This window comes from Drosophila simulans, chromosome 2R (assembly GCF_016746395.2).
Source record: "Drosophila simulans strain w501 chromosome 2R, Prin_Dsim_3.1, whole genome shotgun sequence".
Lineage (NCBI taxonomy): Eukaryota > Metazoa > Arthropoda > Insecta > Diptera > Drosophilidae > Drosophila > Drosophila simulans.
Genome location: NC_052521.2, coordinates 20293962 through 20433611, shown reverse-complemented (window position 1 = coordinate 20433611; position 139650 = coordinate 20293962). Strand labels below are relative to the sequence as shown.

Genomic DNA, 139650 nt, shown 5'->3' with positions numbered 1-139650 from the left:
GATCCTCCTCCGGCCCCCTGGAAAACACAATGGAGCTAGTGCCACGACGAAGAGCCCAAGTTGGCCAAAAACTTTGCACACTGCCAGCTGAACGGGTTGAGGCCTACACTGATAAAAACAGTGGGCAAATGAGCATGTCAAAGATGAATAGGCGAAGTGTTTGAAACTATAAGATTCACGAATGAGCGGAGCCAGCATTTAAGAAATTTCTACCCTCAATTTCGATTTCAGAGTCTTTCTTTTTGGAAATTAACCTTTTAAATTGTCGTTTTTACTTTATTAAATATCTAAGAATAATAAAAGATTCGGATTGATCTTGATTTTCCTGTCTGTATAGTGACTGAAAGAAACCATCGCGGCAGAAGTGAAATAAAGTTGAATGTAAGCAAACAAGTTGAACCAACAAACCAAGTCTCTAATTGTATTTGTGTGCGTACGTGTGTGTGTGGGTGGGCGGGAGCAGAGAGAGAGGGGGCGTGGCAGTGTGTTTTATGCGGCAAACCGGAACGCACCACTTTGGTGGTACAAAATATGAAGAAGCCAAATCAGCGGGAGAGCTGACGAGGAGACCCGGAGCAAGTCCGAGTCCAACAAGACGTGAAATGCAACTTTTTCGGCACAACGCTCGAGCACAAAAGCCTGGACAAAAACACACTCGCAGGCAGCCAACAAGGAAGCCAACAGAAAGCCGTGCAAATGCACAAAAGCCAAACAAGAATGCCAAACGAAAGGAAGGGAGTCCTGCGCAAGGAGCCTTCGCATTCCGCACATCCTCGCCCTCAAGGACCCTCCATTCGAGGCGGAGTTTTGCGGCACGTTGAGGTGAAGCATCCCGGGATCGCAGCCTAAGCCTCGCCAGCTGTACCCGAATCCGGATGTCCTCCGCCGAGGCACAAAACAGAAGGAACCAAATAAGCCACTGGCAAGGGGACAGGAAACCCAGGATCGCAAGAGGCGCCTTTAAGATACCTTTTAAGGGGTTTCGATTAGCAAAGTGATTGTTTAAGCCAGGAACACAATAAATCTTTGTTAATTTTCAGATGGTTTATCCATATGATGCTAACTATTAATATATCTAACTATAACTACTCACTAATAATATTTTTTTATAATATACTTACAAATGGATCTGATATGTAATACTCCCTAAGAAGGGAATCAATTGTAGATAGTCACATGGCTTATCTACGCATGTTACCCAAAAGCGACAGTATACCTTTGCCGGGACAAAGGACGAAGTACAGCAATCCGGAAATATGGCAAAGAAAATGAAACAATCGAAGTGAAAGGGTCGTGTGGAGTGGGAAGCAAGGAACCAGGATCCAGTGAATGGAGCTGCGACATGAGTACATTTGTTTATGTGGAGACCGAAAAGATGGAGCAACCACATCCCCAGCCTGCTCCTCCTCCGCCTCCTCCTTCTCCCAGAGGACTCCTCCGGCTGGCAAGCGTTGAAATGGAACAAATGAACTAAGTCGAGAATTGCCAACTGCACACTTGAGTCGCACAACGAAGTAAACCCACAAAAGGAGCAGCCCGAACAAATGATTTCACAAGAAAAGTTAAACTTGTAAATTCAAATTTCACATTTGTCTGGAATTCGCAATTACACTTTGGCAACAACAATGAAATATGTCCGCCTGGCACATCGCTACACCTGCCCAAAAATCGCTGGATTTGGCCTGGGGTTCGGGTTGGCACCAACATTCCCCCGCCCTAATCCACCTCCCAGCCCCATCTTCACGGCTCATTGTTCGGCCTGGCAAATGGAGCATGGTTGTGGTGGAGCACGCGGGGAGCGGGAAGAGCCCAGTTGCCTCCTAAAGCATATTGTAATAATCCAAATGAAATTAAATGTACCGTAAACATTTCGAATTGCGATTGCTTCAAGGATCTGGCATTCCGCAGCAACAACATGGTACAAGTCCGAGCTGGGATTGAGCGACTGTAAGATACCCTCCACTTGTTACGCCGAAATAAAATCAATACTTTTATGAGATTGTATTTTAATATATTGATAGGATGACTATTGTTATGTTTTGCTATATTTTGAAGCTAAAATAATATCCCTTGCAGGGCCAAAAATGCTGAGCTACTTAATACCCTGTACAAACACGAACAATGTCAGGTGCAAGCGGTGCTCTCACGGTTGAGCCAATAAAAATGTCGGTAATTGCAGATGCGAAGCATGGCCAGAATCCGGATTGGGAATGGAGCAATAGAATGTGGGGATAGGCTACGAGAGGGGCTCCACATTAGCTGGCTGGATGTTGAATGCAAGTGGTGCAATTATGTGCGGGTTCTTTAAAAATATTCTAAGATCTACTCTATCTCACGGAGTAAGCCAGAAATGTCTCGAAACCAACATCAAAATGTATAACAAAAATGTATACTCTTTTGGGAACTCGTAAAGGTTAACTTAGGGCTTTCGATCTAATGATTTATTGGAAATTCCTCAGTAAACTGCCATCAAATTAGCCCGCTGAACAACCCGCCATCATCATCATCATCACTCGCAAACATGGCAAATTACCACCCACCGCCACGTAAATCATCATAACCATATTTCAGTCGCTCCACAGCGATCTGAATCCCCCAGCGATTTGTGCAACTATTCAATTGGCCCGACTGGATGGCAAGGAGGCATTAAATTAGCGAAATCAGGCAGGTAAAAATAAGGAAAACGATCGACTTAAGTAAAAGCCGGCCGCCAAATTGCACATTTTACAAGTTTACGAACCACTAAGCGGAGCCAGCAGAATCGCCTTTTTGGCGAATTTATTTCTAAAACAACTCTATCGCGATCACCTGGCGACGCAGAGCGGCCCATAAAGCCAACGATTTATTGGCCAAGTCGGCAACAATTTGACAAGCAAATTGCTATAATTTCTGGACATTGCAAGTGGGGGGAATTCCCCAGTCCCCAAGCCCCCAATCCCCGATTCTTCGCAAGAATGCTGTGTGGACATGAGCAGCGCTCTTTTCGCGCTTTTATCTGCGCAAATTTATGCTGGCGATAAAGCCCCAACGACTACTGGACTGGATCCTCTGCTCTGGAGAGGAAGAGCCCAGGTCGGAGGAGGAATCACGTGGCCCAAGGCTGGCATCTAATTGCATGGCCATTCGGATGGATCGGCGCTGTCCGCTGGAATTGCCATAATTTCGCTGGCTTTACGAGCTGCCAGAGAATCCCTGAGTCTCCTCCACATTTCCCCAGCGACCACACATACATCAGAACATCAGAATCAGAATTGTCGAGTGCACAAAAGTTTTTGGCGATCACTTGGACTATTAAATCGCAATTAAATGCGTGACGTGTGGTCTCCAGGGTACGTAAATCCCAGGGAAGAAAATGCCGAAATGGCAATCATCATTAAAAATGCAAAAGGCATAAAATTGGCCAGAAAGAAGCCCAGAAATATAAATGATTTCCTTGGGCCTCATCAAAGGCGGCGATAAGGAAGTATTCTCCTTTTCGTTCGAGTCGTAAAAAAAACCGACGAAAACTCCGACGACAGCGTCATAAAAATTAAAAGAAAATCACAATCTTGGTTTGTTTCTGTCGCCTTTGTTTGTCGTTTCCTCAAATTTAATATCATCCCGTACTGTCCAGCGAAATAAGCCTCTTTGAAAAGTGACCAGGACGGAGTTTCGGACTAATTGTTGCTCAGTGCGTGCATTTGGGAATTACGACAGTTGGGCTTTTGATGGCACTTAGAAAGCCGTTAATCCTAATTTTATGCATCCAGTCTGTTGGCCTGGCCAAGCCAATTTAATGGCTCACTTCCCATGGCTCATAATAATGTTGATTCCTTGCTGATTCATAAATATGCGTTAGGCGGGGAAAAAGGGCATACAAATGGGTGGGGAGCAGGGTTCATTTACAGGTCCCCAAAGCAACAAATTAGGACTGGAACCAGCTGAATTTGTCAAAGTCAACTATCATTTTAAATCCACTTACAAGAATTACTTAAATTTCAAAAGCCCGTTTTGGCTACTGTGGGACATTTTCTAACACTAACTTTCAGAGACGATGTGATCAAGCATCGATAGCAGGCTTATCGGTATATAAGTTAATCGTCATCAAGTAATTTTGGAGCACTTTCCTTCACTGAAGTAGGCGAAAAAGTTGTTGAGTTATCGAACGAATAAAAACATTTATAAAAAATGTACGGGGAAACTACGCTAAATAAGGACCACGTAATTAAATTTATCAGAGTAAGTTGTCTTCATATTGAGAACAGGAAGAACGTATTAAGTGGATATATTTGTTTAGTTGAAAATTAACCACTGCTTGGGCTGCGATGAAGTGGAGATAAACTTCTCTAGAGCGGACAATGTCCACATAATCATCTACAGTTTGGCCAAGGATCTGGCAAAGGACCTACCGGCTGTAACGCCCGTGGCCCAAGCCATCCTACTCCTCTGCTCCCTTACCTATCCGGATTCAGATAGTCTTCAGACGATTCCGCAGCTGGAAATCGGCAAGGGAAGCGTCTCGATGAGCTTCAAAGTCTATCCCGTGGATAAGGAACAGGAGACGGAGCCAGAGTCGGAGAGCGACCTGGATGAGGGGCCCTCCACCTCGAAACAGGCCCTGGAGCGACTGGAGCAGCGTGCGGAGCGCAAAGCCAAGGAGGCGTCCTTAAGGAACCTGCATTCCAAAAGCATCTTTGTGACCGTAGAGCGCAGATTCGATATGTTCTTCGCCCTGGACACCGTTTCCTATTATATAAACGGCGGCAAACGCCAAACGTGCCGCCTCCCGGAGTTCCACGCCAAGTTCTTTGTGAGGCCCCAGTACTCGATCAATCTCCTGAGGCAGCTGCACGAGAAGTGCTCCGGAAACTGGCTAAAGGTCATCCAAAGCGACGGCGATGGTGACGCCTTCAAAAAGTTCAAGTAGTTCGACCTACTCCGATAGTATTCCCATATTTTGAGGACTAACCAACTTGTTTGTTGCAGAGACCCCGACAGTCCGTTCGAGACCTTTGTGAAGCTCTTTGAAAGTAACCCAATCAAATCAAACGATACGATGGGCAAGTTGGCCAAAACATGCCTGCACGTCAATGAGGCAGTGCGTCTGACGGAGCGCGAGTTCATACTGGAGGTCTTCAACCAGGTGCGCCACATATTCGAGTACATCACGGCCCAGGAGTACACCGTGTGGTTCCTGGTCCCTTGCCTGGGAGACAACGACCAGCTGCGTTCCAAGGTGAGCACATCTGATTGCAGTGGGTTCTTAAGTTACTGAGCTATCCATCTATCTATCCACTAGACCCTCGAAGACTTCGATTTGACCAAAGTGCGAACGTCTATTCGTCCAGCCGGTGACACCACCAACATTTGGTGGGATCATACTGATCACAACATCAAGGACATTCTATTGGTGGCCTTCCAATTGGACCTGGCCACCCATGTCAATCAGTCGGTTCTCGTTATCAGCCATTTGGAAACGGTTTGTACAATAAAAAGTACATTTAGAGCTCAATTCAAAGGATTGTAAACGTATCCACTTAAACAGCTGGCGGAGTTTTCCACTATGCAATATGTGACGGCCTTCTTTATGAACGACTTTTACGCAAAGAAAAACACGGAGCCCGTAAGTAACTAAATAGCTTATAACAACTAAATATTTATATTTAGCATTTGGCATTAGAAATGGATCTGCCACCGCTACTTGGAGCGCATCATTGATGTGGCCTTGTTCCTGGGCGTCATCGTCATCATCGAATACCCAAGTGCATTCACTCTGTTGCAGGAGGGTCGCCACTTGATCAAGTGCTTCCAGAAGGATGATCCCGAATCCTCCAGCACCTCCCAATGGGAAATATTCGAAGATGTGGTCAAGGAGAGCGAGTCTGACCTCGAGTTTCTCAAGGAGGCGGTGGGCAAAGTCTAGCAGAACGTATAGTCTTCAAGAGAATACACTAGGTTGGTCATATTATTGCAAAAACTTGGCACATACCCAAACCAACTGACTTGCGTGCAATTCCAGCTTCGCCTCGAACAAATTTCATTTATCTGCCGTCTGCGGCTTTCACACGCAAATATTTCCATGCTCATTTTCTAATTACGCCACAGCTCACGGTCCAACTTCACTCCGGCTGCAAACCCATTCTTCAGCTCCATTTCAATTAGGGTTTTGCCGGCTGTCAGTTCGAGTGCCACTGGCGGAGCAGCCGAGGGTCCTTGCACCACCATCTCCGCCGACCCACAAACAGCAACTACAATGGCTGTCAGACGAGAAGCACGCGTCATTTGCCGGCGAAATGCATTTGCGCTAACCGAGAGCATTTTTAGCCAAAATCACCCGGTGACCCAGTTGCAAAGCCAAGAGCCCGGAGATACATCCTGATGGAATGCTGACTGACTGGCGGACGGACTTGAGTGATTGGCGGTTACTGGGGCAATTATTTTGGACGCTGATGGGTTCCATCATTCTTTTGCAAACACAATCTTTAGTTATACATTCTATATACATATATTCTATACAAGAGCAAGCGAGGCGAAGATTTTCCATACTATATTATTACACCATTCACATAATCATATGGAGATGTACGTGTATATATTAACCCTCATTTATCATTTTATATCCTAATTGTCAGGTTTATAAATAAATAGATTCCTTCCAATTGTGGGAATAGATTAACTAATTATTTAAGCTCTAGCTGTGGGCTGCATTTCCCGCATGTAATATATATTTGTTATTAATTATTTGTTATTATTTCCGGCCGCGTTGCGTGCCGCATTTCGCACCTCGTCCACGAGCTCGAGAAGATCGCCCGCCGGCATATCTGCCTAGGGGTCGAATATATATCTCCGATCCTCCAGATGTGCATGAGCATAGCGATAAAACAGCAAATTAGTTACTACTGAAATTTATTGGATGAGATTTCAAGGTCATTTATTGGAATACAATCAATGAAAACATGTTATTGGAATCGCATTATGGCCACTTCAGTATCGGACCTTAGGCGAGGTCACCAGGTTTATCCTCCAAATCATGTGATTTGGGTTTCTCGTCACCCGAGGACGGAGTTCTCTTTCGGGAGGTCTTATCGTCACCCGAGGACGCAGTTCTCTTTCGCGAGGTCTTAACACCACGCGATGACGCAGCACTCGAATTGAAATGACGAGGGATGTCAGCAATTGCTCCTCCTCGTGGTGAGGTTTTTCCTCGTTTGGTGACCTTCCCATCCGGAAGTTTGGGGCGCTTCTTCTTATACTTTGTATTTTCGTCGTTTAAGTAATCTATGTTGTAGCACCAACCGCAGACCTGGCCCTCGATTATGATTTCATTCTTCCTGCGCTTGGCGAAGTGCACCATGAACTCTTTGGGATCGACAACATCATGGTGCAACAGGGTGCAGAAGCGTGACCTGGGCTTTTTCGGCTCTCCGGGATCGTTGGTCGTCATCTGACACGGATCAATATTTTATTCCACTTTTTCTCTGACTTAATTTAAATGGGTTACTTACTGGGCTCTTAGGGTTTTCCATTGATGTTCGAAAAGGTAAGACCGTCGGTCGATTACCAGAAATACAAGCCCTAAATTGGCATTGGTAACACTAAAGCACAATGTTCCCCTACTTCAAATATTTCGATATATAAAGAGTGAACTAAATTGGATCCTTAGCATTTGGAGCGCAATAAAGGTATACAAGAAAACTATAGTTAATAATAATACGTTTAAAGTTCAACTGTGGCATCTTCTTCTCCCTGTACAGAAAGGAATATGTTTGTTGATATGTCGGTTTCTTGGCTCAAACCCATCGGTGTGGCCAAAGGTTCTGCTTCCAGTGTCATCAACGACTTTTTGACCCAATCCCTAACCCACGACGACCCACTCACTGACCGCTGGCAGCTGCTAAAAGCGCTAGCAAGTATTAAAAACTCGTTTCGACTAAATATTTAAACAGTTTATTATGCCGGAGCCCCGATGCCATAGCACGCCACACATGTGGGCGTGGCACTGCCACCCACCGTGTAAAATGGCGCGTGCATTGCGCCAAAAGGAAATTCAAATTTGAATTAATTATGATGCCACGCCTGGATGCAGGTCCCCATGTCCTCGTTCCCGTGTCCTGGCAGATATTGCAATTTGTTGCTGTTTTTGCCACTGCCGTCGCGGTGGTTCTGCGGGTCCCCTGCTCCCTGCTCCATGCTCCCAGTTCCATGTTCCCCTGCACATGGGTGGTGCATTTGTTGCGTTTACCAAATAACAAATAATAGCACTTACCGCCCCTCTGGGCGCGAGTGTGTGTGTGTGTGTTTGTGTGTGTGGGAGCTGTTATTTAATTTTTTGCCTAACAAAATGCAAACAACATAAGCAGCTTGACGGTGGTTTAAGGTCTCTGGCCGCGTGAAGTGAAATGTTTTGGAAAATTTGGCCAGCAAACAAGAGCTTAACCCGCAGTGGCCTTTAAAATATAAATATCGAAATTGAAAGAAAACCAACATTTGGCGGAAACTAGACCGACTTTCACTACTTGTAGGCCTGCTAAGATTTTTTAGAGTTCAGAATGATGTTATAAATGTTTTAAAGCCATTACCCGCTTAAATATATTTCCCGATAGTGATTCATTTTGCCAGCAATTTGCCACGCATTTGGGCCTTAAACAAAAAACTCCACTTTCGGCAGAGATACGCTCCACAAAGTCATTAACATTTAACCGATCAAAGCACCGAGGTGGGCGAAACAGGTGAAATCATCAGCCATTGAATGCCCCAACCAGCAATCGGAGCCACAAAAACAGCCAGGAAGAGCAACAATCGATGGAGCCAAAAAACAGAGAAGCGGAATATCAAATTGCAACGCACAAATGGAGGCTTTAATGCCACAGTCGATGGAGCAGGCGCTTTATCAGATACCCTGTAATTACCGAACAGTAGCAAAAAGTGTAAGCATATACCATAGTTTTTTAAAACTTTGATTCAAATTCATTTGGTTTCTGTTTTTCCGCTCTACATATACATATCGTTTGAATCTTCAAAAGTAGGGTATGAGATAGGGTTGCTAGATTCGGCGAAAGCGCGAGTTTGGTGCCTGCATTTGCGTTTAATTACGGAATAATCCAAAGCGATTGCGGAGCAGGAAAATCGATATGGAGTGGTAATGGTGGAGGGGCGGCAGTTTCGGGCGGCTGTGGCCATCCATGTCAGTCCCAATGATCCAGCAGCGGACAGGCCGTTGACGTTGCTAACCCAATTAAACTGTCGCCCGACTGAGCAGATAGCATCCTTGCACGCCACCCCTCCTGGAGTCCACGCCCTGCTCCTCGGCCACCCCCGCTGCACTGGCGCCGACTGGGGACCGCATCGACCAAGTAGCAACTCCTGTTGGGTCTGCCATGAACTGGCACTCTGCCCAAATAAACCGCAGGAGCAAAAGCCACCGCTCCATGGACACACCCCCCACCCCCCTGCTGTTTCCTCCCGTTCATTTGCTTGGTGGCGCTTCAATAGCAATTTGGTTGAACTCCTTTTTAATTTCAGCCACACTTCCGTCTCACCGCAGTTGGCTCCTCGAAGCGAAGCCAGACACAGGGATATAGAATATAGAATAGATATGGTTCGGCCTAAAATATCAGATAGGTATATTAAATCCAAAAGTTTAACGTTCTTATTCAAGTGCAAACTTTAAGTGCAGTATGCATCCACTAGAAACCATTTGAAGATGCTAATCCGCTGATATCCTCTTTCGTTTCCCGTTTCTTTTCACAGCTGCGACCTGAAATTGAATCGAATGTTTTGTTTCGCTTCGGTGCCCGAAAAGTTTCCCCAGCCAATATCCTGAGGACTCCTGCGGCAGGACAATTTTCAGCGTCGTAAACGGGCAAATTTCATTAGCATCAGGCTAGACATCATCTGCCGAACAAAAGACGGCGAAAAGAAATCTCCGGAATGAAACCATTTTGCTCAGTCAGTCTGTCTGGGCGTAATAAAATTTGGCTAAATGTGCGCAGCGTGTCCTGAAAAAAGTCGTCCTGGAAAATCCCTCTCAATTTGAAGCGCTTTTAATTGTACTGTTTGGGGGGCGTTTGTGCCATATTTGTAATGTGCAAATATGCGAATATTGTTCTTCATATATATGTATATAGATGTACATAAATGTGTGTATTGCCAACTTTCCCTGTTGACTCTCAACATTTTGTGTTGACTTTTATCAGCGGCCTTGAGCGGGTTCAAGACACTTCCTCTTCAGTTTTCCAGCCGGCTTTTGTTGAACTTCCTTAAAGTTGGGCAAACAAATGCATTTTCCTTCTGCTCATGCAATTATACCAGGCAAATCGAGGAGAATTCCTCCATTGGCAGGCTTGTTTTCCTTGCCAATCGAACGAATTCCCTTTGGCGCTGGGCTAGTACGGCATTTTTAATTAGTCCGATTTGGGGTTTCACTTTGCAGCTTAATTGATATCGACGGCTTAAATCGGCTGCATAAGCGAAAACAAACACGGGCTCAATAAATATTGTGATTTAATTAATAATGGTTTCAAAACTTGTCGATTAACTCGATCAAATGGGAAGCCATTTCTTTGTGGCAATGCATTTTCCGACCTCCGCCGAGATAGTCCTGAAAAATAAAACGCAGGTAAATAAATATTTTTGTTGAGCTCTAGCTTTTTCAGTTACCTTTAATAAGGCCCGTGCTTTTATGGTTTTCCTCCAGCGACGTGCATAATATAATATTTATTAAGTGTAAATAGGATTGCTCTGAATTATATTGCACATTTGGGAATTTAATTATCAGCTTTTTGCTGGCGTTGAAATTTCATTTGTACTTAATTTGATGAAAAAGTAGAAAAACACAATTGCCAATTATCAAAACAACAATTATGGCCAAATGAGTTAAATAAGTTAAGCGTGAAATGGCAAAAAATTCAATTTAAATAGTTCGCCTTCCGCTTGCCCCTGAAAAAATGTCTTTTATTCGCCGCCGCCATTTGTTTGATGCGAGACAAACATCAGGAATTAGAGCCTCCGGCGGAGCACTCGTTTCATCACGGCTCCTGGATGGAAAGCTGTGAGATGTGGGTGGAAAGAGAGGGGAAGTGGGCGGCAGCGGTGGGTGGGACATGGCGCAGCATGCTGTTTCCTCCAGGCCCAAAGGAGCATCCTTTGTTTGTAATTAATTTCAATATAGCAAGGCATTACAAGAGAAACTCAGTAAATTTCAAAGTATGCTGCGAAGCCAATAAACTCGGGCGAACAGCTTCCACGGCATAGTGGGTGGTGGTGGGTGGTTCTTGGTGGATTGTGGGTGGTGCTGGGTGGCTCAAGCACTCGCAAACACATGGTGTGTAAAATAGATTGTGAATATTGCACACGAGACGCGTGAGATGAAAGAAAATGCTGAAATTTAAACGTGATACTATACACGTGGAGAATGGGCAGAGTTCACAGCGTCGGTGGGTGGCATTTTCCGCCCACCACCCATCGCCCTCCCAGCGGCGCATTACTTTGCCCATAAAAGTAGTTAAATTATGTTGACTGCAAAACAGCGCCCTCGCATGACTGTGTTAGTGTGCGTACGTGGGCGTGGCACTCCGGGGGCGGTGGCTGGGTGGGTTGTCCTGGTTGGGAGTTCGGTGTGCCAAGGTTGCTGCCACACAGACACAAATACCGATTCGTATTTTTGCGCCAAAGCAGATAAAAGTAACTCGCACTCGCCATTTTAGTTAAAATATTTGCACGTTCGCTGGGATTCCCCACGCCGTCGATGGGCGTCAAAGGGGAGGGGCAACTGTTTGGTTTGCTGTTCATTTTATTGGAATTCTCGCTGGCATATTGGCAGGCGAATTGTTTCGGTGGCCACCGCCGTTTCTCGATCTGCACACAAGTCCACCCAACCAACAGGACCCAATCCACCCACTGCGTATGATTCAACTTGAACAGAAATCGGGTGGTAGAAATCATTAGGAGCTCCAGTAATCGTAATTTTTTTCGATTTCGATTTGATCAAAATCTCTCGATTTCGCTTTTAGGTTCTCTGGTTTTTTTTTTTAACTTTTTGCAATCGGAATGTTTAGTGAACAGCTGTTAAAGCTGTTTCTAAACAATAGAGCTGCCACCTTTTTCGCAGTTGTAATTCTGATGCTCGCAATTACTTTTTCACTGCACTTTGACCGCTTATGTAATTAAATTAAATAACATTACTTACGAACAACACCTTTAGCTCTCCTTAAACTTAATTAATTAATTATTTTATATTTTATGTGTATTTTTAACTGCCTGTTTCGTTTTACCAATAGTACGTCAAACCTCGCGATAACTTTTGGCGACGTACCTATCGACCCCTGCTAAATTAAACATTTTTGTTGCCGATTGGAAAATGTTGTATGATAAATCTGAGGTGGGGTCAGAAATTAATTAAATCTTGTGGTGGTGTGGAATAAACAGCAATAGATCACTAGATAAACTATTTTTCGATATAAAAGAAGGCATTTACTTTTCACTTCGGCAAAGGTGGCCGTTTTACAAATCGAAAAATTCTTACAAATTCGAAACCGGAGCACCGATTTTGCGATTTACTGGGGCACGCAAAACGGTAAATATACGTTGTAATGTTATCGATAATATAATGTTTATAAGTTACCGGAGTTGTTGTGGTGATGTGGAATAAACAGCAATAGATCACTAGATAAACTTTTTTTTTGATATAAAAGAAGTCATATTTTCACTTCGGCAAAGGTGGCCGTTTTACAAACCGAAAAATTCTTACAAATTCTCCAGTCATGTATCGAATCGGCCAGGTAAACCAAGTACAGCAACAGGATTACGAACTACCCGAGCCCCCAAACGACTCCATATCAGCGCTGGAGTTTGCGCCTCGATCGAGTTCCTGGAACGCAATCTGCGCCGGAAGTTGGGATAACACTGTGCGCATTTGGGAGGTGCAAGCGGACAGACTTGTTCCCAAGGTCATGAAGTCGCTGGAGGGCATACCATTCGATCTCACTTGGAACGACTCAGGCAACAAGGTGTACCTGAGCGAGTCCAGCGGCCAGGTGTCCGAGTGGGACTTGGAATCCAACCAGCTGAGGAAGGTGGGACTTCACGCGCGAGCAGCACGCACCTGCCATTGGGTGGGCCCCTATTTTGCCACAACCTCCTGGGACAAGTCCATCAGGGTGGGTATTATAGCTTAAGCTATACTACTATGTTCATCCGGATGAAAGTTTCATTCTTCCCCTGCAGTTCTGGGACCCGCGTGCTGCCATGGAACTCACCAAGATGGAGCTACCAGATCGAAGCTACGCCGCCGATGTGCTGAACGACGTGGCGGTGGTGGCCTGCGGCGATCGCTCCATCCTGGTCTACACCCTGCGGGGCGGACCCGTGGAGCAGGGGCGCATGAAGAGCCCGGGCGAGGCCAACACCCAAGTGCGATCGGTGGCGCTCCACCAGGACATAAATCTGACCAGCTGGCTCATTGCCAAGACGAATGGCATGGTGTTCGATCAGAGCATGGTTCACCGCACGTCCTGTTTTCCAATCAGATGCCATCGGCGGGAGAATTCGGGCATCCTGGACGTCTATGCAGTGAACGAAGTGAAGGTCAACAAGGTGACGCAGCACATTGCCACTGTGGGATCGGATGGAGTGTTCTGCTTCTGGGACAGCCAGATGCGTTCCAAGCTGCTGGAAAGCAAGGTCCATCCTCAGCCAATCACCAAGTGCGCCATCAGCGGCGATGGCAAGCTCTTTGCGTATGCCCTGGGCTACGATTGGTCCAAGGGACACGAGTACTCGGATTCCAGCATAAAGCCCCACATATTCCTGCGCCAGTTTGGAAGGAATGTTGCTGCCTAAAAGCGGAACTAAAAGCTGTATTTTTTATACCCAGATTACAGTTCTACCATTTTCTAATTGCAATTAGGTGAGCGCCTGTCGGCTCAAGTTTGATTGAAATATTGTAGCCAATTTCGCATGCAGCCCAAGTTGGCTTCCTGTCCTCCTGAAGCCGAAGGAGGAGCCGCCTGCTGCTGTTATCCTGCGCTTCCCGCTTGGCGACAATTAACAAACCGTCAACTAATGCTCATAATGAGCTTGCATGCGATTAATTTTCCACTTGAGCTGTTGAATTTCACGCAGCCTCTCGGCCTGCTTGCTCGATGCCCCATCTCGAGTGCACTCCATAAATCATATTCCATTGTCGCTGGCAGTCTCGAATGGATGGATGGATGGAAAGGGAGGGGCACAGGATGGGTCTTATCTGGTCGGAGAATTAGGAGGTGGCAATCGCCGCCATCTCCAAGAGCCGCACTTAATGCCGCTTCCCTGCTCGCCAGCTCTGCATATCAGAGACTCACGTCAGATGTCACTAATCTAAATTTATGCAAATTGCCAACTGTCTGAGTTGGCTCACATGCGATTTCCTCCACCGCCACCGGCGGATTCCAGATGCAGATCCGGAGCGGAGACCTAGAGAGCTTCAACCGAAGACTGGGAACTGAAAGCGACTTTGCAACAGTTGTAAAAATGCAGCTAAATTCAAATTTGACATGCAGCAGAGTCCAGAGACTTGCAGCCAAAGTTGGCGGTGGAGGTGGTGGTGGATATCCGCGGACTCTTTTCCTCCGCGCTCATTTGGGATGCAGAGCAGCTACCAGTTACCATTTCAGTTACCAGTTACCAGTTGAATCAGCATCAGTTCGCCTGGCAAGCTCTTATTAAATTAAAACGAAGGCGTTTAAGTGCCGCCCCGAGCCAGCATACCACCATGCCGCATGCCACCATGCCATCATGCCACCATGCCCCATGCTCCATGCCAAGATGCAGAGACTCAATCTGATATGCAAAACATTTTTGAAATAACTCAGCCGTAAACAGTTTCAGCTGGAGTTTCAGTCGACGGTGGCTCCATGTCCCAGCCAAGCTCAACTCAGAACTTCTCTCAAGCTTGGCCAAATTAATTGAAAAAGTTACACGCATCGCTAGCTCCTCTTATCCACCACGGCTCCTTGTCCCTGCTCCTCCAGCTGGGCAGCTCGCCAAAGGAGTCGGAGGCATTCCAGCTGGCCAAAGGATTCGCACTTGATTAGTCGCCCGGTTGGGATTGCAATAGCAATTTATGCATAGAGCAGGGCTCGATTTCCTTTTCACTCGAAATATATCTCGTAACTTAGCATATATAAGATAAACTAGCTTTAAATTTTAGATATAAACAGATCTAAGCTATATTTATTATTACTATTTTCATATGCATAAACACATTTTATAGCTATATCAAGTCATACTTATTTCAGATGCGTTGCTTAGAGATTTGGTTTATGGGAACCACCCAGCTCAGTCTCCGCCAGTTGGAGCAGCCTTCTCAGAGCTCCAATCTCCCGGCTTGTAGATGGCTTTGTGCGCTTTGCCTTTCGGTTTCATTATCGCGAGAGCAGCACGCGATGCCAGATTCGTTGGCCCAACTATAAAGAAACAGAAACAGAAACAGGGCCAAAACCAAAGTCGCTTTACAAGTCGGCGCGTTTGTAATCGCTTGCAGCTCCATGAGCCATCTCTGGCCCCATCCTGGCCAGCTGCCACTTACGTGCCCATATGCAAAGCGACAAAGTGTGAAATTTCAGCGAGGAGGAGCGTTGCCCCCGCATCGGCAATTGGAGGAGATGGCTGCAGGATGGGGATCTGGAAACACACGCGTGTGTCTGCAGGGCAGGATTCCAGTTGACCAGCTGGCCATGTTTGCATAAGCCTCCAAATGCTCACGCACCAAGTTCGCTTTTCGGGCTAATTAATGATCCTCGGGGGATTACCAGCTTAAAGGTTAGACTGGCTTTGCATGGCAATGTATCCGAGGTAAGTTATTTCCCATATCTTTAATGTTTCCAATTTGATGTCTTTGTGGCACTCGAAGAGCAGCGATAAATTCATTTCGAGCGTATCGCTGGCTGCACAAAGGGCCTTCCTCTGTTGGCCAACATTTGTCAGCGGCATGCGCCCTTATTTTATTTGCACTTGTCTTCAACTATTCCCCCTTTACAGAACCACCCCCCCTCCCCCCTCAAGATGTAACAATTTCAACCTATAATTTATTCAGCTAAATCCTTTGCCGCCACGAGCCAAGCAAAGCAGAGCGAAGCAGTGAAAATAAATTAAATGGAAATCATTTGTCTTGCTCAACAAAATATCACGCAAATGGGCAAAAAAGGAGACCGGACGAGTCCTGGGAATAGGTGGGGGCACTCCTTGCCCCACCAACAAGTGGCAGCTCCCAAGGAAATTTGCATAAAGAAATAATATTCATTGTGCGACGGAGGGGACAGCGCAAAAAGGATTTGAACATGTCAAAATTGTCCTTGACGGACGCGAAAGTGGATAGGATGATTTCGTCCAGCTCCCACTGCGTTTTGGCCACGTTAAAGACTCGTGTTCTTGGCCAAATCCATTGCTCTGCTTTAAGACGCCCGCAAGTGAGCAACAATCTTGTTGGTTTTCTTTCGCGCTGCCGTTTGGTCAGCTGCTAAACCTCAGGGCTTATCACAACTTAACTATGTATCTGCTACGTTTCGGGGCAATTTCCGTGCGCCACGCCCACTTAGCCAACCACGCCCTCGAACTTCGAAACTATCTGAAAATCTCAGCCGGGCCAGAAAGGGGCGATTAACAAGATTAAAAGCGCCATTAAATGCTTTGATTCGGTACAGGCTAAGACCACGCAACCGCAGATACGCAAATGCGGAGAGGATGTGTGGATATGCGGATGTGTGGATATGCTGATGTGCAGATACAAAGATACTTGGGCCTGGGCGGTGGAGTTTCAAAAGGCGCACCCAATAATTTATACCCATACCAGCGCCCGAACCCGCCCCCAGAAGTCTGTTCTTGCTTAAGGGAACACATGTTTGCGGCTGGAGCCCCAGCTGCTGGCCAAATGTAGCTCGGCATCCCTCGGATACAGCTACAGATACAGAACCTCGCCTGGAATGCCATCTGCTCCTTGGTCAGGACGTAAATTACGCAAAATTTGCTGTTAAGTAGTTTAGCGCCAGCGGCAGATACATCCCCATATCCCGCAAACCCTCGGCCGGATTGATTTAGGTGCTGGTTAAGCTCAACACTTGATCCCGATTCGAATTGGAATTAAATTATATATTTGGCCGGAACCTTTCGGGTTCTGGAGAGGATTAACGAAGAGTTGGCCAGCACATACAAGTTGGGGTAACAGAGATGTAGCATTTTTAATCGGAGTGTAATGGTAACAATGCAAATAGCGATGCGTAGCCATTTTAATTGTTAACACATTATTGTTGGCCAACAAATAGGATTTGCCGTTTGTAATTTTAATATGCTTATGTGTTCAGTAATTCGCAAATGCGATGTGTGATAAGTTCGGAGGTGAACAATATTTAGAAACGAAATGAAACCCAATTTTAAATGCAAACATAACGAGATTTAGTTTTAGTTGGCGCGGACAGTGCGTTTCGAAAGTGTAAAAACATGAGATAGTAATATATACAAAAATATGAGTTATCACAACAATAAGGCAGTGTATTTGGGAAGACATCCTTGCAACTGTACCATTTTTCACGTCTTTTAGTTGATAATTTATCTATAGTAACCGACTTAAAGCTTCGTCTTTCGCTGCATCTAAAACATACAATGTTTAAGTGAAATTTATTGGCTTTTTGCAGCCGTTAGCCGGAATTTAGTAATAAATGAAATTCAACAATAGAGCGCGCCAAATTGCATTACATTCGCCGGCAAAGGGCAGTGGCAACGTGGCAAGTGGCATAAGTGAGCAAAAATAATTTAATGGCGAATTGCAGTGGACGCGGGCTGCGCGGGGGTGGCAACTAATTTAAATTGAAATTAAAATTGATTGTTTTTTAAACGCGTCACGTAGGCCATTCCGTGTTCGCGGGGGGTGCAGTGGGGAAATGGGTAAAGTGGGTGGCTGGGCGGCGGTTAAGTGCGTGTCAGTGCGAAACGGAAGGTGCCCCATTCGGCTGCCACGTCATTTGCAACAATGCCGGGCAAACAAACAATGGCGCTGCGAAAGTGCGGAACGCTCAGAATGTTCAACAAGCAAACAAATTCGTTAACAAATGTTCGAAATTGCAGCGGCAACGGCAGCAACAAAGCCGGCAACAATGTTTAAAACAAAGCCAAAACAAAAATTGAAATTGGCCAGCTATGGAAAAGCGTTCAACGGGCCAAATAATGAAACAATGCCCGAACAGAAGCGACTATCGGCATGCCCTTCTGTTTTCTGTACCGCGTGTCACATGTATTATTCAGTTCATATTAATTCCTGAACGAAAATACACTCGAAAAAATTGGGAGCGATGTGTTCATATATGAGTAAGTTAAAACCTGCGAGGAAATTTTTGTATGGACTTACTGTGAGAAGGAAAAGCACTAAACTAAAATTTAACATATCCAATGGTTTTAAAGACCCTTACAACATTTATCAATATTTGTAAATAATTAAAATACATAAAAATATGCAGTAGTAGCCTTGCATTGTACGTTTAAATATCGTTGGTCAGCGCGAGTGCATTTTCCAGCGGCGGAAAATTCAGGCGGCTGAACTAAGCCCACTTTCGCATTTTCCCAGCACGTGCCGTCGTGCCGTCTCTTTCCCTGCCGCCTATAGCGCTCTCTTTCGCACCGCCCACATTTGGCATCCACTCAATTATATTGCGTGCCTGTTGACGCTGTTGTTTGTTGTTGCGGGTGGGTGGTTGGGTGGGTGGGGCGTTGGGCCTCTCGAAATGTATTTTTGGGAAATTGTTGCTAATTTTTTGCGCATAGCCAAATTGAATTTTGCAGCTGCCCCACGTTGCATGGCTTCTGCGATAGCCGCACGTGAGTTGACCAGGCGGTGCCCACAACACACCAGGCAGCACCCAAAAGGAAAACCCCCGCCACTGGAAAACCCCACCCGCCACATGGCCACCACGTATAATTGCCGCCATCATCGCGGGCTCTTATATGGCTTGGCCCTCTTGGCCCGCTTTTCTTGTATATTATTTCTCTTTATTTTGGCCCGGCCACTCGTCCACTCGGATGTTCGGATGCTGTCCAATTAGCCGCCTTGATGTTGGCTTTTTATTTCTGTGTTTAGCGGCTAATTTGGGTAAACGTTGTCAGTGCAGCAAGCACTCGTTTTATTATATTCCTGGCTAATTGCCGCACCGGAGCAGCGAAACGTGCCGCTGTGGAACACAACAAAGCCATCAAAGACTCATCGATTCGACGCGGCAGTGAGACCTCGATAAACGGAAAACGAGTGTGAGATGTTAAGTGAATAAATTTGAATAGTTTGGCCTTTGTACCAATATCATCTAAAATAAATAGATTCGTTTTGGGAGTGAAAATATCATTCGAATTTTTGATTGATCTTAGAAGCTTCACTGTACCCGCCCCTCGCCCTTCCCACCAACCGATCAATCAGTTGATGCTTAACTTCGAAAAAAGCTTTTTAAAGTCGAAACTTTTCTCGAGAGCGGTGCCAATGAGAAAAGTTCGTCTGCTGTTTAGTTTTTCAGCTTTGCCCTTTTTGCAGCTGTAAGTTCCGTGCCATCAATAGTTTTTTAATAATTAAAACTGCGCCAAAGCAATTAATTTTAAATTTTAAAAAGGTTACCCACACGCACAAGCACACCAAGTGCCTCCGCTACTGGCCGGCAGGGGGCGCTGCTGCGGCGAGGCCGACTGCGGTTAGAAAATATGAGACATGGAGGAGAATGTCTGGCAAATGTCATCTGAAAAATTTAAAAGCTCCGCAGACCCCGCAGCGAAAAGGGTGGGGGAGGGGTGTGCATTTGGGGCTAGCGCTAGGTGGGCATGGTTGTGGGTTGTGGGCGGTCGCGCAATGGGGCGTATGCTCGATGTTGGCAAAGGCGAAACTTAATTAATTTGAGTAACTTGGCAGTCGTCCGATCTGGATGCCCCCACCTCCGGCTCCACCACCACCTCCAGCCCATCCAACCCCATCCATCCATCCATCCATTCCCGCCCAGCCGTGGGCGTCTTTGTGGAACTTTGGGTGTGGCATGAATTCTTAATAACTGCTGCCAAGGGGGCGACCACCCGGTGCCGGTGGGCGTGGCTGTCGCAGAAATACAAAAAAGTACAGGAGAGCTGACGGAAAACACTGCACCGCCCCTCATTTTAATAAAAGGGTTTCAAAGTAAGAAATTACGGAAACTGACTATGTCAACATAATTAACTCTGAAGTGAGAAAAGGGGAATAGGACGGCGGCAAAAACTGGCCAAAAAGAGTCCGCCCGGCACATATGGATTCAGCTCGCTTAGCTGGTTGCCAAAAAGCGCGGCTGCAAAAAAGATGATGGCCACCACACCATCCCCGCGCCCCGCCAAATCTGGCAAATGGCGTCGAGTGTTTCCCATAATTAATTTTAATGTGTTTTTTAGCGCCTTTCCAGTCGGGCCGTGCTCAGCCGAGCTTCGGAGCCCATTTGGCGCATTCTTCTAATTGCCCCACTGTGGCAGAAACAGAATCTGCAATCAGCGCTGCATCACTTACAGCACTTTTTGCAAATTCCACTTGCCACTTTTTGGCATTTCGTGTGGCAGAGGTGACTGCATTCATTGGGTATTCATACGCCTAAGTGGACGCTTCAGTAGTCCAAGGATAACCTTTTCATGTGCTCGCAAATGGCTCCAGAACTGAGCTGACCTTGGATATTATTGTTTTTAAAATACATTACCCATGATTGCCCAAGGCAAGCGCCTTTCTAAAGAATTCTTGAAATTCGAACATTCTACATGAATCGCAGCTGAGAAGAGCTCTTAATTTGAAACTTGTGGCCGCCGGTGGGCCACATGTGTCTGGCTTCCTGACCAAGTCTTCCAGTGGTCTGGACCTCTCAATCTGCAGCTAATGTGCAGCACAACAAATGGAGCTGCTGACAGCTCACTTGGTCAGGAGAAACCCAGTTGAGTTGGGGCCAAGAAGCATTATTGGGGGGTGCCTGCAATCAACGATGACTTTTGAATTGTTTCTTTGAGGTGAAAAGGTAAGAAAGTGCGAAATAAATGAACTCAGAGGTAAATTAAACATTTTGGGTTACTTTAAGATACTTTAGATACTGAGAACTATAACAATTGGTTACTCGAATTGTTATAAATTCAATTCCGAAAGTTAAATATGAGCGAATCATCGCAGTAAATATTATGCCGCTGAAAGGAATACCAATTTAATGGCAAATCTAGCCATCTCCTTCTGCGGATATCCCTAAGCTCCATTTTCGTGGCCCAATCTCGTCGTCGTGGACACATTGTGTCCTGTCACCAAAATGGCGTTAAACTCTGCCCAATGCCGAGAGTAGCTCACTGGCCATCCTCAATATGGCTCGCTGACATGTCCAGCACGTTGGCCACTTCGTCCCCGTTTCGGTGCAGAAAATGCTCATAAAATGTCGCCGGAAAACGGACCCTAAGCCCCTTGTCAGCTCGCAAGGGAAAGTGCGGGGCGGCGGAAGCGGAAAAGTCCTTCTGACCTCGGGCCATGTGGATGGAGCTCGATGTGAAGCAATTTACGGGCTGCGCCGGGTGCGTTGGAAAGTTAATGCCCTGTCGCAGATTAAAACCAAAACATGTGAGCGGAACCACGAGCTCAGGTGAAAGAGTAGATTTTCCGGGTTCGGAAAAGCGCTGCGTTGCTGTGTCATATTAGCACAACAGATTTTCCAGAATTTGCCCCATCCTCGGGCGCATCTAGCAGGAAAAAGCCGGCATTTCGTGATAGTTTTGCTCAATTGAAAACTTTATCCTTTGCCATCCGCCTGCAAAACGGAAAAGTATATATGTACATACATACGTATATAGAGAAAAACACAATTAATTATTTAGACCTGCGGCATTTTCAATTACCCCGGCTGTTTACAAATAGAACTCTAGCGTAGGGCCAATATTCAAACAGAAACAAACGAAATCGATTCCATCGCCAGGCAGCCTGCCGTTTTTTCAATTAAATTCAGCATTTCATTCGCCGCTCATCAGACAGCTCCACTAGCATCTTCTATTAGCTCTCCTCCAGCTCCAGTTTTCCCCCAACCCGGAAACGGTTATTGAAATTGTTTCGAACACTTTGCGCCTTCAGTTTGGGAAAAGCAAAGCGGCGGGTGGCTGGGTCATTCGATTCTATTGCTGAGGGCGAGAGCCTGCTTGCTGTTTTCCTGTTTTTTATGTTTCATTGGCGTCTCAACTTTGTCACGTGTCAATATTCGGAGATGGGTATGCCGAAGGACTTGGAAAAACAGCAGGGGGGGAGTGGGGATGGTGGCAAGGGGAAAGGGGAAAGTGGAAAGCGGCACCGCCAGCAGCTCATTTAAATTTTAATTTGTACGGCTGTGGAGTCTAGCTCTGTGGAGCCAACCCCCCTCCGCCTGTGTCCCCATATCTGTTTTTCGGCAGGACTAAGTTTTCGCCATTGACAGTTGCTTTGCGGAAAACTTTCTGCGGAATTCCCATTATGTTTGAAAAGCTTTTCCGGTTGACTTTTCGGCCGAGGTCATGAATTCGTTTCGGTTCAGCTTTGATTGAATAACTGAATGATCTTCGTCACTGCAGCGGGTTTCAAATGAAGAAAGTTTATCATAATGAATTTTTCGAACTTAACAAAGGATTCTATTAAGTTATGAGCTTATTTCAACTACTTTTTATTCCTAGTTACTGCCAGCGAAATAGCTCAAATATATTGAATATTTTTCCGGTTATTTTTCCGCACTTTGAATGGTAAACCACCACAACCGAGGGCAGAGATTTCATTTGGGATAACCGACCAAGTCCTTTCACATTTATTGCGCGGCGAACATTCCTCGCTTTCATTGTGCAGAGCGCAGCAAGCTGAAAAATAAAACATCTTTAATCGATTTATGAATTGTTGAACATGTCCAGCGCGCCATTTATTGGCGAATTGATGCATTGACTGCACTGAGTGATGCCCGGCACAGCAAACAATGAACCAATTTGATTTAAATCGCATAAATTCAAATAAATGAATAACAACCGAACAGAAGTGGTGGCCAGGATGGAGGGGGCGATGCACGGAGGAGTTCCGAGATTGCGGAGACAAAGATTTAATAAAATGACACAAAAACACGCCGGGCAAACATAAAAATCAATAAACAATAAAGTTGATTTATGCGTCAAAGTGTCAATTGGCAGTAGCACAGTGGCCCACTGCCTTCCCCTCTAGATGCCCGATTTTCCCCCATTTTCCCCCAATTTCCAGCCCCTTCACTCGCCAGCCCGCTCCCGAATGATGGCGGCGGGCATCCGTGGCGTATGCGTAATTTCATTTGACAGTGCAACCGGTCGACAGTGAAGCCTGCGAGTCGTCGGCTCCGGCTGAAACGCATTTAAGTGCTTCATTCGATATTCCAGCGATGCAGCCACGCCCTCTGGCCCCACTCGCCCCTCCGCCCACCTAGTATTTGCCATTTTATTTCGAAATATTTTCCACCATTCAATGAATGATTGAGAAATATGCTTTTGATTTTATTCGCGCTGACCGGCAACAGTTGCAGATCATGTTGCACTTATTGTTGCAGTTGCAGATTTGACATCCGCGAGGGAGAGTCGCGCAGAGAGATGGGGGAGTTGGGGGCACGCGGAGGAGGAGCGGACTCCACGATTCATCTGTCAACCAAATCAATTTTGTGGCTTCAGCCATTTATCTTTGTTAGCGCTCAATTGACGCAGCCGCTGCCACAGATACAGATACAAATGCGGATGCAGATACAGATACAGATACTGGTTCTCATTCCGATTCTGGATCGGTTAGCTACTGCCATTTGGGTCGGCGCGACTAATTGAAGCTGCCAAGCGGCTGGCTGATTGGAAATTAATTGGGTTGTGCAGCTTTTGTTATATTTTGGCCCAGAATACGATATAACTTATTGATGCGAAGTTATGGAAATGAGTTGGACAAGTTTCGGGTTCAATTTAGTGTGAATGGCTGCAGGGCCACATCGATATAATCCGCTGGTGAAAGCCAATCACTACTGTCGGCATATGTACTCGCGATATTCGGCGGTATGACACTTTCCAATAGGGGAAATCCATGTGCACATTTGCATACTGGCTACAAATATTTTACACATACAAGTTGACCCACTTTAGCAAATCCAAATGGAACTAAGGTTCGGTGTCACCACAACCGACAATCGCACATGCAAGTGAGCACATCCTCATCCTCCGGGGGAATCTTCTTCTGGGCTCAGACCCACTCAGCTGTGCTGAAGAGCTCCTTTCTCTCTCCCAGTTGGTCCATTGTCCACGTAATCAGCTCAAGAGCGATTATCTTGTGCGGCACCATCAGCATCTCCAGCTGGGCGGATAACCCACTCCTCGGAGATCGGAACTCAGTCTGTTTGCCAATAGAGAGGCCGCTGTAGCCGGCTGAAAACTGCAATTCATCAACTCAAATCAGAGGAGGCAGCAGGGGCCGCTGATCCACACGTCCAAGTCTCCTGGCGGCAGTTTGCCCACCCACAGTGGCCACAAGTCAACGAGGTGATTTGCATGCAGCCATGGGTTTCGGTTTGGTTTTGGTTTTGCTCTTGCTCTTGCTTTTGGCCAGGCTCTCAATGGGGAGCCGGATTAGACGCGACACTGATTGGGCCCGTGACCAGAGTTGTCGGCGTGACGAGTGCAACAGTTTCGGTTGTCCAATGTCACTGGCTTAAATCTTATGGAGGATCAGGTGTCTACGAAGAAGCCAGCCTTTACAACTTATCTATACAGTTTATCTATTGGTTTACAATAATTTGCATCCAATTCCTCTGCAAAAACTATGTCCAATTGAAGTATCTTTTGGATGCGAGTGCTGCAGCTGATTTCTGAAACTTCTTAAACTAGAAAGTCTCGTAAGTAAACTCGGTCAGGAGGCGCGGGGAGCACTTTACTCCAGTTCTCCCCCATCCCGATGGCAATCCCCATCCATTCCCAGCCCGTTTCCATTTCGGGACCCATCCGCATGCGTTACGCAAATTGAATTCGTTGGCTGAAAATTTATGCAACGTCGCGTCGGCCAAGAGAAAAGCAACAAGAACAATCGGGGGATATATGTTTGGGGGGCATTGGGGGCATATCGGGGACCTTCGGTGCCTGCTGGTGTGTGTATTTGGACAATGTACTTGGACGCAGTCCGATATCGACAGAGTTGCAGCAGCAACAGCAGCAACAACGCAGCAGCAGCAACTGCGGCTGCAACTGCATGTAAAACTGGCAACTGGAAAATGGCAACTGGAAGCTTCGGCCGGCGAGCGACTGAGAAATTTATGCTTTGTTTTGCCTTGGCGATACATGGAACATCAATTCTCGTTAACTTTTCATGCACGACTGGGCGATGGAACATGAAATGGATATGGATATGGACTCTCGACTCCCGATTTTCGATTCTCGATTCTTTGCGGAACCACTCGACCCAGCCGAGAAGAAATGCGCAGAGCAATCAAACAGAATCCAACGCCATGAGTGGATATTTAAATTAATAGAATCGAAGTCTGAATGGAATATTGAATTGAATACAAATATATGCAGGTACATATATATCAAATATATCCAACAGAATATAATTCGATTCTTACCTCCAGTATCTAATCTGCTTAGCACAATTGATTTATGGTTTCCTGAAATCTTTAATTAAGCTATGAACAGAGAACAATAGAAATGATTTACATATCTGCAGCTGGGCGAAAAAAGTGCAAAACATGCATCAATTTGCGTTGCATGTTTTGCCGAGCACTTAATTAAACTCATTTCTAGATTTCACAGCAGCTGTGTTCGTTTAACCACAACACATTTATTCGATTGTGCGAATTTATCAATTGTTCCTCCTGGATTTGGCCCAGACCTTCCGCCCAATTGAGCATCAAACACGACCGACTTGCCGGGAACATAAACCGCAAATTCGTTTTATTAACTCACCCACGTATTTTTTTGTTTCGCCATGCATGAGGCGGCCAACTTGGCTGGGTGGGTGTAACCGAGTGGGTGGCTCTGGGCCACCCACCTAACATGGGCGGGTATGCAAAGCAGGCTGACCTTCGTGACAAAGAGCACGGCGACAAGTCACAACAATTGCCTGGGCCATTCAATAAAAATGCAAATTAACTTATCAATTACAACGCCCAAACAACAATAAACTGCACGGCCATTCCAGGAGTGGCCCACTACTAGCCACGTGCTCCAAGGACCTCTGGCTATATCCAAAAAAAATAAATAAAAGAAAAGAGGGAATTTCGCCGAGTCTGGTCCAATCTTGTGGCCACTTCTCCGGCCGGAGTTCCTTTGCTCTCGAAACGGTTTTCTTATGCAAATTGCCAGCGCTAAAATATTCCGGGCTCATAATTTTTATTTCCGTTATTCGAGTTTCAAGATTGTACTACATACTTGTTGGCGCATCCCCCACAGCTTTTCCTCTTCGAGAGCTTTTCCTGCGCCTTTTGGGAAATTTGCCTTGCTAATATGGCCGAAAAGCGGCGCAGTGTCTGCCAGGTTGTCTGCTGACTGCTCTCTTCCTTTTTCCCGGCCAATTCCTGGCGCAATCTTGCCCCTCCTCCGAGCGGCGAAATTGGGTGCACAGTGTGGGTGGGTCCGAAGATATCGTGGACATAAATGACATAAGTTACGACCGACAGATCAGATAACATCTTAATTTAGGGAGTGGGCGAGAGCAGAGTTCACTGTAGCTGGGGGCCGCTTTCAAGTTAAGTGATTGTAATGGCCCACACAAGGCAGGGAAAGCTGTAAACAGGATCGAAGGGCTTCCTCCTCCGCAAGAGAGGCTTTTCCCAAGCAGATGGAAAACTTTAAAAGACTAGGGTAAGAAAGTACAAATGTTACAGAAACTTCAAACTTGATATATATATATATAACAATATGGCTGTATAACAATATGAAACAAGCTGGAATTATAAGATAAATTATGTTATTTTCTTTATTTTTTCGATAACCAAAACCTTTTTCAAGTGCAATCCCAACACCTCAGCGCAATCGGCCCAAAAGGAATGTTGCTGCTGGCCTGGTCGAGATTTGCTCGTCACTTCTCCAGCCTCCCACAGAATTTTCACACAGTAGACCGCTCCTGGCATCACCTCGTCCTCCGCTAGTTTCCCAGCGCCCTGTAATTTTCCGGCCAGGTCCAAAATTGAAGCATCACAAAATCAGAGGTGGCCGCTGAAAAATGCAGGCCGGCACGGAAGTGGTCAGCAGGCGGAGCCCCAATGATTCTGATGAGTGGTTTGGGCCTTGGCTTGGGCTTTGGGTATTGGGATGGGGCTTGGCCTGGTCATGCAAGGCGCATTTTCGCACTCACACCGCTCTCCGTTGCTTTTCCAGCAAGTCAGACAAATTATGGCCACGATTTGACTTGGGCTCTTCGAGGAAAAGCAGCTCCTACTGCTGGTCAGGCGATAAGCATTTGCGTGATTAATGAAATGTGAGTCCCAGCCCGGCTCGGCCCGTTCCCTCTGTCCAAACGCAAAAGAGTTGCGAAAGGCCTTTCCATAAATAAACAATTAGGCCTCGCCACCCGCAACCGACTTTCCATTCTGCAACTTCAACTCCGACAATCCTGACTTACTGGCCCACAATGGGCGGGCTTTCCCGCTTTCCCGCTTTTCCGGCCTTCCTGCCACCCTGCTGCCTGTTTCCCCATCTAATTGACTCGCACTCGCCCAATTAGAACTCGTAAGCGGGCACGCTTTGCCCATTTGAATTTATATTGGAAATTAATTTAATTAATAGAGCGACTGGAACGGGAAATAAAGGGGGTATGGGTGGGTGTGGAGTCACCTACCAGGTGTTGTATCCATTTCCCAGTTTCCCTGGGCTATCGCAGCGGGAAGTGTCAAACAGTCAACTCAATAACTGTTTATTTTGGCTGGCACATTGCCAATTTTGGCCTGGCTGAGTCAGTTGGTAATCGTTTCTCCTTTTTTTTTGGCCAACTAGAGCACTCGTATATTGCGGCTGGTAGATTGGCAACTCTTTTCTGCTGGGCCATGCATTTGCATTTTCTATCTCAATTGGCGGTTTGCATTTCATTAGCCTGAGCAGTTTCGTTAAGCTTGCCAATTTATGGCAATAAAGGTGTTAAGAGCTCGGTTAGATCTATTCGAATAGTATTTCAATGGTTTTGTTTTGGCACCACCCATGGGACCCATTAATTCAGCCACTAATAATCATTTTCCTGGGCAGGAAACGGATTCTACATGCAAGCAACTGGGCAAAAATATCTACAAATATTAACAAATATATTAATCTGTTAGTTTACATATGTATCATAGATCACTTTAATTGCCACGCAAATTCGCGGTATAAATCAGACCATTTTAAAAGCATTTTCCGCCCCTTCACTCTACATGACTGCCTGCCTTCTCGACTCCTCGCAAGATCACTGCCTGCCCACCTGATGTCGAAGTGATCGATGTCCCTGGACAGCCGTTGCCATCCATAACGAGGCAAACTCCCAGGCCAAAGACGCCTCCGCACTGCCAATCCCATTTTCCGCTTTCCATCCGCCCATTTGCTACCGTTTAGCCAGATTGATTTCGGGCCAGAAGCCGCACGACTCCGCCGATCATTCCTCCCACTTTTCGCAGGGGGCGGAGGGCCGTCACGCCCACCGGTGCAGTTTTCCCATCGCCCAATCGCCAATGCCGGGCCCATCAATCAACTTCGAGTGCTCGCAGTGAGCGGGAGGCACTCCACTTGCTCCTACCTGCCTCCGAATCGCTGCATCTCCGAATCCGCGAGGAGGACGCGGCAAGAGGCTGCGCCTGGGAGCGCTTTTGGTTGTAAAAATCGTTTCGGCATCATTTTTCATATCCGCAACCGAAACAAAACCGCCAAAAAAAGAACCAAAACCACCAGAAAACAATATCCAGTCGGCGGCTGGGAAATCGAGTAGCATCCTAACTGCAGGAGCTTCATGCGGAGATGGAAAAACAGTGGTACGCACCCAAAATACCCTAAATAATACCTAAAATGTACGAAAGTAGCTCTAAATCTCACTTTAATTTAATTATAAACAATTTAGGGTGATCCAAAGTCAAATTAAACAACAGACCGAAAGCATTTGAATAGGAATACCCTATGTTAGGGTATGAGAAGGTGGATAGATGGGTTAAGTTTCGGTGGCTAGGGGTGCGTATACGTGATCGCTGCATTTCTTTGGACGTTCCGCGGCGCTTTGTTTGCGCTGCCATCGACACCCTGTCCCGCCCCTCCTGCCCTTCTTTTTAAGCCTTGTTTGCTCTTGGCAGTGGCAAGCGAAAGAGACGGCTGCAGCGAGACAGAAAGAGACAGCACGAGGGAGACGGTTTCGATGTAGCGCGAATTTGTTGCAATTTCTCATTGTCAGCGAACGCGTTCGCCGGTAAATTTTGATTAAACGCTCCGCGGGAATTCACTTTGGCTTGCACTTTTTGCTTTTGTTTTTATTTTTTATTTTTCCTGCCGATAGGAGGTGGCATCTCCCATCCACAATCCCAAATCCCAGTTGGTGGCCAACTCTTTCATTTGAATTTGATAAATGGCGCTCGTTGCAAAGCGATATGTTATGCAATTTAGGGATTTCCTTTTGGCTTAAAAAATATTGAAGCGATAGCTAAATGTTTGTACAACTCGGAAATAAATGAACTGGCCGACAAAGAGAGAGGGAGGTGACGAGACTTTAATCAGGCTTTCGGAATTCAATTTGCCGAGCATTGGGAAAAGGTAGGTAGCTCACCTTTTCCAGTGGATTCATGAGAATAAAATACATTATGCCAATAACTTCCCACTTTGGTAACTTATCTCGAACCTGTGTGCTCAAGATTAAATCGATTTCGATCCCCATAATAAACGTGCTTAAAAGGGAGCAGGTATAATATGGAAACTACAAATTACTGAGCCCGAACTGGAGGCGAGACAACAAACAAGGCCATATTGATCCCCGGCTGACAAGCGGTAATAATAATTTCGTGCCAATTAATCAGCGTTAAATCAGAGCGTCAACATCCCCACCTGCTGCACAATCTCCTCGTGATTTCACTTAAAGATTTCCTGTTTTTTACAAACATGCCGCCAAAGATAATCGAATAATTGGCATTCGCATTCTACGTAGGCACAGTCGATTGCGAGTAAGGTCACACTGATAGAAAATGCGGTAAGTTTCTGATTGTTGCAACACTTGGTCACACAAATTCTTTTCCTGCCAAACTTCAACGGAGGAAGTCACGTTGTATTTCTAACCCATCTTTGGTACTCATTTTTTTGGAGTAAGTTGATCGAAAGAAAATGTTTGGCGTGTGCTCATGTTTTGCCATATAGGAATGAAGTCGCAGACCCAGAAAAAGAATGCTCCCAAGGCCAATTCTAAGGCGGCACCACAGCCGTCGAAGAAAGCCCCAGCTAAGGTGGCCCCTGTAGAAACCGCCACCCCATCTGCTGCTCCGCCTTTGTCCTCTAAAAAGGTGGCCAAAGCACCGGCCGTGGCTCTGAAGAATCTCGATTTGGCCATGAAGGAATCGGCCAAGAAGGCCGCCGAAGCTGCTGACCAGAAGTTGGGATCGCAGGCGAAGAAAGCCCAGAATGCTTCTCGCAAGAACTTGAAGCAGGCGCCGGAACCCGTTGCCCCCGAGGTGGTCTGTAAAAAGAGATCGGCGCCTCCTACACGTGTCAATGCGGGAAAAACCGCTGTTGTTCCCGCCAAAAAGGCGGCCCTGGTGCAGGAAAAGCCCAAGGAACAAGCTCCCGCAGCACCAAAAGCCGAAAAAACCGAGGTTCCAGCAGCCAAAGCTAAAAGTGTCGCAAAGAAGGTCGCTACCCCGGCAACCACGAAGCCCAAGCCGAAACGCGCGAAGAATGTTCTGCGTGGAAAAAGGCTGGGCAAAAAGAAGGCTTGGCAACGCTTTGTGATCGACTGCTCAATCGTGGCCGAGGATATGATTCTCGACCTCGCCGACTTCGAGCAGTATTTGAAGACCCACATCAAGATAAAGAACAAGCTCAACCAGCTGAAGGACCAGGTCACTTTCGAGCGCTCCAAGAACTTCTCGCTGATCATCCACTCCGGTGTGCACTTCTCCAAGCGCTACTTCAAGTATCTGACCAAGCGGTATTTGAAGAAGGTCAGCCTGCGCGATTGGTTGCGAGTCGTGTCCACGGCCAAGGACACCTTCTCCATGGCCTACTTCAAGATCCAGGGCAAGGATGATGATGACGACGACGACGTTGCCGACGACGATGTGCGAAAAACCTTCGCCTAAAACAAAGAACGCATTTGGAGAACTTGTATATCCCTTGAAAGCTGTTCTTCGAAATTAAATTTGTCAGTATACTTCTGTTAAATTCCCACTTGAAGTTTCAATAGTTCTCATACAATGTTTGCAAATTTGCTTCAACATATTCAACCATGAAATATCAATAAAAAAACCCTAATAAAAGTACATCATATATGTATTCCCATCCGAAGCTGCAGAGTTCCCTTGAAGAACTTGAAGATTTCATTTAGGGGCCAGGTAGGAGGAAGGAGCGGAGCGTTCCTCCGGCGAGTCGTCTTAAACTTGAACGATTGACATCTCGGAGAGGGCCTCGAGTGGCATTCGTCATGTTTTGATTGGGAGGAGCCAGTCTTGTTTTCCTTGCCTTTTTACGCTTTTGTAAATACCTTAAATTGCCCCATTGGACGGGATTGCGTTCGATGCCAGGCGGCTTAATTGCTTCGCTGTGGGTCTGCCAAATGGCCGAAGCCATGGGTGGGGATCAGAGGGTGCTCCTCTGTCAGCAGTTGGCCTGGCCTGGCCGTAGGTGGTCCATAACGAGCTAATGAAATGCGAATCCAGCCAAAATGCGAACAGCGAGGCAGCCAACCGAGTGGAGTGAGTCAGGCAGCTGTCAAAATCGAAATCAACCTGAGCACTCGCAGGTTGGCTTCTTTTCGACTGGGCCAAAAGAACACAAAGGCTGGGCGAAATATTCACGACTGCCTGGCAGGGAATACAAAGCGAAAATAAACATAAACGTCATGCAAATCGTATGGTAATTGCTGTCATCGCCGACTCTTGTCAAAACGGGTTGAAGTGTTTTGTAAATGCCAGAAAAAATTAAATTCCAGACATGCAGACGAGTACCAATAATAATAATAATAATGTAATAAGGGGCTTGCGCTGGGGAAGTCAAGAGCGATCCACACGCGATTATTATTTTGTCAAATGGGAAAACGATATCGGGCCAAAACAGAGAGAACAGCCTCTGTCAAAAGCCAAGTGGCCATTGGTAATTGGAAAAGCCTGACAGCCAATGGTGATTAAAGTTAATTGAACTAACACCCATAGTTGATAGATGATGGCGTTCTTTGTCAAGTCCAATATACCCACGTAAAAAATACTTTAGCACATGTTAATTAGCATTAACGCTATTTTATTTAATTAATAGTGCACATTTGTATGATGTATTTCACTCCCTTGAAGCGCCACTTTTTGCAGCGTGTGTAGTTTGAAGCGTACATTATATCGCAAATAGAGCTGGCATTAAAACAAGTATTAATTTTGAACACCTGTCAGGGCCTTATTAATTTGAAAGCAAATCCCTTTTGACGTGGAATGTGAACCCTGTTCTCAGTGGCAATCAAGTTGGCTTTTAATTGTGCGTCCAACATTCAGATCCAGAATCTTGTAAATAGGCTCAAATCCACTCGGACTCTAGGTAGGTTGATCCCTGTTCCTGCTTAGGCTAATTAACACATCGATTACATCGTTGCGCGGACAGTGTGTCTTTAAATTGATAGGCTCGTTAAACTATCCCCCTTGCCGAGGCCTTCTGGTCTTGACTTCGCCAACTGGTTGGATCTATTTTTAGGGCCAGCTCCCTTGCGGAGGAGCAGGTGCAGCTGCCTCGACACTCCGCGCATAGACGCGTTTCTTGGCCAGTGCCAACCAGTTGGCGAGACCCCATCATCATCATCATCGCCATCGCCATCTGAAGATCGCCATCCGGCGTAGGTGACGGACAGCCTCGGGCTGCCAATATCGCTTACTTCCAGACAATGGATAGCCACGCTTCTGGGCCACACAGGCGCTGACAATTAGTTGGCCTTAATCTACTTGAGCAAATATTAGTTTTGAAAGCCACACGAGATCTTTGCACCCAGCTCAAATTTATTATATAGTTCCCAAGCCCTTTTAAGGTTTTAAATAATCTTTGCAGCTCATTTAACTGGCACTTTTCTGCTCGAACGCTTTTGGGAGTCTATTTCAAAATGATGGAATATGAAAGGTGAGTTTGTGACTGGAATCATGTATTCTCTTACTTACTAGCTGTTGATTCCCACAGTTCTATGTCGATCGAAGGCAACATCGTGGGTCTTAAAAGTACCAACGCCGTGATACTGGCCACTGACTCGAATGAATACGAAATGTATCTGATAGATGACCGCATTTAGTAAGACTATTCAATTTGCGTTGGGTTAAAATAACTTCTAACTAATTTTTCAGCTGCTGCGCACCTCGTTCCGGCATCGATCGGAAAATAGTTCTGGAAGTGAGTTCAAAGGTGGAACAACTGGTCCGGGATCGCGGGCAGACGGTGACCGTGTCCCAGGTGCGGGACATGTTTTGCGACAAGTACCAGAACGCCGAATCCCCGAATGTCCTGATAGCTGGGCAGGACAGCAAGGGTCTCCACTTATTCAGCATGGAGTCTGGGAAGTCCCGCATGGTGATATATGCCGCAAAGGGCACAGATGCGGAGAACATTGTGGGCATTCTGTCGCACGACTGGAGTGACTTCATAAACCTCAGCGAGGCTGAACATCTGGCCAGGAAAGCGCTTATGTGTGAGGACGCGGAAATGTGCACCATCTATAGGGCTAAAGAAATCGAGGAACAAGGCGCCAACATGGACTTCAATATGGACGTCGACCCCTCTGTATCGCCGGCCAGCAGTTTCTAGATCCTCCTACTAACTACATGTAATAGTTAATCGTATCATTTCGATTCACGTTGATATAAATAAATGGTGGCTGCTCCACTGCCCACCCTGTAATTAGCCGCATTTCTTAGCGTTTTGCAAGTTGGCCTGGAATAGATTATCCGCTCCTCCCGCTCCTTTATACTCCTCCGACCTGGCCCTTGGATAATTAATAATGATTAAAAGCTGGCGCCCATCAGCGGGCTGGCAGCTCAGAGTCCTTGTACCCGCTATGGGTATGGATATATAGCTCTATATAGATCCCCACTAACCAGATCCGCTCGTCTGCCTCCGGGGATCTGGGGACTGAGGCGGCGTCCAGCTGTGCGGATTAACTTGAATTTATATGTTGTGGCTGCATTTGAATAATTTCATATTCGAGCTGGCAATCGGGATCTCTATCTTCCACGCCACGCCCCCTTCCTTTGAGTCCATCTCCCCTGTGCGTGACCAGGCTTAATTTTCCCCCACTCCTGCGTCCACTTGTGTGGTCTCCCTGCATTGACAGCTCTTGGGTGGCATTATGCTGTCTGCTCCGGATTTTCACTTTTATGGCCTGCAAACCGGCAGTTGCTAATTGATTTCCACGTAGATTGGACTCGTAGTTAATCGGCTCCTCGTCGTCGGGTTAAACGGAGCTCAAAGGTATATGATGTGAGATACTTATTCTTACAGATTAGCTAGCTCGCCTATCTTAATCAAAGCGCCTTATCAATCCGCTGAAATAACATGCTCTGCACACTTCCATTAAGTGCATTATTTTGGCAGGTTCAAATTGGAACCTCTCTTTCTCCTGATAAGCAAATATTGTGCTTTTCCCCGAATTCGAAAGTGTCTGGCGAAAATAAAATGTCATTGACCAGGCGATAAGAAACGAGAGGAACAAGGCGAAAAATCAAACATCAAATATTCCCAATAAATTAAATTCTCAGTTCCGAGAAGGTCCTCACTTGTTTTTTTTTTCTTTCAACTGGCATTCAATAATAATTCACTTTCGATGCGGCCAAAAGTTGCGAGGAAGCTGGCCCTGGGTATTCGGGGTGCCTCTGAATGCGGAATCGAGTGGTGCTACCTTGTGATATCTTTATTTACCTCAGTCCAGTCCAAAAAAAAAGGGCTAAAAAAACACAGAGGTGCAGAAAACGCAGGCAGTGTCACCTTTCGGCGGCTCGAAGTGGAAATATATTTATGTGGCATGCGAGTTGCAAGGTGTGACAACATGAAAATTTATCTGCACCATCTCTGCAGCAACTTTATCTCCTGACCCCCACCTTCTCATCCACCTTCTCCCGCAATCCGCGTTCCGAGCTCCGGGTGGATTTATATGGGATACGAGTCGGGATTGCCATCTTAATGCGACATTAAGTCGGCGGAATCTGGGTGTTTGGCCCGGGCAAATATGAGGTGCATTATGTACACACAAGGGATTATCTATGGGTACACATGATGCACGTGCAACATAAGGTGCAGAGGTTGCAGAGGTGCTGATCCAGAAGAGCAATGGAATTACCCATTTGGGTGCTCCAAATGGGGCTGAAGCACAACTAAAACATATTAAGTTGCCGCACTGATTAATAAAAAAGTTTCAATCATGGCATTTAATTATATTGCTGATGGCCATAAAAACAACTTTGCAAGTTCAACGTTTTTTTTCCCAACACTTTCTTGTCAACTGTCTCTGCATAATTGTGCCTTTTTTCAGCGCCGCTGTTGCATTGGCAACTTTAACGAAATTGGACATGCAACATAAAGTAATTTATTTTTAATTAATTTATAAATGCAGCCACATCAAAAATGGCCAGCGATACAAACAGGCGGGGCGAGGCTAGAGGATCGCGAATTAAGCTCCGAGTCGTAAATAATTTTTATATCTCCCATTCCTTTATAGATTTTAATTTTTTGCGCGTTTAATTTCAGCTTTATTTTTTTGTATTTTATTTCATTTTTATCCGCGCCTCTGCCGCATGCAACAAGCGGCACGAAGTGAGTGTCGCTGACAGCACGTCATCAGCACATTGGGCGCGGGGGCAGCGGGGGCCGATTGGCCACGCCCACTTATATCGGTGGGCGTGCGCGATGGCAGCAATTTCATTAAAATTTACTGCACACTGCAGCGGCGAAAAAATTGTTGCGGTCAATTAACGTCAGCAACGCGTTGCCATCGCTGCGGCATAAGCCCTGCAAACAACCCTCACTCCCCCCACGCTTTTCCACCCCCATTTTCCGCCCTTTTCCCGGAGTTTCCCCACACCGCCCCCCTTGCTCATTAACGGCCGCCGATTTTATTCGCATTTCGCATCTGCATGCGCATACGCGACTTTTTATTTATTATTGCTGGCGTGAATAAATAAATAAGTTCCATTGACATATGCTCAAATAAATAATAGAGCGCGTTTAAATTATAGCCTGCTGGCTGGCCAGGATGCTCCTCCCGTTGGCAGGAGGCAGCAGGCAGAAGGCAGAAGGCAAGGAGCACTCGAGGAATCTCCGATGCGGCTGTGAGTTATGATCCTGGCGGCGAGACCGCAGGTCCCGCAGAGCCCCGCAGAGCAACAATGAGCGGTGGAGCCTGGCGTGGAGTCATCGAGACGATGGCGATCATTTTTAATTTCGCAGGCAACAAAGGCGCAGAAAATGACAATGGCTCAGACTCGGCGAGAACCGAGTGAGTAATTGGCTAAGATTACATTTAAAGAGAAGGTTATGCTCGCAGCTTTAAACACCACATTAATCTAAAGTATAAAAATATAAATTAAGGTCATTTCGTACTATAAGCCATGATTTTAATTTCCCTACACTTCTGGCCATCATTCGCAACTTAGCGCGAACCCAATCAAATGCACTTGGCCTAGAGAAAGAAGCCCGGCCACTTAATTGATAAACTTTCCCACTAAACTAATTTGATTTTTACGCAGACTCAATCAGCGCCGCAGAGCAGAACAAGTGAAAAGAATTTAATTAAGCTGCAGAAGCCGGCCAAAATGTTTCACAAAATCGAATCTTTTGGGCGGCGGGAAATGGGAGCTCCGTACAGAGATACCATGCGATGCGTGTGTCGGAGCCCCCGGGAAGTTGACCCCAAAAGGGTCTCCCTGCGAAGGAGGCAACTTATTAGGCCTGCTTGCCGGTGGGCGTGGCACAATAACACAGACCCTCTGCTCTCGAGAGGAAATTGCAGATGACTCGACGGACAGCCGAACCGCAAATTAGTTTCGCTGCGGAGCAACTGGGATGCTCCTCGGGATCTGGCTACCAATGTCAGTCGAGTCCGAGCCTGAATAAATATGAAAATATTGTCCAAGTAACCAGTTACCAGCGACCAGGGCCCGCGGCGTCTTTCCTGGAAACAGAAAGAGCAACCGGAATAACAATAACAACAATCACCCCCATGACAGGCGGTTCTGAAAAAGGGACCGACGCACTGAGAGAAAATGGTGGTTAAAAGGGGGCAGCAATGCGTTTAGTAGGGTCATCTCTTTAAAGCCTAGCATATAACTACTTATGCAGATCGCTCAGAATAAAGTGCCTTACGTTTGGTATTCTAAATCAGTTAATATTTTTTCTCAGTGCAAGGGTCCAGAGCTAGCTTCTTCCCTTTCGAACTCACTCCAGAAAATTGACGCGAGCCGCGCTCCAAAATCGCTCCAAACGTTGTCATCGTGGTCGGGTTGTTGGGTCGGTTGTTGCATCTGCATCTCCATCTCGGCATCGCGCGTCCTCCATATGGGCGCACTTGGAGATGCCGGAGATGAGATAAGCTTCCATACTCCATACTCCACACTCCACACTCCAAACTGCATGCTCCTGCCCGCTGCTTTTTGTTCATAAATTATAATTTTATGATCACGAACATATTCGTGGAACACTCGTTGTTTGCCTCATTGTCGCCAGCTCCCAGGGGCGTTAAATATTAAAGTGTCTGGAGATCTGGAGAACTGGTGGTTTGGAGCACTGGCAGTCTGGATTGGCACTGGAAATTGGCTCGGTTCTGTGGCCTTTGGTCCGTGGAGAGTGTCATCGTTTGTGTTTACACTAATTGAAGAACTCTTCGGCTGGGGCCCTTCAATGTCACGGATGCTCCCAGTTTTCAGCTCTCTCCCTTTTTCGCTGGATCGTTAACTTGCTTTATGGCCCTCGTTCGGTTTCTGGCCTGAAATTAGTTTGTTTTAGCTTAGCCGCCTTTGAAACGGGGTGGTGGTAATGATAAGTTGTCTTCTACGGTTTTATTGAAGGTCGTAAATCAATTAACTGGCCCTTTCTGGCACTCTTTCTATTCGGGGGACAGCTGAAAAGTCGCAGATATTGACTTGTTTATGCGCTTTAATTACCATGCGGAGTGCCAAAAGTTCAAATTTAAGTTATGAGACCAACTGGCTGGCAACTTTCCACAGAAAAACATTGGAAATATGATCGAAATAATTTCGAAATCTCCTTAAATTGCGCCTAAGAGTATGCAACACTTCATCCGAAATCCCTGCTATTTTCAAACACTGGCAGCTTACAATCGATTTTTTTAAAATTATTTTGTAATTGGGTATCCCAAACCCTTTTATTACCGCCCCCATTGTTGGCCGTGAATTAAACTTTTAAATCACTTTTCGCACATCGCCTGGATGCAAAAATATTTGCATACACGACATCGGGCAACATAACAAACTGGCTGTTTGCTTTTAATTGGTTTCCATTTCGGTGCCGTCCGTTTATTTACTATTTGCATGCCCCGCCCAATTTTTTAATTTATACAAACATGTTACTTTGTTAGCTTCGGCTAAAACAAATTCAAATAGTTGGAGTTCCAGCGCGCTGTCCCTGCAAACGGCTCAGTATTTTTATGAGGCATTTATCGATTTATTAAAGCAGCCCTGGGAGATTTCCGCAGAATTCTCATTAAGTGAGAAACGGGTTCAATTTGCGCTCGCAGGCGCGTAATGAACGTTATGCATGCAACAAAGTGAAATTTAATAGTGCAACACTATTCGCAGCATAATTAGTTCTTCCGCGCGATTTTCATATTCAGCTGCAGCCGGCTAATGAATTTATTGTGGCCCAAGGAGCAGCCAGCACCGCATCCAAGTTCACCCATCCCATCGTTCCCTTCGAAGTTCCCGGTAAGTGATATGGCGCAACTTGGCATTCTTTTGTCCCGCAGAGTCCCTCCATATTTGGTCAAAGCTTCTCAAGTGCGAAGGCATCAGCAAAGTGACACTCTCGTCGAGATTATCTGGGCGAGTCTTGGAAAGTTGGGCACTTCTTCTTCGGCTGCACGCCAAACTCCACAGAAATTCAAGTTGAAAGTAAATTAGCGCTAAGCCCGCGTCAAAATTAGAATTAAAAGCCAAGGCGAAAGTTTGCCCGAGCAGAAAAGGAAACACCAAATTAGCCCCAGAAAATCTAATTATTTCGCAGTTCTGTGTTTGCTGTGCGTTTGCCATTGGAGTGCACTGCTTGCGAGGATCTTCGCAGTTTTAAGATGCAACTTAAAGATACATCTTAAATTCATTCTAAATTTTACTTATGTATGTGAACATCTCTGTTTGTATTTTATATATTATTATTTGTTGGAAGCCCTTAAGGTTTTGAAATATTTCCCTTGGGCTTTCTTCTGTTTGCCGTGCTATTCAAACTCGCAAAGCTGTGCGGCTGTGTGAATAATTTGTATTCACACTTGAGCCAAGTAACCACAATGCTGTCCGCCACTTGGCGATACTCCAGGCACTTTTGAAGGAGTTGCAGCTCTTCAGGGTCTTAACTAAATACCACATGGCTGTTGATTTTTTCCCCTGCTGGAAATTCGCTCTTTATGAGCTGGAAATCTGCGCTGAGCGGCGGTGCAGTGAAATTAATTAAAAACGCCCACATCTTGGCGATAAATCAGACGACGGCAGTGGCAACAAGAACCGCAGAGACCGCTCACACACACATGCCACACACACACTCGCACACACTTCCTTGTGGCATTCGACCCCTACCACGCCCCCCTGGTCAGCCAGCCCTTTTGGCCGCGTGTTTGCTTAAGTGCCACTAATAACCCATTGTTGGCTTTTGTCCTTGTCGCCGCTGTTTTCGTTCGTTGTTGTTATTGCAGCTGCTGCCCTGCCACGCCCCCTGCTACCGCCGCCCCCTTTCTCACCGCAACAATCGAACGTTGCGAAACCGAAAGAAATTGCATGTTTTTCGTGCGGTGAGGGAGGGAGGGAGGTAAAAAAACAACGTCCCCAAACCGAAGAACTTTCAAAAACAAAGGTTTTCGAGTCGCAAACAGCTTATGAATGCAAGTGTGTGTGTGTGCAGCTGGGTGTGCGTGTGTGTTTGTGCTTTGCCGGATTTTGAGTGCTTAAAATTTCAGATTTATTTATGTTTCAGTTTGGCTTTTCGTTATTTTTAATGTTTTCCCTTTTGGCAGAATGTCCAAATGCACAGGGAGAAATAAAGGTACAAATCTGCTGATGATTAAATGAAAATCAAAACATACAGTACTGCTCTTTGGGTATATATACATACATATATTGTATGTATGTATAGCTATGGCTTGAATAGCAAGTTCCCTGCAAAAGCCTTCCCATTTTCTCTCAGTGCACCGCGACCGCACCCCAAGGGGAACGCGAAATGTGTTTTAAATTAAAGACACAACTTTTGCTGAAATATTTTCGATTTATGCAGATTCCCCTAAAAGCTGACAGCGAACCAGACAAACCGAGCGTAATAAATATTTGGCGCCAAGTGGCAATTTAAAGGGCAATCGAACTTGTGGCCCAGTTCTTTAAACTTTAAAACATGTTCGTTTAAATCAGTGCCGTGGGCACCCAAATCGATTGTCATGCTAAATGGGTTCAGTTTGTTATTGTTTTTTACTTGTTCCGGGAATTGCATACAACTGTAGATACACAAACATTTTCCGCGGAATTCATAAAAGGCGCGAAAAAGTATTGCTTGTCTGCTCATAAAACGAGACAGAATGTGGCTGGCATGAGTGAAAAGGTGATAGAGTAGCAGAGGGGAAATATGAACTTATAGCTGTCCCTGTCTTCCAATTGGCGTGGTGTTTGGCTTTAATTCTTATTGGAATAAATATGTAAATAATAAACGCTGAAATTTAAAGGTTAGATAGGACGTAGAATTTACGTTGGAAAAATGTTAGAATAGTTTACGAAGCTGGAAATAATTACAATATGATTGAGTGCAAAGGAGTTCAAAATGGCAAGAAAGTTGGCCCAAACCGACCACTCCTAAAGGTTCCACTCGATCTGGCGCGGCATTGTACAAATGTTGTGCTAATAGCGCATTTGGCCTGTTAGCGTCGGGAATTATGTGACAACTCTATATTGGACCTGGTGTGGCTGTTGCTGGTGCCTCCTTCCAGCGCCCAGGGAGGTCTCGCAGCTCTCCTTTTAACTTGGCCAAGAGCGGCGATAAATACTCGAGTGTAAATGGATATGGTTGATGGTGTGAGCGGGTTGGTGTGGGGATTTCCTCCGCCAAGCAATGAACTAATAAAGGAGAGAAAGAGATGGAGAGGGGGTGGTGGTGTTATAACGCCGACGCTTTATTAGCCAGACTTTCTTGCCTCTACCAAGTTCTTCTTCTTCTTACTCCTCATATTATGGCCGTAGGAGCGCGCGGCGCAAATGCGTTGCCATAAATTTAAAGCTTTGCCAAGAAGGCGACTGCGGGAATAATGTCTATAAAGACATTTACCGGCAGCGGCGACGGCGGCGGCGGCGGTTCCGCTAATGAAGATCAACGATTCGCGGCTGAGATTCAGACTGCAGGTGGGTGGGTGTCCGCCTCCCCCGAGGAACGCATTTCTATGCACATCGCGCGAATATTTCATAAATTTCATTCAATTTTTATTAAGCGTAAGAAATATGGGCTGCTGTGGGAGGAGGAGCACAACGCGGCCATCGGGATCTGGCCGAGGAGAAAAAAAGGGACGCAGCAAATCCTGCACCGGAAATCCCCTCATTACGCCAGACTTGTAATTAATCTTTGGAAAATTAAAAGAAAAAGGGGCCCAGAAAGGCGGTGGAAACTTTTGGGCCCATCGAGCGGGGCCGCTGTTTCGTGTACACCTGTTACACTCATCTTTTTCTGGCCGGGATCCGGAATCCGGGATCCGGGATCCCGATCCGGTTTCGGGTCCGGTTAAAAGGGACTTGGCTTAGGATGTCTGCGATTTGCTGGGCTCGGTAAATATTTGCAAATGAGTTTGGAATTAAGCCGGTTTACTGATTTTCGGCCTATCTTCTCCGCTTTCGGATTGTCTAATTAATTCTTGTCCCTCTTTTGCTGGTAGCTAGCAAATTGCTCAGAAGAATCAACATTCCCAAAGTTAAGCTAAGTCGGTTTAAAGTATCAATTTTCCAACTTTCCCCATTGAGAATCCTCTCGATTATCGGTGGTAAAATGTTTCGTTGCATGCTTCTAATTTTTGTGGTAACTAAGTAAGGTTCGCTAAGGGTATCTGAAGTTCGTCTTGGTGGATGCAGCGTTCCTTGCCATTTGTTATTTATGAGCGGCCGGAGGCATTTGCCGGCTGACATCCTTGGAAATGGACAACAAATCCAGTGGACAGGCTAACAGAAGCTGGCTGCCGCAGAGATTGAATGGCCAGAAAGGAAGGGAGCACATAAATTTTTATAATTTTCCTCCTCCTTTTTTTTTGCTGCGATGGCCGCTTTGCGTGTCAGCTCAAGCCAGGCCAATTCGAGCTGTGTAAGCCGAGTCGTGGAGCCGGGTCTCAGACAAGCAGCTGTGTCTCCGGTTTCCTTTCCCATCGGTTTGTTTTCCTTTTTCCGATTTGATTTTTTGCCTATTTTTAAAGTCTTTTTTTTGACGCCTAAGCCAAGAGCGCGGGCGACACTTGAGTGACGCCTTGACTGGCGCCATCTAGCGGCTGCCGGCTGCGCGTGCATAACTTGCGTTTCATTATAATGAGATTATCCCTTTTGCTTGTACAGTGTTACTGCCTCAGTAGCTATCTGCCTCCTGGTCGGATGAGGGCGAAGTGGGTGGCGGCGGGAGTGGGAGTGGCACATTTCCATCTTTGGCTCAGAACTGCAACAGCTGCTTGTGTTTTCTTATTTAAATTATTTCTTTCCCTTTTGACGGCTCTTGTTATTCGCATTCCCATTCGCATTCGCTCCCTTCGTGTCCTGTTTCACGCTCCTTGGCCACTGCAGGATGTCGGGATTATTTGGCCTGGGACTTGGGTCTTGTTTAACTCGAGCAAATAGCTTTTCCCGTGGGCAACTAATTGGAATTGGGCGGGATGAAAGCGAAGTGGTGCCGTCTCACTTCGAAAAATGTCCTTTAAAACTGCAGTCAAAACAACTTGTTTCGATTGACGGGCGCAAGGATCAGGGGTTTAACTGAATCTGTCACATTAAGGTGGAAATGGATAACGAATGGTTGAGTTTGAACTACTCATACTCATCTATATGGAATTTCCTTGTTTTTGGGAAACATAACTAACCAGCATAACTTTAGCATCCCATTCCACTTGAATTAAATTTGGATTTGGGCTCCCAATGGGACCACCTCCAAGGTAAATTTCCAAAAACCATTTACCATGTTCGAATTATGCAAAAATGTGTTAGGCACGATGTAAAAACGCCAAATGACACGAGCTCGTTGTATGTACATACATTAGTCAATTTATTTATGTTATTTCCTTCAATCATTCGGCATATTTAAATTGATTGGGTCACGCCAAGGCCAAGCCCCACAGCCGAAAGACTCGAAGCCCAAAAGCTAATGTTGGAAAACCAATTAGAGCCGAAACAACAATAACGACAAAAATAACATCACAACATCAGCTAACAAGATCAAATCGTGTAATGTGGCTCATTACAACATCGTTTTGTACACATATTTTCGTGTGTGGCCCAAAAAAAGGTGTGAACTTGTGGGTTTTCAGTGAGCTTAAAGAGTTCACGCAAAAATGGGCTTAAATGGTGGCATTAGTTATGGGAACAAGTCATCGGATGAATTTGATTATAAACGGTATGGAAGTTTACTCTGCAGTGATTGAATAATATCTACTTATCTTATTCATCTAAAAACTTGTTTAGTATATATGTGTATATATTCAAAATGCTGAAGAAGTTGCATTGTTCAATTTATTGCCAGCTGGAATTTATCATACATTTTCCCACCAAAGAGTTCAAACTGATCACTAACACTAAGGCTTATCGTCGGACGGGTGCTGGTGTCTCTTGTTCTGCGGATCGTAGTTGAGGACGTCGAAGGTTAGGATCTTGTAGAAGGACACGGACCAGCCCACGTCGTCCATGCGGTGCAGGATCCTTCCCGTTTGCGGAAGAGCCGAAGTGGACGGATTCTGGGCGGATTTCATGGGATCTAGGGCCGACTGAATGAAGGGTGTCTGCAGAGGCTTTGCACTGCCAACTGCATCTGCACTTGTGGGAGCACTGAATGAGGGATAGCTATTCAGATTGACACCCTTTCTGGCATCCGCCGTGTAGTCCCTTCTGAAGCGGATGAAGATCTCGGCGAAAACAATTCGATGCGGAACAGCCACGACCTCGGGCGGTGTCTTAAGCTCGTTGTCCATCCGGCGGATGATCTCACTGACCTCCACCACCTCGGTGGCCGTATCAAAGTCCTTGGTGTTCCGCAGGCCCACAAAGAGCATGTCTATGAAGGCGTACTTCCGGCCAAAGTTCTGGCGCGTAGCCACCTTCATGGGAATCGCGCGGCGCAGGTGCTCCCGCTCGAACCTGACCAGCTGGAGGCGCGTGTCGTTGCGGGAGAGCAGCATGTCCCGGGTGATCTGCTGGAACCCCACCGGTGTCGTATACTCGCTGATCTTGTCGGCACTCTGCTGGCGGATGATGTCCGTCATCACGATCGCCGCCTGCTTGGCGCCCTCCAAGAAGTCCGGCTCGCTGAACTCGCGATCCCAGAGCCACTTGAGCTTCCACAGATTGAACTTGGTCACTAGGTACTTCCACGGATTGTGCAGATACACCAGTTTCGGAATGATCTTACGGCGCTCGTGGTGCGCCGCACTGCGCCGATCCCAGTCGTGTATTCCGCGGCGGATCAGCTGCGAATCGCCGGGGACGTCGCAACAAACGCATCCTTGCCCACATCCGCATCCCGACTTCCAAGGGCAGCTCGGATTGCTCGCATGGGTGTTATGAGGATGGTGATTGCCGAACATGTTCTGTGTGCCATATTTACGTAGAATTTTTGATAGCATCGCGACTCCTAGAGTGGGCCACTTTGCATTTTTGTCTCGAACCTGGTCGTCTGTGCCCTGGAGAAAGGTAGTTGTGTTTTTGTGAAACTCCTAATTTTGAGCAATTCAGCACGAGTAACTGACAGCAACGGAATTCGAAAGCACACTACATTTAAAAGGCAAAAAACAGTACAAGAAATATTTCGCTCTTTTTAAGTAGCATTTGAAGATGCAGCTACAATCACACAATATAGATTATTTATCAGTGCCCGTTTCCAATTCACATCTCTTTTCGATACTGTCTATTCATTTCCCATATTTCACTCGAATTTGGATGCGGTTCATGTGGAAATCTCCTGCCAGCCGAAGCGTCCCACGCCAATCTTTGGATCCCAGGTAGCACAGGGCCAAAATGACAGGCCAAGATCGTAAAGCATTATTCCGCCGATACATAAATTATGTGCTGAGGTGCGTGAGTGTGTGAGGGCCGTGTGGGCTTCTTCATTTGGTTTTCCTCCGGCGACAAGTGGCCCTTGGTCAGGGATTTCCACGGGCGACGCTTGCGGAGATGGGGGAACCACTGTGCCCCTCGGGTCGCACGCAAATGACATAAAAATTAACAATGAATATGGGAAAGAAGTGAAAAGCTTTCAATGCAATTGTTGCGCTCGGCTGGAAGATGCGTATTTAAATGGCGCGTCGAATGTAATTATGTGTAAACGTATTTAATGGAGAATTAAACAGTAGTTAAATCGCTTGGCGGCGAAGTCACTGAACAGCCGATTAAAAATATTGGTACTTACGTAAGATTGAAACTTATATTGTAACTTGTTCTTTTGCAGCAAATATAACATGTCAATAGCTATTGTTTAATTTTAAGTACCCACTAAATTCGCCATTTCAAACGAACATTTTATGGCTGGCCAATGGCTTCTCGTATGCCTTCCGCATAGAAAAAGGTAACCGGGCAGACTTGAGGCATACAAAGTACCCCACTCCCTGGGCTCCCCACCTTCCCTTGCTCGCCAGCTATTCTAACGTTTTGAGTTTATCAATTCGATATCCCAGGTGGCGATGGAGGGGGTACTGCTCCAAGTTGACACAAAATGCGTGGTCGTCATCGTCAAAGGGCATCGTCATCGGCAATCGCATGACACCGCAAGAAATTTTCCCAGGTGGGGAGTGGGAAATGAGGGGGACAAGGCGAGAGGGAGCGAGGGAGATAAGTATCTTTTATGGACCGCCGCAGTGCAACAAAAGATAAAAAGATACTGCAGCGGGGAAATTCAAATTCGAATACAAACGAAAATAAGTAATTCATTTCGCTGCGGTTTTGAGGAAAGAGCGAGACGGCGTCGTTTATCTTGCTGCTCATTAAATCATTCAGCTGTCAATCAATTTCGATGCGGTTGTCTTGGGTCTGAAAACGAATTCCAGCCTGGTTTTTCTGCATTGCTGAGGTGGTCAGCCGACCGCAGACTCGTGGATAATTATGCTGCCATCTGTAATGAGTTCGAACGGTTCTTCTCAGCTGGCCCATTAGAAGTTGTACGATTCAATCCATGATTGATTGGTTGGATTACTGGCGAGCACTGTCACAGATTGCCGCACTCACTTGTGGAGCTGCAGCAGACTTCTGAATATGCATTCGTATCTTGCAGATACATTCCACACTCGGCGATCGACAGCGTTTTAAATTTCGCTCCAAGTGGAAGTTGTTGAGCCCGCACAAAGACCCCCATTTTCACATATCGTTAGCATAAGCGCAAGTATCTCATGTGGATTTCCATATCTTTCGGTTTGGTTCGCTTCGGCTCGCCTGTCGTCGTACCTGTCAGTCCATTCAGGTTAAATCAATCATACACAAAGACTTCGGAACGGAGACCTGTCAACACGGTTCATTGTTCGCCTCAGAGCGGCATTTAATGAAAAAGACCGAACCCGATCTCCAACTCAAACTCAAATTCGAACTGAAATTGGAACCCCCCGCCGCATTACAGCGCAAAATATGCCATCCATCCATAGATAGATTGTAAATTTATGCGCGTATCTCACAGATAGTTCGTGCAGTTATTTGCATTTTGCTCCGCGGCCAAGCGACTCTAACTATTGTCTGCGCTTGCATGTTTTCCCCATACGGGTGGTCATTTAGCATATTTTGATATTGAGATTTATTGACAAGATTGGAACGTGGCTGCAGCTTTGTCGGCACCAAAGCGGAAATGTTTCCGCCCCCGCCGCCTCAATTATGTCAAAACGGCGTCCCTACTCCAAATTAATTGAGTTCGTTCCCCGAAATTCGTATTGGGTTTCACACTGGGCGCCCTTTTAGGCGGCTTGACCACAGAGTAAAACACAAAACCAGCAGAAATCAAAACTAAGAGCGTGCCACTGGAACAATGCCAAGTCCAGATGGACTGGATTGTTGGAGAATTGAGTGGAAAACACTAAGGAAAACTACCTACAGATGCGAAGTACTCACATAAATGGAGATAATATTTACAAACTAGTTTTCTCTCCGTGCAGGAATAGAAATGTATATGCTTTGAAACCTTGCAAAGTGCGCGGAATGTGGTCGCGTCATTGAAATGCGATACGAGACCTCCGACTGCAGAGATCGTGAGGAATTGCCCATGGATTCCATGTTCACTTCTAGGGTTTCCAAGCTGTCACTCTGCGGTGGGTACTTCTCCACTGGATTCGCACATTTCGAGGTAGTTGCTGCAATTTGTCTGGCAAATCGATCGCCACTGCGGTGAATGCGGAAATAGCGAATCCAATCCAATCTGGCCGATCACCGATCAGGTTGAGGTCAGGTCTTTTCCTTCTCCCACTCCCAATCCCAATCCCCATCCCACTTGCACTCCGCGATCGCGTGGTAATCGAATACTTTCACGTATGCGAGATCCTTTGTGCAGTGAGTCATTTAAAATCCTCCAACTCTTCTAATGTGTCTTCGGGGCGACACCTGAGAGACCAATCACGTGATCGGCCTGCCTTATGGCCACTTAAACTGGAGTTTATGGGGGATTCTCTGGGCTAGGGGACAACCTGTCAATGGCTGACACTTCACTTGTCGCCTGGCCTGATATGTGGGTCCGATGTGATGGAACTGTCGCCGGCTTCCAAGAACTGTCTCCGCACTTTGCAACCCACCAAATTTCCCCACACATCGCCTCCCAAGCGATCCGATTGAAAACTGGGCGATTCGATTTATTTATGGCCCCGGATTGCTGCGCTTTTCCGATTCAGTTTGCGTGCCAGTCATTGAGTGCCCCGAATCAAATGCGGGAAATCCCAAACTCAAAAAATATAAAGCGAAAGTTTAATGCTCTTTTTAAGAAATGCTCTTTTTTACTTGGATCAACCGTACGACATCGCAAAATACCGTTATTCTTGGAGCTTTATCATAATAACTTGCCCAAAAAGCGTTCCACAACCACAAGAATACGATTTTTGCACAGCTAGTGATCCATATTAACAACATGTATCAAATTCTGGCCAAATTAAAAAAAAAAATTTTTGGTAATTTTTCGCATTTTTTGTAAGGGGTTACATCATCAAAATTTGCAAAAAATCGAAAAAAAATAAATTGTTAAAATTGCTTTGCCAATCAATTGGTGATGTAATTGCGAGTTTAAAAATGTACTGCACTCAAGATTTCGACCAATATATCGACTATTTTGGCTTAAAAACTGATTTTTTGGTCGGAAAAACACGGGTTTTTCTTCATTTCTCGGCCAAAAAGTGTCACAAACCTCAAGGAATAACTTTTTTGCACAGCTAATGATCCAAACTAACAAACCATATTACAAATCTGCAGATTTTTGAAAATTCGATTTTTGCCAATTTTCTAATTTTTATAAGGGGTTACATCATCAAAATTTGCGAAAAATCGACAAAAATTAAAATGATTAAATTTGAATGCAAATCGTTTGGGAATGTGAATACGAGTTCAACAAGGTACAACATTCCAAATTTGGATCATTAAATCGAATGTTTTGGCCAAAAAACTGACATTTGGTCAGCAAATTACTATTCAATTTGGCCATAGTAAAATGGAATTCTTTACGTAAAGCTTTCTAAATCGCTTGTCAGATATTCTTAAGATAAATATTAAATAAATCATTTCTCCGCCTTTAGTTGATATACCCCTTGTCATAGTGCATGTCTACCGAATTTGTGGGCGGTCTATTGCAGCTACGAGTCCGTACTGCCAATGCGATCGACTTGGAGCCCCTGCTGTCCAGTGTTTCTATGGGATTCTCCCACGTCGTTAACATCTCTTTTGCTCATAACTCACCTTGCCATCCAAGACCAACTGCATTACCCACTAACCCAAATACTAGTTGTACGGAAGAGAGGCATCATGGCAGAGCCAAAAACAAAGTTCAGGCTACGGAGGACTTAAGGTTACTGCTTTTGTGTGCTGGCCCAGAAAATAAGTCGTACAAGTGCGCTAATATATATATCAACTGAACTCAACTCAAAGGGCCGGGAATAACACAACGAAACGCAGACCACGAGAGGATGTAAACAAAGCCCAGAAATGCCAGAGCGCTCCGCTGATGACAGTAGCCGAAAAAAATATGTCATAAAGAGATACGGTCTGCGTCAATATTGGCACAGTCAACAGGGGCGCAGAGGGTGGCAGTCGGGGGAGGCTGCTCTGTTGACTTGCAAACAGCTCGAAAGCGAAAGATAGAGGGGCTGCCCATTTGCCCACCTGCAAACAAATGGGAGGCGAGAGACACGCTCACCCAGACCACGGAATCCCATCCCATGCCATACCATTCCCCACATCCAGATCCTCAGCCACATGACCATTATCTCGGTCGTTTTCATTGGTATGCGGAATTTAGAATTTTATAGGTACTATAGGAATAGTCGATATGTCAAAGAAATCCCATCAGTATATTGGGTGTTATGATACTAACTAGAATATAGATCCTCAGATTAATGTCCTGGCATAAAAATTGCTTTAATTTGATATGAAATCCTTGGGGGCAGTTGAGTGATAGTTTCGTGGAACCATATCTGATCCACTGCCCATATCGAAGCACTACCCACCCACCTGAAAGTCCCCTGACATTTGCGGATTCACCCGCCACGCACCTGGAACATTTAGGGTTTTGGGTTAGCCAAGTCAAATTGTGCTACTTATTTGCCCCATCGCCAGCAACAAGGAAACGGGGAGAAATTCCCAAAATTCTTTTATCGCTGGATAAATATTTATGTTCTCAGTGGTCCCTGGCGACTAAACCCCAAATTCGACACGCGCATAAACAATGAGAGTGGGTGAAAAGTGGGATGGGAATTGGGATTGGCGGTTCGTTTCTGGTGGGCAGGAGGAACCCTCAAGCCACCGATGTGTGTGACCCATTTTCGGAGAGGGTATTCCTCCGCAGACTTTTCAGACTCCTGACGATTCTCCAAACCCCAAACCCCCTCTAAATCCTTGTTAAATTATTCAATTTGTCATGTTTTGTGCGCGCGTTGCTAGGCGAAAATAAAATTACATTATTTTCCGCATGTACACGTGTCATGTGGGTGGGAATTAGCGAAAGGGCAGAGAAAATGATTGTTCACAAATTATTTGTTATTTGTGTGGAAAAAATCATTCTCCACGTATATACATATTTGCATATGTTGAAAAGGATGGATGCAGACTTAGCATAAAGATTATATATTCAAGGGTTACCACACTTAAATCCCGAAGAAAAATCTTCTTTTCTTCAGTGTAATTTTTATTTTTGGCTGCTACAACTGGATCCTCTGACCAGTTTTATATAGATGTGACAATCTGTTGTAATTGCGCTAATTGCAATTCATTATTCAAAGCTAACGCTTGTCGTCCCACTCCCACACCCTGCCCCCGCCCCTTTCTAATGCGCGAAAGAGACGGAGAGAAGTGGAACGAGCTGACAAAATGCCAAACAAAATATCCGCAGGATATTCGCTTGTTGATTTCGCTGGAGACTTTGACAATTTATTTGCGCATTTATTTTTGGTAGATCCCAAGGGGAATCCGGCGAGGGGGTCCTTGTAAATACGGATACATGCGGATTCATATGCTGATGCATGATATATGTATATCGCCGACACAGCCAGATACTTGTTTATTAATAATGGAAACCACACATTCGCTTATTTGCTTATTTACACTGGCGCAAGCTCTCATATATTGAATATGTGATGCCAGCGGCAATTTGCGAAAGGAGCCGGCATTAAGTTTCGCTTTTGTCATCGCTCCATTCGAAATTCATTTGGCATTATGCACTTTTCCTTCAAACAGAAGTGCTCTTCCATTTAACCGGCGAAAACGCGAGGAGAGGAAAGCGTTATGAGCAATTTTAATTTCATTAAGTGCTAAAGTGCCCGCCACACTTTTTCCAGCTGGAATAATAAGCTCAGCCACTCAGCGCAGCCGAAAACGATTTCCCAACGCCTCGCTTAATTTTCCCCCAGCCCCAATATTTTCTTAAACACCCATTTTGCATATACAATCGTGCATGTGAATGTACTCTGGTTTTCAATGTCCTAAATATGTGCTTTAATTATGAATCCTTGTGCTGGTTAAATATGTAATAGGGTTATCTATTCAGCAAACTTGAAGGATAGGAAGTAAGCTTCATTGTTCTCCGCTTACCGCCCACACTCTTCCGCCCACTCGATTGTCTTCCAGCAGGTGTAACAGGTCGCTTTAGCCAAGACTTGGGGCACACTTGACCCAATTAGCGCCAAAATTCCGAAATTCAGCCCCAGCAACGAAAGCGAACAAGCGCAGAGATACACTACACCTCCACTTTCATATATTTCCACCTTAAGCTGCACAAATATTTCGGAAATTCTTCCCCGCTGCACGGAGAAAAAAATCGTTGAAATCTGGGGGTTGTGCATTGTATTCCAACGAAAAAAGATAAATATTACTTTTGTGGAAAGTGAAACTATAAAAAACTTGTTTATTTTATTAAATGCATATAATAGTTTCCATTCGTTTATGTAACATAGAAACCTGCATTTGTTTATAATAGTGGACCATGTAGCTCTGAAATTGGACAGGTGGGCTTGTTGGGGCTTAGCAGTAGAATAGTTACGCTAACTTAACCTCATTTAAACATTATTTTGTGAGCCTGCATTGTTGTTCGCAACTGGTCCTCTCCTTGGCTTCATCTTGCCACTTTTATTTTGGGACTTGGCCATCTCCATTGCACGGATTCCCCATTGCCCGATCCCCAGCCCTTTTCAGGTGCATCATCATATATTTTTCTTAATGCCTCGCGTACTTCACCATAAAGTAGCACAGGGCAAGTGGTCGAGTAGGGGGCACTACACTGGGAAAAACTAGGAAGCTTCAATTTGAAGTCCAAAGATATTAAATGTATAATGTTCAATGGGTTTAAGATAATTCTCGTTTTCTAGAATGGAGTGTTGTATCGAATAAAATATGCCGTCTTTTTATCAGTGCAAAGGGTTAAAGCGAGGTGGGGGCAGTGGAGTGTTAACCACGCAGTTGGGCTGGGGAGCGAAAAAGCAACGGTTGCATTTTGTATTCAAGTACAACGAAAATTGTTGTAAATTAGTAAAAATGTACACATCTCCGTGATGGTGAGGGAGAGGGAAGTGGGGGCAGAAGACGATGTTGGGGCATAAAAGGTGTGCAGCAGGTGCGGGGAACGTTGGAGCCAAAGATAAGCAGAGAGTGCCCAGCTCGTGAAGAGGCTGAAGGGGCTGCCCTGCCGGCTACCAACCTACGCAATTAAGAGCAGTCTCAAAAAAGGGGGATCCCCATCTCTCTCCGTCATTTGCCGAGCGGGAGCGAGCGGGACAGAGCGCACGGCGAAAGGGCACTCTGGTAGCGCCGTCTCTTTCACTCGCTCCCTTTTTGAGGGCTGGAAGTAAAACCCTCATTGTTTGCATTAAAGAGGTTGCTGGCTGCTTTGAATACACTGTCAGAAAATGTTAGTCCCTGAAACTAATGACATTTCTAAAAGAAACACAAAGTTAAGATCTTTATTAGCTTGCTAGATTAATCTATTTGAAAAGCGAAGTATTTTAAAATATTCCGCTGCTCATTAATGCCTAGTTTCTTGGGGAATTTTGCTACGTGCATCTACCTACAGCACTTGAGCAACTGCTTCTGCTTCTGCCTCCAAAAAGGCTTTCGGTAACTTAGTTTCCGTCGCTTTTTACAACCTCATGTTTGCATTTTACCTCAACGACGAATGCTCGGGGTCCACACAACAACAGCGTTGGAAAATAAAATAAAAATAAAATATATACACAACAACAAGGGGCAGCTCCACAAGTGGGTTGTCAAGCAGCCCAAAGTTGTTGTCAAGAGAAGTTGTAAAATGCTGCCCAAGTAATAATATACAACAATTTCGTAGCTGGAAGTGGATTTGGAAAGCAAAATGCTTGCACAAGATAAACATTTTGTTTTCCGCTCTGCTCTCATAGCTTTTTCCCCACTCGCTTTTGGGGTTAAATTGCAGCCAGAGATCCGAATAAATGCATTCATTGAACTAAAGATTCTGTGCATCTATGGGGCTTAAGTCTCGGGATTAGGTATCTCTATCCAATTGTTACTATGATCTGATGTTTTATGACCATAGCATGCAACTGAGATATTCAAGCTCATCTCCCTTTGCTCGACATGAACGCAGCTTTATGGGGAATTCTCCGAGTTAATCCGTTTTATAAGCCCATCAAAGTGATTTAGCGGCACCTTCCGCTCATCTTTCGCCTTATCTCGGCTGAAAAGGAAAGTGTGTATTCTCTTTCGCCGCTCTTTATTTGTTATCGCTTTTATCTGTTTGCGATAAGCTCTCGAGCCGAGAAAGCCTTGTAATCTGCAGCCGAGCTCAGCGAATTGCGTGGTCGATTTATGGCGCGGATTTATGGACTGATCTCTGAATAAGTCTTTCGGCTATAAACACCTACCCAGGTGTCACAACTGCCATACGGAGACAGGTGTGATTCTTAGCCAAAGGTGCGGATGCGATCGTTGTGTAATCTACGCCATTAACTTGGCTGGCCAAGGTTTACATATTTCGAATTAATTCGAATTCGTTCAATTTTTAATGCGATGCTGGCGAAGAGTAATCCCTCCCATTATTGTCTTATCTAGGGTCTTGCATTGCACAGCCAACAGCCAACTCACTCCAATTTCTACTTGGGGGCCCATAACAATTTCCCCAACATCAAATTTAATGCGATTTTAATTTTTGTGCCCAGCGCATTTTCCAATTTGATGACTGTCGGGGGAGCACGCTGGGAAGGAGCTCACCTGGGATGGATATGTTCGGGATCGCTGCCCTGCCACCCATAAAATGGCATAAGGGCAAATAAATATTTCAAATAGTCATAAATATTGTTGATTGCAGCGGGGAAAAGGGGACTTGCGCAAAAGGAAGACCTTTTAATTAAGGCAATAAAACGGAAATCGACCACGTAACCTAAGGAAAACATAAAGTTTACATTAAATCCACTTAATGTTCGAACAAAGTGCCGTGAATGTCTTCTTTATATCCACGTGCCTCAGGTTGAGGTCCCTGCCACGCCGGCTTTCAACCTGCCGCCCACCTGGCTGTTGATTTTTTTGCTCATGTCTCAGTTTGGCTGGTGAAAGCCGCAGGGTCGGATTAGGTTACACTGAGCGGAAAGTAGTGTAAATGAAAGAAATAGAGCTGACTTGAGGCTTCCCAATGTTCTCTTATGAGAATGAAACCACTTTGATTGAATTGCAATCCTTAATTTGTTATGACTTCTGTACTATTTATGAAGTTGGCCTATGGGAAGCTTACTTTGAGCCCTGCTCAATGCTTTTGGCCAAGTGAGCAAGCGATGTCGTCCTTTCTCCTTGACTAACCATCAGGAGTGCCTCATATTTGATTTTTATTAGCCTTCCATTCGCTGCCGTGTCAGAAGTTGCCGCCTTTGGCGCTTGGCCCTCTTCATTCGCCACCCAACTTTTCGCCACATTGCCATTCGCTCATCATCTCCCTTCGTCATCGCCAGCTGCCGACCGACTGGCCATAAAAACATTTGGACCCAAGGTTGTCCAATGTTGATGTAAGTATAAATTAAATATTTCGTGCATTAACGCTCGAGTGTTTATTTTTGCCACCGGGGAAAAGGCGGAGAGAGCGGGCCGAGAAGGAAACTCATTAAATTAGCAATGTCGATTTTAATACCCCTCGCCGTTTTTTCTTCCCATTTGCTGGGGGGCTTAGCTAGCCGGGCTCATGAATTATTCACCCAAAGTTGGCGGAGGGCATGTCTATCTGTCCGATCTGCTCGAACGCCACAACTCCCAAATTCACTCACTCTTACCTCAAAGGTGTGTCAATGGGCTAATTAAACTGGGCACGGAACGGAATAAGTTGCAGACTTGGTCAAAATACTCAGCAAAACTATGGATTTGGCCACACTTATCGCTTCCCCTTCTACTTCACTCTACTAACATATTTCCTGGAAGGGCACTTCGAATTCGATGCATTTATCGGCTGCTGTATCTAGACTGGCTAAAAAGTAGGTTGGTTAAGTACGACTCTAGCAGGCAGACAGGCAGAAGAGGTCGGTGGGTTGGGAAATCCGGACGGAGGCTGACCTCTGTGACTTTTCATGACCCAATGACACTTTGACTAATTGAAAACTGTCAAATTGCAGTCGCATCGGAGGTCTCCAGACCCCATACTTCCCATCATTTCTGCTGCAGCTCGGCTTCTTAATTGAATTAACTCATTAGACGTAAGTATCTGCACATCCATCTATGCAGTCCAGCTGAGTTCGGTTTACCTACCTTACCGGTGACCTGACAAACAAAATAATTCCGACATTTTTCATTTGTATAATCGTATGTATACACTCGCATGTGTGTGGCAAACATTTTGGTCAAATGTCATTTTGCGCAAACATTGCTAACGTCTGATTTTGGATTGGTCAGCTCTGGGATTTATTAATGACGTTTCGTATTGGGGTTAACATTCATTTAATTTATTTGAGCGCCTCTCCCCTAAATGGCCACAAATTGTGCATTGTGACAGTCGAAAATGTGGCTGGGATTGACTATCTCTTGGTTATTTGTGAATTGCTGGCTTAGATAATTAATAGCTTGTAGTGAGGCAGCAAACGCATCTTGCAGCTGTCACAGGCAATTTGAAAGAAATTAAGATAATCCCAAGCAAAGGTAAGCATGGCATCACAATTGAATCTACAACTCGGTGGTATGGCCTAAGTTGCAGGAGAAGCTCTGCCTGACGTGATTACTAAATCAATTTGCGAAAGGACCTCTGATGGGTTAGCTCGGGCCACAAACGAAATATACCGAAATCTGTTCACATTTTTTACATAAAGTGGCCTCTTCGTTCTGATTGCCATTTGCGGATTATCTTACGGTCTGATTGAGAAACCTCGCACTCCTCGAGGCAGGGATTCCTCCGCTCTGTTTTCGGAACCATAACAGATGATGATGATTCCATTTGCGGTTTGAATAATTTTCATAATTTAAATAACAGCCCGCCCCAAACCGACGCAAGCCGCTGCAATACCCAGACAGATAGTCACTCACTCACTCATCCAGCCAGTCAGCCAGCCAGGCAGCCAGCTAGTCCGTCAGGATTCTCTCCATTATTTTGGCCAAAAGGAGCGCGCCTGCCAGCCGAGACAAAGCAAAAGCGAGAGTGTAAATCACGGAGTGAAATGATAAATGGAGCAACGACTTGTTACGCATAAATTGTTGGCCAAAATGAAGGGGCTAAGGATTGAGCGGCGGAGGTCCTCGTCATGTGCGAAGTCCTCCGACTGAGGCACTTTCCCTCAGTAAAAACAATATTTCATTACATTTACATATTCTCACTCAATTTTCATATTTTCGCATTCTCGGTGGGGAATTTTCGTGCGGCAGGATGGAGTCAAGTGGATCTTGTTGTGCCTGCGCCTTTTGTTTCCATTTTTATGGTAATGCCGCCAAGACCCTTATCCCCGCTTTTCCCTTCCGACATTCAACCCCCGCGCACCCCCGTTTGCTCCACACTGTTCACTGTTCATTTCCCGGCCACGCAGCCGCTGGCACAGTGGCGCCCTCAAGTGTCGGTTCATTCGCATTTCGTATGTCAGCATTTTAAATAGGCTTTTCATGTTCGAATTTTATTTTATTGTGTTTTTACGCTTGGCATCGGCCGCACTTCGGTCCGTTTTGTTTTGCTTGATTTTATTTTTCCGGAGTCCTCGACTCCTCAGGCTACATTAAATTCCGCAAGTTGTATGCAAAGTCAGGCCCGCCGACTCTCAACTCTCAACTCTGAACTCTGGCCTGGCTTTATTAAATACAAATATTTTGCTTGTGGGGGGAATTGTTTGTTGGCTCCAGAGTCCGTCCTTCTGTGTGTTTCTGTATGTGGGTATCTCTGTCCTGACCACATTCCTTGAGCAAAGTCTGCGGCTGTCAAGGACACTGTATACATACATACCTGCTGGGGTATGGGTCTATCTTTCATTGCCCAAGTGAAAAGAAGTTTTTTTTAAGTGGTTTGGGCTTCAGTTTCAGAAACCAAAAGTCTTCTAGTTGTTGTGGCGAAAATTGTGTGCCTCCTCAGGGAAATACAAAACCATGTTCAATATTTATACTTCGAATTAAAGAAACAAAAATATTCATTTAAATATTCAAAATTATATAAATTATATGAAATACAACAATATCAATATACATGTTGAGTGTAGTTCATGGCTTAAATATTGAATGATGTGGAGAGCATGGGGAATTCGTTCTTCTCACAGAATTTATTTCCGATTCCTGCCTTTTCACTTCTACTGGTGGTTGCTGTCATTTAAAACAAAACAAATAAAATGCCCAAAGGCTTAAAATCGGCACACAGCTGCAGATTCAGACTCAGAAGGACATCACAGGCCACACTCAAACATCCGCACATCATCAATGCGTCACAATATCGAATAAAAACGCCCGATCCTGAAATAAATGCACTGAAAATAAGAACAGCGAGTATGGAAGAGGGTGGAGTATTCAAGGAGTTTCGCGTTGGTTGGAGGTGGTGTCCTGCGAAGCAAACGTATGAGAGAAATCCGAGGCAGAGTCAACGAATTTTTCATTCGTCATAAAAACATTTTGCAATAATTTCTGCATTTCACTCGACTTTTCACGGTTTATGCTCCTTCTCTCCCCTCACAAACTTAATCATGACTCTCATTTATCATTTCCGAAACAGTGATGCCCACTGTAGATTAGCCAAAATAGCTAGATATTTATTAGTAATTATATTAATATACTTATAAGTTCGTGACAGGGCAGAGTACCCATTTAACTAGCATGCTCACTCACTTTAAAAATATTTTAAAAATATATATATATCTGCCTATAAAACATGTAATAGCCAGCTCTGAGCAAAGATCTCTGTGGGTCATAATAAACACCAAAAGTCGCGAGGTAAGTAAAGTGTGGGTGGAAAAGGGCGGAGGAGGGAACAGGATGTGACGGGGTGTGTGTGCATTACGTTTGGCTTATTCAGTTTGGGTTTTTGGTTGGATTGGTGTGTGTGTGTGTGGTGTGGTTCCTTCTGCTGCTGCGGCGTTGCACAATGAACCTTGCTTCCTGGCAATGCAATCCTTTATAAGCCACTTCACTCCGCCGACCCGATCCTTCAGCGCCCTTCGAGTTTCCTTATTGCTCCTCAGGTTTTTGGTCAGTGTTGCAGGATTTCTTTGAGTGCTGTTCGGTTTCCTGTTGTTTTTACGTTTAACTCTGGCTTTAAGCCCTCTTCAGTTGACCTCTTGTGACCCCAGAGCTTGCTAACCGGCGTTCCACTCAGGTTTCGTTTGTTTCATTGACTTTAAGGAGTTTTTTGCAAGGAGTTTGAATACGAGATCTTAGAATTAAATACAAATCATTGAAGCTCCGAATGGTATGAAGTAATTCAAAATGTTTTCATTACCGATTCCCCCTAATTTGCCTTTGTTGGTAATGCTTTCGATGCCCGGATAAGGGAACTGAGGTGTGTCCTCGAGTCCCTCCCCGATTCTCCGTCATGGTCCCGTATCATCCCAACTCTGTGCATCCTGTCTGTTCCCTGTCGCCAATGCAATTTCGCCAAGTGCGTCCCCAGATATGATCAGAATTGACACTCGGCCAGTGAAATTTGTGCCTAATTTGAGGCCTCAGCGGGTGGCGGACCGCTTCCTGTTCCATTTTCCTCCTCTCGGCTGCCTTCCTTTGAGCCATGTAACATCTAAACAAAAGATTAGCTGCAGTTGCCAGAGGGAACTCCACTCGGAGAAATAGGTGCTTCTTGAAAATGTATACCACACATACCCGTTCCACTGTCATTATTATATTATATACTTATTGAAAATCCTACTCACCTTTATAGGTTTTCTATTTTGTGACCTCAGTATTGACTATTTTTCTTTGAGTGCTGGGACCACACAATGGAAATGACACGAACTGCAGTCATCTAAGGATGGATAAAAACTGCGAAGGGAGCGGGACTGGGAAATGGGAATGTGAATGGAGTTGGGGCAGCATGTGCACGCGTTTAATGGCAGAAAACACAACAACGGGACGGAAAAACAATTGTCAACAGACGTGGAAACGTGACCAACGAATTTTACGCACAATTTCACTTTGTGCCCGAGTGTAGTGTCCCAGTGTCCGAGGGTAACAAAGCCGGGCCAGAGTAGGAGACCCTTTGACAATGGCCAGCAGAATCTCCCCCCGCCTCCTGCCGGCCGGCCACACAATTATTGTTTAGAGCATGGCCCAATCCTGGTACTCGGCTGCGAAATCCATTCGGGAAATCCAATTAGCTATTGGCTCTCCGAACGGCGAGTTTGTTGACCAGGAAGCGGGCTTACCGATCGGAAAATATGATTCATATTGGCCATTTCCCTCGCTCCGCGCTCGGAAAAGCGCCTGACACTTTTCGCTCTAATCGTAAAAGGTAATCGCCACTGCTTAGGCGCCTTTCCTTTGTTTTCCACTTTGTTGCAATTACCGCTGAAGTCGCGGGTTTTGACTTATGTTTCTTGGGATCGCTTCCTCTGCGATTGCCGATAATTGCCCATGGAGGCGGCCTACAAGGCACCGTCTCTCCACGTCTTTGGTCATGGCTTTGGCCATCCGCAAATGGCCAAAATGCACCCATGGAGTTCCTCGGTTCGTTGACATCCCCTGGACTTCGATAATCGCTGCCGAGTGGGAGGAAGTTCGCCTGGCTGTGCGTGGAATGGTCAAGTGTCGAATGGAACCATAAAATCCTACAGTATTGCTCATAAATGCTTTTCAGTTTCTAGGAACTTGCGTACTGTGATTGGGTAAGACGAGAACAGGAAGGTCTTGCCATTCATAACAACTGAACAGTAGGAGGTTTATATAAAATAAACAGAAGACCAGTTCCTAGAACAATCTAGGAAATATTTGTATTAAAATACACTTCATTTGCTTAAGTTTCTCTTTAACCAGCTTGCTACTGGATCTTCTACGACGTTAGAGGCATAAAATGTCACCTTCAGTCCGTCGATTTCCATTGCAAATGACTCCGTTCTTGGCTGGGATCTCCTGGCCGACTCGCATGTCCAACTTTTTGCGGCTACACATGTTTCCCATTAGCCAATAGAGGAGGAGAATGAGAAAAAGTTTCACTGGCTGCGGACCTAGTCATCTCGCATTTCAGACTTCAGACTCGGACCGACAATGAGATGTGCCTGAGCCGTAGTGTAGTTGTCGTGGTCGTTGTTAATGATGATGTTGACACAACTTGTTAACAGAATAATTTATGCGACACTGACTGGCCAAATGCTTTAAAGGCAACAGAAACAAAGTTTGGAGCAGCGGAGGTATCTATTGCATGTTTAATGATGCCACGAGAGGAGCATCTTCCTATCCGGAATCCGGATGCGCGTGCCGCACCAGAAACTGGGGATCAAATTAAGAGCAGTCCCGCAGCTTTTTGGACGGACTTCCAGGCTTGGAAAGGATGGTGGGGGGTTTCAGGATTTGCCGCCTGTTTTTTGCCATTTGTCAACGTCGCCAGTTTCAAGATTTTGGCCAAGCTGCAGCTTCACTTTGGCTTCGAGTGTAAAAAATGATAAACGCATTCGCTTATGATGTGCAGAGCTTCCATAAATCATGCTCGCCTCTTCAAAGTTTCTGCAGCTCTCTCCACACCACTGGCAGTGCCGCAAATTTGGCCCGGCCAAGAGATCCCGACGAGATTCCGGAAATACAAAGGACAGGGGACAGAGGTCGGGGTCAGAGGACAGAGGTCAGAGGTTGCCACGCGACAGCGCTCAGACAAACAAGTGTCGCTTTGGGTTCCACGTTGAGCATGATGATGATGGAGGGCATGAGATGGTAACAACCAGCAGTTCTGGCGATTTACGAGCTCCAAGTGGGGCACCAACTAGTCAGTGGAGTTTCAGCTGGCATTTGATAAGAACAGGTCAAGTTGCTTAGGTAAATAGCGAAACGAGTCCACAGGAGGACTCTCATCCCCAGGAATTTCAGCTCTTCAAAAAGACAGAAAACGTAAATTATGTTGTGACTTGCACAAGCAAAGAGGTTGGAACATATTAAACCAATTTCCTAGCTTGAGAGAAATGGTCCTGGGAATGTTATATCCTTACAACTTATATTGACTTTGGTGAATGAAACAAGTGTCTGCTTCACTAATAGAACTATTGTATTTATGCGAAAACTTGACCACAAATTGCCGTTGATTTCCGGATAGTTTTCCCACTCATCAAATGACTGGTGGCAAGTTCAATCGATATTCTAATAATGTGTTCGACATGTCAGCCAAGTGCCTACGTTGGATTCCGAGGGATTGAGTCTACCAGAGTCAACAATGGCCAGTGGAGCACACCACCAAGGATCTCCGCCTGGACTACCGACTACCACTTATGAAATTGAATGTAAACAAAGCGGGCGACTCGACTTGCCACCCCACTTTCTTGAAGACCCTTCCTCTGTTTGACTTGACATATCGGCGCCAGGCAGGCAATTAACATGCGATTGTCATAAATTTACTCAATGCACAGATTATTAAACATTCATAAAATAAATTACCCAGCCAGCCAAAGTGCATAAATTCTGAATTGATTTTAGCGCATTGTGCGGGACAAAGGAAAGCGATTGGGGGAGTTCGTTCTTCCCCCGTCGAAGAAGGGGAAAGGAATCTGGTTATTGAATTATAACGATGTCGGCCAGAATGGCCAAGGGAAAAACATAAACATAAATTCCTTCAAAGTCTTCGAGCGAAACAACAATTGCATAGAAATCAATTTCAGAGGCGAAGCGTTCAAGGGTTAAATTCCAAAAGGGGAGTTATAAATTGTGTAAGTGCAACGCGGGGGAAGTTCTGAGTTGGGGAGCAAGACCCCATTTAATGGCGATTGTGGCTTGTCGCAGGGGTTGAAACAAAGGCTGTCCATAGTTTCATCTCGATGCGAAGAGAAGTGGAAGAGCGGCCATCGACTGGAGGAGCACTTGCCATTAGAAATGGGATAGTTTTAACCACTTCCCCATCAAATCTTGAAGAGCCACAAGAAAATGGTGTTGTATTGCCCGCCTTTAAAGATCTTTTTGAAGTTTCGAAACCGACTGGTTTTTGGGGTCTATGATTAGAGATTGAAATTGAGTTTAGACTAAACTAGCAGATTCGCAGTTAACCACACAGTTCTTAAGGCTGCTGCCATCCGATGTGATTGCATTTCAGCTAACTGCATTACCCGGCTCCTTTGCCAACTCCAAGCAGATAATTTCGGGCGGAATATCATTAGGAATTCCCTTTCTGACTGCAAATCGGGGAGGGGCGCGGCTCCTGCGGACTTAAGTCAACTGCATCACAGCACAGGGAGAAGCCCCAAAAAAAAGGAGAAGCTGCCTGATGTGAAGTGAAATGAAATTACGAAGAACCAGCTGAATGTCAATGTCCTCCCACAAGAAGCCCTTCCCCTGCTGCGCTGCGATGGCAAAAACAAAGAGCGAACGGAATGTATGTACAGCAGTATGTACAAATATATATCTTTTTATGACATTTCTGACAATTTATGATGCAAATTCCTCACCCGAAAACCGAAGAATGGAGCGGTGGCACGAGAAGAAGGCTCCGACAAATTGTCGAGAAATTGCATAAAACTATAAAAAAGCCAAAAAACGAGAGCATGAGGGCAAAAAACAAATTGTTATGCTGAAATCTGTAATCTGAAGTAGTTGCGGATGCACTCGAGAGATATTTATGGTGGGAGCGAGAGGGGGAATAACACAGAGAGAGAGAGAGACAGCCACACTCCGGGCAAAGGGCAAAAGCTGTATGCAAAATTGTTTTATTTCTGCTTTCATTATTTTGCTTTATATTTCGTGATGGCTTTTTATTTTCTGTTGATTCATCAGAAAATAAATTGAAATATTCTTGTTGACAAAACCGTACCGAATTCGGACAGAGAACTTTTTGCTTTTTGCCATTGCATGATTTATTTAATTTACTAAAACTAACACAACATGGAAAATATTTGATAATAAAATCACGTTCACACGCTTAAGGCCACAAATCAATTGGTGCCGCCGATATCGAAATCGAAATCCAACGTAACGAACCCATCAGCCATCAATGAAAGCGGCCCGAACCCAAAGTTCATTATAAAATGATTTGTCCTCTTTTTATTTGGGTCCCGAATTCGTGGAAAGCCCTTTGACCGCAAGTGAGGACTTGGCCCCACCTCGCAAATCTGCCTTTGGCCTCCATGTGAATCAATAGCAATCTATCCCAGGCACAAACTCTTTCGGCATGTGAGGTCTCCTTTGCTCGTTAATATGCCAGTGTTTTATTTAAAAGTCACGCAAACAATCCAGCAAAAAGATCTATAACCGCATGGAAAACAAACTATTGGTAGTCAAATATATGTGGACATTTTCGAAAATAAATACTGAAATTTAAACGGCTCTTCGACATCTGGCGACTAACCAAACAAGAATTTTTTTACGGGAGCTTAATTAACAAAACACAAATTCGCGCTTATTTTTCTGAATGAAATATCCAAATGGAAATGTTGACGAATGGGAAAGCGAACGCGGAATAAGCCTGGCTAAAATGAACGGATTTGTTATCTAATTTATTATGGAATTTAATACGCGACACAAGATTTCAACCAAATCATTTCCGAATGGCAAAATCAGGAATCTTTAAGCCTTCAAAAATTATCCAATTTAGATAAAGCTGCATAATGTTATTTACTATAGAAGAAAATAAATTTAAGTAGCGGCTATTATTATTATTGGTTATAATGATAACACTTTTATTGAAGTGATGTTCCCACGCAACCCAACCAAAAATTCTCTTTTGGCCAGAACGACTTTAAAATGGGTGTGGGTTTTGGCCTCTTGACTGATTTCCATTTGGCCAAAACGCAGACGTGGCACAATATGTTATGAATTTTTATTGAGTTGTTTGTGTGCCAAGGAAAAAATTAATTTATCGCCTTCGTCGTTATTGTTCAAATAAAAGGCCCAAATCTAAATGGGTGATCGAAAAAACGGAGGGAGGGAATGAGGAGTCGGGGCTTTCGTCATCCTCATCCGGGCTCCATGTCGCCATATCATCGATGGACATCAATGTGGGGATATGTCAGAATATCGGCGGGCGGGGAGACGTTGCCTGAATTTAAATGGACAAATTAATTGCGTTTGTCAGGCTTGTGGACAGGTTCTGGCCATTGGAACCTCGGCAGCAGCACAAACCCAAGCGGCCGGACAAAGAATTAATTGGTTTTTGGACACTCGATGAAATATATTTAATTTAGGCTTAATGCCGGACAGAGATTGCATTTTAGTATGCACCATCTCAAACTCCCCGCAAGTGTCAAATTGGCATTGAGTCATGACTGGGACCGTATCTGTATCTCTATCTGTATCTTTATCTGTGCGCGATCGCCGGGCCATCAAATAGCCATTAAACAGTAGACCATTATCCTAGCTGATGGGGAATGATACCTGAGAGCCTCCACAAAGGATCTCCCTCCGATCCCAGACCGCAGGCGATCATGTGGTGCAGTCGATGATCGAGGATCGGGACATAAATTATCACTTGGTTGTGGGTTCGACAAAGTTGTTTATAGGGGGTAATGGTGGAAGGGAATCCACTGAGGGAAAAGACGAGCATTTTATTCAAATTGATTTCTTGCCTTGTACTTTTCTTTGTCCCTCTATTCAAATCATTCGTTCTGTGCATCGTTATGCAAGCAGGATATCTACGGTGAATAGAATAGTACTCCCCTAAAGTTGGAAATCCCTCTTTTGTCCGATCTGAGTTGACAGTTTTATTGTGTCGCCTTTCTGAATTAATTGAGCCGCCCCTCAGTTCCAAATGAAGTCGTTGTCGCGTTTCCGAGGAATGCGGCGAGGATGGGATACCCGGCTCATCCCCTGCGGGAAGCTGGGCTCGGAGGACCACACATCGCGATGGAGACACACGCAGCTCCAAAAACGAACCCAAAAAGCATGGCCTGAACAAATTGCTTCTTCTCTATTTATTCGGCCTGCGGGCGAGCCGTTGCCAATTAATTATAATTGATTGGCGATATTAACGGAAATTATGATGATTATGATTATTCGCTGGAAATGCACCCGCAGATACGTATGTAGATACGTTTTTCTGTCGAAAGATATAACGAGGCACAATGAAAGCTGAAAACTATCCGGATGATGTATGATAAACGACTTAATTGTTTTTTATCCAAGCTCCCCGCCATTGGCATCGAATACATTAAATGATAGATGTGAATGCTGAATGGAACAAATTTGCCGGATTGCAGAGAATTTTTAATTCGTTAGACGTAGACAACAATTAAATTTACGTTACGATTGTTCGATTAAGTGTGGTCACATTGCTTGTTATCGATTTCCCCAGTTGTCACACTAAACTTTTTAATCGGAGTAGATTTATTGTGATTTCATTTTAGTTCACCAACAAGGCCTGGTGCTCAGGGATTTCAGCTGAAAAGTATGAGACGTTTTCGGCCCACGGATCGTTCCTGGAATGCTCTGCGTTCGCGTTCACGTTCGCGTTCGCCATTCCGGTCGCAATCCATTTCTCGATCCCGGCCCTCCCGTTCGGATACCATTTTCACAGACAGGCCGCGTCTGCAGCGACGTTTCGGCCGGCCCGCCACCTCCTGGGACATTTCACCGGAGGGTTATAGCCACCTGACTCCGCAGCAGTACAAGGCCATGCAGGCCAGCGGGCAGATTGCCTCCAGGATTCTTTCGGATGGCATACACGCGGGGGAGTCCGCCGCGATTTCGATGATCACTCGACAAGCTCGCCGCCTGTATGTGGGTAATATTCCATTCGGAGTTACGGAGGAGGAGATGATGCAGTTCTTCAATCATCGGATCACGGCTCTGGGATATGAAGCAAAAAGCTCGCACTACATGGACGGGAAGGCAGTGCTAACTTGCCAAACGAATCTGGAGAAGAACTTTGCCTTTCTGGAATTCCGATCCATTGACGAGGCCACCCAGGCCTTGAATTTCGATGGGATGGTCTTCCGCGGACAGACCTTGAAGATACGAAGGCCACACGACTACCAGCCAGTGCCCTCGATTTCATTCTCTGCGATGGAGAACTACAGGTCATTTAGGGTCCCGGACACCACCATAGCCAATCCTCCAAATGTTACCATTCCTGTGACCACTATTGTCCCCGATTCCCCCAATAAGATCTACGTAGGTGGCTTGCCCACCTGCCTGAATCAGGACCAGGTCAAGGAACTGCTGCAGTCCTTTGGGGAACTGAAAGGACTGAATCTGGTGATGGATGGCAACACGAGCCTGAACAAGGGATTCGCCTTCTTCGAGTACTACGATCCCTTGGTTACCGATCACGCCATAGCTGGATTGCACGGCATGCTGCTGGGGGATCGCAGGCTGGTGGTCCAGCGTTCCATTCCAGGCGGAAAGAACGCATTCCCCGGCCACACAGCACCAGTAGTCCAGGTACCGGGAATATCCACACTACTAGACCCTGGTTCACCTACCGAAACTCTCTGCCTGCTGAACATGGTGCGGCCGGAGGAGCTGCTGGACGACGAGGAGTTCGAGGACATTCGCACGGACATCAAGCAGGAGTGCGCCAAGTTCGGAGAGGTTCGCAGCATCAAGATCCCGCGTCCCATCGGACCATTTCCGAAGCGGGGCTGTGGCAAGGTCTTCGTCCAGTTCGAGTCCGTGGAGGATTCGCAGAAGGCCCTCAAGGCGTTGAGTGGTCGTAAGTTCAGCGATCGCATCGTGATGACCTCGTATTACGATCCCGAAAAGTACCTGGCGGATGATCTTCAATAAAGTCGAAATAATAAACCATATTAACATATCAGATATGTATATTAAAATGAACATGTACAATTATAGTCAGTCCATCATAATGCCTGTTGAATCGGTCAGCTGATGTGGCCAAGGCCACGAGCGACAAGAAAGTTAATACCCAGTTCTTCACTCTCGTTGTTGTGATATCATCTGCTTAACGCTTTATGTTATCTGGGCCCAGAATGTGGGGACACGCCTCCTTGCCCCCAAAAACGATGGCAGGAATTCAATTAGGCAGACCGACTTAAGCTGCAATCCTTAAAGCTGCTCGAAATCCGACAGCTCCTGCAGCAGCTCCTCCGCTCCCCTTTTATTTCCAGTTCCCCTGGAAGGGCCAGACCAAAGCTCTTGCTTAATTAAAATTTTAAACTTTACGCTTTATCGCCGGCATTTCTCGGCATATTCACACCTACCGTCCGCTTATTACGAAGCCCAGGTAATGCCTTAATGCCTTTTCAATGGAGAAGCTTCTTCGGCTGCTTATCTCGCCGACGAACGGTTGCATTTTCTCAGGTTTCACGTTTCGAGGGTCTTGGGGCATCATCATCCGTCCCGCCTGGGGTTGGGGTCTTTTCTTATCTCGAAGTTTGGTCATTTGGTCGACAGCCGATCAACAATACTCGAACGCGTAATGAAATGGTCAGCACACGGAGAGAAACAAGTTTGACAGGTGGCAAAGGTGTAATTATCTGAGAACCAGAAACCCTATACTTCTTCCTCACAGAGAGTTACTCCCCATTTCTCGCAGTGCAGTGCTGAGAGCGTTGAAAGCCCATCTGCAAACGGAGCGATTTATCAGTGGCAACGACGAGCACAGCTAAACGCTTTATCGGACTGGAGGAGATTGTGCCAGGAAGGAGATGGGAAAGAACTTGAGAACTTGAGTGGACCGTGGCCACAAATTAATCCAACGCCTTGGACTTTTGTCATTCACCGGAGGAGACGATCTGAAGGCGAGCCTTTCATTCCGGGGGCACCAAAAAACCAAGACTTCTTTCGAAGCCGCTGCTGCTGTCCCATGAAAATCAATGCCTCGATGGGTAATTAATAAACGCCCATAAAGATGCGGATACAATAAAAATTCCAGACTTTCGTGGGGATTTTGGAGGGGGATAGGAATCAACTCCAAAAGGGTTTCTTTGATTGTGTAGTTTTTTCCTTCGTTGATTTTTATGAGCTGGCAGCTGCGCTTTGGGGATTAACTGGATTGACTTCTAATCTCGTCCAGCAACTTCTCCGCCCTCTATTGTGTCCGAGGTTAGGGTCTGGATGTTAGGTAATCGAAATTGAGCAATCAAAGCCACAGTTGAGTGAACCCAACGCCGAGCCCTTCATCCCGGCGGCTTCTATGCATTTTTAATTGCATTCTCATCATTTCATTTGAATATGATGTAGTAGATAATCACTGGGCTCCTGCCAGAGCAACGCCTTCCTCCAAAATCGATTGTTAAACGACTCTTTCTACCCATTTCACCTCCGTTGATTGTTCCATTCGGTGGCTGGCAGGGAATCAGAAGCTTGTTCCCTCACTTATCGCATCCATCACTTGATTTGTGTCCCAACGAGTTATCCAACTTAATTAGCTGGATCTGCAGAACGTTGTGTTTCACTAATGATAGTTTAGATGCCCGGGCGCAGTATAAATTTGCCAAAGATACTGGGATACAGATACTCTATGCAGATAGGGCGATCCATAAAAATTTGTTCTTCTAATGATCGCGAGATCCTATCTCAGCATCTATCTCGCATGCGTTCAATTTGTGCGGATTTAATTAAGATACACGGTGAAGTTCACAGACAAAAGCGAACTTAATAAACTAAACTGCTGCAAATCAACGGCCAGAAGTTAATCTCTGAATTATTTAAAAACCAGGCGGGCCAAGGAGGCAGCGTTTTTCTGGTTCTCAAAGGGCAGAAGCCCGAATTCAATTAACCAGAACCTGTTGCTTTGTTTGGTTTGCCCGCAATTCAATTCAATTCACATTTCCGGGGCCCAAAAAATGAAAAATAAGAACTGAAGAGGCGAACAAAACACGCGAATAAAATCAAATAAACAAATATTGTTGTGCAGTTCAGGCGAATCTGTAATTTCCCCTTCGTAGTCGACAACAAAGGCTAAAAACAAATTACCAGCGAGAATAATTTCACCGAAATTTCAACTTGGGGTTGTAACTGAAAGGCAGGGGTGGGGTTTTTTTTGGGTGGCTGGATGGTATTCCCCGCCCAGCCATCCTGTCACTGCCATTCCCATAGCCACACCCACACCCACTCGGAATCCCAATCCCGCTCCAGAGTTCCACGTCGCTTCGTTAATGGCAGCGCAATTAATTCGAGCAAATCGTCTGTGAACCCTTTTTATGACCTCTAGGAGTCCCGGGAACAGCCCGTCTCATTCGCAGATAAAAATTCATTAAACGACATCATTGGAGAGCTTTGTTTCGCTTTGAACTGTTTGCCCGGCGATAATAAATGCGGAATAGGAGCGCAAATGCCGGAAAAGCGTTCTTTAAGCGCTTCGGAGTTTTCCATTTTCCGGCGCGGCGAAAATTGTTTCGGTTTTATTTGCGTAAACTGTTCAACAGCCGAAAATAGAACATAAAGCAAGAATACACCTGGCGGTTCTGAATATAACCGGTTTGTTTTTTAGGGTGAGCCAAGCTTTTACTTTGAGTTTGGCTTAGTTCGACATTTATAAAACAGTCAGTGGGATTGCTCTCGTTGTGCTGCTTTGAAAGGACAAAGATTTCCTCCATTCATCGAGTTACCTCGTTTTCAGGGGCATAAATCTTGCCCCCTCATCCTGCGGAGTTATACTGAACTAGTTCCCCTAACAGCATTAAACTAACCCATTAGCTGGCTATTCAACTCGCTCGAGCACATTGTTACAAGATAATTCCGCTGATCTATTACGCGGCTCAAGAGCCATTTGTCTCTCTAAACTCTTACACAATTCCAAAACCGAGTCCCGAATGCGAGACGCGAGTTCGAAGAACCCATTTGTGGACACCCTGCGGCGCCGAGGGAAAAACAAAGGAAAGCGCTGGGCATCCGAATGGGTTTTCCCGAGTTTTCCAGCAGCGCTGCGAGGGAGGGACCAGCGCGAATAACCTGCGAGCTGAGCGCACTTAATGAGGGTCATAAAATCAAGCGCCGGCCCTCAGCCTCCAGACAGAGGAAAAAAGCGGCTCAGACGGCCGGATAAACCGAAACTAAAGCAACCTGCGAAGGTGTAACAGGTGAGACGGCAATGAAATCATAATACACCGAGCCAGCAGAACGAGGCAGTCGTGGCCCAAAAGGACATCTAAGTGACCCAGAGCTGGCGATTTGAGGCGGCAACCGTTCCGTGGCATTTAACCCTTACTTCATCCCGTATTTGCTTTGATATTGTGCCGCAAACCTTTTAAATCGCTTGTTTGTGAATTACAGAGCGCGGCTCTGTCGCTTCGCTCGAATGCAAATGCGTGTCAACTTTGACCCCAAGTGAAGCCGAATCACATAATCCCCAAGAAGCGGCCAGATGTGGAGCAACAATAAGGGCAGCGAAACAATGGGGAAAAACACAATTTAAGCTGCTCGAAATGCCCGACTTTTTCGACTGGCCTCCACTTCACTTGGCCCGGCATAATCCAAACTAAATGTCCGACTTAATTTTGTTGTTCAACTGTCCTGCCTTTCGTGTGCACTGAGAGAAAAGTTCACAATTCGTCTCTCAGGGCTCTTAGCCAAGTTAAAAGCCAAGTGATTTCTTTGTGAGCTAGTGTTATTTCGTCCCATTTATTCCAACATCGGTTTCTTGATTTGTTGTATCCTTTTTCAGATACAAAGGATGTTTTCAACCCTCTCTACCAACGTTTATTTTTTCCCTTAATTTCCCCATTCCAATTTTGTGGGTACTGGGTACCTGTCATTTCCTCGATGACTGACAACTTGTGAAACTCGCTGATAGTGGAGTGAACTTATGAGCGTAAGTGCAGATTACATACCTGCGAATAGCTATGGCGTAAACCAAAAGTTCACTGACCTTCGGCTGGCCGGGTCCTCCTATTCAAAAGGACTTCGGCTGACTTGTCCATGTTTGTGTACTTCTTTTTTTGCCGTGTAATGCTGTGAATGCTGTAAATGCCGTGAACTTCGAGCTCCGCCCACTGATGAATGCCCGCTGCTCCGGGAGTCATCTTCATTCTGCTGGCGAGCATTTGTCCTGCCGTTTGTTTGGATGCTGCTGCAGTGCCACTACACCTCCCCAACCCTCCACCCCCTGCCGACCTTCGCTCCCGCTGCCCCCTTTCCGCCTGTCGGCATCCACACAATTCAACTTCAACTTTTGATACTCATCTGAATTTGCATTATTTTCTTCTGCTGCTGTTTGCGTTGCTGCTGATTTTAATCTTTCAACTGCTCCTCTCCGTTTTGCCTGCCCTGCCCGTTGCCCTGTTTTATTTAGTTTGGAATCTTTTTTGCCGTTCTTCCTCACCGGTGATTTGCTGGTGATATGTACCTGCCGCCCTTCTGCCGTCCAGGTGAACAGGTTTCCTTTCCTTTGTTTGTCGCGCTCTGCAGGCTCCAACGCACTCGCCACTTCACTCCACTCGGGACTCGCTTTTTCCCATTTTCCCCGGCGGTCTTCATTCATTCCATTCCATTCGCATAAAGAGGCGAGGACTGAAAAAAGTATCCTAATTGGTATTAAAATTGACGTTATTTTTTCCAACCATTCCTGCGATCCAGCCATTGTGATTCGATGCCTTAATAGCTTGAATGGTGCCGCATTTGTCTTCTGGCCTCTGCTTGCGCACTTTATTCAGATTGCATTGAGCCGAGAGTCTGATTTCGGCCAAATTCGGGGCACTTTGGGCCAAACGCATTTCTCAGATGACAGCGAGATTAAAATCGAGAGATAAACATGATCACCATGCCCTTTAGATTCCACTGGCTGATGTGACCATTGCATTCGGTTTAATTTTGCCGTGTTTTTGTTTCGTTTTTATCATTTAATTTTTTCGTTACCTGATTTTCATCTTTTGTTTCGCGCTCGGGCGTAATGCCATCGGCGTTTTTGTTGGCAAGTTATGGAAAAAAATGGAAATTCTCTGGAGGATTAAATTTAAATGTGGCCACTTACACGTAATTAAGTTCACTGCACTTTATTTAAATGTGTATTAAGCCATTTTTCGCAGCACCAATATGCAGAAATAATTAAGCCGGTAATAAAATTTTATTAAAGCTTAAATGGATGTGTGCAAAAATTTGCTGTATCGATTGCATAGCAATTAAATAAAATCTCTTAAAGTCCTTTAAATTAGCTTGAGTTCGGCACATCAGAATGGCATAGGTCAGTTCCAATAAGAAAATTTAAGTTAACAGAGTATTACTCCGAAAACGGTTGAAATGCTTTAACATCATCCTTTTACATTTACTTTTGTGGATGGCTTTACTCCGAATAAATGTTAATGTTTATGTTGTCCGTATATTTTGAACTACTCCAAATTTATTAACTAATATATGCTTTAAAAGGTTTTAATTTATTGTTTGTTTTGCCGAATTTTTTAATTTATTTAGTTTCTTATAATATTTAATATTAATATCATCCAAATGGGTTCCACTTCAATGCTCTCCGAGAATCTATGTGGACTGTGTGGTTTTGTTTTTGTTTGTGGAATTCATCCGAAATGTGTGTCATTTTGTGGCCAATGTAAAAGTAACTTGCATGCAAAACAAATGTAAACGCAATTTGATATTATAATAAATTAAGAAAATATTGAGTGCGAATTAGTATTAATAAAGTTATTCTTTTAAATTCAATAATCAATTAGTTTACTGAGATAAATTTATTAAAAGATGCCAAAGTAGAGATTAAAAATCACAAAAAATCCTTCACTGTAAATATAAATCAATTCCTGCTTATTATAGCGCAAACAGGTTTTGTTTTGGCAGCAGAGACAAGGCTCAAACTCAGGGAATCAAGATCAAGTAATTTTTGTCCAGCAGAATCGAATTTGGGAATCGAATTAAATGTTAACATATATTCCACATGTTGCTCATGCGCGACGCCTGCGCTCTGAGAGCACTGTTAGCATGCGATCCACAGGCGAGCGATGCGATCCACACGCGATGCAGTCGCCGACTCGATTCATAAATTGCGTTTAGTATTGCCGAGAGATTCAAGCGTTGTGGTACTCGAATTGGAAATCGCACGACGCGCGGCTGTTGCGTTCAAATAGTTGTGTTCGATCGAAAATGCTTTTGAGGCAAGAAGTGCTATAAATCGAGTCCCGAAATCGGTAGTCAATCCAAAAGTGACCAAATCCAGTGCCACCGAAAGCCCAAAAATCCCTTGAGTGACTCGTTCGCGGTCGCCAGTTCGTCGCGAGTTGTGGCAACTTCGTGAGAGAAACACAGGGTAGCAAATCGAGTAATTGAATCCCCTTTCTGGACATCCAAGTCGTATAGTCGCAGTTTTCTGCAGTTGGTGTGCCGTGAAATGTTGCTGCTGCAACTGCCGCAGATCCGTGTGGCACAGTGTCAGTGATTGAGAATTATAAGCGCCGAGTTCAAGGTACTGCAGCATGACGCCAAGCGGATTACACACAAGGATTAAATAACAAAGTAATTTGCATATCTGGAAAATAAATTCGAATCATGACAGCGAACTAGGCACAAGTTTATGCACGAATATCGGCCGCCCTCCCCAAGGATCCTGCGCGAGCGGATGTCCGTTCATGTCCATGTTGCGAGTCAATGAAACTTTTAATTGTGCACGCGTGCCCCGCCCCCTTAGAAGCCTCCGCCCCCCTCATTTCCACCCCCTTCGACCCCACACCTGTTCGCTGGGGGCCTTTCGTGCCCGTCAGCCCCGCCCCTTGGGTCTCATGTTCATGTTTCCCGCATATTTGTCATGGACATCGCCTGGATGAATGCATGACTGGCTGAATAATCTCCTGGGGGACGCAGTGGCGGGTGGTGGGTGGAGGGGATCCCCCGGGAACAGGAATAAAAGTGCAACCATCAAGCCAAACACACTTTAAACTTGTGCTAGTGAAATCGTTTTGGGAAGAAGGGAGAAAACCAAATTCAACTTCTCATAAAGTTGTGGAAGAAATAAAAACTACGCTATTTAAAACTTTTGGACATATTCCGCCATGCGAGGGGAGATCCCTCCAATAAAGTCGGTGCATAATATTTTGAGACACATTAGTGGTTAAATTTGATAATTTAATTATGAAAGTTGTAGTACATGCCAGTGTTCTTTAAACTGCGATGGGAACAATCGAATGGAAAACTGAGTTCCCATTCAATTAACTCACAACTTTAAACTCAATCCCCAGAGTTCCTGATTTTTCCACGCAGTTTGCTGCGCTAACTTTATTAACCAGCAAGTGGAATTCCAGATTGTTCCGCCCTTAAGCTCTCGGCCAAATCTCAACTTATTTTCAATTATCATGTCATCTGGTGGGAAGCCACTCGCCCCCAGCCTTTCATCCCCTGTCCTGCTCACCACCCACCACCAGCTGCACTTGAACTCCATGCTGGTAATTCGGAAAATCCCCTCGCCAAAAAAGCGAACAGCAGAGAATTTACTATCGCCACCAACGCCAATTGAAGCACTTGTCCACGCTCGCCGACCTCCGCCCAGCACCCTTCCCCTCCCCCAGGGTTTTCCCAACTCCACCCGCTTTTGCCGCCCCTTCTTTCTTTCTCTCGTTATGTTTTTTGCGGTCAGTTGAGGCCGCGTGCCGAGTTCCCATTGTATGTGTGTTCTTCGTGTTTACATTTTTTTTGCCGGATACCCAGCATTTTTAGAGTTTGGGGCATAAATTGGTAAGGACAACTAGAAACTCATAGGATATGAACCAATAAAAGGGACACTAGTTGGGATCTCTGACCAACCAGAACTGAAATAAAATACTTCAGATTGGCAAACAATAGCTACTGGGTATTATGTAGTCGCGACACACTAGCTACTTTTGTTTTTGGAAGGGACATGGATCCTTGGGCCATGCGTGTGTGTTCGTGAGTCAAAGAACAGCGGCAAAAAACAGCGCAAAACGATGGAGAAGCAGCAGAAAGTGAGTGAGGTGGAGGAGCAAAGGACACCGCCAAGTTGACCTCGCGTCGCCTGCAGCGTTAATTTATAATTTACTCTCGGCTCACTGAAATCGCCTAGCACCCCAAACCCCCCACTTCCCCTCCGTTTCCCGCGCTCCCTCTTTTATTATTATTACTTCTGTGCGTTTCCACGCGCTTTTCCCAGCCCGACCGCAGAAAAGGTCCTTTGCCCCATCATCATCCACCAACGTTTTTGCCACTTTTGACTTTTTTACATTTGCCGACGGGTCTGAATGTTGTTTTTTCCCCGCTATTGTTGCCTCTGCTGTGTTTTCCTGCTCCCCGTTGTTGTTGTTGTTGCTGGTGCGGTGTCCCTTGAATTTTTGGCAAACAAGAAGGACGACGGAGGATATCCAAACCTGCTCCCAAATTCGACGTCCCCCTCCCGGTATTTTGGCCTTCTCAACTACTCATTGTTGTTGTCTGCCTGGGTTTTTAGTGCCTTAATTTCGCTGTTTGTCTGTGTTTTTTGGGGTATACTTTTTTCCTTTTGGCCACGCTCCTGTTTGAAATATTCTTGACTTTTGGCCCCGCGACTGTTGCGCGTCTCACTTTCTCCTTCCAGCGTTTTCAGACTTTTTTGTTTGTTGTTTTAATTAATTTGTAAATTTACTCGCCCAGATTAAAGCAAAGGAGAAGCAAATTAGCCAGAGACTCCGCCAACAAAAATGCAGATGGACGGCAGATGTCATTTGCTGAAAAGAGAAGCAAATTCTTTGGTGGCGAGGGACAAACCAAAGTGGGGCATTGAGGAAATAAAAAAGCCAAGTGGTGGAAGGAGTTTGGAATTTTACCACTTAGGATTCTTTGTCCCCGATTTCAGAGAGCTTAAATATTTAAAAAAGCCCGGCACTGTTTAATATTCTAGTAATTGAGTTCATGAAACAAATGCAAATGAGGCAGAAAACCATAAATAAAACCTCTAACACGAATCGCATTAATAAAAAAAGAACAATTTAAATGTTAAACAATACATGCGAAAAATTATGGCATTGTAAATAGTGTTCAGTCAGTTTTTTGCCCAAACAAATCCTGATTTTTTGCGGCTAAGATTTTTTAAATACTATTTAATTGAATGATAGTTCCATTCCATGGCAAAACTGTGAGGCAAGTTGAATGTGCACCTTGTTGAAAACACATTTGTCTCGAGCAAATCGTTCGTTCCCCAACAAAATTTGCAACCCGAGTAGTAGACCCTCGAGTTCCCTAGACAAACAGTGTATTAAATTTGTATTTGTATTTGCTTTCCAGTTAGCAGAGGCGTCTATCAAATTTCCCTGTCAATCTCGGCTTTCATCGCCAGAACTCGCAGGCTCGAAGTTTGCCAATAATAATAATTTAATTTCCAGCCGCCGAAGTCGAGTCACTCAAGAAAAACACTTCTGTGGAAAACTCGGTGAGCAGCAGCACATTCGCCCGCCGGGCATTTAATTGCTGCTCCAAAGCTCCGGAGCTGCGGAGCTCCGTTGCTCCAAAGCGAGAACAAAGGCTGAATAATTTTATATGCAGTACAAATAGGGAGAATTATTTTTGCAGCTGCTTTTGGCCGGAGCATTTGCTTAAAGTATTTAACTTGGGTTTAACCGCAATGGCAAAACTTTGTCCTGGCCGCTTTTCCGAGATATTGACACATTTGTTGGCAGCATGAAGTCGGCCAATAAAGTTGCTTGCGGTGTCTGAGCCAGAAACGAATTTCAAATTAAATAAACAGGAAAAAAGAGGCAAACTCCCAAATGTGCAATTAAAAAATTTTACAGTCATAACTTTTTATTATGGAACATAATTCAGACTTTTTATGCGGAGGGAGCCGGAGCCGAATGGGGAGGTAGGTGGCTCCACTGCGCGTGTTTAATTTCGTTCTTCGTCCTGTTTTTCCAATAAATTTTCTTCCCTTTCGCACGCAATTTCCTCACTTCAACTTTTCCCGCTTTCCCTGCCGCGGCTGCTCGCCCCCCAGTTTTCCTTTTTGGATATATAATTGCATTAAAGCCAACCGAACTGGCCGCACTTTTATGTGTCTGTTCCATCATTTTTGGGTGGCAACAAATTCTCGGCTTGTTTACGTTTCATTTTTGGTAGTTTCAGTTCCTAACTATAGATTTTTATCACGACACGAGGGGCGGTTCGTTTCATATTTTTTATTGGACCTAAATGTCGACACGTGGATACATTTTTTTAGATGCATTTTAATTGGCGTTTTGCTGGGCCTTTTATGGTGCACATGGTTAGGCGAATGATTATCGTGCGGATAAGAAACGGCACCAAAGGGGTTTCATATTGGGCTCACAGATCTTAAATTACCATCTTGTACTAGCCTGTGTGTACATAATTTAAAACTGGCCAGCTCTGATTTTAAAGAGCTCTCTTTAAACTAGGAATCCCATGCTCATAACGGGTGCTAAAGTTTCGTAATACCCCAGTTTTTCACATGTGGGGCACATTAACCCACGCCCATTAAGCTGTCCGACAGCCAATAATTGTCGCTTCAACTAAATAATGCATAAATAATGCAGCAGGGATAACAAACTCGAACGGGCACAGGATCGGGGGAGCGGCTACATATACATAAATGGGGGATATATTAACCCGTTCGGGGCCAAAGGGGTGGCTTTTCGACATGTTAGTGGATTTGTCGGCCAACAAAGTGAGAAAACCGCAACGGAGCGGCATAAAAAATGCATAAAACGAGGACAGAATAAAGTCATAAAGTAAAAATTGCAGACAGGCGGGGAAAAAGGGGCTGCAAAGGAGCGTCCTCTGAGTCCCAGGAAAGTGAAGGGGTAAAAGCGGATGAGGGGGCGAAAAGGGGAAAAAGTGAGTCTCTGAGTTGCTGTTGTTGTTCGGCATGGGTCTTGTTTGAGGTTTCAATAGGTCATAATTCACGCCTAGTCGCCGCTTTTCCCCCTCGCATTTCCCTGCCGTTGGGCGCCTTGAAAAAGGCTCACGAGGAAACCAAGTGGGCGGGGTGAGACGAGTGGGTGTGGGTGTTCAGCTGGCGCCACATACACTCTCGTAAAAAAAGAACAAAACACGTGTGTGCACAACCAATATGCGCTGGCGAACAGGTCGGGTTACTGTCTATACATGATCCCTAAACAAGACTGCACTGTGGTCTCAAGATTGGCAAAATGTGCTCTCTTTTTTTTAATTCTGAATACTTTAAACCAAAATTTAATACTTCTATTATTCTGAACTGAGAATAGTTACTGCTTTTTGGAACTATTTTTATATGATATGATATGGTTATGGAAATTAATGTGATGCCCTTTCTTTTCTCATTCAATCCATTCCACTCTAGTGCATTGTGCAAATTGGTTTTGGTCGCTGGTGTCGTGTTTGTTTTTACATTAGTTGTGGTCTGTCTCCGGCTGGCCACTTTGTGGAAAATGGAAAATGGGGGAGGAAGTGGCAGGGGGGCCGGAGAATAGAGATGTGGAAAAGCCGTGGAAGGGGGTTGGGTGGTCTGATGCCTGGTTTAGTCTTCTTTATGACTGCTAACGATGAAAAATGTTTGCGTGGTGCGTGTCGCAGCGCCTGCTGAGTTTTCCCCACGACCCTTTCTCCAAGTTTTCCGCAACAACACCCTCCCTCCCCCCACGCTTTTCCACCACACCCTCCTCACCACTTTGCATGCGTGTTCCTTTGTGCATATGTCGTAGTGGCACTTAGGACGAAAAAAAAAAAACGAAAAATAAACCTGACACAATGTATGCAAGCTTACTTACTACAAAGTCGAAAATAAAATACCCTTCTGAACTAGTTGGTTTTCTGCTCAAATCATAAACAGTATCATAGTCAGCTTAAAGATACCAAGTAAAAGATATATTTATGTGCCCATTAGTCCCAAGCCCCAGAATATACTAAAGGGGTTGCAAAAGTTATTCATCTTTTCACGGTTTTATTTAAAACTAAAATACCCTGTGCAACGCAGCTCAAGTTTTATCCTCTTTGCCGGAGCCATAGTTAATCCCCTAAAGGGCGGGAGTGGGTGTGGTCTTGGGGGTTGTCGCCCGCAGGTAATCGCAGCGAGGGGCAAGTGGCAGATGGCAAATGGACGGGGCCCCAGTCAATGGCACTTTCAGTTATGGCCATTAAGTGCCCGCCGTGTCCGGAGTCCCCACTTCCAAGTGGTCTGCGTCTGCCTCCTTTCGAGCCTCCACTATCTTCTCTACACAGATAGAAAGGGGGATTCATATTCATAGTTCCCCCAGTTCACATGTTTCATCTGATTAGTATATTTTTTTTCACTGTATTTGGCTGGGCTTACGCAATGCGACTCGCACCCCTACATAATTAAGATCGCGTGCTGAACTAAGTCCGCTTAACTAACTTTGCATTAGTGGGAGAAATTAAAATTCACCGGACTGTCGCAGATAGCCGTTCATATATCAAAAAGTATTTTATTTGCTAATGCTAATCCTTTGGCGTAGATGGACTTTTGGAAAAGTAGGGCTCTCCTTCTTGGGGGCTGAGTAAAAGCATTTGGGCTTAGTGAGCTAGGTGATAAATGGCCTGATAAATCCTGGCTGGTTAAGTGAATTTTCGGATTTAATGGAGGGAAAACTCACAACTCGTTTATTAATTATTAAAAACTACATATTATTGAAGCCGAATATGGAGAGCCCCATTAAAGTGTAATCAAATCTCAGCCAATTATGCAACTCCATCTCAGCTACTTCGTGTGGTAATTAAAAAATAATAAAAGCAGTGATATAAAAAATAAAATGCAAAGATAAGGAGCAAAGAAATCCAATTAATTTCACACAGAAGCCAATTAAGTTGACAGGCCAAAAGGAGCGGGGAGCGGCGGGAAAGGTGAATAAATCTGTTGCTCTTCTCACCTGAGCAAATACGCGAAATCACACACAATCACACACCTAGACCGCCAATTAACACACTCGCAGGAAAAGCGGAAGCCAGAGGAAAAACGATCGAAAGAGATGGCATGCGCGTAGGCAGGAGAACCGCACAATGCAAACGCAGCGAGACTTCCGGTTCCGCTTCAAAAAGTCAAGGCAGTGCAAAAGGTTGCTCCTTCCTGCTAAACTATTCTATGGATAAACTAACTAAAAAGGGAATAAAATATCTCAGAAATCAGAAGCCCATTTAAACACGCTCCAATCCTTTGGCTTGATAACAAGTAGCTGTTTCCAGCTAACAGGATGGGAAATGTGAAAAATGGGAGGAAAATGGTTAGGAAGAATAAAGGGGGCCATACATGAGCTCCCTTCGCGGTTCCCTTTTCTTTTCGCTTTGGCGGCACATTTGAAAATAATTTTCCAAGCATTTGTTATCCATGTGAAATGTGCCAAGGATACGCGACGACCTCCTCGGAGTCTGTGTGCTAGTGCCCATGTATTGGTTTACTTTGTGCATGTATGCGTGTATGTCGGGATCCACAGCGAAATCCCAGGAGTTTATAGGCTGCTGTACTGATGCCACCCTGTAAATATGTTTTGCAGTGGGAGTTTATCAGACTATTTATACTTTGCTACTTGCTACAATTTTTGTTAGTCAGGATGAGCAAATAACTTATTTACTTGCCTATACAATTTGTATCAACACAGCATGCAAAATGTGCTCCAATATTAGTATAGATTTCAATATTAAAGGGTAAATATTGGACTATTCTATCTGTTTTATTCCGTCCTTTCAGTTTGTTATAAATATGCATTTTTAGTACATGAAAAAAAGTGAATTGTAAACAGGCTTAAAGTGGAGTAACATGGATGGAGGATTTGCTTCCATTAAATAAACAATTTTTTTTTGTCATGGATATAGATAGCATCAGCCACACAGGCACATACATACATATATACATATATATATATAGCATATTTTATGACTCAGTGTGTGTGGAAAATTGTTGACATTGAAATTTTACGAGCTTTGCAATGCTATTGTCCCTGCTCAGGGGAATCGGTATGTTTTTATAAATCCATTCTTATCCACGATTTCAACATGCTTGGCTTTCTGCTTTTAATTAAAAATATATGTTAGCAACTGAAAATACAATTGCTATAACTTGTATAGGCTGAAAATCCAACCTTTTGGTTGAAATTTGATAACCAGATTTCTGTTTGATTTGGATTTTGGCTAAGTACTCAGCTCAATGTTTAAACATGAATCTGTTGACTTATAACTTGTTTTTAATTTATCTATGACAGCTTTCAAACATAAAAAAATGATATTTTTGCAAATAAATATTGTGCGTTGCCTTTTGACAGGCAATGTAAGTGCAATTAGTTGTGAAAACAAATGAAAGCTCAGATTACAAGTGGTATTCATATTGTTTTTACCGACTGGCACTGTCTGAAATATTTAATTAAGAGCTTAAGAAGGACGTGCAATTATTGCACGGCAATCCGTCGCTGGAAAAAGTCACTGCAATAAAATATTAAGCTCCATTTTTTAAACTACCAGGCGGGGAAGAACTCCTCGCCACTTCCCATGAGACTTCCCAAGGGGCGAGAGCAAAGTTTGCAGGAGTGAAAACTCTTTGTCGAGTGCAAGGAAAACAAGAAACAAAAAGCTCGCAGAGACGTGAAACTCGAGCCGAGAAACGACATTCTCTCCTTGGCCGAGCGAACGGAGATTGCAACGCGAAGCCGGCTAAAATAGAAGTAACATTCTATTATTAACAACGCCACTCTTTCCTGCCACTTCATAAACAGCAGCAGACTGCCAAGAGCCGAGAATGAGAAGAGCAATATGAAACAATGGCAGCAACAATGGATGGGTGGCTAGGAGATTGAGAGACGGACTGAAAAAGTGGGGACCAAAGGACACCGGGACGGAGCGGGCTCCTCACAGACAGGACAACAACGTGACGACGACGTCGTCATCGTCAACAAAGTGTTGACATCTTTTTGCCCATTCATTGTGTGTCCCAGTCCATCCATCTGCCCCATCGGGCAACAATCCTTGACTAACGCTATTCGTCCTTTTTAATTAATTTCACTTACTGGAGTCCCTCTGTCCTACGGCTTCCCTGCATCCTTTTCGGATGCACAGAGAGAGTGGAAAGGCACTTTTCAGCTTGGAGCCCAGTATTCAATCCAACAAACGGAACAAAGCACGTAATTCCCTAAATATAAAATATGTATTGAGCAGATATGGGTTTGTAATTGGGGATAAGTATCCTCGATGTATAAAGTATCCTACATCCTCAAGTTGTCAATGTGACGCGGTCCAGTCTCACGCTGAACTCAACGGGAGGTCCGTAGGGGGCTGGCATTCACTTTTTTGCCAGCATAGGAGTTTTCTTCATAAATTTATAAGCGTCACGTTGCTGGCACTCACATATCTCACACACACTTCTTTCCTTCCCTTCTCACCTGTGCCCCAGATAGACAGACAGACAAAAAGAGCGGTGAAGGCCTTTTGAAACCCCACAGGATGCGGATTCAAGGAGGCATCAGCAGGGAGGATGGCACCCAATAAAGCTCAGTGGTGGGGAATGAAAAGGGAGAGCAAATCACTTATGCAAATTGGCTAAGAATTCTCGCAATGTTCACTCGGTTGTGTGGAATAAATGTTAACGAAAATCCCAGAGAAAATGTTGAGAAAGGCCATTTTAAAGTGGGCAGACTAAACTAGATGTTACGAAGGATCTTTTAAATATTCAAAATGTAACTAAAAGCTGGCTGAAAATATTTCTATGCTTCCCTGATTGTATAAACAAGTCAGCTTGAAGAATTCACAACTGCTTGAGAAGGACAGGAGTACGATAATAGCCCCAGAATTACTCTGCTAATCTCTGGCGCACTCAACACCCTTCTCAGAAGATATGCAACCGTATCTTATCTGGGAGTAGAGTTTCCTGGGCCACTCCGCACCTGGTGGCCATCCCGCACACCTGGCCATTATTTTGCTGGGGCTGCAGAACGGGCAAATTAAATAACCATGTGCTCCTGCGCCGGCTGAGTTATGGGCCAAGTCGCCTCCGTGTGGGAATGTCGAAAATTAGATTTTCCGGACAACAGGTTTCCATTATTGGTGCTCCTCCGCCTCGAAATTCGCTTTGCATAATACATAAATATTTTCTATTTGCCGTCATATTCCGTTCGCTGGCTTAAAATGGGGTACACACTCGTCTTGGGTCTCGAGTGGCAGCAATAGGCGCAGCATAAATAAGCAGGCTTTTCCGAGCAGGCCAGGCAGGTGGAAAACGACTGGGCAGGTGGGTGGTGGCCCACCGGAGCTTGCCACTCGTCACTCACCCATTTCGCCATTCGCCATTTGCCATTCATGCGTCGTCCTGGCCTCAGACATCATTCATACAAATGTCTGAGCCAGGTCCTGCTCCTTCTGCTCCTCGTGCTGCTTCTCCTACTTCTTGGCCCTCGGATGCTCCCCCACTGCTTTCTTTATTATTTATGTTACTCATTCGACTCGTATCCTGCTTGTTGATTGCTTTGCCTACACGTGTAGTTTCCTTACCCGATTCCTTTGGCTCCTCCTCCGCCGTTTTGGGGGCGAAGAAGGGGTGGCAGTGGCTCCTTTGTTCGACTCGCCCCGTCGCGCTAATATTATGAATGGCAACTCATGCATTGTAGCCAGTTTTCCTCGTTCTCAGCTTCAGTTGCTGCTTTTCTGTTTCCATTGCTGCAGCTCCACGGGAAATTGTGGCCGCCCTCTCACCTGCGAAGCTCACTGAATACCAAAAGTACAGGAGCGAATTCAATATTCAAAAAGTATAGAAATTAAAAATGTGAAATCGCTTTTACATACTAATTCAGAAATTCAGAAGAAGGTCTCAACTGATTTGCTCTTTACTGATACTCTTTACATACCCTATCCTCTAAGGTCACACCTTTTCGTCAGCAATCCGCTCCTGCTTTTCGTTTTCCGTAAAAGTGTCAATGTGAGCCCCCGTGTGTGTGTGTGTGTGTGTGTTCGTCCTTGCGTGCGGACATGTGTGAGTGTTTATATTAGAGGAATGGTAAGCCCTTTTGGCCAAACAAAATGCTGCTAAATTGCTTCAAGAAAGCGAAGAATAGAGGCAAATAAAGTGGAGCACATAAGTAACACACACACACGAAAGGGAAAGTCCCCGGAAAAGCCGAGGGGAAAGTGCCTGGGAAATTGGGGCGGAGGAGCCAGATACTTAAATCTTAGTATTTGGCCAGCATTAAGTTATGTATTTCACCTGGAACTCGGAACTCAACCGACGGAGTGCGTTGTTTTCCCCCAGACCACCCTGCAAACAATTCACTTTTCCTGTGCATTTCCATCTGGCTGGATTGGGGGTAATAAAAAATTGAGGTCAATTTGTTTTGGCATGTTGAAAGGTTGACAAAAATGTACTTTCATATTCCATATTGCAACGCTTTGTTTGCAGGGCAACCCAGCCGAAATGTTGCCCTGCTGCCACCAACATTGTTGTTAAATACAACAATATTTATTTATTTATTATTTACAGTGCCCTCGGCGCAACTGCCAAGGTTGTGGGTCACCCGGTCTGCCGCTCGTCCGCTCGCCGAGGCTCCCCTGTAATCCATCACAGATACTGCCCCAGGCCTTTTGGCCCCGCTGTCTGCTTGTCCGTCTGGCCGGCACTTTAAATATTTAAGTCATTCCCGTGCCCGAAAGGGAGCAACATCATTAAACTTATTGGGTTTCGGCGCTGGGCGATTGCATTCCAAATGAGTGGGCGGCTGGACTTCTCGGGGGATACCTTTTGTGCTCCGCCTTCGGTGGGCGTGTCCGTGAAGTTTGTCCCGACGAATTTCAATGAGGAGGCGTCGACGTACTGATCCAATTGGTTAGAGGTGAAAATTGGCCAGATCACAGCTGGAAAGTTTACGTGCAAGTTGTTGGGTAACACAATGTCCAACTATTTAACGAGTTTCAGGAACTTCAAGAGGAGCTGGGGAGGCTTTGTTGGAAAGTATTCTTCGTCAAGAGAATAAAACCGAAATAGAGGGAGGTCCCATATATGTATGACCCCTTTTTGTGCTATCTAATTACTTAAGATTATAAAATCCCAAGACTTGACATTTGGTAGTATAAAATTGAATTAAAAGTCACAATACTGGCCAGATTCCGCTGTATTTTTAATAAAGCTCCATCGAACACATGGCAGTATGCTGATTTTTCTTGGAAACCCCCCAAATCTGGACCATACTATGCACTTTTCACCAACATCGGTATTTTCCCGCAAAAGCGGAAAATCGGAGAGGCGGGGCCACAAGTCTACATGAATTTCTCCGATTCAATTTGCAATTCAATATTTTGTTGCTCTTTTCTGTTCCTGTTGTTCCAAATTGTGCATAAATGAAAACTAATTCGTGCAAATGTTTTTCCATTGTTTAAATTTTGGCATTTTCTATTTTCAGTGGCGAATGTCAGTGGCAGCCAGCGATTGATGATGGAAAAATCGAACTGAACAGCAAATCGCAGAGCGGAGAAAACCGGAGTAAAAAGATGAGATTGAAAATGCAAGCAGCTGCAGGAAAAAGCGAGAAAAACACGAAATCCCGGCCAGACCAAATGGGAAACTTATGAAAAGCACTACAACCGAACAAGAGCCAGGAAAAGCGAGAACAACGTAGGAAAGCGGAAAATTAAAGCAACAATTACAGGGGAATCGGGGCCAAGAACCCTAGAGAGCACACAAAAATAATAAACGGTCTTCAGGAAAAGTCGCGACTGCAAAACAACGCCAAAGCAAAGGATTCCCATAGAAATACCCGCGAAAATGGATACATTTTCCGCTGCGGTTTTCCCCCGGCAGCCGGTGGCTTTCGTCCTGGTCCTGGTCACAGCTCTTTCCCTGGTCCAAGGTGAACAGCACCCCGCCACTGCAGACGAAGGTAGGTACCAAAACCCAAACCCAAATCCACACCCAAACTCGAACCCGAACCCGGACCGGTCCACATAATTTGGGGATACACGAAACTCACGGAAGTGGCACGGCGTAAATAAATAAAAGGCATCGCAGAAACAACAAACAAACACATTCCGAATTGCGTGAAAACCTCAATTGAAATATAAACAGCGTAACCGCAGAAAACCAGTTGAAAATGTTTTGTATTTAATGCAGGGTTGCCACAACAACAGCGCCAATAACAAAGCGCCGAAAACAACCACGATAAAATAAAAGCAATTCAGACATTAACACTTTCCACTGGCCAGTGCCATAAACTCCAATTAAAGCTGGAGAAAACATAGCCTCGATAAAAAAAAACAGAACTATGTGAATTCTAGACTCTCGACAGGACATTGTTTTTAATTTTTAATGGAATTTTTCGGATTGCAGTGTACGACATGAGCCGCTCCCCATAAAAAATTCAACATTTCAAATTGTTTCTTCCCCCCAGCCGTTCTCCGTTGCTCCGTAATGACATTTCACGGACATCCAAATGAAATTAGAGAACATGTCAATGAGTTTGTTTATATAAATGGGGCATGGCCCGAACCCGAACCCAAACCCAAGCCCAAGCCTCGGACCACGATTGCGTTTAGTTTTCCCATTTCCCATTACGCAAACGGAGGCGTAACCCAACAGACCAAACATCTGGCGAAACAGTCGGCATTGAGGGTTAATTGCACGGGGAAATGGGAAACAGGAAAATTTAGTTTTTGACTTTCCGGATCTCGGGGATCACTGCTCGAGGAATAATGTCGTGCCTCGCTGGCAAAGCCCAGCGGGAGCAACTCGGTTGTGACTGCAGCTGCGATTGTAAATTTCAGTAATTACCAAAGTGTGACCATTAAGAACTTGCAACTTCAAGGGGCAGAACAATCGAATGACTAAAAAGGGAGGATTTAATTTGAATTGAGGAAGTGATCGCAAGCAGCTAAAATGTGAAAATGCATAGCAAATATATTAATTGAAGAAACACATCAAACACATGATTTAATATGAATTATCGGAATAGGAGTGTGCAACTTGTAGGATTGTTTTTGACAGCTCTTCCGCTTGATATGTGACATGTGAACTTTTCCTCGCCCTTGTCACCCTTCAGCGCTACGTCACCCTCTGCGTTTTTGGGAACCCCTCGTGATCGGGATCATCATTGTGTCTTTGTCAGCAGTGTCAAAGCCAAATGTGATTTAAACTCGATTATTCTCAATTATTTCGTTACATGCATTTCATTTCCAGTGACTCAATCCGGCACCAAAGAGGAAAAAACCACCCCTCGGTGCTGTGGCAGCCAGAAAATTGTGCCTGGCTCGAATTATTTCATGTTTTTATTGGTACACTTGAGTGGATTTTGTCTGGGGACTCCTGCTTTCTCCGCCTTCGACGCGCTGCATTTGTTTGATTGAAATTGATTTTGTCTCGCCTGCGGGGATTTGTCGAAACGGAATGCCAGCCAGACTCCGGACTCCGGAGTGCAGGCTCCAGAACCAGAACCAAACCAGACCTTATAAAGCATTATTTTCAAGTACTTGCGCACTTGACTCACCCTGACTCCTCCAATAAAGATTAAATTCATGCCGAATGGCCTCTCATTCAGATACAGTGGAGCTGGGGAAGGAGTAGGTCCTAAGTGCTTTCAGATGCTGCTCGTTATGGTAATCTGGTTGGGTAATCCCCCCTCGCCCACGCAGTCTGACTTATTTATAACACCATTCGAAGTGATTACGATCTTAATTGTAAGTGATGCACTTGCTCACATGGAAGTACTCCAGTCAGGGCATAGTTTTTCACCCCCTGGTTTTCCAGAGGGTTGGAGGAGGGTCGCAACTATGCCACACACACACACACTCGAAAGGGACAGCCTTTTGCCACGCTGGCCAAAAGGTTCATGCCTTGCCCCTAACGAGGCTATATCTAATCAAATATGCAACCTTTTTTAGTCGGCTAAACTGATTTCATGGCTGCGATAAGCAAATATCTGCCATTCCCAACAAATTACTTGTTAACAAGTGCATTTTAATGTTCGGCTTTTTGGCCAAATTGTGGCACATGTGTGTGTGTGCTTTGTGATTTTATTTCCCCCGTCTGTTTTTGCGGAGTGGCCACAACTGAAATTCATGTGGCCCATAAAAAAACCGACTAAACACAAGCCTACAAATGGCAATGGCCAAAGCCCCCACTTAACGCTTGTTTTGGTGAGTGTGTGTGTTTTGGCCAATTGGAACAGAAAATTGTGAAATGCTTTTTGTGCCCTGTGATTGCGGCCCTTTTTTTCCGGCTCTGCTGCCCGATTTCAATGTAATTTGAACATGCAAACGGTATGCTTAACTGCAATACTGATTCTGGCCAAAAAAAAAAAAGGGTGCTAAAAATGGAAATGGAACTGAGAACATTGTTGCAACTCATTCCATTTATTTTGGCATTTTTAAAAGAATTTTATTCTAATTTTTAAACCCTTCAATGACTACCATTTACAAACGATTTACTCACCATTCCAAATTAGTCACACAGATAATGGCACATAAAAATCGTAATGTTTTTTATGGGTTGTCCATCAAAAAGGGCGCTCAATCATAGTTCACCCAGTTAACTGGCACTTTTCACATTTCCCTCATGACACTTTGATTACCCCCCGTATAATTGAAAATTGGATTCAATTTCTAAAGCATTTCATGGATTACCACGTTAAATTTTGATCTAATTAAATGCATTGGCTTCGATTTCCATTCAACGAACTCCTGCTATTTACGAGAGTATTTCAATAAAAAAAAGGTCGGAAAACGCTTTGAATAAAATAATCCGGGGGAGGCTAAAAAATCAAAACGCGAAGAGGTCGCAGCTGTTTTGACGCACAAATAATCCATTAATTCAATAAATGTGTAGCGCGGGTTTTTATCTTTTTACACTTTTTCTTGGCACCATTCGCGCCGCTCTCGCTGGAAGTCAAATATTTGTACAATAATTTGTGGAAAAATGCTGGCGACGCTCGGGGAAAACAGCAGCATCTGGTGACGAAATCAAAACCGATCCCTGACCGGGCCTAAGCACTCCTGCAAATACGGAAAGGACCTCCGCCGCTCTCGCTGCTCATTTTAATCTTTGATTTTCGGCGATATTGGCGGAGGACATCCCAGGACATGCCAGGACCCTCGGCCCTAGGGCCACAACAGGAGCTCAGCACACAGACATGGTCGGGAAATGAAAACATGGAAAATACTTGAAAAATTACTCACCCACAGCGGCGGCGCTGAGCCCAGATCCCAGCGCAGTCCCAATGAATGAATGAAAAATTTGTGGAAAATCCCGGGGAAAACATGTTGAGCAAACACACACACACATATGCATGTGGGAAGCCAGCGGGTGAGGGCGAGGATTTGGGCATGGCTACGGTTACGGGCACATCGGATGGCCAGCGGGTGGCTCAAAAATCAATGGGCTCAAAATATTAAAGCGCTCGATTTTCATGTTTTCCAGTTTGCCAAAGAGTCCTACCCCTTTGCCACGCCCCCTCCCGATTTCCGTGTGTGCTCCGATTTCGATTCCGATTCTGATTCCGCTTGAGATTGCCGTTTGTGCATTGGCGGCTGCCTTTTCGATTTGTAAATTGGCACTCAATGAATCAATGGATTTCGCCTCATTTTTGGTTCAGATCGCAGTGGTCAGCGAGGGTGGACCAAGAATTTGGGAGAAGTGAAAACAGAATATAGCTCCATAGAGTAGACCACTTGAGATACCGAATTGAACGTCATAAATTATATTTGTTATATATTTCCATGCCATATAGAAACTTTTCGTTCCACACCCTGTGCACCTTCATGTGTGCTCCACATACAAATCAGTCAAAGTGTTTTCGGCCTTTTCACCGACTTTATTTCGAACACTGAACACCCTTGATGTGCTGAGCCGCCTGCTCTCATATTTGTGTGGGGATTTCGAGGAGATTTTGTGGAATGTACTTGACCTGGACGGATATTTTAGCAGGGGCAGGGACAATAAACTGGTAAAAGTGCAGTCTGGCTTCAAAATCCGGGCGAGTGAGTGCGTTCTGGTGGGATGTCCTGCCTTTGAGCCTGTGGCCGTGACTGTGGATTCGCCGCGAGTGTCCTTTTCCCCGTTTTAGCGAGCGAACGTGTGGCATGCCCCATTTATGCGCTGATATACGGAATTATGCTGAAATCACGTTCCCACACAAAAATGTAATGGAAACAGCAGGAGGCTGAGGAGAAGGAGCAGCAGGAAGGGGTAAACGGGAGCGGGTTAGGATAAGAGGTTTCCTCCTCTGCTGCATGTGGAAAATCTCAGCCACCAAGAAAAGTGCTTCCTGCATAAGCGATTTTCCGCTTTGATGTTGTTTTTTGTTTTGCTGTTTTTGTTTTGCTGTGTATTATTTTGTTTGTGCCTTGTTCTTTTTCGGGAAATGCTTTCAACTATTTTTATAGCAGCAGGAGTGGCTCAAAAATAGAGAGCAAGGAGCAGAAAACCCAGTATTTACTTAGTTCCCTTCGCTTGGAAATCGATAGTAATCCATTTGATCGATACCGTCGTCTTGCGGAGTGAATTGGTAATTTGACAAAATTATATGACATGGGAAAACCAATTTGGAGCTAGGGATACTAATTTGGCTCGACTTGTGTGGTCTCACAAGTCATTGAAATCAATTTTTAATGTTATTAGGGGGAAAGTTCGAGGGAAAGTGAGAAAGAAGGCACTTGGCTCAAAATACCCTGCAATCAGTACTTGTGCTTATTACCCACTAAATAATTCATTGAACTTCGAGCAGGCACATTAAATTCATAGCTGTCGTTTAAGTTCCTTATCTAACAAGATTAGTTTCAAGGTTTAGATTTGGAGATAATTCTTACTACTAAAGGGCTTGAAACTGAAACGTTTATAAAAATCTGATTTGAAATCAATTCCCTGACGCTTTTAACCCTTTTTTCTGGCTTATGGCCAAGTTAACGATCACACCTCGAAGGGGCAGTAACTGTCACCTCATTTCCATCACAATGTGGGCTGCAAACGACTTGGAATTAATGGGCCAGTGTGTGTGATTGGGCTAGAATTCCATCCGACAGATGATGCCAATCAATGGGCACTTTTATTGCCCCTGCCGCATAAACCTCGATTTCATGAGAGTCACTTACTTAGATGATGGTGCACACTGAAACAAACTCTTCATCCCAACAATAAAATGGTAATTAAAGTAATGATCTAGGGTTGCATGTCATATTACACGTTAAATAGATGTTAGCTGGGCAGAGCAATTCCTGGCATTCCTGAATGTCAAGTAAATGCAAACATTTTTCCTTGTGCACCTTCCTCCTACGCCATGATAAATGGTGGGCGTGTGGAAATCTGGAGGGAAATCACCTCTCCGGAGGGATGATGACATGGCAAGTGACATGGCCAAAATCAAATCATTGTCTCAGCGGTGGAGGGAAAATCGCCCCCCGCATTCCGATTTCCTTCAAATTAACTCGAGGAAAATGGAGAGAAAGGATGCTGAAAAATAATGGAGATTTATCAATCGCATTATCTAGCCATCAATCTTGTCAAAAACTGATAGATGAGCCATTATCTGACAAATTATCTGTCGCGCGTGTGTGTGTTCGATGGGTTTGAGATTTACAAATTAGAGTCGTTCGGCCCATAAATATTCTCCAACCGATTGATGGGTGGATTTTCCAGGAAAAGTCAGCAATAGCAGTGGGGGTACAGCTCCCTTCCAATCGCCGAATTACAAAAACAGGACAAAAGCGTGTCTTACTGCCTTGGAATACATTTATAAAAGCACAGCTCATGATGTATCTACGATTGGAAACGCTATAGTTTTGATCTTTCCGCCAATGACGTGGACTTCATAGTGAATGTTTTTGACGATCATAACTGTGGTGGTCGGTTGAGCTGGCAGTTTTGGAACCTTGATGGACTCCTTGGTGCAGTTGAAGGTCCACTGGTCCACCTTGTGCACCCTGGTGAGCAGGTCGAAGCACTGGGCCAACTTGGCTGACCACACGGAAATACTGTCAAAGTTCAGACCTTCGCGCGAATGCAACTTAACCACCTCATTCATATTGCGGAAGGTGCTCAAAGTCATCACGGCGGTGGGCTTGTCACCGAAATAGAATTGGGGGAAATCCAAGACTATCAACGGGGATCCCTTCATCCGGCGACCATAGCGCTTCTTCGTATCCGACTCCTCGAACTCCTCGATGTGAATGGTGGAGCAGTTCATGCGGTCGATGAGCTTCACTGTCTTCAGGTAATTGGGATGGTGTTGGATGCGCTCGCTCATCGGCTTCAAGTTGGCTCGGATTTTCTTGATCATCTCGTCCCGTATGGACTCCTCGACCAGAACACTGGCCACCAGTTCAGTGCCAATTGGGTGGATCATGTCCGTGACTATGGCGTCTATAACCTGATCCATGTCCCCACTGGCGAACAGAACCATCATGCGCGGCAGGACCCACGACTTGTGGCTTCCGTCCTCCGGATATCTGTGCGCATGTCGCGAAAGCAGGGACAAGTAGATGTCCCCAATCACCTCCTCCTCGTTTGGATGTGCTGAATGGTGGTCGGTCATTTTTTATCCTCCTCTCACTTGGAATTTAGATATATTGTCTCACAAGCAAAGGCTGCTGCTTCGCCCAAATGGAATCAAATGCTTGAGCTCACTTAAAAATGCAAAAATCACTTTCCGTAGGCCATAAATAATTTCAAGTCCACAGGGAATAAATAATTTGTATAATGGTATTAAATTTAAAAAAACCGTCGGGCCGGGAAATTTATGAGACGCCTTTTAAAGTGTTTTCGGAGCGTTTTTCGCTCCATGAATATTCACGAATAATTTACAACTAGCTGCTCTTAGTTCGGCGCATCTCGGATCCAATTTGTTAATGAAGTTATCAACGGTTGAAGTTAGTTTCCCTCGGATTTCCTATTCCAATTCATTTGCATATCTCGAGGAGCACCGCCGCTCTCGTTGTTTATGTTTATGGGTCTTTATAATCTGCCTTTATAGTTTGTTTACTTAATTTTCTGTAGCTTTTTGACATTTTGCTCCAAATTAAAAAGAAGCACACACAACAGACGAGGGTAATATCCAAGGAGGCGGTGGGTGTGGAAAGGCAGGCGCTGACGTATAAATATTCCCATTGCCCATTCCAAAATGAAAATGGAAAAAATTCGAAACAAAAGCCCGAAGTTTTTTTTCGAGCGGAAGTGGCTGCGACGCCGAAAAACAAACAGAATGAAAGCGGGAAAAAAATGCAATGAAAACAAAAATAATAATAGCAGCCAAAAAATGGGAATACGAATATTGCTGTTCCACTTTTTTTAGGACTAGATCGTGGAGCGTGGAAAGTGAAATGAAAATGCAGCGAAATGCACATAAATTTAGTTTCAATTTCACATAAATCGGCATGGCTTTAAATGTTAAGCGGGCTTAGATAAATGTTGGTAACTTTATTAAACATTGACTGATAAACTTAAATTAACTTTCAAGAAGCTGCTGTGATACATGGCTATTTCTCCATATTCTCGATGGGAGCTGTTCCCGTTTCAATTGCGCCCATTCATGGCTCCTAAGTGGCTGAAATGTTTTTGTGCCACATTATTAATGATCAACAAATTCCCCGGGCATTTCGCGCGTTTCATTTTGAAGTTGCCACGTGCGCGGGGGGAAAAGCGAAACGGAAAACTTGACACTGTGCCGCACGATCCACCCCCGAATCTTGGAATATATGCGTGTATATATTTTTGTCACGATCCAGTGCCCAGAGTCACATGGCATCCATCCCCCATTTCAGAGTGTCAGTCCCTTGTTGCGTTAGTGAGACGAAATGATTTTGAGTAATTTATTTTATAGTCGCGCTGAAGTATTTATTATTTTGAAAAGCGCCGAACAATGCCATGATTAATTTCGCTGCATGTGGAGCAAGTGGCCAACCGCACCGCCCCCCTCCACCGCCTGCCCTGCCCCAGTGGCTCCCCTAATCCCTCGGAAAATTCCTTGCGGCATCGAAAGTTTTTCTTCTCTTTTTCGGCTGCCATTGATTGCCGAACATATTTGGGTTGCTGCCGCTGTTTCTTTTTTCTTTGGGGGTTCTGCGTGTTATTTATTCGATTTGATTTTGGGTCCTCTGTTCCGTCTCCCCAAACACACTCCCCCCTCCCTCTACTCAGTCAGTAATGCGGGGTAAACTGATGGTTCCACTACCAAATATATAATATGATTATAATTTAGCTGATTTTCTTATTCCTGATAAAGGTATCTAGGTATATAGTATATAGTTATGCATAAAACCCACATATGCTATTGAGCTGTATGTATCAGTCATTGACTTCTTTCAGTGTAGCACAATCTGGCCTAATCTAAGCATCTGGGTTGTATTCTTTCTACCACCGCTGTACGCTGTTTTTCTTTGTCTTTTTTTCATCCGCCCCTTGGGCTATAATTCAGAATCAATCGTTATGCTTTTGGCAGCTTGCAAATTTTTCTTTATTATATCATATTAATTTTATGAGTCTTGTTTTTCCTAAACCGCCTTAGCCGCCCAACCCCAGTCGCTATCGTTTCCTCGTTGGTTTATTGCATTTAAAAGATATTTTTCATATCAATGAAGCTCTCATATCGGCTAACACACACACACACACACACACGCAGAAGCAGCAGGAAAGGAAAACAAAAGCGGAGGAAAAAGTTTGCTAAATTTCCTAAAGTCATGCAAACATTTTTTACATATATCGATTTTCCTCCGGACGAGGTCGACGGGGGTGAACCCGGGGTCGGTCTTGTTATGACAGGCTCAAATTGGGTGCTATCAAAATTATATATTATTTTGCATAATATCTTCTTCTCCGGCTCGAAGTCTCTAGGATAGGTAATTTGATGCGGCATGAATTTCATGTCCCACAACGATTAGGTTACCCGACGCCCACCCACCCCACCGCCCATCATCAAACGACGGCCTCCCTTTTGAAGTGGGTGCACTTTCCTCCGCGGCGACTTTAAGAAAACTTTTGGCGAAACTTGGGACGAAGTCCCATTTGTTTGGGGAGCAGCACTTAAGCACTCTGATTGTCTGAGCTTTGTCAAAGGTGGAACGCCAGGTGTCTCGCTGGCAAGCAAAAGGGGTCGGGAAAACCCGAATGAAGTTCCCACTTACTCATCTTAATGCAGTCTGAAAGCTTCGCTTTTCGCAAACAGGAAAAGCAGCAAAGGATGCACTCGGAAAATTTAATCAGTCGATAAGTGGAAAGCGGCGTGGATGCTACTCCGAAAGTAGCATATGAAACTATGTACCCGTTTCGGTGAAAAATACTCACGAAATAAAACTGAATGTTTAAGGAACTTGAATAATCCTTTTAGCTAAAAATGCCATGTTTGAGTACATTTGGAGTAGAAGTGCTGCAAGAGGGTAGAAAGCTTAAATAATATTTCCATTTGCAGCATTGACTTTTGCTCTGTGTGGCACTACAAAAGGAAACTACCGCCAGGGAAATGGGCCAAGAGGGTAAAAACGCAGCGAGAAAAATTCCTTTAGGTGTCGAACCATTTATGACCTGCCATAAACACGTGTAAATCCCGTTCATTATGGAAAAGTCACGATTTCTAGTGTCAATATCGTAAATACAGACAACCCCGACTCGGAAAGAACTCCGACCTCTCCATTTGGCTTTCCCAACTTGCCCCATTGGGGAAATAAAAGCGAGAACCCAATTGCAGCTCCCACATATGTAATCGGGATCCATCCATCTATCTATATATCTATCTATCTATCTATTTGTCCGTCCATCCATCCGGCCGCGTATCCGTGTAACCGTGTATCCGTATCTTGAGCGCTACACTCGATTACCCGCTCGGCGATCTAATCACTTTGAGTGATGGCTCCGCTGCACCGAGACTACTCCGTCTGGCACCGAGACTTGGACTATCCGTATCCGAGTCTCTATCTGGGCACCTCCACCGCCTTCCAGACGGACTATCTTTGGCCGTTGCGTGTTCTGTTTGCATTTTACAAATGTCAACAAAGGCAAATGCACTTTGAGGCAATATTAGTGGTCAGGTGGGGTTGATAAGTCGGAGGAAGGAGACTGCTGATGGATGGACGGCCGGGTGAAGCGATAAGTGGAACCTTCAGCACCGCGTCAACACTAAAGCGAATGTTTAACAAACCCAAAATTCTCAATGTTATAGAACTAAGGCGAATTACTGGCGTTTCTCTTGTTTATTACACATTCAAAGGTTTATATCGCAGTGTATCATATCGGTGGTGGGTGGCTCTAGTGCTATAATATATAAGATGCCCCCGCTCGGCTAAGTAATCCATCACAAAATTAGTTCGGCTGCCACGAATGCAGCGAGCGTTAGATTTTTCAACCAAGATTATGATAAAGTTAAGCCAAGCGGTGAAAATATAAGTACATATATACCAAGTAGTAGGTGGTGTGTTGTATATAAATATTAATTTAAGGCAATGCCAACTAAGGTAAAAAAGTGGATGTATATGGGTTGGATGGGTGATGTGGGTCAGACATGGCTACTGCCCCAAAAGTAGTAAGGGATTTCTTTAATATATATTTCCCCGTGTGCTTAGGAACATAAAATCCAGGATCTGCTTAACAATTATGCATTAAACAAACATCAGCGTAACGATGGAACTTACTTTACATTGAACGCATTGACCCACAGCCAACAAAAAGCTGAAACTGACCTCACTTACCCCCAGCCCCATTTCCGACATTTATCCGACCTCAATTTCTTCAATATTCGGACGTATCCCCAGAGGATCCCCTCTGGCTCCTCTTTCCAATTGAAAAATACAAAAATACCCCTGAGAAGCGGGCCCAAACCGTCTTCATGTTGCTCCTTCATGCATAATAGTAATTTGCCAAGGGCCGAAGCCCAAAGTCAATCCAATGAAAATCAAATAAAATAACTCAGAGCTTCTGCGAGGGAAAGCGAGGGTCTAACGAGTATTTTCCATATTTTACAACTTCCCAGGCAGTGGGAATAACAAAGCAACTTTATTGGGAACGGGAGCCACTCAGAACCAAGCCCGGCTAATTTCGGACTTAATTTAGGTGACTCTGTCACTCGTTCCACTGGCCAATTCCCCCCACTTTGGGCCATAAAGCAATCGGCAATCGTATTATTGGCATTATGAGCGACCCCGCCCCCCCAGGCCATTTCAACATCCGCCCACGACATTTTGATGGAGGCGCCTAAGACTCGACAAATGCCGCCTGCAGGAAATATTAAAGCTCCAATCGACAACATCGACTGAAACGACTGGAACGACTAAACTTGGGGTCATAAATGGCCAGTGGATCGCAAATTGTCATTGGTCACGTGCAGGGAAAGGGAAGTGGCAAGCAAGAGGGGGGGACTGGTTGGATCCCTGCCCACTTTGTTGCCGTTGTTATTTGAAAATATAGAAATAAAGGAAATAAAGCGAGCCAAGACAAGGGCTACAAAAAGAATGGAAAAATCAAAGGAACATTTTACGACAATTGCCGTTGCTGTTGATGTTGCTGTGTTGCAAGTTGCTGCTGTACAAATTGCTGCTGTTGGCGATGGTGTCGTTTGAGTCATTGGCAATTTGTCGCCGGCAATTGTTGGTGGAGCAGCAGGCAGGTGCCGTGTTCTGTGGGTGGGAACCCACTTGTGGGCACTGCTTTCCAGCTCACTATTTGCGCCCCTCCTCCATCGCCAGAATGCAGTGTAAACATATCTAATTTGATTTATTTCCTGCAGCATGGGCTTGCTGTTTGTTGTGCTCTCGTTGGCGCCAAGGAAAAGCTTCAAAGATCTCACACTGGGGCTTTCACAGGCTTTCGCCCATATCTTTGCCCAATCCCCCGCAGCGTTGGGCAATACAAATGATCTGAACAATTGCCCCATCGACAGGAGGGGGCCAACGATCGGGATCACTTGAGGCTATTGTCAAAATATTTTCACAGTTGCAGTCAAAGCAAACAAATAAATAAATAAATAGCCGGCGGCGGATGGACGCGCTGGCTGGGATTTAAATGGATGACTGATTGACTGGGTAATGGCCAAGTGCCGTGGCCATTGTTTGTTTTCATAAAAGTTCTAAATGAGCTTAGCGAATGGGGCTGCATGGATGCTTTTCGCCGCGGGATGCAATGGAGCGGGAAAATCCCATCCAGAGGTTAAATGCATTTTCCCGGAATATAAATTCGATGTTTTTCTATTTAGCACGCTCTTTCCGCCACGTTTCATCCGCTTTTAATTTAAACTAAATCTCTGCACTTTGGTTTTTTAAATTTAAATGTTTATAGTTAGCTTCTATACGAAGCGAGTGAGTATTGAATATACTCCTCACACAACGCCAGTAATCTTTATATACTTTTCTTAATTTTCCAAAGATTTTATTCCTCTGTACATGACTATAAATTTTATTCTTTGACTGAGCTGTGAACTGATAGGAAATACGCGGAAGGGGTAACTCCCCCGACAACATCATAGAATGAACATTTTATTATCGCTTTCCAAGAACCCCGAACACAGGAACATTGAATATGACACATGATTCCATATTCCACGAACCTGAATAAATTCCCCAGCTGCCGCCCGCTGCCTCCAAAATCGAGTGCTGGGGAAACCAGAATTGGTTCTTCGGCGTGGTGATCTCCATCAGTCGGAAATGTATATATACGAAAATGTCTGTTTTTGAGGAAGAGGATCCAACAACTTGGCCCTATCATGTTGACGCCCACTTAAAGTGGCACAATTATGAGGCGACAACATCGGACGCGTAAGGCGCAACATCTTGAGGCGCGGCGATCCGCTTAATTATAGAATACATGATGCGGGAAATTTGTTGCACGCACCATTAGCGGCCAAATGTCCGACAGTCAGGCAACAGATCCGACTAAATTTGTCAAAATATTGCCGTTCCAATGGAAATAGAGAATTGGAGCGAAAAAAAAAAAACACTGAAATGCACTTCTGGCACACTGGGCGATCGCTCCATCAATACGAGGGCATGTGACAATAAATCTTTTCAGAGGCCCCACATACCGATTTCCATTTCCGACGGACTTCAAAGTTTTCGGACAAAGATCGATTGCAAAAGTTGCGTCGAGTGTGTGAACATTTGTTGCACGGACTCTGCAATTAGTAATTGAACTCTTCTGAAACTAATCACTTTGATCTGCTGACCCAAATCCAAATACAAATCCCATTCCGGAGCCATAACAAATTGCATTTGGCCCCAATGAGTTATATCATTCATCCGATTACCAATTGCTTCAATTTTATTTTATTTTTGTTTCGTGGCGCCTCGCCCTCTTGACTCTGCCCCCTCTCCCCCCTCCATCGACCATGTGGCATCTAATTTATTTGAGTGTGTTTATGCATATCGGTAGAGGATTCCGATTTCGATTCCGATTTGGATTGCCTAATGGCAAATGTTACTTATGGCGCTCGGAAATCCGGAAATGCCTATGAAACCGCGCAAAGAAATGGAAATCGATGAATTCGGACATTTTAGATTGGGCAATTCTCTTCATTATTACCGAAACAGATTCCAATTTTCATCGCCATACTATTCTAATAAATTGTATGATTTCCATAGCACCCAATCAGCCCCATCTGCATTGCATTGCGCATATGCCAATAATACGGATTCCCATTTTCATACGCCCGTGTGCTAATCGTTATAAAATGCCCATTAATCGAACTGAAACGCATTAAAGTAATTGAATTTCAGTACAAATAAACAGGAAGAGCCGTCCCATCGCCAGTGCAGGGGGCACCTAGCCAGCTAATCTAGATAAATATTGATTAATATTTGGAAAGGCATTCGATGGCTCCCCCATCGTGGGGGCCCACCCAATAAAGTTACGGGGGACTTGGCGCTGGGTTCTCCACATCCACATATAGGCACGTACGACACGCCCTCTGAGGCCAAGCCGTTGTTGCTGCTGCTGGTGTTGCAATACAAAATATGGAAAATATAATTTGTATAATTACAATGCCCTCTGATAATACCAAATACATACCAATCAACAACAACACACTGCGTCGGCTCAATGAAGTCTAAGTTGTTTGCGGGGGGCTCTAAGCTGCCAACACCCAAAATAGTGAGGAGTCGTTTAACTAGGTTTGATTAAAATTAAATGATAATTAAGGTATATATGCTATGATCCTAAGACCAAGGATCTACAAGGAGTTTTTGAGAGGCAAGACTTTTTTTGCTTGGAAATTGCCGCACTTTCGTGTCACGCGCCCATCTCCAAAGGGCGACGACTAATTGAAGACCGCTCCGCCTCCCATTTTGCCCCCCTGGGCGGCGGCACGCACAGCGCGGTGCCATCGAATGGAAATAGATGTCGCCGCAGAGGGAACCTCGCCCAAATCGACCTGGTCCGTGCGGAACTGCGGTGGAACGTGGCGCGGAGGCGCCACTCGCTGCGCCGATGATGTCTCCATGTCGGAATCCGCACAATGGAGTGACCGCCTGGCGCTTGAGCCCTTTCAGCAAACCCGCTTTATCATCAAAGGGAAATCAAGCTGTCAGTCAATTTATAGTTGTACCCACATCCACGCACGGAGGACGGGTGGCGATGTGGCTGGTGATAGGGCCAGGTCAGAGGTCACATATTTCAATTAGGCGAAGCCGCACGAGCGAATAAAACCATTGGAAATGCGATAGCCGGGGCTAACTCATAAAGTACCTTGACCTATGCTAATTCTACAATCTATTTGCCTCTTTCAGGACCCCTATCCGAGATTCTGACTGCCGTGGGTTCCGAGGTGGCGCTCCCATGCGATCTGGTGCCCGGAACTGGGATCGTCGACAAGGTGCAGCTGGTCATCTGGTATCGCCAGGGAAACGTGAAGCCCATCTACACGTAAGTTAAAATCGAACTACACTTTTTATAAACATTTTGAAGCCTAAGTGATTTTCGGGAATTTACTGGAAATATTATTTATTTTTCAATTTATCATAGCGCTTTATCCGAAATTAAACCTCTTTCCTTATTTTTACTCACGACTTTTTAAGGCAGTCATCTTCCCTGCGAAATCCCCCTCCAAATCCCTCTAAGCCTTCTTCGTCTCATCACCTAACTTCGCAGCCTCATCCATTTTGGATTCCGCACATCCCTCGCCCCTGGGATTTCACAGTAACGCCCCGCTAAAGTGTCAGCTAAATGAATTTCACTTAATATTTTCGCTAGGGGGTAGGTTGTGGGTTGAGTTGATATTTCTCTGGAATTAGCCGAGGACCCAAAATGGATTTGACTTCGATACCGTTGGGAACGGCAGCCAATTATAAAGAAACTCCCGGTGTTCAGGGGGCGGGGGGCGTGGAAACCAGAAATCCATACTGCGGCAGCCAAAGTAGGCGCTAGCTCATTATAAATTCTATTAACGTGAGGCATTTATGTTGAATTTGACGATATAAACATTACTTACACAGAAGAACCAACGTGAGGGGCGGGGGCTAAAAAGCGATGAAGGTGGGGTTAAGGTAAAAAAGACCCACCCCCTCCTCCTCATTGCTTTATTAGCACTTGGAAAAAAATGTGTACGTAATATTTAGCAATTACCAATGATTGGACGGTCTAATATACATTTTGAGTACTATGGGATTGTAAAGTTTTTGTTTATTAAAGTGTCAGCAGTTTCATATGAGTTTCAAGCAGGAATTTCATATTTTATTTAACTCTAACTTTCATTTATTAACTTTAGTGAATTCTCTTCCTTTTTTCCTGAGTGTCTTGCTCGCGCATTGGCAATTTTTAACGAGCTCATAGGAAAAGAAAGAAAAGGCATTTTGTGAGGCAGTGTGCCAGGAAATGTCGCAAGTAATGGCGATGCAGGAGATCCTGGCAGATGGGAAATGTGAGTGTGTGTGTGTGTATGGTATATGTGCTGTATAGACTGACTGATTGGCAGCAGCAATTCGGCTCAAAGGTCTCTCGTTGGCAACTTTATACTTTTGTGCCATTTTCCAGGGAAATCCGAAGAGGTTCCTGAGGTGGGGAGCTGCCTGCCTGGCTGCCAGGTGAAGTCGAGTGGAGTCTCAAGTAGACAGATGCGCAATAGACCAGAAATTGAATTTTATTTCATTTTCCATTAAAATCGTTCGTCTGTTCTCGGGCACACAAATCGATGATGTCAAATCAAAGTGTCAAAGTTCGCTGCCGTAGAATGTGCACTCCTGTGGTCTCAGCTACAGTGTGCCCTCGATTGCAATTACCATTTGGCACGGGGGGGCACTTTTACGACCGCATAAAGTTGAGGTTTATGCAGATATCCCCTCCCCAAGCTCCTCTGCACTCCACTCAACTGAGTTCTCGCCCGCATTTCCTCTTTATTGTTTTCCATCAATTTTAATTTGCTTTTCCCACACTTCATAAATTTTCCGCTTTCTGTTTGTTGCTTCAAACGCTCTGTTCTGGCTTGCTGGAACTTTCAATATGGCCAAAAGGCTGGCTGGCAAAGGTCGAGAGATTAATTGCACGAGAAATTTGTTTTCCAATTGCCATGGATTACCCATGGATAACCTCTGTCCCTGTCTCACACTCACTTCGCTACATAATTTAATTATGTTTAAAATCCATTAACAAATTTCCCATCCATCTTGTGCCACTTACTCCTGTTCGGTGGAGGGGTTTTCTCGTTTTCGAGTGCATTTCTCGAAAGAGTGTTTGGAACACTGGCTCCAATGATAAATCATCCAAAGTGGAATGGGGCTATGATCTATTTGAACTGTGGCATAATCCGGGAGGAACTAGATGATAGCCTAGAGTTTGTTTATCTGAATCGAGTGAATAAAAAGTAGTACAGCCATTAAATGGATTTTAATAATATTTGTGTGCATTATTTAGACAAAAAGTTAAATTGGCCAAGTTCCCTAAGAAACCATAAACCTTTATCTTTGTTTTTTGGCCAAAGTGTCCCATTTCCGAGCAGTAAAACAAAAAACTTTAAAGGCCAACACGTGCTTTTTATAGCATAAATACTCCAGGCAGCATTTAAATACTTTGTGGGCTCTTTAAAGCTACTTAAAAAGATGCAGAACAAATAAAAAAAAAACCAAAAGAGTCCACAAAGAATTTAATTCATTTGGAAAACAAAGTGATATAAAAATTCAAGGAAATACGAAAATACGAAAATAAAATGGTAATCCGCTTAAGCCAAGAGCGAAATACAACAGGCCTAAATTGATCAATTAATTAATTGAAGTGAACTATAAAATGAAAATGGAAAAACACGATTTTGTGGGCCAAGTGGGCGTGATGCCTAGGGGGCGTTCGAAGGCATTTACATAAATAGCAAAAATGTGTTTCTGCTTTATTTTTTATTTTGCAGAGCCCTCACACCCAAAACCCAACAAAAAGAGCAAACAAAGTGCTGAAAACAGAGAAAAAACAGAACAAAATGAAAAATCAAATTAAAAGACTGAAACCAAATGAAATGTGACCATTTAAAAATGCTAAAAAATGCGGAGATAAAAGCGAAAGCCAATGGAAATCAAAAGTTCTGTAAATGCACTTTACGATTCCTGGTTCTGATTTCGGATTGGGGCCTTTGGGCTGTGCTGACATTTAATGCGGCACTTTGTCAAAATGCATTGGACAAGGCCATAAAACAAAAGCGTTTGGCCATAACAATAAAAACAAAGTTCTCCTCGGCCATTCATGCCCTGCTCCCCTTCCCCGGTATCTATTTTAGTCCACGGATTGTAGTGTAGCTAAAATAGTTTGGCCCAGGGGAAAGCTAATTAGGTATTCCGCTTTCAGTGGATTCCCCGGATTTGACACACATTTCCCTGGCCGATGTTGTCTCAATTGTTGGGACAATAAAATCAATGAGCCAGGTTAACACAACTTGGCCTTTTAAGGCCCGGTAATTGAAGGTGTGTATTGGCTATTGGAAAAACGTGTCAAAAGGGCTTTTATGTGTCATTAGTTTCCAGGGAGAAGGAACAAGTTGTGTAGGCTCTAATCAAGTCATTCTTCATTTACAGGAAATATCACTATAAGTATTATATTATTTATAATTTTTTTTATTTATTTTATTTCTCCTTACAGCTTCGATGCACGAGGTCGTCCGTTGAATCTGGGCATTCCCTGGGCGGATGAAAGTGTGTTCAACAAGAAGGCCCACTTCCACCACGACACAGATCCACCTGCCCTGCGGATCAAGAACATCCAAACCGCCGATGCTGGACTCTACAAGTGCCGAGTGGACTTCCACAAGTCACCAACTCGTAACTGGCGCATCAATGTGACAGTGCTAGGTGGGTTCCGCATATAAACCATTTGTTATGTACACAGCCAACCTATTGTCATCTCTACTCCACAGTTCCACCCACTGCACTGACCATCCTGGACCACCATGGGGCCGAGATCCGGGACCAGACGGCAGGACCCTACCTGGAGGGCGATAGCATCGACCTCACCTGCCTCTCGAGCGGCGGAGTTCCTCCTCCGCGGGTCTCCTGGTGGCGGGAGCACGCCCTGATCGACGACTCCTTTCAGGTGCTGCCCGACGGCTCCGTGCGGAATGTCCTGCGCCTCAAGAACATCCAGCGGAAGGATCTCCTCACGGTAAGTCATCCAGCGCTTTTGGACTGCTCGCTTCAAATGTCGTGAGCCATATTTACGGCCTGCGCACAAAGAGCCTTCTGGCACAATGGCTCTACCCCAAACCCCCTGACTTTGCTGGCCATCAGTGTTGCCACTGGAATACCATTAGAATCACCTTATGCACTAAGTCGTTTTAGTCTTAAATCCATTATGAAAGAAGCTAAAGCGATGGAACCGAGTGGAGTTCTAGCCAGGTGATGTTAACTTGAAGTCCACGATACTTACCTGAAAATAGCCAGATTCGCAGCTCTGGCTTCCACCCCTTGGGGCCCAGTTGGCCATTTATTTTCGGCTGGTCACAATGGACGGCTTGGTCCGAGGGCCTCCGTTAATGACAGCGCTCCGTGTGGCAAGCGATGCCGCACAATGGCTAATAGAAATCAAATGCAACCGGCTGCATTGGGAATTGTTCCCTGGGTGGCTTGTGCGGCTTACCCTCCTCTCCATGGAGAAACCCCTCCCCCTGGACAGCACCGACTTCCCCGGAGAGGAGCCCCCTTTCCACGCCCACCTCCTACTGTTCAAGACTGCTCTGTTCTGTTGATTCTAAGCCGGATTTTTCTTTGGTCCATGTAATGAACATTATTGTTAGACAGCGCTAATCCTGCCATTCAGATCTGGGTTTCCGTTCAACCAGCTCTACGTCCAACAGCAAATTGTAAGTCGGTCAGGTCTTTTGTGCCGTGGATGAATGGCTCGAGAGGAATCACTTGAGTTTTGTTCGTGTAATACCAAAAGTTATTAGCTTACACTAAGAAGATGATCTGGAGCGGCAGTCTTGAGCGATTTTTAGAGTCAAATTATTGAATATATACTTTAAAGATAAATCTGTCAGTATGCAGATTCTACAGTGGAATTATTTAAATGTTCTTTATTTGTTATATACCTACTAACATTCAAATCTAATGCACTGATTACTAAGGCCTCCTGAGTGATTTTCTGATGATAAGCAACTTTAGTATATTTAAACCAACTTAACTGTTGGTTAAGCTGGCTAAGCCTTTTAGTTGTTAAACGGCCAACTTTAAGTACCTAAAACAAGCTAAAGCGATTGTGGCTATGAATTGTGGTGGGCATTGTTGGATTCGCCCAATCGAACAAATGTGAAGATCAAAAACCATTCGGGCCATAATAAACACCTAGCTGTATCAATGAGCCACTGGCTGACAGAGGACTTCCTGCAGAAGACCCCCCACTAGCCGCAATATGAGACCCAAGTATCTCCACATAACGCTAGGTATTCTTGTGTAACCGAATAGAAATTTATGACCTAATTTTCCAATCGAAACGAGACTTGCGGTGCGGCGAACCCCGAAGTTATGCAAATATTTGTATGGCCCAAAAGCGTTACACACTGTTCGTTTGGGCCAATAAAATGTCCGATATGTATATGGCTATGGCTGGTCCGGTCCCAAGAAGTATCGCATTACCAGCAGGGGAATTTATGATATTGATACTTGCATTCGCCGACCTTTTGAACTCTTTGTGGCTGCTCTCGGTTTCTGTCTCCAGCTGAAAGCATAATTGATTAGGCTTTGTGGGCTGCTTGCTTTTTGGCCAAATATATGTTTATATGTATATATGTATGTGCGTGTTTGCTACACATTTGCCGCAATTAAAATTAAATGTTCAGCGGAATGATTTATCATCGATATTTCAATGGAATCCGCTATTATTAGTAAAAGGCAATTATTGTAATGAGCATAAATCATCGGGTTTCATTGTTGTTCTCTCTGTTCCTCTCCCCATTCCAGATGTACACCTGCCAGGCGAGCAATGGCCACGTGGTTCCAGCGCTGACCAAGAAGGTTATCCTCGACATGAATCGTAAGTGTCCTTTTCGAAAGGCTTTTAATAGAATGCATGGCCCCAGTGGTGTCCACATTTCGTATAATTTTTGCGGCCACCCAGCAGGAGGGGCAGGCAGTTCAAGGTCAGCTTTCAGGGATTTTGGGGCCATTGTTTGTGTTTTAGCCGCTGGGCGTGACATTTTCATGGAAATTAATGTAATTAAAGTTTTGTCATTCCGCCGCAAGGACGCCCGACCACTCGCATATTCATCCACATCCATGCATTTATGGTTATGCGGGCGGATTCAGGTGGTTTTCAGGTGGCCTCCAGGTGGTTCGGGGCGCTATGCTAATCGCATTGTGGCTCCCTCGGGTGGGACATCCAGTGATGGGCATAATAAAATGTGTCATAAATAATGAACATTTCCATAAAGGTTGGTTATAGATGGGCAGGAAATTAAGCGGCATCCTTGGCACTGCGGAATGTGCGCGATGTCCTTGTGTGGCAATAACTCAATTCCGCCATGTTAATCAGAGACTACGCAGTATTTTAAATTAGCCCAGTGACTATACTAGTTTCGTTAGAACAGGCCTTTAAATATTTTATTAATTACAGTTCATACTGGCTATGTCATTCCTAGTTTAAATAACATGAGTGATTAATGGGAACTAGCATGGTGTTCTACCTTAATTGTTTATAAACAATTATTGCAGCTAAAATTCAAATTATTACTTTGTACTTCCCTGCAGTTCCCCCTCTTAGTTTGCTATTGCAAGGCCTTAACCACGCCGTAATTGCTGGAACCCGATCCCACGTTACTTGCACGGCCATTGGTGCTCGTCCTCCGCCGGAAATAATCTGGTCAAAGGCGGGCCAGATTGTGCGCGGAGCCACCTCTTCGGTAAGTTGCCACTCAATGGGGAATGTAGTGGCAAACTTAGCTAAATATGTTCCAAATCCCATAGACGTCCTCCGATGGGAACACAACCATATCGGAACTGATGCTGATTCCCGTTCCCGAGGATAATGAACGCCAGGTGGTGTGCTCCATTTCGCTGAATGCGGGGATTACCTCCCAGCAGCTGCATGAGGGCCACACCACGGTGATGACCACTCTGGGCAATGGACACACCGGACTCTATCTGAAGGATTCCAGGGTGCTCAATGTGACTCGTAAGTGTGCCCCAATGCGCGAGCTGTAAACCGAAATTGAATGCGACCGTTATACAGATGCACCCATTGTCAACCTGAACCTGGGCGCCCCTCTCGATCCGGATAATCTGCTGAAGGGCACCGATGTCTACTTGGAGTGCGATGTGAAGGCGAATCCCGCGATTACACGTGTGGAGTGGTACCACAGTGTAAGTTCCATTTGTTACTTAGTTAGTGATTTCATCAGGGTCTCGGCCTTTGAGTTTTCATTAAATTACACATCGCAGGACAAGCAGTAATTGAATAACATTTGTTATCTCCTCCCAGGATAAGCAACTGCATTCCTCCCGCGGCATCATCATCTCCAACCAGACCCTCGTCCTCCAGGGCATCTCCAAGTCCTCGCACGGCCAGTACTTCTGCAGGGCCTCCAATCTCCAGGGCAGTGTGTCCAGCAACGAGGTGTACTTGGATGTGAAATGTAAGTGCTGCAACTCTTCCAAGCTCCTTACACAGCAATGAAGAAGTTAGAAGTCTCATCTTAATTTATGATATATTCTTCCCTTATAATTGTTATATGTACTAATCGAATTTTCCTCTAAAAATTATATATTCAGTAAATATTGTGTTAAAACCCCCTTGTTTTTTCTTGTGCACTTGCTCCTTTCCAGATCCACCCGTTTGCAAGTCGGAGTCGACGATTATACGTGCCGCGCTCAAGCAGACAATCAACATCACCTGCGAGGTGGACGCGAATCCAGTCGATAATCTAAATTACAAGTGGCACTTCAACAACTCGCTGGAGAGCCTCATCGAGCTGCCCCAACTGGGCCAGGGGGCTCCGGTGATGCTGGCCTCCGGTTCGGACCTGAGCGGATATTATCAGCGGAGCAAGCGGAAGCACTCGCACGGAATGCAGCAACGCCTGCTCCACGGCAGGCATGGCCGCATGGCGTCGGTGAGGTTCGAGGATGAGGACGAGGACGGCTACGGCGAGTTCGAGGAGTACGGCGACGAGGTGGGCCAGCCCTTCACCCAGATGGTCTACTCCAACATGGTGCACAAGAACCACGTGGAGAGCAGCAAGCAGCAGCAGCGGAAGCAGCTGTCCCCTCAGCAGCAGCAGCAGCAGATGGCATCCGGCGGCTCGTCCGGAGACAGCCACACTCCCTCCGGCGGAGTCCTTCAGCTGGCGGAGCGCAAGCGGCTGGTGGCCCTGCACAAGCAGCACCACCGAGGCGGCGTGGCCACGCCCCCGACCACCACCGCCTCGCCCCCGCTGAACAACGTGTACAGCTACCACGTGGAGAGCTACGAGAGCTTCGGCGCCATTTCCTGCGTGGCCAGCAGTCCGATGGGCCACAGCGCGCCCTGTTGGTATCACATCCAGCCGGCCGGTGAGTGTGCACTTCTTTCTGTCCAAGTCGAGTCGGGCGTTGAAAAATGCATGGGGCGGAGTCCGGAAATCAGATAGCACGGGCTAGCTGACGATACCCTGTTTGGGGGTATCTTGCTTGGGGAGTTGGGATTGCATTGTGTTCTATTCCTTGCATAGTTTATGTGTAAAATAAAAGAGAAGACGTATACATTCCGAGTAAATTCCATAATATTATATATATTATATATAACTAAAAAAGAATGGACCTGGTCTCAATCCTTGCTTGCATACCCTGCGAAAAAAATTAATTAATTGCAGATCGAGGCGGCGGACAAGAGCGAACGGCCAACATGTTGACTCGATCCGGCTGTTGGCCTGGCCAGTAGATAATTGTGGCACGCAGCACGTACGGAAAGCGGCGAGTGAATCGCAGCGCGTTATTTACATTTGACCAGATGGAAGGAGGGAGGGTGGCTGGGCAGATCCTGGGGGCCAAAGGATACCTACACCATCAGCATCCTCCTGTCCGTCCGGCCATTCCCCGATTTGGCCCGTGACAGCCATAAAAGCCATGTTTACCGACGCCATCTGCATGTTTGCTGCGCTCATGTTGCCACTGCCACTGTTGCAACTACTGCAATCTGTGTGCTGCGGCCTGATAATCTGATAATCAAATGCAATAAATTGCCAGGGCACATCATTTATTTATAAAACCTCCGCCGACCATGGCCCAAAAATAAGCGGCGATTTCGGTTCGTGGCCACAGGAAAACAACTTGAAAGGCCATCAGCTAGAGTGTCCTGGACATGGCAACTGAAATTGGGCCAGGAAGCCATCAACAGGCATTCAGTTGGGCAGTTAAATCAAGCGTGAGTGGAGGGATGCAGTGGGATTTTCAAATGTACACGGTAATTTAACTTAAAATAAATATTGTATGCAGGGAAGGTAGAGTTGCGGGTATAATTGTATGGAATCCTTAATGATATGAACCATTATAAACGTATTTTAAGGAACAGACTTGGATTTTCCCATTGAGTGTATGACATACTTTATTTACTTAACTATTATCTATCTTTTCATACCAGACCTTCCTGAACCCGTGAAGAACTGCACGGCCTTCAATGCCACGGCCAACTCGCTGCAGATCCAGTGCATTCCCGGCTATGATGGGGGCATTCCGCAGCACTTCCACGCCCAGATCTACGATGAACTGAACCGGCAGATCCTGTACAATGCCTCGTACAAGTACTCGGAGTTCACGGTGAAGCGTCTGCCCAGCGACTCCGTGTTTGTCATCCGGATAACGGCGGTGAATGCCCAGGGAGCCAGCAAGGTGGCATATCGTCTGCGGGGACGCACGCTTTCGGCTCCTCTGCTGCGGACAGGTGAGTTGAAGTGCCGCAGAAGTCACTTCTAGCCAAAATGTATGGGCCAATTAAATCACATGATGAGCTTATTTCGGAAATAATCTTGGCATTTTATTGATCAAAGCTCTTTAACAAATTTACTGAATTGCAATGATTTCGTATTTGAACTCTTAAATGTTTTTGCATTTACTAATCCTACACGAAATCTGTTTATCTAGATATTTGAAATGCCAAAATGTAATTTATTAACCACCTTGGCCACTTTAATTGGCCCAATTCGATTCGCGAACGAGGGCAACACTCTCAAAAGCGGGTTCATTGTGCCCCGACTTTGTGCGTTCAGTTTTTCACGATTTTCCCGCATTTTCGCATTTTGACATTTTCCGCAGCCTCATCGACGGCGGTGCTGGTGCAACTGACACCCCTGCTGGGCGCCCTGGTCGGCGTGATTGCCACACTCATTCTGGTGGCCATTTGCGTGGTGATCGTTATCAAATTCCGGAGCAAGCGGGGCGGCAGGCGGCACGGGACGGGCGCGGATGCCACCACCACGGAGGCGGACAAGGGCAGTGCGGAGCCGCTGTCCCGCAACATGGGCAGCCACTCCAGCCTCGAGGACAAAAATCCGGACGTGGTGCCCCAGGAGGCCAACAGCGAGGACGAGTTCCACCAGGAGGAGAAGGCCTTCGACCGATTGAATATGGAATCGCAGCGGATTTTGTACACCCCGCCGACGCGGATTAACACCGCCTCTCCGCCGCCGCCCTCGCTGTCGCCCACCTTTGGCAAGCAGGTGAATACACATACATTTCCTCTGATTTCTGATTTCCCACAGATTTCCCACATATTGAGCTCATTGTGAATGGTTTACCACGCCGGTGACAGGGAAACGTGCAGTGTTGCCGACTTTTTGGCTGTCGATTCAAAAAGAGACTTTAAATTCGTTCAATTAAAAGCGTGTTTGAGGGGCCATGGAATGAACTGTGGATTTAGAGCATAATTTGATTATCCTTTTGCTTAGTTACTCGGTTGCCATACGAAAAAAAAATACATGATATAGCAACCTCGAATCTCGTCCTGTGTTTTCCATTTTCCCGCCAATTAGCCAAAAACCGTAAAAAATTAGACAAATTAGTTTCGTTGTTTTCCGCACCAACAACAAGTCAAACTTTTCCTCTGTTTTCACGTCCAGCAACGTTTTGCTTACAATTTTATCATTGTTTTATCATTGTTATTTTTTCGTTTTTCTGGGGAGCGTAGCATCATATTTTGATGAGCAAATGCCAGTCGTCGCCAGCAAAAGTTCAAAAATGTTTAGCTTTTTGTTTAGCTCGGCTTTTTGTGAATTTCCGTTGGGCTGTCCCTCCGAGTTGAGAGTTCCTAACAAGCTCATTAGAAGTTCTTGGTGTTTGTGTGGGTCAGTTTGGGAACTTTTCGATTAGAAATTGTTTTGTCAGCTCTCGTCATAAATGGAGGTTCGAAAAGGTTGGGGCAAGTGCTCCGCAAAGTTTGCGGGTCAAAAAAGGGAACTAGTTAGAGCCTGAGCAAAAATCAAATTAGTTAAATATTCCGAATGGAAAAAGTAATTACACTTCAGTTTTCGATTATAATTTTGATAAATAAAACAGCATTATATTTCACCCAGTGCATTGAAACTAACTTTCAAACTTTTCCCAACCTTCTCTTCCGCAGTACGGTGAACTCTCGCTAACCACGAATCCTGCCTTCAGCCTGTACAACACGCCCCAGCGCGCTCCTGCCGTACAGCGACCCGTTTACACCGCCCCGCCGCCCCTTCTGTCCACGAGGACGCCCCCGAACATCTACACCCGCATCCCGGGTCGCGGGGGCGGTGGAGGCGGAGCAACGGTCACGGCGGCCGGAGCCGGCTATCACCTGCCGGCGTACGAGACCCGCACCTCGCCCACCTCCCCGTACGGATCCACCACCACCTGCACGATGCCCCTGCTGGGCGGCCAGTCCAATGGCTCGCTGCAGAGCGGCGGCGTGGGCGGCGTGGGAGGCCTGGTGGGCGGTGGGGCGTGCAACACGCTGCCCCACCCGGGCAGCCTGCATGTGGGCGGCATTTCGGCGGCCCTGACCAGCTCGGTGACCAGCGGAAACATTACCATCGGAGCGGCCCAGTCGCTGCTGACGTCGCCGCGCTCCCAGACGGCCACGTACAGCACCACCTTGGGTGGGGTGCAGTCGCCACTCCTGATGGGCGGCGGCGGGAACTACGAGACGGTGAGCTCCTGAGAGTTAGCCAAAGAGGACATCAAGTGTCAGATCGTGTGCATTGGGGGGAGCAGCACGTGCACCACCAGCACCCTGGGCGCCGAGCGCACCACCATCGTCTAAGGATGATCGCGGAGGTAACTGAATCCCAAAATCTGTATTATAGTAGTTAAGCTGCATTGAAAACTCGACAAGACTTCCACACAAAAGGAGCAGCGGAGCAGATGGAAATTAGGTTTAAGGAATCATAATTGTAGATGTAGCCTTTACGTACGTTTACTGGATTTAGCACTGCTTTCGAACCCGACTAACGTGTAAAGTGTGAGTGGAAGCCACAAGGAGAAGCATTTATTCGGTTTACTACTGTACTGTACAACTCAATTCTGTCTTTGTGCGCAAACAAAACATAACATAATAATAACAACTAAAGAGTGGAATACTTCAGTGAACACAATGAGCTATGCTTGTGAAATTAACGAGAAACTAGTTTAGACTCCAAACTAAGAGATTTACTGAATCGCAACTAGTTAAGCTATAGATGTGTATATATGTAACTTAAATTAGGATCAGGTCAGCTAATACTTAAACTAGTTTACGACTTAGCCACTTAATGTAGCCTAAACTAAATTGAACTTAGTTAGTCACATTGCGAATCTACGAAAAGACTATCCCCCTGATCATATATATGATAAATAACAGAATTTAATGGCATATCTCTATATCGACATAATACATATAGCACAACTCAGCAGCAGCAGCAGCAGCCCACAAGGAATCTGAAATAGGCGCAAACTATATAGTTTAAAAAATAAAGGGTATATCGAAACGAAACGATACGATACGATACAATACGATGTGGTGTGGATTGAAATGGATTATATAGTACTTGTATATGGGCATCGAATCATATTTTGTTAAGTGTGGTATGAAATTTTATAAGCATCTGTTGTCGAGAACTTTATCAAATCTATATAGTACGAATATATAAATGATATGTATGTATCCATGATTAAGCTGCGCGCAAAGCAAGTAAAAACAAAAGTTCAATGTGTCTCCTCCGCCAACCACCTACCTGCCCAAAGAAAAGCCCTTTTCCAATTCAAAGTAGTCGCTCTAAGGTCAAACTGAAAGTTTTCCCATTTACTGATTCTTTCCACGATCACAATCACACCCCCCTCTCCCACCATGAGAAAAACCAACATCGAAAGTGCTTCTTCAATGACAAAATCAAATTGAATTGTGACTCGAATTATAAATTGGACAAACGAATACTTAAGAATGAAATTTAGTTTAATTTTAGCAGCTAAGAACTATCGACTCTACAAATATAAAGTTAGGCAATAATATATTTTCTTAATTAACCCTTGTTTTGTAAGCGAATTGAATATTTATTTTCCGAGTTCGGAGCGAGCATCATTCAGTTTCATTTAGTTCCCTTCGATGTAAAGCAAATGAACACTTAATATTGCAAATGATGAAAAACAAGTGAAAATAAGTGAGCAACAAATAAAGAACAAAATGTGTATTAAAACTGCAGCTTTTGTGCTTAATTCAAACGAGGGAATAAAAAAGTGGTAAGCCCCGAACAAACTTTCCATTCCCTACAGTGAACTCCATGGGTGCTCGGACAGCTCGTTTCCTCTGATTTATTTGGAAATATTTCTCATAATTTGCGGCAGTGGGGGCCTGAGAGTACAGACACCCGTAACAAGCCCATTTCACCACAGGACATGAGTCGTGTACGCATATTTGTCCTTTTGGCAGGACACGCAATACACTTTTGGAATTAATTAACGCTACCCCAGACGCAGCACCAAAACCACTCAACCACCCAAAAAGGCGCACTCAAACAAAGCAACCACATGTGTGAGTGGTGCCGGATGGATGGATGGACGAATGGGTGAGTGGGTGGTTGTAGGGATGGATGGATGGATGGCAGGACGGAGGGTTATGGGTGCTTGTTTGTTTGTCCACATCCTGCGGCGAAACTTGTCACAGACTAATTTCGTGTCTCAGCTCATAAATTGATATTAATGAGCCGCCACCGCCCCATCCACGAATCATTTTTCGCGTTTGCCTAACGAAAATTTAACTTTCGGTTGAACTCAGTTTGGTTTCATTCGTTTTGGTTGTTCGGTTCGTTAGATTCCCTGACAGTTACAAAGTGCCAGTCAAGTAGATGCGTAATTCGAGCAGGACACCAATGTCCTGCGGCTCCTTCGACAAGAGTTGACATTCAAATGAACATGTGTGCTGCTCTCGGATGGGGAGCACATTTCCACTCAGCTCCCCCGGGAGAAACTGACGTATTTCGTGTGGCAGCAAATTCAATGGAAAACAGGAAAACTCGGTCGAATATTACGAAAATGTAAATTCATTAACGGGGCATTGAAGTAAAAATCATATATGATGGAGCCAAGGCTGGTTTATTAAAGTAAGTTTAGATTTAATGGAACATAGGTAGGATAAATAAAAGATGAATCCCTATTCTGAGTTATCATCATCCGTATCAATGAATTCCTTAGACTTTGGCTTTTTCAAAGACTCGATATCCTTCTTTTCCTTGTCAGCATTTCGTTTGCCGGTCTTCTTTTTTGAGGACCCACTATTGGATTTATTCTTGGCCCGCCCGCCCCCATTCCCCTGCTTTTTATTGGCACGCCCCTTACCCGCAGACTTTTTGGGCATCTCAGACGCCAAAGGTGCGCTAATGATCTTTCTAGTGCGTTCCAGGACCTCCTTGCGTTGGATCTTCTGATTCTCCCGACGGACTCGCTCCTCCTCCTCACGCTGCAGCTCCTGCTGATGCTTGTGCTCCTCGTGGTCACGGATTCGCTCCCTTTGCACCTTAATGCGGTCCTCATCCGATGCCTGCGATTCGCGGGCTTGTATTGTTTTAGCAACCAGCTCGGTTATTAAATTTTGACAGTCTTCAGCATACATCGCAGATAGACGCACCGAGATTTTGGGATGATTTTGGTTTACATGCTGAAATAAACTGCAGGTAGGACATTTGTATTAGTACAGATTAAAAAGGATGAATTTGCTCTCAAGCTTACTTGAATGCCATCTTAAGCATGCCATCGAGGCCCATGAGATCATCCAATTGGGGCCGTGGAAGAGCCAATGCATCTTCTGCCTCTTTTTTAATCACCAGGCCCAGATTAAAGATCACATGTGGATCCTGGGGTACCAAGTGGCGCACCTTGAGCAGCCACATCTTGGCCATTCGGGTATCACCGTTGTTATACAAAGCTTTGGCCAAGTAGTGCATAACGTCCACACTGTTTTTGGGGAGATGGTTCTTCAGGCATCGCTCGTAGGTCTGAATGGCCAACCTGTATTGGCCACTTACGAGCGCTATGTGAGCCGAGTTTATTATGGCGGGAATACACTTATTCCCGCCCTCGATAATTTGCTGAAAGATGGCACCACCAGCTGAGAGCTTATAACAGCTGCTCAACACAGCGCCAATGCCATTGGCTGCCCACAGGTTCTTTGGATTGCAATCGAGGACCTGAAATGTGTTATATCGACTATTAGCCAACAGTACATCACTTTAATGTATCTTACCTTGGCGAAGCACTGAAGAGCCTTCTCTTTCTGTTTACGGGCAGCTCTAAAATTTCCTTCAGCCAACCAATTCTGCAATTTTTCGAGGCAAAAGTTGCCCATCGCCATGCTAGCATAGGTGTCCGTAAAGTTAGATGGTCTGACAAGGATCATGTTGTAGTTGAAGGTAGCAAACTTGTCCAGGCTGAGCCTTTTGAAGCAGTCGCCCATATAGGTTCTAACGTTTTGACGAGCCAAGACAATGAAATACATTAGCTGAAAACAATATACAAAATAAATTTGAGTTTGCGACCCACCTGGCTGTCATATTTAAGTTGTCCTCAACTAGGATATCCTTCAAATGCTCAATGGCTTGGGTGTGCTTATTCATCTGGATCGCCATTACCGCCAATCTCAAATAGCAGTCGTGGTAGCTCGGGTACTCTTTGGTTATGGCCATATAGTTATCCACAGCCTGGGTGAACATATGGAGTTCTTCCAGAACTAGCCCGCGATTGTATTGCAATGAGAGCAGATTAGTCGTCTTGTGTTCGCTATTCAATACTCTACATTTGGAAAGCGCTTCGTCAAGGGTATCGAGTGCCCTCTCTGGCATTTTGGCCATCAGCTGACTGTTGGCCAGGTTATTGAGCCACTCAATCGGTATCTGATGTCCCCGGCTCAAGTAAATGTCCATTGCCTTCTGGTAGGCATTGACGACTTGGGCCCAAAGACGCTTTTGCTCATATGCAAATGCCAGGTTCAACCAGCTATTGATGTTTTGGCGATAGGATGCGCTTTCCACCACGTTGACTAGCATCTCAATGGCCTCATCGATATTTTCTGTGCATTTTTCCTCAATGTATATTTTGGCCAAAAGGTCCATTACCACGGGCTCATCGGGTTCGAACATAAGGAACGATTCCAAACACCCCTTGGCTTTGCTGAGTTCTCCGTCATTCAGATACATTTGGGCCATTCCCACCAGGGGCAGGATATATCCTTCAGGCGCGGCTTTTGCTGCAAGCAAGTAGTATTTCTTGGCCGACTCGAATTGATCGGTTGCATGGTAACTCTTGGCTATCTGGAAGTAGTTCCGCGACTCGATATGTTTGTTGGCGGTGAAGTTAATGGCATTTCCCGCTAAACTCCATACCATTTTATGGTTCCCGTCCGTGTAGTACATGCCCGCGAGAATACTCAGCAATTCTGGATTCCTGTTGTCCTCAGTATAGGCTTCAGCCAGCAGCATTTTTCCCTCCTGATAGGACTGCTCATCGTTTTGGTCGAAGTTTATAAGGGCCAAGCCAAGGGTGGCGTTCAGACATTGACCGTGCTCCAAAGCTATTTTAAACGACACTCGAGCCTTTTCCCGTTCACCCATCTTCCAGAAGCAGTGCCCAATGCCGACCCAAACGTCCGCCATTCCTTTGGATTGGATCAGCAGGACGCTCTTGAAGTAGCCCAAGGCTCCAATATAATCCTGGCGGTTATAGGCCAAGCACGCACGTCCTATCAGAGCCAGAATATTTTTTGGCTGCTTCCGCAGAACGCTGATGAACAGAGCGTCGGCATCCTGGGCTCTGCTGGACGAGAGCATCCAGAGAAAGCCTTTGGTCACCTGAAGGTGAGGATCCTCCTGTTGGCGAAGGCTTTCCAACTGGTCAAAGCAGTTTATGGCCATGGCCTGAAAGGCCGGCCGAGATTTGACGACCCTAAAGGCATGGTTGGTAAGGTAGGTTGCCAAGAGGGAGTAGGCCGTGTACAGTTCTTGCTCGTAGGTGCTGTACGGGGCCATGCAGGTTGCAATGCCTTTCTCAAGGATCGCTTTGAAATCGGCACCTTTGCCAATTGCGTAGAATTGCATCTAATGAAATGCATACATGGGTAAATACATGTCCTTTTTAATAAGTCAAGAACTGAAGAACTCACAGCCTCCTCAATGTAAGCACTCAGCTGCTTCTCCATACTGCACAAGCAATTCATTTCACTTGAATGTAACACTTGGTCTGCAATTAATCACGAATCTTTATGCCGTCAGTCAATGACAATGACCTACGTGTCAAACCGAGAAATGGGTTGCTTTGATAAATATAGTTGTCGCATATTTCGATAAAAGTGTTAGGTAGGATTGTCACCAGTGTTTCAGTGCCTATTTAACTTTACATTAATATACTAACATTATTTATATATAAGTTATTTATTAATAAGGCAAAAAGAAGGTATAAATAAAGTTAGTACTATCTCTAAAACCCTTTCTGCCGTGGTATCAACGCTTTATTAATAGTCTATGCAATGTCAATGCCAGGGCTACAATTGAAAATCACTTCGATGACGTAAATTACAATGATTGCCATCCACTTACGCTTTCAATTTGAGCGTGATTATTTCATGATTCCGCTGCGATTCGAGTTCGACGCGATTATCGAAGCTTTTCCCCCCATTTTTTGCTTGTCACCAAAACTGACCCAAAACGCGCGGGCTAACAATCAAGCTCTCATTACTATCAGCCAGTCAGTGAGTCAGCCAGTCAGCTTGCCAGATTGTCAGTCCCACCTCCTTCTGTTTGGGCCAATTGTTGTCGTAGTGTAAAAATAAACAAACATTCCGTCGAACAATGCCAATCCATTCGATATGGTTCACCCGGATTAGCTACCAAGTTCACATCCGCGTCTTGTGGGCAACTTGTTCTTAAGATCTGGGTCTCTTTTTGGTATAAAAACCTCGATTCCAGTGGAGAACAGCATCAGTCAACGCACCTTCAGTCTTTGAGATCGTTCGTCGCACGCAATCCCAAAACCCAACAAATCAACATGAAAGTAAGTGGAGTTTGTTTAGGGTATGTGAGGGATATCCTTCACTTGGACTCCTTGCACACCCTTTGATCCTGGATGGCCCTACTAATCCATACTATCTTCTGCAGTTCCTCGTCTGCTTGGCTCTCTTCATCGCCGCCGCCCAGGCTCATGTTGTGGCACCCGCTGTGGCCACCTACTCCGCTGCTCCGGCCCTGACCTACGCAGCCGCCGCTCCTGTGACCACCTACTCGGCCGCCATTCCGCGCGCCTACTCCGCCTACGCCGCCCCCTCCGTCTACGCCGCTCCCTCCGTCTATGCCGCTCCATCCGTCTATGCCGGCCCCTCCGTCTACTCCTCCTCCTATGTGGCCGCGCCCTCCGTGTACTCCGCCTACGCCGCCCCCGCCGTCGTCTCCACTCTGCTCAAGAAGTAAGCTGCTCCGATCGATCCAATGATATGCCGCCCACTTTGTCAATGATTATGAACCATAAAATAAAAAAACTTTGAATTAAAGAAGCAAACATTCTGAATGACTCATATATCAAGTGTATGTAGGGTAATATATTAGGTAATGGCACAAGCTTCACTCAGCATTCACCAATTAAACACAGATGTCCTTTGAGCTAGTGCCTCTGCTCGGCACTGGCACACCTGAAAGCCCCAAAGTGTTTAAGGTTAATTCGTTGGCATACATATTTTATTTAAACTTGGTGGCTGGCCCAGTTAGCAGCCTGGCATGTGGTTCATGTTATGGCATCCGCCCGCCCGTTAATGTTATGCAAATGAATTACGAGTCGACTCGACTAGGATTGTGCCATGTTCAGGCACGTGGCTAAAACACACACACACACACACGGGAGCACACGTATAATCCCTACAGGGGCGGTCCATAAACAGGGCCACCAGCAGGACCTTGGTGGCCCAAGGAGTCCTGGAGCTGAGCACTCGTATAAGCGCCGCAGCTAATTTATTGATTGCTCCGTAATGCACTTATGCGCTGGAGGAATCCTTCTTTTTGGCAGGCGAGACAGTTTCGGGCGCCCCGTTTTCGATACACTTCCGGCAGACGATTATGCAGAACAACAAAAGTTTTCCCCGCTACATTTCCGGGGAAAAAGTTTAGCTCTAGCCTAAATCACTTAGAGCCCAGTCGGAAAACAAGTGTTGGCATGTCGAAAAATCAGAAGCCTCTCTCTTGCCCCGTTTTGTGGGTGGGTGGGAAAAGTTTCGAAAGTTTTTGGCACGAGAGCAACAAGCAGCAGTCAAAAGTTGCGAAATCTAGATACCAATTCATCTGCGGACTGTGTAACGAAGTCCTTGACTTCCAGCTGAAAGTTGTAAATAATTAATCAACAATTTACAACGTTTGGCCCGGTAAATATTTAATTAACCATTTGCCAATGACATTTTGAAAAATGTACAAACACAGCATCTACCCCTGTGTGAGTGCTATCTCTCAGCGATTGACTTGGCAAATAAATTATTTAGCAGTCAACAGACAAATTAGGATTTGTTTTGTCTGTCGAGGGGAAACGGAAGGGTTTTCTGCATAAGTAATCTATGGCAAGTATTGTCGGCAATTAAGTGACCAGGGTAAACGCTTATTTGTACTACTGTTATGGAAAACAAACAAATAAACAAACAAACAAATTGCCTGGAATCACACGCACATAAAAGACGACGAATTTAATCCAGGATCTTTTGTGCATTGGCACTTCAGACGTCAGGCCCTTGATTGTCTCTGTGTTTTCCTTTTTTTCGCATTTTATTTTAGACAAGGACGTGACAATCCTGGCACAAGTCGCCATTGTCAATGGCATTTCCAGCGCAGGGAACAAAGGGAAACCAGAAGCGCTTTCCCCGGCCAGATTCTCCCATTTCCCTGCCACTTGAGACGCAGCCAAATGCCCCCGGACGTGTTTGATATGCACTCCATCCTGACATGGGCTTAATTACAATGGGAAGGACAACAATACAACAATATTTCGAGCCCACCAAACAACTTCCCTGCTGCTGCGGAAGGGGGAAATGAATACCGGATTAAATCCACTTTCCAAAAGCGGCTTTCTCCCTCTCGTTCGATTCGATTTAATCTGACGCGTTCTCTAAGATCCCGCTGAAAGCGGTAATAGAAGTGGAGGAGGATGCAACTCCACTGCATCTTCACTTCAAAGTTGGAACGGAAATGAAAAAAAAATGGGATCGTACGTTGCTTTCTAGGCATTATTACCACCATAACTAAATAGTACAGAATACATCATTTTTGTGATTCTGTAGAGTAAGTTAGAAAATATTCCTCTAAATTCTTGTAAATTTCAAACTGATAACTCTTGCATATTGTTGGCCCAGCTTTAAATATGTATGTATTGCATTATAAATATGCTGTTTCTACTTCAACTCCGCAGTCCTTCTGCTCAAATGAGCCTGAATTTCGTGATGAAGTCCCTGTGATGAAAACTCCTGCCTTTCCGCCCAGCTTTGCGTTTAAATTAATAAAACATTTAGCCAGCTTGAGCACACGCACACTTTCCTGTGCAAACAAACTAAAATTAACTAAAAATGTTGAGAGTGGCTGAAAGCTGCAGCAGAAACATTAAGCAAACAGCCCAAAAGTATGCTTCAACTTTGGGCATTACATAAATTCCACACCCACACACCCACACCCACACCCACGCACACAAGACCCACTACAAGTAAAGGCAACAAAAGCACATTAAGGCTTAGATAGCAAGGGCAAGGGGCGGGGAAGTCCGGAAAAGAAGCTAACAAACAACCATAACATTTATCACGAACACTTAAGTAGACGCAAAAGGGGGAAAACTCAGGAAAACCGGGGAAAGTCAGGCCAAACTGACGCGCTGGTGGGCGGTTTGTTAAATCAATTTGATAAACTGTCAATAATGAGAAATAATTTAATGCGCAGCCTCCCAGTCAACCGCATGGAGCAGAGCTCGGAAAACAGATTTCCCCCGACCGCCCATCGTCGTCATAAGCAATTATGATGAACTTGAGCTGGATTTTCCCTCCCTCTCAACGGATTTTCCCCCCTTTGCTCCGCTTACTGTGTTCGCTATTAGCACTTGCTGAAGCAAAGACAAATTTTTGGTTACTTGGACAAGCGAAAGCCGAGATTTATCAAAGATATCACCGAGATGGACCAGTCAACAATAACGCAAAGTGTCAACAGAAGACAACAAAGCGGGGAAGGGGATCGGAAAACTGGAAGGGAGGGGACTGCAGATAGCAGAAGAGCAGATGAAAATGCCAAGGAAAAGCAGACGGGCTAACAATGGCAAGAAAAAAAAAACACCGGGGAAAAAGTGTGCCTAACAATTGCCCAATACATAAAGCTTTTTTTGCATATTGTGGTATTGTTATTTTAAGCCCAAAATACGGGTTGGAAACTAATAGAACATCTCTCAAAACCTCTTATTAAAAACATGTTTTCTTATATGCAGAAGAATTGTTTTTTCTCAGTGCTCTCCGATTTTTGGTGCGGAGAATGGGCCTTGGAGGGCAATACAGCAGGGGGCTAAGGAATCCTCCGACGACACTGGCAATGTCTGTGCGTGCGTGGCCCGAATCCTTTTGTGCGGGCTGTTGGAAACGACCTTCATAAAACAAACACGCCGATAATGAGTGAACAGTCGTAGGTTTCCCTGGGAGGAGAGAACCACATTTGGTGCCAGGCCACGGCACCCCGGATTGGAGCTAGCACTTCGACCGTGACTACGGCTCCCAATTCAACGGATTCGCCGGCTTCCTTTGTGAGTGCAACTAACTGGGCGATAATCGGCATTTGATTTGGTGCCGGCGAAAACTTTTCTTAAGAGTCTACCTCTATCCTACGTCCGGGTTTCCCCCACATTTTCCGCATTTTCTCTCCCATTTGCGACAGCTGATTGTGGAGCCAACTCTAGCTCGGCTTTGGCCTGAGTTATGTGATAAAGGCTCTGCAGAGGCCTCCGGCAAATCGATTTCGGTCTGGCGAAATTTTAAGGCCGAGAATTCAGGAAGAGGCAGCCTTTGCCTTTGAACGGTAATGATGTGTGCCCCCGTAAATGGGTTACGGATAATTGTTGCGGTTTTCGTTTTCGGTTTGTAGTCAAAGGTTTAAATGAGCACGACTTACCGAAAAAGGACTCCTGAACTTTGGACAGTTAGGGCTGAATGACTCGTCTTTATGCAATTTCACTTCACTCAAACAAGTTTTCACACTGACAGTCGTGATGGGTATTGACTAGCCTACTTTGTGAAACACTCATCGGGAAATTTGATTTAAAGAGTTGCAAAGTATCTTCTACCTTTGCCCTTTGCGCCTTTGCTCAGCTTTAATCTAATAATGTTTCAGCATTTTCGAGATTCCTTTTAGACATTACCTTTGTTGAACTCTTTTCTCTGTGCCCGAGCAGCATTAAGCCAGTTAAGGAGCGGAAGTCATGTTGGCTCCGGCCTGCCACGCCCGCCACGCCCGTCTGCCGGAACGCCCACCGCTTTCCACCCACCTGCTAAATTTGCATAAAAGATGCTTTTCACTTTTCCAGCCAAAGAAATGAAAACTCGGGCTGCAAATATCTCAGGACGGCTGGCTCCGCTTTTTGTTGCCTGGTTCGGTTGCCTGGCAGCCGAGGGAAATAAAATATTTTTTGGCAAAGGAGAGCTAAGCGGCCAGAAGCGCAGAGGGAGACACGCGAATGGAGAAGGGAAATAGCAACACATGGAATTTTCCGTTTTTGTAGGGTTTCATTTTTTGTTTCTCTGTTGTCGTGTGGAATTAACTTAGCGGAAACGGAAATGGAAAATGGAAATGAAAGCTGCTGCACAGAGGCATATGGCCAGTGTCAAGGACCAAGAATGATGGCCGACAGCTGTTGTGTTGTCCTGTTGTTCTGTCCCTCCATCCTTCGTTCTTTGATATGAGTTTCCTTGCATTTCCCGGCTAATCTTCCACTGATAGCAGCGTGCTCTGCTGCGCCTCGGATGCCTCTTGGTTTCTTGGCCTCGAATGGGGCCTCAAGATTTGCCAGTAATTGCAGCAGTAAATGAGGAGCGCTGGCCGGGAGAATGGGTTTTCATTTGGGAATACAGCGCATTTTTATTGTATCTCTCACTTAAGCAGCTGAGCATCAGCCAAGTCAAGGTGGCCACCACCATCATCAGATTGTTATGAGCTTGTTCTTCCTGGGACACTAAACGGGAATCACTTATCACTTATGCAGCTCGGTTTTTAGAGTTTATGTCCGTACCTCCTGGCGCTGTAAAGTTCTCACTGCCGGTCATTGTCTATAAAAACTTTACTGTTCCGTTGAATAGTTATTCCAGCACTGGCTCCCATTCACTTTATTTCACTGTTCCACCAGCTCAACTGGGTGCTCCGAAACAGCTGTTTTGCTATCTATAGCCAGGCATTTATGTGGCTTTATCGCTAAGTGAATTGGTCATAGAAACCCAGACAGCAACTCGGTCAGCTTCGCCTGTCATGAATATGCAATTCCATTCAAGTAAGCCCAGTTGATTCCCTGCAAGTGATTAGTTCTTGGAATATTGATGACAGAAAATTCTTCAATTTAAGGCGTACACATTTTTGCATATACGCGTTATGTGTGCGGACTTGCAACCCACAGCTCGATTTCACTTTCAATTGCATGTGGCGATATAATTTCATTGAGACATCTATTTATAGTGGCTCTTACCTCACTCACCTGGCCACGCCCACTTCGATGCCGCCCCTCGGTTCGGCAATTGTTACTGTTATTGGAGGCGTTGCTGTTTATCATTTGCCGCATTGCATGACTTCAGCTAGTATATCAATATCTGGGAAGCACCTTACTCCGATATCCGAACCTCGAGCCCCATTCCAAATACTTGGCTGCCATCGACACGTCGAACTAAAGAAAAGCGGCAGAGCGACTAATAAAAGCCAACTTGCATTTATGGCCAAAACAAACAAATATTATTGACAAAATTATTGCCGGCGCCCAAACAAAATGGAAAGCGTATAAAATGCTGTTTGCTGGGTTGCACACTTCGTGACTTTTTTAAGGGTTGCAAGGCGACAGGCTTTGGGACAAATCAACTGCAGTCCTTGCCTTGAATTCCCATGCAATCGATTTTGGCCAAAAAATGCCACTTGCCGTATGAAATCCGCATCTGTGCAATCCCCAATATGTTTTTTGGCCATCCGTTGACATGACAGCAATATCCGCCGGATGCGACATTTGGTTTCCTGTTGCGGTGTATATCTATGTATATATAAATAGGTGTCCTAAGGGAGGATATAACTACGCCAATTTGAAGTACGTACTCAAGAATAGGTATATGCAGGCAATGTAGATGAAAGATAATCGTTTCTATAAGCAGTCCGACTAAAACCCTATTTACCACACATTATATTCAAAAGTGTAGTAAGTCGTCCAGTACGTTATTACGCATTAGAGGAAATGTGTGTCACTCCTTTCAGCGGGAAAGTGAAGAGCGCTGAGAACATGATGTCAAAGGCTCATTTCACTTATTATTAGCAATTTGGTAATTGTAATTCAGGAATCTGTTCCCTTGGGAATTCGTCCTCTTCAGCTTGCCAACAAGCTCTTGGGGCAAAATAAAACGAAGCATTTCACGATGCAGAAGTCATGTCAAAGGAGGGCAGAAGTGGGTTTCCATACGATGTAAGGAAAGCCACATAAATGTTTTCTTTCTCCAGCTCCTTCGCATTTCCCGCTCCTTCAGCGTCCTTTTCCTTTTCCTTTCAATGAATGATGAATGCTGGATATCTCTCAGTCTTCGTTCCTGCGTTTTCTTTGAGTGTGTGTGTGTGTGTGCGAGTCGTAATGAAATTAAATATTTAAGCTCGCAATGCCTGAATGGGCAGGGGGAATGGAAATGCGTGGAAAAGTGGAAAAGCGGAAAAGCACTGCAAAAAGGACACAAAGCACACACATAACTTTGTGCCTTATGTTTCACAACATGCTGTGGTTTTGGCCCAACTGAATTGCATGGCTGGGGATTAGGATTTGGATTAGGGATGCGCAGCACTTCAGACTCTCCAAATGCAACTGCAACATTTGCAGCTGCCACCGCCGGATTAAGCCAACTACTGCGGCATTACGAAACGGTGCCAACGTCATCATAATCAACTTTATCCTGAACTTTTCCTTTTTTCTCTACGTTTCCAAGTCCTTCGGAACGTGCTGACACCTCGCAAAAGTTGCCAACCTTCCTCCGCCGATTATTTGCTGTCAAATCAGAATTTATTTTGGCAATGCATTCGATTTGGCAATTTTCACTAGACCATGCCAAGGTGTTCTGGTCTAAAGCACGTCTGGGAAACAGTCGAAACGGGAAAAAAGTTACTCTATCGCAACTTAAAAGTGTTTTATTGGAGCTATATAAGTTTTTTAGAGCTCAGCTTAAAAATAAAAAGTATGAGTGTTTAGAGATCTATCGCTTCGGAATACTTCCTTTCTTTATCCCTTAGAAATCTTAACTGATTTGTATTACCCATACACAGTTTAAATGAAAAATGATTCAATTCAAGCCAGTTGGAATCTTGCCCAAAATAAACATTCGCAAATGGAATGCTAATCCAATGAAGCTTAAATTCTGTGAAATTACACGATGCCCCGTGCTACATAAATAGCCAACGCATTCAAGCGGCAATGCAACAATTTTTAATTACCATTTAGGCGCTCCAACGAGCATTACAGAAAGGCGAAAAAAATAAAAATAGATAGGAGAAATTGCTGGCAGCATTTTGGTCTCGACTTTTTCCGCATTTCTTCCTTTTGCCAGGCGTTTAACAGAAATGAAAAAGCAAAAAATCGAAATCGAAAAGAGGCAAATACGGCGAAACAGGACGACGAGGAACAACAAACGCCAGGGAAATTAAGTCAATGTCCTGCGGGGTCAGTTGCGTTTTGGATAAATGTAATTAACCTTCAGGATCGCGAGCATTGAGTTGGGTAGCCCAACTTAAACAACGCAGACAGCTGCAGAAAATGGATAACAGATGCGAAAAGCCAGATTATTTGGTGTAAATGATGGGTTAATGTAGCTGCAGCATATTCGTGTTGGGCAAGATTTACTCGCTGCTCGGAGACATTCATCACTTTAAATAGACCACGAACCACATCATTAGGACAGTCGCCTTGCAAATTAATTACAATCGAAGCGAAAGGTGAAAAACCCGGGGGAAAGTCTGGATGGAGGAAAATCGGGTGGGTGGCACGGCACACATCGAGCATCAATGGTGGGCAAACCGAGTGCCAAGAAACCCCGAAATTCGCAGGCAAAGTTCCCTGCGCTTCTGGCCAACAATGGAGCCCTGCTGTAATTACCTTCTCACACACAAACAGTGGAACACGGATAAAGACTTTCGCATACACACATAATTAACTCGATAATGAGGACAAAACCCGTAGCCACACGTACAGTCAAAGCCAGAAAACCCAAACCCCTCACCAATCCAAACCCAATCCCCAATCCCGCCCAAGTTGTCGCAAATGTATGTAATGGCGTGTCACAGTTGTTGTTCCTGCGGTTGGACAGGGGGCAACAGGGGGTTAACGGGAGGCGCACAGGAGGGTTAAGCATGGGGGGAACCCCCATACCAACTATAAGGTTTTGTTTGCCACGATAATGACTTCCGCTTCGACAGAGCCGGGGATGACAGAACCGGAATTTGTAATTGCTCCTAAGCGTTCGCATTCTCGATCTCAATTTCCAGCGCCTGCCTTTGATTTTGCCAGCCCAAAGGAAAAACTACCCCTTTTTCCCCATTTTTCGCACAAATCCAGGAATGTGCCTGTGTGTTTCTCGCTTCAAATTTATACGCATTTGACCCGAATGTCGTTGTGCCCAAGGAAAAGCAGCCCGAATGCGAAAAAAGGTGTGAAAAACTATGCAGGAAAATTGCAGCACATAAGATTGGATACTTGGTTGGGGAAACTACAAAGTGTTTGCTATGCTAATTCCTGGGGCTGGGAAATTATATTTAGTAGTTGCAGCAATTGTCGAAAACGGGGGAAATTGGCAAATTAGAACGTTTCTGATTCATTTGAATGTGAACGAACAACAGGTGCATAACTGCATTGGTCTGAAGTTAAAATTCTCGAAGTAGCTTAAAGATTGTATTTTGGCTAAACTTCGACACAAGTCTCACCCATTTAATTTCACTTAGTTTCTTTCCACTCGAAATCATAAATAATAAGCACCATCCGTTGGGAAAGCGAGGAATATTTCATGATTAAGGCCAATTGAATTACACATTTGCATAGCCCAGTTAATTCCTCTGGAGATGGCCAAGATACAGAATGGCGTGGAAACCCCTAACGTTTATCGCAGTTTACATTCCAATTGCCATTTGCCAGTGGTGGCCAAAAAGGGGTGGCATACACCACCCATTTGATTGCGGTAAAATGCTAATTAACGGAGCAATGCTCCAGTTTGGGGAAAACTTTAACCCACTGACAAATGACTAGCAGTCTGGTCTGCGGCAAGGGGTCGGGGGTCAGGGGATAAGGCGGGATAAAGCCGCCGCTTCTTTAAAGTTTTCAGCCAACTCTTTAACGTGGCCTAAATATTAATGGGCGCATTACGTATACGCCACCGGTGGCCGCGATCCAAAGCTGGCCCGCCCAGGGAATCGCCGGTCTTAAATTCATATCAAAATATATATATTAAGTATTCTCTTGCAGTGGATTCGGGGCTGCTTTGCTTTAATATTTATAGCAAAGTCCCTGGAGGACGAAATGGTTTTGTGCGCTTTCTCTCTATTTGTGAAATTTAAGCACGGAAAAGGTTCGCATATTAAATGCCACTCGGTCGGAGCAGCGAGTTATCAGTCCGTCCGCCTTTGGGGAACTGGTTGTACGGCTCTGGCTCCATGGCTCTAAAGTTGTTGGTTCCACTGGGGGATTCGGTTTTGTTTGGTAATTTGTGGAGTGCAGTTCTGCGTGGGAGTAACCTAAATGGGGGGGGCGATTTCAATTGGCTGCGGATGGATTTGGTAAATGGATGGGGGGCAGATAAGCTCATTCTCTTCGATAAATGCGGCATCCTGCTAACACAGTTAGCTGTGCTCAGAAGGGCTCCATGTCCTCGCTGGTCAGTTAAAATAGGTATTATCATAAAGAAGTTCAATATTGTACATGCAGCACTTTTAAAATATTCATAAAGCAAAACATTACTCTCGATTATAAAATCTCCTTGAAAATCTTGAAAATACGTTTTAGGTACTAAGTTTAACCACTCCATTCCATACGTTGCGCTGTTTATTTTATAGTTCGTTCAAATTGCCATTGCCAAAGTCCTTCGGTGCAAATTAATTACATCCTTTACCAGCTCTCTCCGTCCTTGTCGCCCCTTCCTTTGTATGTGTGCGTATATGTGTGTGTGTGTGTCAGCACTCGATAAAGGCATTGATCACACAACCATCTATATAGCTCATCCGCCCCGTAAGCCCGCCCGCTTTTGCATTTGGCTCGATTGCAATTACGTCGCGTGGAAAGGGGCGGGGGTGGAAAAGCCGGCGAGGGGGGTGGCTTGCATATTTCATAGTAGCTACGCATAAGTGACACTTGTCAAAACACATTTTCCACACCTCCCACCCGCTTTTCCTTTTGGCCAGAGGCAAAAAAGCATATTTCAAGTGCGGCACTTCATGTGCGTCAAACAGAATGTCGGAGCGGAGCAGCATGTGCATGTGCGAGGGAGAAAGGAGAGCAGTGCACACACACACACAAACGTACACACACACACAAAGCGAACCGAACAGTGAACAGAACTGAAAAAGTGCTCAAGTCGAAAGCCCTCGAGTTGTTTTGCAACATTTGAACACGTCAAGTTTTTTAAGGTCAACATGTCGCTGGCAGGCAGGCCAGACATTAGACATCAGACATGGCTAACACGCCGCGGGTGCTGGCGGGGTGGGGGAAAGGGGGCGGAAAAGGGTTAAGCCAAAGGTGGCGAACGGGAAATATCGGTTGGTCCAACGTGCGGGATGTCATTTGCATCGCCAGCGATTGTCAAAGGACCAGACCTTTTTTTCATTTCCATCTCGGAGTCCTTTGGCGCAAAGTTTCGAAATATGTTTAAGTAAAGTGATCCCAAATCACCCACTGAAGATTAATATTATTGCGTGCGTGAGGTCAGAAGTAGATTCCATTTTATTGAACATTTATTTGATGTAGTAATGTTTAGATGTAATGTGTTTTATTTTTCATAGGTATCAAGCAAGAATTGCCAAGATGCTAAATACTTACCCCATGATACTAACTGTTGGAGAGCCAGCCATTTTTGCTGGTTTTGGCCAAGCAAGAAAAGCGCTCCAAATCCCACATAAGAACTGCTTCCTTCATTGATATCCCCAAAGTCCACCTACACTTTTCGGTCCACGAAGAAGCCGTAGCCAAATGCCCCCCATGCTCCTCCGACCCAACGTTTATTGTTACTTAGCTTTGGGCCAGATCCAAGGCAGGTCCCCCAGCTCTTCGGATGGCTTGTTTACCCTTTGGATGTTCACGGCTTTATATGCGAAGACGTATGTGAAAACACATACGGGTGCGGTGCGGTGCGGTGTGGTGCTGTGTGTGAGTTTCGGTCTTGCTGGAAAACACTTTTTCACAAAATTTTCTCAAAAAGAATGTTATACAAACCGCTTTGTTGGCAACAATTTGGGTTAAAACTTAAGTGTTTTGCTTCGAGTTGAAGCCCAGCCACTCCCCGCTGCCACAGCAGCCCCTTAAATTCTTTGGCATTGCAGTGCTTTTGGCCCGGCTTAAAATGGAACCCACAAGAAAAGGCGAGCGAGAAGGGCAACTAGGAAAAACCAACAAAGTCGAGGGAAACGTGGAAATGTTCTTGTGCTTTTCCCTTTCATGCATTCCAAGCCAAGGAGGAGCAGAAAATAGGGACGCCCGCCACAAGGAGGAGGTAAATTGTCCTTTTAACTTCTTTCGCAGCTGCTGCTGCTCCATATAAATTTCGTTAAAATTCAGCACTGCACTTTCGCTTTTCCCCCAAAACCGCTCCAGCTGACAATGAGCAGAAAGTATCTCGACGAGCTCCTGAAGAGGCTTCCTCATTAGGCCAACTGAAAACAATTACCAGTCATTACCCAAATGAAAAGTGCCGGGCTGCAGTTGGGATTGCTGACGTTGAGCGATCTACCGATTCGATTCGAGTTTAATAATTTGAATATATAAATGTGTTTCCCATAAATAAAAAAGGAGCAATTTGTGGAGCTTAAGCTGTTCTGTGAAACTAGAGCCAATGCGTTGCATTGGGCTAATTTGATTGAAAGTTTTCGGATCAAGTTTGTGTGGGGAGTCTTACATTTGCCGCACATTTGAGGCCACATCAAAGGAAAAGTTGATGCAAATATATGCCCGGACTGAAACCAAAACCAAGACCAAAACCCACACCCAGACCAAACCAACTCGAAGCCCGACCAATCCATTCAAATGTAAGCAAAGTGGAGGAGGGAGACTGCCGGAGTCGCAGATGAATTTGTTTGTTCACATTTTGGGGCTGCATTATTGGATATCTCAGCTCGAACTTAACTAATTTTAAAGTTTTCCAAATGAGAGATCTCTGTGTGTGCGGCAAGTTCTGCTAAAGTTTCCCCAGCTCGTGGAATTAGTTGCAATTTTCAGCATCTGGGGGAAATTTTACATTTACTCGGGCACAGAAATCGGGCGTTTTGCGGAGCGAGCAGGAAATTGTCTACAGCTGCTTGTGGTTCACTTTCATCATCGTCATCCTTAAAGTTTGGCAGGAATTCAGCGAGATCACGAGTCGGTAAACAATTTGCTAGACATTTGGAATAGAATTTGAAGTAATTGTTATTTGCCAAATATTTACAAGATTGTGGGCAAAGTTCAACATACGTCACTCAGGCTAACCTTTGTGATGACGGGTTAAAAATATTTGAAATTGATAAGCAAGATTAATATAAGATTAATACCCTAAGAATGTATTAGCAAGCTTTTCAGCCATAACATCATTCGAAATGAGTTACCACCAGCCACAGTTTACCATCCCCAGGGCTTTAGACCATAAAGTGAGTGCAATAAAACTAGCGACCAATATAAGGGGAACATTACAAAGGAGCTTACCAAGTTTCTTTGACACACAAGAGCTGGTACCTCTTTAACTCACACGTAACCTCCACTTTTTGCTTTATGGCCGGGAAAAGTTTGGCACCGTTTCTTTCGCACTTCGTGCGGCTTCTTTCGGATCTGTTACATATGCTGCCGGGAATATTGCCAGTTAACCAAGTTAACAAATCCACCCCAAAGGTTCAGTTCCTTTTGTTGGCCACCGCTCGCTTGCCGCATGTTGTTGATTACACTTTGGACGGTCATAAATTTGTATCAGCGAGCTGTGGAAACTCATACAGCAAGTTGGGGGGAAGCTGCACAAAAAGAAAAGTCCGCAGGGGGGCGGGGGAAAAGTTTTTATTTTACCTCGGCGAGCTCAAGTGAAACTTGAGTGCAGTGGGGACTGGGGGACTGGTTGACTGGGAAATGAAAGGAACTCAATTCACGCTTGAATTTTCATTAACTGCTTGTTTATCGAATCGAAATCTAAGCCATTCGGGGGTCTCCCAAGCGCAATTGAAAAGATACAGAGTGGTAGAAAATAAATTCGTATGCTAGGGTTATTAGTGGGAAAATATCTAGTCGGAATCAGCCAGCTCGACCTCCTTATATGCATTCTGGTTCTCTTCCTTCAATAATTTATGAGTGTTGTAATTGTGCGTTACATCCCGTGTTCGATTCACCATTGCCAGCAGTTTCAGTAATGCGCTTTCTGAATTTTGCGTGTACTGGTCCATTTCCTTATCCGTTTTTAGTTGCCGGAAATTGTTAGCGTAGTCCTCTAGATACTCTACCAAAAGTGCGTGCTGCTCGGCCACCTCTTGGATGTCCACGGTCCTTGAGGGACCCAGAATGTTGAGGGTGTGGTTATAGTTCATGTCATAACTCATGTTGTTGTAGGAGCTTGCCTCCTCCGAGGATATGGTGGTTATATGCTGATTCTCCTCATCCTCCGGCTCCTCATCGCCCTCCTCGTCTGCCATCATTTCTGGCTCGGATTCGTCTTCGAGATCGGCAGATTTCTCCCCAACCCCATCCACTGACGAGGACTGCAAGAGATCGTCTTCCTTGGCAATGAGCTCCTTAACCCTGTCTGCGTAACGTAGAGTGTTGAGCGTATTCTCCACACAGCTCATGGATGGCGATATCATGGCAATCATGCAGGTCTTGTTCTTCTTGCCGCCGACAAAGGAGTCGCGCAGCACCTGGGTCAACTTTGAGCCTCGGAAGGGAAGGTGACTCGACTGCCGGCTGAGGGCTCGAATGCACTCCTTGAGGGCCAGCAGGGATTTATTGATATCGGCTCCCTCGATGCGAGTTTGGCGATCGGCGGATTGCGTATCCGCCCCGCGTTCATTGCCTGCCAAGTCCACAAAGGAGCACTTGCCGTATGGGCCCCAGGAATCGGGCATGTGGAGTGCTATTTGAAAGACGGCGTGGGAACGCGATGACTTGGCGTTCGCCGAGGTCTGGCCGGAAGTGCGCTCCTTGCTGCCGTGCTCAATCAGCCTCAGGACATCCTCCACTTTGGTTACCGGCATCTCCGTTAGGCCCACCACCACGACCTGCTGCCTGGCATCCTCTAATACGCGCAGCATGGGTTTGTTGGGTAGCAAGAGATCGAACACCTTCGTGCCATAGATTTCAAAGAAGCTGCACGTAATTTTGGCTCCTATTTTCTGGTACTCCGGGCGCGATACCTCCTCGAAGACATCCCGGGCTGCCATGGCGTAGATCCCGGTTCCGCAGTCCTGAACCTTTCCGAAGAATTCTCCGCCCATGGTGTGCGTTTTTCCGCTGCCAGTTTGTCCGTAAGCGAAACAAGTGGCATTGCCGCCCTCGAACATGGTTTTGATCAACGGACGAGCAGTGTGATTGTAGACCAGCGCATTGGAGCACTCCTCGTCGAACGTGTAGTCGAAACGGAATTTGTGGTGCTCCAGGAACTTGGTGAGATCCACCTTGAGGCGTAACTCGTGGACTATCAGGCTGTCGGCACTGGGAACTGTGATGATGTCCAGGTTCTTGGAGTTCTCCTCCTTGCGACTCATGGGTCGTTTTCGCACACACACCGAAATTTGCTGAACAGTAGCTCCATTGGGATCCAGGCATCGAAGTGGAGAAAAGATCAAGGAGGAGCGGTATTGGCGCAGCATCGACGACACCTCCCAGTTAGGATTCCCCGGATTATTGCGACGCAGCGCATCCTTCTCCTGGAGCTGCTCCGCCTGGCGAGCCCTTCGCTTCTCCCTCTGCTCCTTCATGCGATTGACCTCCCTCACGACACTGGAACAGCGTTGGTTGCTGTTGTTGCCACCCTGTGACTTGCGACCTTGGGTGGGGCTGGCATCCCGCTCCGTCCTACAGGCGGGTACACGAGGAGTGTGCGCTATACCCTGCTCACGATTTCGCGCTCCCACCGCAGCAGGATCCGTCTTTCTAGTGGCAATTTTACTGCGACCGTCCGGTACTCTCATGCGCTCTGCATACGGATTTCCAGTGTGGGTATTAGGTCCTCCGGGCGGACTCGAGCCCCTCGGCTTCGGCAGCAAGGAGTTCGATGGCTTCGATATCGGCGGTTGATTCTCCGCGAAGATATGATGGTTGATGCCAATCAGCGTGCTCAATGGCACTTCCTTACCCTTGACCACCGTGCCCTCGGTCCACTCGCCCGTGATGGAATCCCGTTCCAGGTTCTTGGCAGTGCAGACCACCTGATGGACACGTCCATCACTCCTTTGGAAGAGGAGCTGCTCGCCAATTTTGATGCGATCCATATCTGGTGGTAAAGGATTACGCAGCTCGCGATGTATAATAGATCAGTTTTTTTTTTTTTTTTTTTGATTTTCAGATTATATATATTTTTCTTGACTTCCAGTCCACAAATGAATGATGACCAGATGTTGCCTCTGTAATTTATAGTCGAGTGTGAGTTTGAGGGGCTACTGACAATCGTTCGAAATCTAGGAACGAACCCTTAACGCCCAGCCTACTCTTCGCTTTTTAATACAAATATTATATCGGCTTTTCTACTACCGGCTGTAGTTCTACCAAAATCTACAAAACTACACCGACTGAGGTGGGCTACTCGATTTTCTGGTTGACTCAAGGATCTGGGGTACTCAAAGTTAAAGAGCCTTCTTAAAGTAGAACTACATACATACATATATTGGTGGCTCTTGAACCTTTTCCTTCCGCTCTCAGAACAATTTTATGGTTAACATATTTGGGGTGTTGGCTCGTAAATTCCTTGGGTTAGCAGCTTCTTTTGATATATGGCTCTTGGCTCGTTACGGGTTAGTACTTTTCAAATTAGATTTCGGCTCCCTACCTTTTTCCCCTTGTGTGTGTCATAAAGCGAAGGCAGGACCTTTTCGTATTTACACAAGCGTGCACATTCCACAAATAAATAGCTCTCGTTCTGTTGTCTAGACATGTGATTGGAGCACAATTAAAATACATCTGCTCCGGGGCAAACCCTTCGAGGGATCAAAGTACGTGCTGCCCCCAGTCGGTCAGGTGTAAAAACTAATTTACGGCAATGCCAGTCCAGCAGCCCCAAAAACCGCAATCGAAACCCCAAGGTGAATGCTTGTTGAGCAGGGGGACATTCTGCCAACTGCGACTGTGACTGTGACTGTAACTGGGACTATGACTAGCATCCTTTTCTGGTCTAGTTTTGCTATCAGCTACTGGGTCAGCACGGGCTATATGGACCATAAATCTCATGGCTGCTGCAATCAGGGCCTGCAATCGCAATCTGCATCAGAAATCAGCGAGCAGTGCCAACTTGTCAGGGCCGCATAGATAGCGACCAAACTGGAAACTGGAAATGGCGTCAAGGGCGCCATAAATGAGAATTTCCGATTCATTTCCGACCGTTTGTTTGCGATTGTGAATGTGAATGGCAGTGTGTGTGTGTGTGCCTGTGCGGTTCATTTGTGGCCCATAATGAGCTGGCAAAATGTCGTGGCTCTGTATCGATTTTCGTTTAAAGTGCCGGCCAGGACCACCTAATGGCTTTCGGTGTCCCGAATTTATGGCAACTTGACCTCGGCCATTTGTCAGCATTAGAACACAATTGGATAGCGTGGCCGCTGCAGTCAAGGGCATCATAAATGGTCAACTGCCAATATGGGTCCTTCCTCACTGAACTTAAGCGAGCTTAAGCCCGCCCACAGGCATCGATACAATTCAATTAAATACCGCCTTGGAAAATTCAAGCCAGTCTGCAGAATATTTATGCGAACTCGAGGTGGAGGAATAGACACATAAATCTGTTTTCCCCCGACGCGATAAGCGGCAAACATGTTGATGCAAAGGCGAAATAAAATATGTCGCCTAAATGGAGACCAGGATGCAAAGCCCGAAGATTTATGCGGATATAATCGCTGGAGGCCATAAATTATGGCCAGCAGCTAGACGGAAATCTACGAGTCATCGATTTTCCACCGAGATGTCAGTCACAGCAAACACTTTGTTCTACTTAAAAATATGTTAACACACTGTACACAAAGTTAACACTAAACATATACACTTAAATTAGGAAGAAGTAGCGCGGTTAATTTGGCAGGATGTTCTCAGGACTTATACCCATGATGCAGCAGACTCGGAGGGCCACGGTTCCACTAGGTGGGGATAGCCGGTAATCATATTTATTAATATATATATGCAAGTTTTAAGTCATCCGTACTGTTGTTACAGCAGTGGCAACACCGAGTCCCAAATTGGATCCAGTAAATCTTCTAATTGCAGATTGAACTTGATTTCGCGGTAAGTCTACCACCTACTTTTCACTTTTAGGCACATTTGCAAAGAGTTGGATACCAATTTCAGAACCGAAATGCTTCTTCTGGACTACAAGCAATACAAGGCAGCCCGAACTGTCCAACAGAACTGGCGGAAATTCTATTATCGAAAGTATTTCAAGGATCTAAGAAAGGCGGCCATCACGATTCAGCGCTGGTGGCGCGGATTCTCGGTCCGGAAAAACCACTTCAGGAATGTGGAGAACCTGCTGCAGAAGCGGGTTCAGGATCACCACCATCGGGCGGCCACCAAGATCCAGGCCCTATTCCGAGGATGGAAGAGCCGGCGCACCATTCACGATCACAGCAAATTGCTCAGGAAGCAGGTGTGCGCCGCCGAGGATCTGCTCAACTGCGTGGCCTTCAAGCTGCACCACCTGCTCCGTACGTTCGCGATTCCAGGTGTATATTCGCTCAAGAACTCAAAGTGAGTATGCCAATATAAATGGTTACTATTCTACTGAAATATCGCCACCAACAGCTGTATGTCGCGAGTAGAGAAGCTGCTGGCCAGCTTGCACTTTCGGTTTCACAATGGAAGGGTTAAGTCGCAACCGGCTAAAGATCTGGCCGATCGGGGAAAGGATACGGAAACTTTCAAGAGGAGTAACAAGTTCAGCAAAGTCCCATTCGAAGGAGCCCGCTATTGGAGCCAATGCAAGCCAAAGTGCGAGGCCGCCCTGAAAATGTCCAAGAATATTGAAAGGCGCATGTACAGGATCATCGAGATTTACGATGCTTCACAGAGAGAAGCCCATGCGGCGTTGGTCGAAAAGAATAGGGCGTACAGTAAGTTAGCTTCTAAATCTAATAATATATATAGTTATGGAATATATTCAAAATCATTTCACAGGAAAGCACAAGGGGCTCATGCAGAACATCAAGAAAACGACTGAGAAGAGCAAACGCGACTTCTGCGGCGATGTCATCGCCAGTATGAGACGCTGGAAGATCCTGGTGGACAACGACTTGACTGTGGACAAGAACATATTCAAAAACCCGCAAAATCTGGAGAGGTTCGTTGCCGAAATATCGCAATACGCAAATGAGTTCGAGAACTGCACCTGCTATTGCCGCATTCCCGTATTCACCGAAATCTATTGCGGCTAAAATGGCATTAAAGCCAGTATTAGTAAACCAGTAGTATCGTACTAAGTAGTGAAAATAAATACAATTTTATGACTAAAGATTTTATTAGTTTTGCTGTGAACCCATTGACTGATCTTCTGCAACAATTACAAGTATACAGATTATATGTTTTGCCTTTCAGTTGAAAATCGCATTAAATATATCGACTGTGGAGAAATTAGTATATTAGATGCATTCTAAGTTCGTTTATCTTCTCACCAAATACGTTGCCGAAAAATCGCAGAAGTTCGGTGATAAACGAGGGTCTTCGATAATCGGTCCAATTATCCGTCATCTGATCTGTTTTGGAATTTATCGAGTAATCATTTAAGTGTTAAGCCTTGTTGGCTTCGGGCTATTTCTCACCTAAATGCTCGCAATCTAGCCGCTTGTTCAGGTTGAAGCTGTCATCGCCTCCGAGGGGAGGGGCTACAGTCTCATCGACGTCATTGATACTCGGATCCGCCATGGTGAAGTAGAAATTTATATGAAAACTCACAATTTTGATTTAAATTTTATGTTTACGGCTGATTTGATTTGGAGTTGGGGAATGGGTAAGGAGTTCTAAGCGGTAAAGCAAGGATTACTTGGTTTTGGAATTAGTTCTCAGAGTAATGTAATTTTATAAGGTAATTCCTTCCCCAGAGTGTTTTAAAAATACCGTGATATCAGGTGTGCGCATTCAAAGACACAAAACATGCAATTTTCCCTTCCAACAGCTGCGAGTTACGGGCCAAGTGTGCGATTTATGCCATAAACTTTTCCAGCCAAAACATTTGAGATCCGGATAGAGGGCATGCAAATGCGGAGTGGAAAGCGGAATGTGGGGCGGGATTTTCTCGGAACCTGTCCCTGAACGAGCATAAATTAAGAGGCCAGTTGCCGGTGCTTTTAATTAGACACTGAAACACGGCTTCGTCTGGCCAATGGCCAGGGGTTCTCTTTCTGGCCAGAACATCAAAACAGGGCTCCGAACAGCAGGAGACTTGGTAATTGTACGGGTGGCCTTCATCATCGCCGGCTCCATAATAATCACCATCCTCAGATATGCAATTAGAGGACAAACGAAAAATGTGTCTTGGTCAGGCGCTGTCATCGTCATCGTCGCCCAGGGATAAATACATATTTCCCAGGCTCCGCAGCTCCATGTGTATATACTTGTGTGTGTATATACTTATAGCAATGAAATTAACCATATTCATCAGGCCCAC

General features: G+C 45.2%; 15 protein-coding genes across 18 annotated transcripts; 8 read left to right on the top strand and 7 right to left on the bottom strand.

Annotated features, from left to right (window-relative positions):
* The first annotated feature begins 2340 nt into the window (after positions 1-2340).
* Positions 2341-6630, top strand: LOC6735839 (protein ORD). 2 transcript variants are annotated; one of them, XM_044922481.1, is made up of 8 exons: positions 2341-3551; positions 3614-4218; positions 4277-4902; positions 4966-5215; positions 5279-5458; positions 5525-5602; positions 5660-5934; positions 5999-6629. In XM_044922481.1, the coding sequence occupies exons 2-7, from the start codon at positions 4168-4170 to the stop codon at positions 5900-5902; spliced, it is 1428 nt and encodes a 475-aa protein (XP_044778416.1). In that variant the 5' UTR covers positions 2341-3551; positions 3614-4167; the 3' UTR covers positions 5903-5934; positions 5999-6629. The 2 variants fall into 2 exon arrangements, with proteins under 2 accessions (XP_044778416.1, XP_016029210.1); XM_016181327.3 differs by having other exon boundaries at positions 2341-4218; positions 6085-6630.
* Positions 6631-6868: 238 nt separating this feature from the next.
* Positions 6869-7605, bottom strand: LOC6735835. Its single transcript, XM_016168801.3, has 2 exons — positions 7485-7605; positions 6869-7423 (listed from the first exon to the last, which is right to left on the bottom strand). Exons 1-2 carry the CDS (start codon positions 7503-7505, stop codon positions 6977-6979), a joined length of 468 nt encoding a protein of 155 aa, XP_016029208.1. The 5' UTR covers positions 7506-7605; the 3' UTR covers positions 6869-6976.
* A 4977-nt stretch (positions 7606-12582) lies between these two features.
* On the top strand, positions 12583-13881 carry LOC6735838 (protein Rae1). The gene is made up of 2 exons (XM_002082712.2): positions 12583-13136; positions 13204-13881. The coding sequence occupies exons 1-2, from the start codon at positions 12741-12743 to the stop codon at positions 13816-13818; spliced, it is 1011 nt and encodes a 336-aa protein (XP_002082748.1). The 5' UTR covers positions 12583-12740; the 3' UTR covers positions 13819-13881.
* Positions 13882-30097: 16216 nt separating this feature from the next.
* On the top strand, positions 30098-31449 carry LOC6735837 (60S ribosomal protein L22). Its single transcript, XM_016181329.3, has 2 exons — positions 30098-30254; positions 30307-31449. The coding sequence occupies exon 2, from the start codon at positions 30309-30311 to the stop codon at positions 31242-31244; it is 936 nt and encodes a 311-aa protein (XP_016029207.1). The 5' UTR covers positions 30098-30254; positions 30307-30308; the 3' UTR covers positions 31245-31449.
* A 1111-nt stretch (positions 31450-32560) lies between these two features.
* On the top strand, positions 32561-34020 carry LOC6735836. Of its 2 annotated transcripts, XM_016181330.3 has the most exons (4): positions 32561-32682; positions 33184-33252; positions 33310-33417; positions 33471-34020. In XM_016181330.3, exons 2-4 carry the CDS (start codon positions 33236-33238, stop codon positions 33925-33927), a joined length of 582 nt encoding a protein of 193 aa, XP_016029206.1. In that variant the 5' UTR covers positions 32561-32682; positions 33184-33235; the 3' UTR covers positions 33928-34020. The 2 variants fall into 2 exon arrangements, with proteins under 2 accessions (XP_016029206.1, XP_044778472.1); XM_044922537.1 differs by lacking the exon at positions 32561-32682 and having other exon boundaries at positions 32746-33252.
* Positions 34021-44049: 10029 nt separating this feature from the next.
* Positions 44050-45312, bottom strand: LOC6735834. Its single transcript, XM_002082708.4, has one exon. It carries the CDS (start codon positions 45167-45169, stop codon positions 44126-44128), a length of 1044 nt encoding a protein of 347 aa, XP_002082744.2. The 5' UTR covers positions 45170-45312; the 3' UTR covers positions 44050-44125.
* A 20760-nt stretch (positions 45313-66072) lies between these two features.
* On the top strand, positions 66073-67560 carry LOC6735833 (splicing factor U2AF 50 kDa subunit). Its single transcript, XM_002082707.4, has one exon. It carries the CDS (start codon positions 66162-66164, stop codon positions 67497-67499), a length of 1338 nt encoding a protein of 445 aa, XP_002082743.1. The 5' UTR covers positions 66073-66161; the 3' UTR covers positions 67500-67560.
* Positions 67561-73636: 6076 nt separating this feature from the next.
* On the top strand, positions 73637-114591 carry LOC6735830. The gene is made up of 14 exons (XM_039292902.1): positions 73637-74129; positions 85970-86446; positions 101247-101382; positions 104572-104780; positions 104846-105090; positions 106884-106956; positions 107670-107821; positions 107886-108093; positions 108151-108281; positions 108400-108553; positions 108744-109469; positions 110536-110835; positions 111207-111610; positions 112510-114591. The coding sequence occupies exons 2-14, from the start codon at positions 86332-86334 to the stop codon at positions 113074-113076; spliced, it is 3420 nt and encodes a 1139-aa protein (XP_039148836.1). The 5' UTR covers positions 73637-74129; positions 85970-86331; the 3' UTR covers positions 113077-114591.
* LOC6735832 lies at positions 92261-93496 on the bottom strand. The gene has a single exon (XM_002082706.4). It carries the CDS (start codon positions 93080-93082, stop codon positions 92297-92299), a length of 786 nt encoding a protein of 261 aa, XP_002082742.1. The 5' UTR covers positions 93083-93496; the 3' UTR covers positions 92261-92296.
* An 871-nt stretch (positions 114592-115462) lies between the features above and the next one.
* On the bottom strand, positions 115463-123657 carry LOC6735829 (RNA polymerase-associated protein CTR9 homolog). Its single transcript, XM_016168800.3, has 6 exons — positions 123539-123657; positions 118540-118662; positions 116925-118474; positions 116629-116845; positions 116115-116572; positions 115463-116053 (listed from the first exon to the last, which is right to left on the bottom strand). Exons 2-6 carry the CDS (start codon positions 118591-118593, stop codon positions 115540-115542), a joined length of 2793 nt encoding a protein of 930 aa, XP_016029204.1. The 5' UTR covers positions 118594-118662; positions 123539-123657; the 3' UTR covers positions 115463-115539.
* On the top strand, positions 119273-119945 carry LOC6735828 (cuticle protein 16.5). Its single transcript, XM_002082702.4, has 2 exons — positions 119273-119426; positions 119531-119945. The coding sequence occupies exons 1-2, from the start codon at positions 119421-119423 to the stop codon at positions 119837-119839; spliced, it is 315 nt and encodes a 104-aa protein (XP_002082738.1). The 5' UTR covers positions 119273-119420; the 3' UTR covers positions 119840-119945.
* A 636-nt stretch (positions 123658-124293) lies between the features above and the next one.
* LOC27209074 lies at positions 124294-124787 on the bottom strand. The gene is made up of 3 exons (XM_016184585.3): positions 124653-124787; positions 124518-124595; positions 124294-124458 (listed from the first exon to the last, which is right to left on the bottom strand). Exons 1-3 carry the CDS (start codon positions 124684-124686, stop codon positions 124346-124348), a joined length of 225 nt encoding a protein of 74 aa, XP_016029203.1. The 5' UTR covers positions 124687-124787; the 3' UTR covers positions 124294-124345.
* An 8164-nt stretch (positions 124788-132951) lies between these two features.
* LOC6735827 (kinesin-like protein Klp59C) lies at positions 132952-135451 on the bottom strand. The gene has a single exon (XM_002082701.4). It carries the CDS (start codon positions 135278-135280, stop codon positions 133082-133084), a length of 2199 nt encoding a protein of 732 aa, XP_002082737.1. The 5' UTR covers positions 135281-135451; the 3' UTR covers positions 132952-133081.
* A 1507-nt stretch (positions 135452-136958) lies between these two features.
* LOC6735826 lies at positions 136959-138498 on the top strand. 2 transcript variants are annotated; one of them, XM_016181332.3, is made up of 5 exons: positions 136959-137148; positions 137211-137276; positions 137340-137738; positions 137793-138100; positions 138165-138498. In XM_016181332.3, the coding sequence occupies exons 1-5, from the start codon at positions 137078-137080 to the stop codon at positions 138419-138421; spliced, it is 1101 nt and encodes a 366-aa protein (XP_016029202.1). In that variant the 5' UTR covers positions 136959-137077; the 3' UTR covers positions 138422-138498. The 2 variants fall into 2 exon arrangements, with proteins under 2 accessions (XP_016029202.1, XP_002082736.1); XM_002082700.4 differs by having other exon boundaries at positions 136961-137148; positions 137208-137276.
* On the bottom strand, positions 138481-139013 carry LOC6735825. Its single transcript, XM_002082699.4, has 3 exons — positions 138806-139013; positions 138659-138739; positions 138481-138606 (listed from the first exon to the last, which is right to left on the bottom strand). The coding sequence occupies exons 1-3, from the start codon at positions 138906-138908 to the stop codon at positions 138578-138580; spliced, it is 213 nt and encodes a 70-aa protein (XP_002082735.1). The 5' UTR covers positions 138909-139013; the 3' UTR covers positions 138481-138577.
* Positions 139014-139650: the final 637 nt, after the last annotated feature.

What these genes read in the sequence shown, in the direction of transcription:
- LOC6735839 (XM_016181327.3), top strand. Translation starts at nt 4,168, where the DNA reads ATGTACGGGGAAACTACGCTAAATAAGGACCACGTAATTAAATTTATC. An exon ending in TTATCAGCCATTTGGAAACG is followed by an intron (nt 5,459 to 5,524) that starts GTTTGTACAATA and finishes CCACTTAAACAG; the next exon opens with CTGGCGGAGTTTTCCACTAT. An exon ending in CAAAGAAAAACACGGAGCCC is followed by an intron (nt 5,603 to 5,659) that starts GTAAGTAACTAA and finishes ATTTGGCATTAG; the next exon opens with AAATGGATCTGCCACCGCTA.
- LOC6735835 (XM_016168801.3), bottom strand. Translation starts at nt 7,505, where the DNA reads ATGGAAAACCCTAAGAGCCCA. An exon ending in TGGAAAACCCTAAGAGCCCA is followed by an intron (nt 7,424 to 7,484) that starts GTAAGTAACCCA and finishes GATCCGTGTCAG; the next exon opens with ATGACGACCAACGATCCCGG.
- LOC6735838 (XM_002082712.2), top strand. Translation starts at nt 12,741, where the DNA reads ATGTATCGAATCGGCCAGGTAAACCAAGTACAGCAACAGGATTACGAA. An exon ending in CCTGGGACAAGTCCATCAGG is followed by an intron (nt 13,137 to 13,203) that starts GTGGGTATTATA and finishes CTTCCCCTGCAG; the next exon opens with TTCTGGGACCCGCGTGCTGC.
- LOC6735837 (XM_016181329.3), top strand. Translation starts at nt 30,309, where the DNA reads ATGAAGTCGCAGACCCAGAAAAAGAATGCTCCCAAGGCCAATTCTAAG.
- LOC6735836 (XM_016181330.3), top strand. An exon ending in CTGATAGATGACCGCATTTA is followed by an intron (nt 33,418 to 33,470) that starts GTAAGACTATTC and finishes CTAATTTTTCAG; the next exon opens with CTGCTGCGCACCTCGTTCCG.
- LOC6735834 (XM_002082708.4), bottom strand. Translation starts at nt 45,169, where the DNA reads ATGCTATCAAAAATTCTACGTAAATATGGCACACAGAACATGTTCGGC.
- LOC6735833 (XM_002082707.4), top strand. Translation starts at nt 66,162, where the DNA reads ATGAGACGTTTTCGGCCCACGGATCGTTCCTGGAATGCTCTGCGTTCG.
- LOC6735830 (XM_039292902.1), top strand. Translation starts at nt 86,332, where the DNA reads ATGGATACATTTTCCGCTGCGGTTTTCCCCCGGCAGCCGGTGGCTTTC. An exon ending in GTGTGGAGTGGTACCACAGT is followed by an intron (nt 108,282 to 108,399) that starts GTAAGTTCCATT and finishes ATCTCCTCCCAG; the next exon opens with GATAAGCAACTGCATTCCTC. An exon ending in CGCCCACCTTTGGCAAGCAG is followed by an intron (nt 111,611 to 112,509) that starts GTGAATACACAT and finishes TCTCTTCCGCAG; the next exon opens with TACGGTGAACTCTCGCTAAC.
- LOC6735832 (XM_002082706.4), bottom strand. Translation starts at nt 93,082, where the DNA reads ATGACCGACCACCATTCAGCACATCCAAACGAGGAGGAGGTGATTGGG.
- LOC6735829 (XM_016168800.3), bottom strand. Translation starts at nt 118,593, where the DNA reads ATGAATTGCTTGTGCAGTATGGAGAAGCAGCTGAGTGCTTACATTGAG. An exon ending in GTGCTTACATTGAGGAGGCT is followed by an intron (nt 118,475 to 118,539) that starts GTGAGTTCTTCA and finishes GCATTTCATTAG; the next exon opens with ATGCAATTCTACGCAATTGG. An exon ending in AACTTAAATATGACAGCCAG is followed by an intron (nt 116,846 to 116,924) that starts GTGGGTCGCAAA and finishes TCAAAACGTTAG; the next exon opens with AACCTATATGGGCGACTGCT.
- LOC27209074 (XM_016184585.3), bottom strand. Translation starts at nt 124,686, where the DNA reads ATGACCGGCAGTGAGAACTTTACAGCGCCAGGAG. An exon ending in GAACTTTACAGCGCCAGGAG is followed by an intron (nt 124,596 to 124,652) that starts GTACGGACATAA and finishes ATTCCCGTTTAG; the next exon opens with TGTCCCAGGAAGAACAAGCT. An exon ending in GCTGATGCTCAGCTGCTTAA is followed by an intron (nt 124,459 to 124,517) that starts GTGAGAGATACA and finishes TCTCCCGGCCAG; the next exon opens with CGCTCCTCATTTACTGCTGC.
- LOC6735827 (XM_002082701.4), bottom strand. Translation starts at nt 135,280, where the DNA reads ATGGATCGCATCAAAATTGGCGAGCAGCTCCTCTTCCAAAGGAGTGAT.
- LOC6735826 (XM_002082700.4), top strand. Translation starts at nt 137,078, where the DNA reads ATGTTCTCAGGACTTATACCCATGATGCAGCAGACTCGGAGGGCCACG. An exon ending in CCACTAGGTGGGGATAGCCG is followed by an intron (nt 137,149 to 137,207) that starts GTAATCATATTT and finishes CTGTTGTTACAG; the next exon opens with CAGTGGCAACACCGAGTCCC. An exon ending in CGAAAAGAATAGGGCGTACA is followed by an intron (nt 138,101 to 138,164) that starts GTAAGTTAGCTT and finishes ATCATTTCACAG; the next exon opens with GAAAGCACAAGGGGCTCATG.
- LOC6735825 (XM_002082699.4), bottom strand. Translation starts at nt 138,908, where the DNA reads ATGGCGGATCCGAGTATCAATGACGTCGATGAGACTGTAGCCCCTCCC. An exon ending in GCTAGATTGCGAGCATTTAG is followed by an intron (nt 138,740 to 138,805) that starts GTGAGAAATAGC and finishes ATTCCAAAACAG; the next exon opens with ATCAGATGACGGATAATTGG. An exon ending in ATTTTTCGGCAACGTATTTG is followed by an intron (nt 138,607 to 138,658) that starts GTGAGAAGATAA and finishes ATTTCTCCACAG; the next exon opens with TCGATATATTTAATGCGATT.